Source organism: Solea senegalensis, linkage group LG4 (assembly GCF_019176455.1).
Source record: "Solea senegalensis isolate Sse05_10M linkage group LG4, IFAPA_SoseM_1, whole genome shotgun sequence".
NCBI lineage: Eukaryota > Metazoa > Chordata > Actinopteri > Pleuronectiformes > Soleidae > Solea > Solea senegalensis.
Window position 1 is genome coordinate 8,126,288 of NC_058024.1, and position 141,051 is coordinate 8,267,338.

The window sequence follows — 141,051 nt, forward strand, 5'->3', positions numbered from 1 at the left end:
AGAAAAGCTGTAGCCCCTCAGGTTTGTTTCCTTCTTGGCTGTTTTTTTTTGTAGTTTTGATTAGAGTGATATCCAAAATTATATAAAATCAGTGCCAGGTGTAAATCAAACATCAGTGATCAGCTTATGGGAAACTGATTGGTTTAATTTTTTTTTCATTTTGTTGGCAGCATTTCATTTCTCTAATAAGGCTGAAATTTAGATGCACATTGAGCCTCTTTAATGGTCATTTTAAACACTGTGTAACTTAAGTATGTGATGCCACACACACCAAAGCATGTTCAATATTTTCATGAGCTCTGTTCTTTGTTTTTACTATGATGTTACTCCACTGACATGATCTCTTTTAGGTTTTTTTCATATCCAGTTTGCTTCATTTTTAAAAACAGTTGCTGGATTGAACTGTTTGTCTCTTTTCTTTCTTTTTTTTAACTTGAACAACTGCATTGTAGAGTTTCCAATGACATAGGTGGATATGTGGTTACTTGAGTATTTACAGTATCTGTTTGTGTTGTACTGTACACACACACTGCGTTTTATGAAGACTTGAAAAATGTTAACTTCAGGACTTCTGATTCCCCAAAAATGGCTCTGGATGAATTTGAACAGCAAATAAAATGCATTGATGTAAATTATACATCAATAGTTATTTGTGTGAGAAGAATCCAAGAGCTTTGAGTTTTAATCTTGTGTGTGGTCAAACAATAACCTTACAAACGTGGAACAGCCTCATGACCTCATGGATTTAATTTAGATCAGCAATGGTTTAATCTGTTGAAGACAACTGTTAATCATTTTTCTTATTTTGTTGGAATGTACAGACTTTGATTCATGGGTTTTATCTTTCACTATTTAGTTTGTCTTGTCATGAATAATTAAATGTACATGATGTACATTTTACTTGATTTAATTTAGCTGGTTTTGTGGCTACTTTTTTTGGTGTTTGGGTTTGGCATCGTTAGCGGAACCCAGGGTTTATTATTTCTTCTCTTCCTCGTCAGCTTTTTCAGAGATGTGGTCCTTCACTTATGCTGACAACAGAAAACCAGACATTCTAGGTTCATTTAGCTGTTGTTTTTCAGTTTGTTGTGTCTTTATCACAATCACTAAATACCAGCATTTCCTTCCTATTTTCTAAACGCAACAGGCACCTCACACTCTCTTATTTGGTATACATGAAACGGTGTGTTCGATTGTACTTAAATGCACAAATTTTGTACTAATCTGCATTGAGGTTATAATTTAAAGGACGAGCAATAAAGGCTCTTTGAGTTTGTTTTAAATTGTAATTTTTTTATGGGTGTATATGTGTCACAGAGCTGTTACTGGTAGGACTGTTTTCTTTAGCGTCTCATTAAGTCTGTGTCCATTTTTTGTGGGGGCAGAAACAGCATTTTATTATAAAGTAAATGTTAACCTTCTAAATAGAAGTCAGACAATTTTAGTTTTTTCTTTGGCAAATTTTTAGAAGTTAAGGCAGATCATGGCCAATACCTGATGCAGTTTTTTGTCCCATATATTTAGCAGTTTAGATTTTTTTCCTCTTTATTAATGTTCATTGTTTTGCACTTTGTGTGCACTGCAGTACAACTACATACAGTATTAAATACAAATGTATGAACTAAATATTAAGTATATGAAACAGGTCATGGCTGCATAGTTGGTGTAGTGGTTAGCACTCTTGCCTTTGCAGCAAGAAGACCCCGGTTCACGGCCCAATCGGTTGTCGGTTTTCTCCAGGTTCTCTGGTTTCCTCCCACAGTCCAAAAACATGCACTATGGGGATTAGGTAAATTCAACTGAGATTGGCACAGCACCCCCTGCGACCCTCATGTGGAGGATAAACGGGTAGAAGATGGATGGAAACAGGTCTTAAAAATGGAAAAAAAGAAAACCTTGTGGCCAATGGCAATTATTCTTCTGCTTATAAATAGATATTGAGAAACATTATCATTCACTTAAGCTCGTTTCTGGCTCCCTTATTAATTGCCATTCATTTGGCCACCACCAACTCTGTCTATGTACTTGCTAAATTAACCTCCATATTCACAAGCAAAACAATAACTTTCAGCTATTTGGTACTGGGCAAGACGCACAACAATAGTTTTTAGAGTGTTCTCTGTGTTTATGAAAACAGCTGCAGGCTAAAGAGCAGTGAGAAAGCACCAGAAAGGTTACACTGTTGGTTGAAAATCAAAACAATGAGCATTAAAAAAAAATAGGTCATGAGTACATGACTTTTTTTATATACAAATAATACTGTCTAATATAGTATATATGCATGTACAAATATATATACACAGCTGATCAGACTTGGTACAAAAGGGACAGCACAGCCAAGAAATAAAATGACAAAACCTTGGAAAACAATTGTATTTATTACTCTATATTAGAAGGTACATGATTGAAGTCCTGAAGGGATTTGTACATAGATGCATTTGTTCCTTTGCCTTAATTGGACAGAGACTTGGAAGTCAACACAACTTGTTGTATAATACTCCATTACTTTGAATCACATCCCACTTTTAGAGCAACGTGTTAAAAACCTTAAATACTATATGACGTTCTTTTTATATTGACATTGTAAGGCAGATACAATTGGACAAACATACCTTTTAAGTGTATAAATATGGATAACATTCTACCACTTATTAAACAACAGAGCTGTCCAATCCTTTCCGGCCAAAAAAAATAGCATGGAGTGCAGTCTGTCTCTTGTAATATAAACATCCCTCCAGACTTAAATGATACAGTGCAGGTGAGCAAGGGATTCTGAATCAAAAAGTGCTGGTCAAACACTTTTGAGACAGCGTTGAATCATTTCAGTAGTATTCCGTTTCTTTTCCCAGTGACTTAAAGAAAGCGTTACATTCTCTCCAGAGTGGACTGCAACAGATTGCCAAGATTTGTGTAAACGTTCTCACTTTCAGTGGTGTGATCTTAAATAAACACTTAAGTTCATGACCAGAGATGATTCTGAGAATAATTTGGTTTAAATGCTGTGAGGTCAGTAGTAGTGCACATGTGGCCTTTCAGGCTTTCATAGGGACTCACAGCCTACAAACATACACAGGACATAGGGAAGACTATACGCACACAAAACAAACAGTACCTGTTGGAGTTGCATACAATGAAAAAAAAAAAAAAAGTGCACCCATTTCCTGAAAACATAAAATGTGAACTGATTTCTGACTTTTCCAAGAGGAGGGGAAAACATTGATGACTGCTGTCCAATGAACAACAGCAAGAAAGGAGTTTGTCTGACACATGATTAATGTTCATTCAGAGGTCTAAAAGTGGAGACTGGTACATAATCATAATCAAGTTGTGTTTGATTTGAGAATGAGGGCCTTTCTGCATGGAGTTTGCATGTTTTCCCTGTGTGTATGTGTTTGTGTGTTTTCTCCCACAGTCCAAAAACATGCAGAGGTAAAGTGGACTCTGAACTGACCGTCAGTGTGAATGTGAGAGTGAATGGTTGTTTGTCTCTATAGGTTTGCCCTGTAATGGACTGGCGAATTGTCCAGGATGCATCCCGTCTTTCGCCCTGTGTCAGCTGGGATTGGCACCAGCGACCCTCATGTAGAGGATAAAACGGCAGACAATGAATGAATGAATATAAAGCACGTTTATGCACAGTAGTTGTACTTGGCCAGGGTAAATGAGCCCTGAGGGCAAAAATAACACTGGACATGCTTTGACAATATGAAAACATTAAAAGAAATTATTCAGATTCCTGGAGTTAAGGTTTTTTTTTTTGTTTTTTTTTTAAAGTAAAGAAAATAATACATCTGCATTACCTTATTGTAAGTCGCTTTGGATAAAATGACATGTAATGTAATGTACAGTGTAAATACAGTAGTGTTGGCTGCTGCAAAGGTTTATCAGTGTAGACCAGCTGATCTGAGGGACTGGAGCCAGGATGCGCACTCATGGCAGGTTCTGCTCTATGGGTTTATGGTGCGACAGCAGCAGCTTCAGAGTAGGACACAAATATATAACACATATTACTACATATGACACTGTGCAACATGCTGCATGTAGTCTTTTTCATGAAGAGTGTCCAAATCTGAAGCCACTGGTTGTGTCAGTTTCGGACGAGAAGCGCAAGAAGCCGCCAGTATCAGACCCCGGGCAACTGTCAAATCTGAGTGAAATTCTATTTTGTTTAACGAACCATAAATGTGTATTTTGCTTCAGTTTGCTTTTTGAACTGGACAAAAAAAACGTGTTGATTGCTGACCATGAATAAAAAACCTGAGGTTTACAATAATTTATGGAAAAGGTCCACTGTCCACTGTTTTACAACTCCAGTGACTTAAAGTGTGAGAGCACCTTGCTTCGTCACACAAACCATCTCAACTGCTCTATTTACATGGTACATCTGCGACACCACAGCGCTGCAGCAGAACCAAGTGGATTATTTTCACTGAATTACACACATATACATATATGTATATATATATATATATATATATATATATATATATATATATACACATACATATATATATATATATATACATATATATATATATATACATATATACATACATACATACATATACATATATATGTATGTATATATATATATATATATATATATATATACACACACACACACATACGTATATATACATATATATATATATATACACATACATACATATACATATGTGTATATATATATATATATATATATATATATATATATATATATATATATATATATATATATATATATATATATATACACACACACACACATACTTATATATACATATACATATATATATATATATATATATATATATATATATGTTGTTTGCCATTTACCTGTGTGAGAGAGGTGTGGCATAGAGAAACCTACACAGTAGCCTCACAAACACCCATATATTATATATTGTATATTATAGTCATTTTAAATAACACAATAAGTTAAAAACACCCCTAACCCTCCGAGACAATAAGAATGAATGCTAATCATTAACTATCAAGCAAAACCAAACAAAGAAACTCTGAATTAGCAAATGACTTTTAAAAACTTAACTGGATAATTACATATTCCGGTATTGACTGCATTCAAGATAGGAACAGAAAGGTTCAGGAAGGGCAGCAGTAGCTGTGGACAACACAGGAAAAGGTGTTCTTGGTAGTTTGGCTGGGTAAGCGAGGTAGGGTTTGTCAGAAATCAAGTGGCTTCAAAACTGGCAGGAGTGTCTATGGACTAATATTTTACAAAGTGCCACTCTTCATCATATTCTCTTACTTTGTGCATTCTCCATAGAAGGGCCCGCCCCCTTCTGACCACTGGCCTATAGTGTAGAGCCAGACTCTCTGCTCTGTGCTCATTCTCTGCGCTCCGCCGTCTTCACTCAGACTTTAATGTCTTCTTGAATGCTGAGCTGGGACAGAGTCTTTTTGACTCGCAGAGCTGTCAGGCGAGCGGCTCCATTAGCATACCAACACTCCCTCATGATTTTACCCATGACTCGCAAGGCCTGGAACAGCAGGAAGAAAAAGAGAACAAGGAAATAAAAAGTTATAAATCTATTAATTCGCCCATGGCGTCCACTTTCATTGATCTGCATCTGGCCAAGTGATTGTCCTTGGGATCTTGGACAAGCTCGTCTTTTTTTTGGTGAGCCAGAGAGGGGAATTTGCATTTCCCAGGCGTCACGTAATTTGCTCTCTCTTGTGTAATGTTTCTCATTCATTGTTCTGCATGAAATCTCATGTCAACGGCGGAGAGAGGTAGTAATTATGACTTGACGTTTGTCCTGCGTAGGCCCTGTGTCTCCTTTGTTTGTTACAACAGTGGCGTTGTAACAAACAAAGGAGACACTTAACACCTAAATGTCATGTTTAGTTTTGTAGTTTTAAATAATTCATTGCACTGTCATACCTCATAGCTTTGCCACCAATTTGGGATGTTGGGTCGTAGCTTTTGGTCACACACCACTTTCCTCATCTCCTCTATGGATGGATCAGAAGGTACCAGGTCAAAGTAGGGCAGCTGGTAGTCTTCATGGATACCTGAGTGTTGAGATCAGACCAGTGCTGTGAGCTGGGATTAAATCATTGATTTAAAAAAACAAACACCCAAAACCAAGTGGAATATCCAGAGTGAAAACAATAAGAGCCTGACCTCCACTGTTGCAGCGGCGTGCAATCTCCCAATAAACCAGCCCCAACGCATAGATATCAGCACATTTGAATGAATCGAAGTGTCTCGTGTTGATAGTCTCATCCAGAACCTCTGGAGCCATGTACCTGTGGGACGCAACAACAAACACAACATAGGTATAATGCAGAATTAATGTTCAGAGTTTAGTAAACAGGTGCATATGGGGACACAGACCTCTTGGTGCCAACTCTCTGATTGGGGGCAATGTCGATCGTATCAGTGGCAGAGTCATGGCGGACAGCCAGACCCAGGTCAGCTATAGCACAGGTGCAGTTCTTCTTCACAAGGATGTTCTTAGACTTAAGGTCTCTGTGGGCAATGCCTGGCTTTCCTGTCACGACACAAATGCACATGATAATTATTCAACCTCAGTTTTATTTTACATGACGTTACAGTTAATCAGACTCAGAAGTGAAGTGCTCTCTGGAAATTATATTTTTATATAAATTACCAACACCTAAAGCAACACAGCCATTTATGGGACCGTGAAAGCAGCTCAACTGACTGAAAACCTAACATGACATTATTTATTTAACCTCTTACTTTAATATTTGAGAAACTAAAAATAAACTAATACTTGTGTACTTAATGTAGGGAAGCATATGGTCTACTGCAACATCCTGGGTGTTTTAATTTTTATATCAAAGTGTCCCTATATCAACCTTTGCGTGGAAACCAGGAAAATTGAAAGTTGTACCTAAAATATAAATGTAAACAAACCCTACCTTGTGTTCCAAGTATCTCCATGTGCAGATGTGCAAGGCCACTGGCAGCTGATAGTGCTAGTTTGATCATTCCCTCAGTAGTGACAGAGTAGCGGTTCAGATAGTCAAACAGAGAGCCATGCTCATGGTAGTCCGACACCAACCACAACTGAGTCCATGTGCCATTATCTAAGGAAAAGATATCAAACGTTATCTTCAGAAGTATTACTTAACTGCAAATAAACCAAAAATAGTGCTCTCAAAAAAGTAAATGATCCCTAAATCTGACATGTGATAATAGACGTGCACAGACCTTTATTGTCAGCAGCTATGAAGCCCAGGATGTTCTCATGTCGGAGCATGATGGTCTGATAGATCTCAGCCTCACGGAACCAGGAACGCTCTTCTCTAGATGAGAAGATCTTCACCGCCACATCTCCACCCCTCCAACGTCCGCGCCACACCTCCCCGAAACGCCCCTTACCTATGATCTCCTGCAGGACAATAGTTCTGGCCACAGTCCGTTGGACAAACAGAGGCAGACCTGGTCAGAGAAGACAAATTTGGAGAAGGTTTTAAATATGAATTAAATTAAACTAAAATTAAAGATTCAAATCAGATTTCCACAGCTGTGTCTCAATATGAATGCTCTGACAGCTCAAATCCTTTTTTATGTGTGTGTGTCAAAAATCATGTGTATACCAAACATTGTTACCACAGTGACACATGCAGATAGTTTAGTTATGCCTGGTCACATCAATCCAATTTGATCACTTCTGCTGATAAAGATCTGATTTGGGAATCTGGTCTGATTTATCTGCAGTCTGACCTAGGGGTGGAACAATTCACAAAAAAAATCCACCTTGTTTGTTATGCATGTGACGATTCATGGCATTTGTGCACTGTTTGGTCCGGTCGATTCATGACGCAAGATCCATACCAGCGCATTGGAAGCATGTAGGACAGTGACAGAGATAAAATTTGGGACAGACGGACGGATGGAAAATGGACAAACATGGGCCTTATGCTAGTAACCAAGTGAGGTTTTATTTTTTGTTTTGGTACATGGCAAGCCAAGGCAGAGGCGTGGAGTATCACCAAAACTGTGTGCACTAAACTGTGGATTTTGTGACCTGTTCCACCCCTAGCCTGAAGATAGCCTGAGACATACCACAACCTTTGTAAACTACAACACAAGTATTATAACAACAGATTTATAATCACATTGTCAACAGACCTGAGCCTGAACCAGATGTGGACAGATCATAAATGAGGTCCTGTAAAGTCCTGTCTTTGGGCAGGTAAAGGTGGTCACAGGAGGGGTCCTCTACCTCCAGCCTCTGTCTATGGTTGTAGGCTCTCTGGTGGTACTGATACAGGAACATGCCCACCAACAGCAGCAGACACAGCAGGAACAGCGGCCCTGCAATCACAGCGACTAGTTCCACCAGTCCCCATGTCCCACCTGGGCCATAGCCTTTGTCTACTCCTGGTGGAGTTCCTGAAAAGAGCAAAGGAGAACATAATATGTGACACTGATATGCATTAACATTAACATGATCCCAATACTGTTATTCCCCCTCATGATCATTGTATTCAGCTGCAGTTTTTTGTTAAAGTGAAGTTCACAGGAGGTTTTAGCGTGTCATGTGCTAAATGTATGTACTCAACATAAAGACCACCAACTAAACTGGAAATTACTTACATGAGAAAAGGACATGTGCAGTATGATCATACAAATGTTAAGGTGCTCTCATATGTAAGTAACTCTCACTGACCATGGCGGACCTCTGTGGACTCATTGACAGAACACACCTGGCCTAAAGCTGTGTGATAATTCATAGGTTCTCACCTGAAGGAACTTTGAGGTCAATGCTGTTGCAGTAGTCAGTGTAGCAGCAGTGGATATTGAGCAAGCCCTCTGCACCAAGGCAGTAGAACGGCTGTCCAGGGGGCACAAGATTGTCCCGCGTGATGCAGATACGGATGTGCTGCTCTTGGCCATTAATGAAGGACGTAGAAGCCATGCAGGCTCCATCTGTCTCACATCGGGAACCAGTCTTCTCACACTGGGCAGTGGTGCAGTTACACCAAAGAGCTGCAGAGGCAGAGGGAACAGTGTAAAAACAAAATTAAAATAAATGAAAAGCGTGTTCAGACTATGAATTTGTTGTCATATCAGTTAATCAATGTGTTTATAGCTGTACAGGACCATGTAGTTCATTTAAGAGTAAAAGACAGCAGCATCTATGTTGTGCCCCAAATTCATACTAGTACAAAATAAAATCTCTACAAATTAGCATAACAATAAAACATAATACTAGAAGCAGAGTGACAATATACACTGTTGGCTTTTAATGTATGCTGTGGATATTAAATGCATATTTATTGCCAAAAAACATCCCAATGTCTACCTTAATCGACAACTCACAATTTACTACTGCATCACGTATTGTTTGTACGAAAGTCTAAATTATCTTTGTGTTTCACCTGCTAAGAACAAATACAAATAATCAGCTTAGACATTCAACAGACCAAAGAAGAAAACAAGTCCTCTGCAAATTGTGTAATGTTATTTAGACTCAGAAATTACAGTCATTCAGAAATTCTCAGTGGAAAATGAGCCCGTGTGGGAGATGTTTTTGCTGGAAAACACATATTTATGAGGCTCAACTTCAGCTTCATCAACATCAAATAGGGGAAATATAGAGTCAATGTGTCACAGCCTGCTTTGCGGTGTTGACTCACACAAAGCCAACACCTACTTGGCAGATGATGGTGGTCTAAATGAGAAACAAAACAACCACAAAAGACAAATGGAAATGCGGAAGCTAGAAACAGAATACAAAAAAAAAGTAAAATAGAACTGGCATTTCAGATTTTCTAGGGCTATAAATTCCACAGACTTGATCCAAACTAGCCTGATTGTTTTAAAATCACATAAGAGTTATAACAGCTGCTGCACTTCCACCACAGTAAAGGGGAATAAAAAGGTTCAGCCAACACTAGAATTCAGCAGTGGGTCAATTTCACCAACAAGTATTCCTGTTTCCAGTCAGAATGTAGTAGGACAAGGAACTATTTCTCTTTGTCCTAATGGTGGTGGATTTGACGCTGCAGGAGGTTGCTGCACCTCATTGATAACTATTCCTCTGATTGTGTCCATTTCTGCCACCAATAGCTTCCATATAGCCAGCGGTTAAGGTTCCTGGTTTTCACCCAGATGACCCGGGTTTGATTTCCAGTATGGAAATTGCTTTGTTTGGGGATCTGTTGGAAAACTGGAAATTGGGCTAGTTGGTTTGAAACCTGAAGTTCACCTCAGCAAGAATCTCAATCCCTATTGCTCCCCAAGTGCAGATGTGTGCTACCCACTGCTCCTGTGCCTGATTTGTGGGTTCCATACTGGTATGGTTTAAGACATAATGTGTAGTATTTTCTGACAATTGAAAAATATTTAGATAATATGTTATTTAAAAGGTATTGTATGTGATTATTAATTGCAGCCCTTAACTTATTTAAGGGAATGCTGAATATGTCATGTTAATATGCTTATTTTATTTGAAAATTAGTGCCGCCAATGATTGATGTAGTGTAGTTTTTTGTTCGTATTTCTGGCCAGTTCTGTTCTGATAAAATACATTAAGGTAATAATAAAACTATGGCACACAATTGATTAATCGGTCAAATACAAAATTATAAACAGTGAGTAATGTGGGCCTACAATGATGTGATGTGTGCCTGCAAACCAATTTGAACACATCCACTCTAAAATATGAACATTTCGGGTACTTGAAATCACAAACACGAGTTATCAGAAATATATTGACTATCATTATCTCACGAGCTACATGCTAAATGTGTCTGTAACGTGAGAGAGACGTAAACACTGACGAGACTAGAGTGACGGTCCGTGTAACTGCTGCCTCAAGCTAGCATAACAGTTTGACAGCTATGGCAACACGGTAGCACGAGTCTAGTTACATTGACAAGATAAGTACATGAATAAAGCCTGGGTATATGTTTCAGTATTCATGAATTAGGCCTCTCAACTGTGCCTTAGAAGAATATGTTGTTTGTTTAGACTGGCTAACCTAGCTCACGTTAGCTGCCTGGCAGCTAACTCCACATTCGCTCGCCTTGATGCAGTCGGTGGCTCGGTGGCCCTCGGGGTTGTTCATGAACAAAACAAACAGTGACTGACTGACTCACCCTCGGAGCTTCTGTACAGGACAGCCTGGACCACCGCGACGGCTAACGAAATCCGAAGGTTAGCCATGGTCAATAAATTCCCGGTTCATCGCATTAACGCATTTAGTTGGCTAACGTTAGATGTGGTGAACTGAGAAGACTGTGATAATGCTGACAGCCAACTGGGCTGCCAGGTTACTATCATACTCCACCAGCAGGGGGCAACACAGAGACACCCACACAGAGAACAGAGATGACAGGTGAGTGCACACTTCACGTATGTCCCTCACAGATTTTTATTTTCTTTCATCAGCACCACCGTTTTCTCACAGTTTGGTTGTTTTAAAACAGTGGTTCTCAAATTTTTTAAACAAACCTGAGAAAATATTCAGCTGTCAAAGTAACACCATTATCACCAACTTTAAAATACAGTGGCGTAAATAGGCCAAGCAAATTTAATTCAGCTGCGAATGAAGGAGGCAGCTGTACGCAATTAGATAATTTGCTCTCTCATAATCCTCCTCTTCCCAGAGGTGGGCAGAGTACTGGAATATTCAACTCAAATAAAAGTATCACTATTTTGATTACATTTTACAAGTAGAAGTTATGGTCTAAAAATGTACTCAAGTTTAAGTGAAAAAGTAGCTTGTTTAAAATTTACTCAGCGTAAAAGTTACTTAGTTTATTTTTTAACAAGGTAGGGGTTATTTCTTGTGTCCTACTAAAAAGACAAGGGGGTACAAATCTCACATTAATTGATTTTAATTAAAGGTAAACCTTTACAAATTAAAGAGTTGACAAAATATGTAAACACATAATGTGTCAGTCAAAATGGGTCAAAGGTCACAAGCTCACTCAACCAGAGACCTTAATTAGTGCCAATTCACCTGTCCTCATCAAAGAACAAGTACACAAAAACCTTCTCAATTACAGTAACATGAGTAAAGGTAATTCATTACTTTTCACCTCTGCCTCTTTCTCACATATACTTCATAGACTGGTATAGCGAAATTAGATTAAGATGGAGCAAGAGATAAGGCGACTCTTAATTCTTGAGAACCATAGCTTTAAGGTTACCTTCCATTTACTGTATATGTTAAAACAGGGTTGTTGTTTTTCACATTTCCTAGATGGGGACCCATTTTTAAAGACGGCAAACTATTGCAACCCAATTGGCCTTTTGACAGCAGCCATTTTGTCTGGTCACAATATAAAAATCACAGGTGTAAATTATCAAATTAATGATGACTTAATGAGTGTTCCATTCAGCTTCCCCAGTTTCAGGATGCATGCTGCTTCACTGTTACATTGTCCTGATGTAGCCTACAGAAACTGAACAGAGCCATCATTAATGTGATCAGCAGCACCCATCTGGCAACTGGTCACCCATAAGCATCTGAAGTTTTACTTTGAAGCATTGAGACTGGAAATTGAACCAGCACCATTTTGGTGTTTTTGCAACCAGAAGTTCTCAAACATTACCTGTAAACAGGCACCTGTTGGGCAATACTGGCTGTCAGTAACACTGTTACGTCCCCATGTGTGTGCAGTGCTTTATCATCTTTCCTCCTCTAATCCTCTAAACGGGAACATTAATTCATTTGCATACTTTACATCATATGCTGTTGAAGAACACCTGACTAACAACTGAGCCCCCTAATGATGTTGAAAATCAGTTGAGAAGTCATTTTGCTTCTAGAGTTCTTTTTGTAAATTGTGCCCCCTGGTGGTTAGACATACAAATTCTAAGACTATGTACAGTCTGTGGCAGTGTTTTTCAAACTTTTTTTGAGGCAAGGCACATTTTTTGACTAGGAAAAATCCCAGCTCAAACCAAAATGTTCAGTACAGCCTAATACAGCTTTACAGTTGTAGGCTACTACACTCTACTGCCACCTACTGACATGGACGAGTATTACTCTACCAGTCACAGCACTGCTGGCACCAGCGGTGAACAGTTACGTAATTATTGTCTAAATAATATATTTTCTGGACCTATTCAGTGAATTTTCCAGACACAGTGGTTGAGAATGGCTCACCTTTTCTGCTAAAATATATGTGTTTCTGACTATTGTTAACTGCCCTTTCTGTAACACAGCAATATTATTTTAGATAGTTAAACCACTCACCTCTAAGATAAATTAACCACTATATTTAATTCATACATGTGTTATTGTAGAAAAAACAAACAACAAATTAGGCTGGAAGAAAAGAGGAATAGATAACAGGCTTCCTCTGAACAGCCTTAAAAGTGTATTCCATTAAATAAACAGCATCGACTGATTTTGTTCCCAGCAACTTGTTAAACGCATATATCGATTGAAAAGGTTATTTAACTAAGTTATTTTTTGCTCACCTGTTTCATGTATTAAATATTCAGTTTATATATCATTTTTAGTAATAATGCTGTATGTACTATATTACAGACCCAACTGCAGGGAGGTTGGATAGAAAAAAAATGACTTTAAACACAAATAGACTGATAAATTTTTAATCACATTAAATCCATTTACTCACAGTTAGTAATCGCAGTAAAGATCATGTGAATGTGGTCTGGCACCTTCAGATAATGGCAAAAAAATAGTTGAGAGAACTGAACAGAGTGGTGGTCTTTAATGTACATACATATTTGCTAAAAGCTGTACAGTATATACAATTAAATTGGACTGTTTACAAAAGTTAATGTATGACAGATTCAAATATACAGATACAAAACTATACAATGTTATATAATGATATAAATTGGCAATTACAACCGTATATGTGTATTTTTCATTGTGCATAAGGGGATGGATTTCCATTACAGTGTGGATTATGAGAATGATGAGGTAGATACAATGAATTATTTAGCACCTGAATGAGTCTGAAAGAAGTGAACATGGATTCAATGCACAGTATTATAATTGATATGGTTTATATGCTATAAACTTAAAATTTAGTCTTGGAAAAATAAATGTAATTTGCTATTCTAATTCAAAATATAATTTAAAAAACATATTTTTATGTTATTATATTAGTTGAACATTTATGTTTGAAAGGATTTACACAGCAAAAGAGCCTTTTTTCAAAACTATTTTTTGGCCTTTTTGCTGTCAGTTTTTTTCTTCTTTTCTTTCTCAGACTTCTTCTCTGCCTTCTTCTCTGCCTTCTTCTCCTTCTTTTTCTCCTCCTTGGCCTCCTTGTACTTCCATATCGGTGGCTCCAGAAAGGCCCTGTTCATTTTCTTTTTCTTTTCTTTCTTTGGCGTTGCTTGTGTGGGCCTACAGATGCTGACCTGGGGGATGCAGCCAGAGGGGAACACACTGTTCTTTCTCGCCATACTGCGCGGAATAAATGTAGTAGCAACTTTGGTGGAGGCTACAGACAGGATGCTGCCTCGCCGCTCAGTGTCAACACAGCATATTGTAGGGCTGGACTCTGCCGAGTGGATTGTGGGAATAATGTGTGACACAGAGCCATTGCTGTGACAAACAGACCTCTCTTCTAGCTCCTTATGTGGATGTTTTCCTGCCAGCTCTGGCACAGCCAACCTCTTCTTCCCTACCTCTGGAGGACTTGTAGGGCACAGTGGACGACATCCAGTTGAAATGAGTGGACTATGAACACTGGTTGTAATTCGCACCATGTGGTCCAACACCCCGTTGTCCTCCGGGTCACGAGGAAATCTGAATCCAAATGTGCTTTTTATTCGCTGGGTAATCTTTTCCCTGGCACCTTTGTCAGCCATGGCCTTGGCTACCTTCTCCCTGAGTGCAGGCCACTCAGGGACATAACTCTCACAGAACTGCTCAGCTCTTGGTTGCATATTTAGGCGACGCAGGCGATGCAAGGTTTCATAGCGGCCAGTTTTCAGTGCCCAGTCTTTAGCACATTTTCCTTTTGTGGAGTCAACTGTGTGAATGTCAGCACCTAAAAAGAAAGATTATAGAGAAGACAAATTAAGCATTTAATGGTTGCTTTTTCTCCTATTCTTCTTCTATGAACCTTGAGAGCAGTTTGGCTTTTCCCAGGGATGATAACTTACATCACCAATGGAACTCTCTGAACAAAACTTGACTTATTTTACTCAGGTGTCCCGGTAAACCATGACACTGTGATTGTGAGATACCCTGCAACAAAACCAGGACTTTTTTCCTCCTGTGACATTTTAAAATGTCTTCTGTTCAAAAGTCTGAGGATCTTGCAGCATGAAATGTCAGGTAAATGCCTTTTTAAAGAGTAGATAGTGGAGGACAAGAGATGAGACCGTAAGATAATAAAACCACTGAAGCTTAGGGTGCAGTCTTCTTTTCTTTAAAATAATCAATTAGAGCATTTATTTACAGTTACCAATATCATAGATGTCCTACCAAATGAAACTTATTATGTATTTGAAAAATAATAATTAGGCCAAATTTAATATAATTTAACAAAGAGACACATTCATCTCTTTAAACACTCAATCAACATAATCCAGAGGTCTGAATGGTCATATTGTTAATGAAATTACAAAAGTAAAGAATAATAATCACATATTGTTATAGTGTATATATAATATGTCATGAGTTTTAGGAAACGCGTGTCATCTAAAAATAGCTCTGTAAATACTTAATCTACGACCAGCCCTTAAGACTAGAAACAGAGAGATTACTGGAGGTTGTGTTAAGATAATGTGGTAATGTCCTCAGAATGATCTCTTAAACCAGTCTGGCATCACGGGTGCATTCACCTGTGAACAGGGAAAGCAGGCTTCATATTATGGACAGCCATGGTGAGCTATTCTCACCACCAGTGTTATAACTGTACATTCAGAGCTATAAGAGTCCTCGTAATGAGCTAATACCAAGGTTTAAAAATAAAGATCTAATAATATTATAGTACAGAAGCTTTTGTGTGAGTACAGCTTCGTCATTAGTCACAGATCCTGTCATTGGTTGCTGAATAAGCCTTGTTTGTGTCAGTGGGTTGTTTGTGTTCCTTGGGTCCCAAAAAGACAACGGTAAGAGTTATCTGAGATCTGATATTACGTACCGGCCATAATGAGTGCAGCCACCACATCATTGCGGCCAGTCATCGCTGCTTTGATTAGGGCTGTGAAACCACGACAATCCTTGATTTCCAAGTCTATCCCAGGATAGTAGTTTAGGAGATACATAACTGTGTTGACATGACCTAGAGACAAAGACACAGCGATTCAGAGCTTAAATCAGCAGACAAAGTGGTTCTGTTAGTTGATATAATGCACCTAATTCTTGTATGTTTTATCTTCAGAACTTTATACTCCATTACTGAAATTGTTCAGCTGTTGGTGTTGCTTTATAAGTTTTTTTTGTTTATGTCTTTACCAGCTTGGGCTGCAATCATCAGTGCAGTGTTGCCTTCATTGTCCTGGTGGTTTATTTCAATAAAAGGACAGCCATGAAGTCCATGCACAATGTCCACGAAACCTTTACAGCACGCCACCATCAAGCCATTCTGGTAAGAATAAGCATCAGTTACATTAACAAAAGATATATTTCAGCATGTCAAAGATTTTAAATAGGTTCTGAGTTATTGTTATATTATTCTTAACGGAAAGGTTGGAAGGAGGCAATATTATGGATGTCAACTGCCATAAAACACCTAACAATAATAATAATAATAATAATAATAATAATGATTGAAGTCGTAAAAGTGACATTTAAATACATGCACACAAAGAAGTTGCAAAAGTAAGAGTATGAATGAGTCTCTCTCACCCAGCCATTGATGTCCAGCTCCATAACTTCTTCTTTTGTGACTCCTCTGTCCAGGAATCTTCGCAGACATGGCGCTTTATTATGAGCACATGCTTTATACAGAGTTGAAGCCACACGACTGTTTGTTACTTGTGGTGTGTAGTCTGGAAGCACTGAGTCATCAGAGAGGATGCTGTCTGAATCGAATTCCCTCCCTGACAGAGAAACGTCGTCGTCGTTGGGGCCTGAGCCCAGGTGGCGATCCTCTGCTGCTCTAGCCATCTTCCAACAACAGAACAGGTGAGATTGTGTTGTGTCCTATGGCTGCATCTAAAGGAAGACCAAAAATAGAACCTAGTTGGACAGAAACTCCTGGGTGTTGTGTATATAGCAACAAAGGTGTAATCAGGTGCACTCTGGAGAAGGAAGCTCAGCAAGGGGGAATTTTCCCTCCACAGAACGCAGCTCTCCACAATTACACATAATGCCAAGTTAAAATAATCTCCTCTTGGTTGGCACAAAGTTGTCGGTGTATGCGTATGTGTATGTCCGGCCTCGGCTCTTCCACAGTGACGGATCAAAAGTTAGTGTTCTGACACATTGACACGGATGAGTCTGTCACTCCGGGTTTATGAGTGTGTGTCACAGAGGGGGTGTGGCTGTGTGAGCTCTACGTGCCTTGACTGTTGAGTAACTGGATCAAGATCTGAAAGCCCTGCTGAACACACAGGAGGGCTAAATGAGGAAGAACCCACCTCAAAATAACCTCGACACGTGGCCGGAGTCAACTGTTGTTTTGACTCAATTTGGCTTTTTAATTTATTTTTAAAGGTACATCTAGCACAGGCAAATCAGTAGAAGAACAAAACTGATTTAGGAATAAGCAAGAGATGATTGTTCAGTAGAATTATTTAAGAAACCTGTACCAGTGATCCACCTTACTAATCATCTCTTGCTTATGTCAATGTACAAGACAGCTAATTTACCTTTAATACATTCTGAAAATGCAATTTGAGGAGAAATTTGCAGCTCTTTCACTACAACAAAACAGACACTGATATATGAGCATGAACTACACAAACTTACCAAAAAGTGTAATCATTCATTTATAAAAGTCGAAGTTTCCCCACGTTAGTCTGCTCATCCCACAGCGCTGTCACTTGCATGTGGACGACTTCTGATTTCCTCAACACTGTGTGTTTTTAGAGCAGCCGAGTGGTCACAATTTTCCTCCTGGTACATTACCCACTTCCATCCCACATGTTGTGGTGATGACACAAAACTGTGAAAAGGAGGAGGAGTCTTTGCAAAGTCTTCACAGAAGACACTGTGTGTTCAGTGCCTGTGCTTAGCTTATCCCACTTACAACAGCTTTATGGAGAGGATTAGCTCTGGCTATGTTCATTTTTCAACACGGCATTAATAGTTTCCTTACTACCTGTTTCATTTACTGTACATGTCTGTGTAGATTCTTATTCATCCAGGTCACAGTAGCAACCTGACTGTTCACCTCTCATCCAAGAGGCTTGTTCAGTTCTTCAGCACTAAAATATACTGTTTACTGATATACTGTACATGGTTTTATTTGTCAAAACTAAGGAGAATTTCATTAAGTTCATTGCCATTTGGAAAACAAGTAGGTTCCCCATCTTATAACTTCCTGATTGTTAGTAAATCTGACTCAGATGCACCTATCTGACTCATTTGAGTACTGAAACAACTTCAGCTAAAGAATCTGTTAAGCTGTTACGACTGAGCAACAGACAGTTAAACATTATCAGAAGGCCCTGATGTGCTCTGAAGAAACAGGACATACTCTAAACTATACAAAGCACAACTGGAAGGCTGCAGTCGAGGCTGAGCGAAGGCATTTCTCACATTTACCACAGGATGGGGATCTCTCACACCGATCTCAGGCTCTAATCGCTGACTTCAGCCTTTATAAACGTGATCATATGTGTCCTATGTTTCAACAGTCAGGATATTGACTGAAAGTCTTGTATAAAATGTAGAAACTGAGACCAAAGTTATAATTTAAATCTAAATCAAATAAAACAAGACACAATAAGGAAAAATATATAGACAATACAGCTGATTCTACCCTGTGTTTACTAAGTTAGTGGAGACTCCTGCTTTGGGAATGGTCACAGACTGAAATAAGCATATATGGGACGTGACTGGACCTGTCCTTCACATTGTCTAACATAGACAGGCCAAAAGACAGATGACACTGCAATTGTCCAGCTGTCCCCATCTGCCCAGAGGTGAAAAGGCTCGAATGCAAAGTATAAACTGTCTCCTTCTGTGCTTCAGTTGGACGTGAAGTGAGGGTAGCACAGATGTTTCTCTGAAGCCTTTTCATTTTTTTATTTTTTTTAACTTTTCTTTTCATCAAACGAAAATTAAGGCATTGGACATGGATGCTTGAATGAGGAAAGAGAAATTGAGACAGACTTTAATGACTCTAAGGGGACAATAAGGACGTAAGAACAAAATCAAGTGGAGCAGAAAAGGGAGAAGTGCAAAATGAAGACTTTGGCCAAAGTGCAAGGCAGGACTGAACAGCTTCTGGGATACAGGGTTGATAAAGTGAGTGTCTATGGTCTGTGATTCTGACACATGTTTAAAAACATAAAACAAAACTGAGGTGTATTGTATGAGGTTTGGTGATGCCAGATTAAGTATTTATGTAAAATTTACAGTTTTCATTAAATATATACTGTATATATATAAATAAATATAACGTTTTTGATACAAAACCATCAGAGCTGAACAAGCTGCAAAACCTTTTTCAACATATCCTCTAAACTTAATTGAATAACTTACCTTCATTTATGTGGACATTTCAGCTCTGAATTGAAATGATAATTACCTGAAAATTAAGCCATATTTTCACATTTGTTTGTGTTTTATAAACAGAAGTATTTTCTTTTAAGATGACATGACTTGTTTGTATTTGTCTTCTTTGACCTAAGGTTTTTCTGTCTCCTGATCAGTTTAGTCCTCTCAGAGAAATTCCTCAGATAAGATAAGAAACTGCTTAGGCCAAAGCAAAAATAGAAAGAGAAAAGAGCAGAGAGAGATAGAACGGTGGAACGGAGTGAAGTGGTATAATTAGCTCTTCACTTTTTCCTGCTATGTTTAAAAAAGCCCTGAAAACCAGCCAGAATTAAGTGTTTTTGACAAAGATTGAATTGTGTTTTTTTAATTTAACATAAAAATGCTAATTTTAACTTGACTCAGTTACTTATGTTGGTCTTTTGTGTTAGATGTCAGTCACCGGCCAGGAGAAACTGTTGTCTGAGGAAAACAATCAGGACACCAGGACACAGTTCAAGTGGCACAGGAAATCCAGTGTGACTGCAGGATGCAAAGGTAACACACACAGTGGGTTTATCTGTAGTACCGATGCCTTCTATGACTTAAAAACGTATGTTTTCTGCTGTGACTTATATCTCAGAGCTGTGTGACAGAGAGGAAGAGCAGTTTCCGCATCACAGATTTGTGCACTTAGCACAAAAACACAATTATAATATACTGTATATTTAAGTCTTTCTTTAAATCTTTTCTTAAAAATACCTAATTAGACATGTGTTCACGCACACGCACCCACACACACATATATATGTACATGCATGCGCCAAAAGAATCCCACGTTGTGGAGGGATCAGTGCTTTCCAGCTCACAGAGATCATCAATTTAGCAGCATTTTTTAAAAGCTTAACTTGACGGCCAAGAGAGCAGTAGCATTTTGATATTTTTATTGCTGTAATCTGCAAGTGGTGGATTGAAATTCCCTGTTTGTGTGGGTCAACCTGTGACGCGGCTGCGTACTTATCTGTGTGTGTTTGAGTGCAATTGTGAAACACACATAGGGACAACAGCCGTATTAGAGAAAAAAACATTTTCCCCCCTCTTTCTTCACTCACTCTGTCCATGTTTGGTTCGAATGAGTTTATGAATAAATCTCCACACTACCAGCTGCCACGAGCCTGGACAGCTGTGCTCAGATCATCCAGTCATGAATACTTAATCTTTGCTTAGAGATTAAATCAGGTTTGCCTCAATCCTGTCAGCCCAGTTTGATGTGTGTGTGTGTGTGTGTGTGTGTAAAATATTTCCACATGTTGGTTTGTCTACAGCAGAGGAAATGCTTTGGTATCTGTGGTGGTGTAAATGGTGCAGATAACTGGTAAAAACTAGGTAACTAGGTAAAAAACATACACTTAGATTGATTTTATTTACACAGTTACATACAGAAGAATTTGAGTTTGTTCGAGTATTTGTGCTCACACTCGTGTCTTGACACCTCTTGGGGGGAATCCTGACATGAAATGAATATCCTTATTTTCTTTTTGCTAGTATTTGTCATTTTGACTTGAAGGTGGCACTATATGGAAAAACAAAGTCTGGCAGTCAACAATTGTGAAACTCCTTTTGTACACGTGGTTTTTCATGTTAATCAGAAGTCAGGGATCGAGAGAGGATTCTTCTTGACTGACTCCCTGACTCTTTTTAATTGAAGAAGGTAATTTGTTTCACTTGCTAATGATAATTTTATAACCCACTTTCATTCATCCATCCATCCATCTATCTATCGTTAATGTCATTGACTTGGCAGAGAAAGACGAAACACAGAATGGGGAGATAATCTATTGTAGTAATAATAATAATAATAATAATAATAATGATAATAATAATAAAATATAAGACAAGTGAATCTGAGGAGGGATGTGTGAAGATGGAGGGGAGGGGAAACAGCAAAGGGAGGGTGATGTGAGAGGAGGTGGGACTGGGAAACAGATGCTGGCACAACAGCGTGGCATGTTCACTGTTCAGTCCGTTATCTCAGCTCCTCCCCCCCAGCTCTCTGTCCCTCGCTCACTTACTTTTGGTCTCTCCTTTCCTAACCTTCACCCACTCTCTGACCACTCGAAGAGGCTCAGGAGAGGAGGAGAGGACTGAACAGCCTCTCCTGGTTTTCTGCTGCTGCTTGTCTTTCGAATCATGGGATAGAGGCAGCATTTCAGTCTCAGGAGTTCCTGCTCACATTTGGACTATGACTGTGGAGCTCTTTGCACACTTGTGCACGCTCAACTCAACTGGAGATTATCACAGGAATAGTGTGTGTACATGTGTTCTTATGTGTGAGTCCTCTCAGCACCATGTCTGCATCTGATCGTCTTGGGTCGAGCAGCAAGAGCCGCTCATCATGAGAGGGGGTCACCACCAGCGTGGGTGTGGGTGTCAGCACCTGTTCAGAAAACTGCTAAGCAAATGTGGTTGCTGCATGGTCCGTGTCAGAGGTACGTAGATGCTCGGCTCCTCAGGAGGAGGTCATCTGACTGTGGAATGTTCTTCTTTTAACTCATGACATATTCAGTATTTTAGGCTTTTTATTTGACTTCCCAAATATGTTGCTGACAGCTTAGACTTTGTTTTTTCAGTGCACTTTGCTTCCATTTCTCATTTCTCTAAGCATCCCTATATTAATTCTGCAGACTCACAACTATTAAAAACTGTCTCATTCACATTTAACAACCAGGCAAACACTGTAAACACTGTTCAGAAACAACATGGCAATAATATGATAGTAATGGGGTAATAGTCTCGCTATAATCGTGTAATATAATGTTAATATCATCTGATTTTGAATTTTATATCCATCTTGCTAATAACAGTAATATTGTTGTAATAAGGAGATGATATTGCAGGCATAACTTGGTGATTTAAAGCAATATCCAGGTGATAATTTGTTAATGAGAATTAATCAGTGTAAAACCTTTGCATTGAAATGTTTGAGAATCAATATTGATATTATAAATTCACAATGACGTTATAAAATTGAAATTTATTTTTGTTATTCACAAGCTGTTACTTGTGAATACTACATAAATAAGATGATATTACAAATTTTTTAGGGTTGGATTATTTCGATGTAGTATTTCGATTGGATTATATCGATCATTTTCCTCAGCAAACCAAAATTAATAAGAAAAAAGAATACCTTTTGTAACCCAAAGGTCACATTTCCAGAATCATTGCATATTGCATGTCAGACTGACATCTATATTAACTGAATAAAACAAAATAATGGGTCAAGTAAAGTAGAATGTAAAGTGTTGTAAGTTTTGCCTACTCAGTGTTCACTGACTGTCTGCAGTAAGAAAATAAAATATAATGCTGGGCCAAAATGAAAAGAGCCTCTGAAATCATGACAGCACAAATGTGAGCCTTCAAGTCATCTAAAAAACAACAACATAAAAAAACAACAGCAATTTATTGCAGATTGATTTTTCTTTCTACCCTTAAATTTGATTACTTTCCTATTACAAAATGATTACCATGCTATTATCATATGAGTATGTGTACGTATATGTGTGACACTAGTGTGCATTTTCAATTGAGATTGACTCCAACGACTATAATGTAAAGAGTTACTCACAATGTTAAATGTATGTGTGCTGTTTATTGTGTGGCATGCGTTGCACATTTGTGTGGCAAGTGCATCTCTGATTGAAGTGGAAGTTGTGAACTTAGACTATACCACTATACCACTATACTATACTAAACATGGACTCATGAGTTGCTCTGGATCAGTGACACCAGCTGTGCTTATGAACTTTGCTCTCTATATTGATCATTGTGTGTCTATCATTCAGGAGACAGAGAGCTGAAAACAGTGGATTAATCCTTTAGCCGTGAAGCTTGCTTTACCGCATGAAAGGAATATTAATCAGAAATGACTCAGTGATGTCTTTGCCTGATGATTTATTCACCTGCAGACATGGTAGAGATTTATATTCACAAATTATCAGCAGCTTTCATTCACAGTAAAATTTCACTCCTGTGTTTGAAGGATTTGTGATTCAGGTACAACACGAACAACTAGTGAGTGATAGATTCACTACTGGAGCTTTGCAGTATCTCTGAAACCGTGCTGTTGAACCATGGAAGTCAGTGACTCTGTCCTGGCAAAACTTTAGTTTGTTTGCTCAAAGTAATAGTGTGTAATATTCCGCAACTTTGTTAAAGTTTCATGTTGCAGCTGAATATCCCTTACCCTTCCATTTCAAGTGTGTTGGAGAACCTTTGTAGCCTTCAGTTAGCATCAAAACGTAGAAGATGTTTAAGGCGTGTTTTTGCTGAGTGGAACAGTTTGATTCTGTACATATTTTTGCATTTTCCATTAGGAGTACCAAAATAACTAGCCCCAACATTCCATTTTTGGCAGCCTTCCTTTAGGCTACCAGAGTAAAAATGTTACGTTACAGTCCAGCTCCACTGGTCTAGCTCCACCCACAACAGTCTGATTGGGCGACAGAAGAACCTAAGTCACATGCAACGGTGTCAATACCTGCACAAAGCTCAATGTCTTGTGGAGACAAACAGCCACAGACCAAGCAGGTTTATCGTCTGCTGTGTCGCGTATGCTGTCGTCGCACTGGTAGGACGTCACACGACGTATCTCACTGACGCAGCCATCGGGCACAGCTCACACCTGGCCTACCAAGTAAACGTACGATCCAGAGCATTACTGTTTCAAACCTGTACCAGACTGAACCGTACCATGATGGAATCAGCATTTCCAATTTGGATCACCAAAAAACATGGCGGTCCGAAATGACGGCCTCCGTGGAGCTGACCCAAATCCTGATATAAATATAAAAGACAGATTTTTGGGATAGTGAAAAATAACTATGTGTAAATACTTTTTTCATTTAATTTTATGAGAAAACAACTCAATTGTCCAGGACTTTTATTCTTTAAGAAAAACAAGATGAAGTTTAGATATAGGCAGCTGGACATTGACTGATTCATTGTCTATTGCTTTATCCTCCGCATGAGGGTTGTGGAGGCTAATGGTGCCAATTCCAGCTGACATATGGCAGAAGGCGAGTCGCCAGTCCTTGGCATGGTCACATATAGAGACCAACAACCATTCACATTCACACCTACAGTGAATTAACTGTGTGTCCAATTAACCTCTGCATGTTTATGGACTGTGAGAAGAACCCGGAGAAAACCCACACACACACGGGCAGGAATCCCTCCTTGTACGAAAGGTGAAACATCTTGAACTAAACTCAAGCAAGTGCAATTGCCCTCGGAGAGTTCTGAAGAACTGAAGAAGCCTCTTGGATATGAGGTGAAACATCTTCGACTACATTAAATCAAGTCCACTTACCTTTATCTATACTTGAAGATACAAAAAACAACCTTTTTCCTTTTGAACATTTCAAAGTAAAATTCAGCTGTTTTACATAAACATGTTCGAACACACACACACACAAATATGTCCCATTACTGCCCCGACCCTTAAATCCTCTGTTGTTCCAGTTGCTGGTGGAGTGATTACAGAGCAGTTCCTCTCTGAGCTCCTCTGCTCTCACACACACTTGAAATAGACGTGTGAAATGTGAAAATGACAACAGGCTTGAGTTGAGACGCTTCACTTTGTCACCCTTGTTGGCAAAAACTACCCGTGTGATGTCAGATTCACTGTTCCAGGGTGTTTTTTTCCATCTGCCTCTAAAAATACAGCATGTCTGTTCTGTTTGAGTCTATGGATGAGTTTTCTATGTGTTTGTAGAAGCAGCAATCACAGTAGGACAGGCTCTCTTTTTCTCAGTTTAATCAGTGCATCTCTTCCTCCATAATCATGATTGTAGGAATGATATAACTGCAGAGTCTTAATGTTCCTCATTCCTTCCTTGAAGTCTTTCTTATTATAACATCCTTGTTTGTCAGCTTCATGTCTTTTGTTTAATTTTAAATGTCCAACATCTTTTTTTTGTAAAGACAGAAACACCTCCAGATAAAGTATGTTTGGGGAAACTGGCTCAGAGTTCTACCCAGAAGCTCTGCCAGCATTTGCACTGTCTCAATAACCAAACATCACTCTGGCTCAGGACCTGTCATGACTAATAATCCATGAGCCCACCAGTGTGTGTGAGGTCATCACTGCCAGTATGTGAAGAAGTAAACATGGTGACTAACAAGCTTAGTTTAGTACACGGAGCACCTACATGCTGTCTGCAGTAGACTGAACATCAGCTTTTGTATTTGACTGTGGATTTTTTGCTTGAATATTGGAGACACCAGTGGAACCAGAGGATTGGATGATCTTCATTTCAAGTTGATTTGCATAAAAAGGCCCAGTATGTAACAACTGGGACATTTTATTGACATAAATTGACTGCACTTCCTATGACTATGTTTCCAAATGTAAGGCCACTTTAAAATTGATATTGTTTAGTTTTTATAGCCTTATAATAAGCTTCTGAAATGTACTTTAGGCAAGGGCCTCGCTTCATGGAGGCCACCATCTTGCACTGCCATGTATCTACAGCAGCCCAAACAAACAAACCAGCCAGAGCTGTCATTTTGCATTTTGAGGCAGCAGCTTGCTGTGCAAATGAAGAAGAATTGCTCTGCCCATGTAAACTATGCATAAACCACACAAAGAAGGAGAAAATGGCAGAAAGAGCTGGATAGTGGGGGAATAAAGAGAGTTGTGAAAGAGTGTTTCAATCCTTTCTGGTCTGTGAAGACCCTTGCATTTCCCTGACTCAGTCGTGGAAGGAAGTGCTGAATGTTGAGCCGTGTTTCCACCGAGTGGAGTGGTTTGATATGGTACCATTTTTTTGGGGTTTCCATTAGGAATAATTCTAAAACAACCGGCCCCAACTGTTCCATTTTTTGGTACCCTTCCTTTGGGGTACCAGAGTAATATTACGTATGGGTGGAGCTAGATTGGCTCCACTCACGACAGTCAGCTGATTGGGCAAAAAGAGAAAAGAGTCACTCTCCTGCGGCCGGTGTTTCTTAATGGTTGAGGCTGGATGTCCTCTATTGTTGAGCTGTGTTGTTGGTGTATTGCATTCGATAATGTTTTTGCACTGGTACGACGTGACACAGCCCACACCCCACCTAACAAGTAAAGGTTCTCTGTCGAAACGCAAGCCTGACCCAGGGCTTTACCATTCCAAACTGGACCATACTGTACCATGATGGAAACATGGCTTTGGAGTCCTCCATTTATTTTTAATCTACAGTCTGTCTCACCAATAGATGCCACAAATTCTTACACACTGGGTCTTAAAAGCAGTGTTCTTCATCAGTTATATATAATCTCACACAGCAGAAAGGTTCAGCAAGGACATAATATCCTGCTTGTCAATTCTGGGTGTTTCACACAATGTATTATGTATAATGTCCTGTGTGTAAGAATTAGTGACAACAAATGGTGAGTCTGCAAAGTGCAACAAACTCCTAACACCCTCTGTCATTGTCTAGTGTTTACATCCCTAATGTGCATTTGTAAACACTCTGTCACAAGTGTCTCCTCTCTTTCATTCATATACTGTCTCTGCCATTTCCTTCCCTCTGCTTTGTTTGTTTATGCATGAGGTTAATGTGGATGGAGCCATTCTTCTTCATTTGTGTAGTAAATGCTAAACGCATGTTTGTTTGGGCTGCCTTAAAAACATAACAGCGTGAGATGGTGGACCTCTGTAAGGCCTGGCCCCTGCAGAAATACACACAAAAGGCTTATAAGGCTAAAAAACCCAATCTATTTCATTTTAAAGTAATACAACACTTACAACACTTAAGTAGAAACATACTTATGGGTATTATATTCCATTTTTGCTAGTGCACCTCCCCCCCACCAATTTTTCACACTGGACCTTTAAAACATCAAAACACAATTAAAAGGTATCTGTAATAAGGTGATGAAATCATTATAATTTTGGGCTTCACTTCCTCTCATCTCAGTCCACATCTCTGTCATCCCCAAGACTACAAATCAGTCCATCAGCATTTATTCAAGTCTTAGCAACGCAGTTGCACAGCTCATAAATATGTCATCGTGCATGCTCCACATTACAGTCATGGTGGGTTTCATTTCAGACTAAGGCCGTGCTGTACTTGCACTCAGTACCTCTGTGGGTCTTTTCAGCTCATGGCTCTGGTTTTATAACTCGACACTTTTGGTTCAGTCTCGCCACAATCATTTACAGCTGCAGCAGAAGGCTTTTTTCATCTATAACTGAAAAAACAGCTGACAAAGTTTGCAACTGGCAGAGCAGAATAGGAAAAAGAGGTCGACTTTTTTGTTCATCTAGATGTATAACATCTCTCCACCAATTTTTCCGGAAATTCGGTGGAACTCAATTTTGCCTCTGTTTTCACCTTCTCAGGCGCTTCAGCCCCTGGCATTCGTGCTCGGGCCCTGATAATTGTTATATACAACAGTTTTTGTGCTGCCCCCAAGTGACTAACAATAGGATGCAGATTTAAGGTTCAGTCAATTAGGGTATTAAATGTTGATCTAGATATCATCATAGTAGGTTTGCTGCAGCTCTGTAGTGCAGAGAAACAAAACCACGTTTCCTCATGTTCAGTTTGGACTTGGACCTTCTCTGAGAGGAGCTCGTACTGACTGAGACATTTTTGGGGGCGTGGGACAAAAAAAGCCAAGTGACCACATTGTACGAATGAGAGCCCACATCAGCAGTCTGCAGTGCTGTGGGAAAAAGGAAGTGGTGGCGTGAGGAGTGCACAGCCACCGACTTTGTAGAAACTGGGTCAGTTGTCAACATGCAGGATGTAGTCACACGTGATATTAACGGGATATTACTCATAATCATTGTTGTCTTTGTTTACTGACACAAACAGCTCACACCTCACACCTAACAACGGTGTAGGTCACTCCTGACGGTCACCACTCTGATCCAAACACCTGAATAACTCAGATATTAACATAGAATACATTTATATAATGAAAATATACAGATGATGGGAGGCACTTGCCTCAATCATGCCTTCATTTTCTGCTATAGATCTTTCAGTCTAAAATTAAAGGTCCATTGTGTAACATTTAGGTAGGAAACTGGAGAAAACCTGTGCACACATGGGGAGTTTGATTTTTGATTTATTTTGATTTATTTGATATAGTTTTAGTAAAAATATACAAACACAATATAGCACGTCATCACAAATATTTAAGATGTGAAGGATAAACACACAAAAGTTGTGAAATAACTTATTATGTTGTGAAGAAAAAATCTTAAAGGAGCACAAAATACATCATCAAATATTCAAAAAGTTATCCAGAAATTTGATCTCATGTGGAAGTATATTCCATTCAACTGCTGCGAAATAAAAATGTTAAATCTACATGGCATGATGTCTGTAGCACCAGTTGAATAACCGTATGTTTCAGCAACCAACTTGAAATGCAAACTCCATGCAGTAAAAAAATTAAAAAAATAAACTCCAATTCAAGCTAAAATAAGATTCACATACACCTTTTTTGGCTGTGTGTAGTCTTGATAGGTGCAGGTAAGGAGAAAGCGCATCATACACAATCATACCATACACAATATTTCTGTAAGTGAGTGAGGACTAGACTGGAGGAGGAAGTGCACAGCTCTACGTAATCCAAGCAATGTCTTTGCTTTTAAATCATGAATGAGAAATCTGTAAACTTTCAGAGACTTCATTTGAGAAACAAGTTTTTTTCTATCTTTAGATTAAACTGTTTAGCTGCAGTATTGTACAAGGTGCTGTCTGTGTTTGAGCTACCAGTGTCTTATACTGCAGACAGGGATTATTGTCAGGTTGCCTGAGCCCTGACTAATGTTTGGTCCTGTGTGCAGCTGTCATCTTTTTCCATCAGGTTAGCTGTGCTTTCTGAGCCAATGGATGAAAAAATCCAAACCCAACCTTAATCCATCCATCCATTTGCGCACACAGGACAATTTGTGTCACACAGTAAACAACAACAAGTCTCACAGATCCACCTCACTGAAGAGAAAACGTTTACAAAAATTGTTGCCCTTTCATATATTTTTGAGTTCAAACCACAAGTTTTGCAGAAGATAACAGTGATAAATATAACTTGGATGCAACTTCATGTGAGGATGCATTCACAGCATGTATGCTTGCAAGCATGATCTGCTCATACAACCCCCCCGCAGTCCGGATGGTGGTCCAGCTGCTGGTCCATGGGAAAATGACACATTACATAAGTGTCTCAAGCAAACATGAGCTGGGTCCCTTAGCTCAGCGGCATCTGGACGTCACAGTGACCGTCACACACACCACTGCGGGTCAGTTCAGAGACCGAGTGGATTTGACAACAAGGGCGTGTAATTTTAGTGACTAATGATGATAAATGCTCCGATCTGAGTGAGCACTGTCTATGACTGATGTGCATACTGGTCCCTTCAGTCAAATGATTGGTACTCCAGCAACAACTGCCTATATTGCCAAAGAAACTTAAAGAAAGGAAAGAGTCGAAAGACTCAGGCAATAAATGCATTAAAACACGTGTCAATATTGACACTAGTGAGTATCAGAGATGAAGTCATTGATCAGTGACAGCAGCTCAGGACCAAAGTTATGAAAAGTGCAAAATGTGCATCATATTGCTGTTGGATGTGTGTTTGTGTGCCAGGTAAAAATCAAATAGCGAACAGACTAATGTCACACATGAACATAACAACATTAACAATAATAATAATGATATTAAACCCTCATGATGTTTGTGAACCAGGAGTCAATTTGAAGAAAAACATGAGCAAAAAAGATCAAAACAATAAACCCAATAAAAGACTAGAGGTTTGATTCACTTAGATGAAACAACTCGACCCAATTAACTACATAATGAATGTTATGTTTAACTTGCATAGCCTTATGTCAACATTGTAAACAAAAACAAATTGAAAACAGAACAGAGGAAAAAAAATAAAACTAACTAGCTTAAGTTAGTTTTTTTAAAACTAGTTTTTATTTCAGTGTACGTAAATGTTTTTTCAATTTTAGTTTTTGTTATTTCGTTAACTATAATAATCTTGCTCTAGTGATCCCTGTGATCCCAAAATATTAGTATTTAATTGTATGTCAACAATTAAACCCTAACCCTAAATTTAAGTCTCATATTCACAGTGAATGAATTCTGGTGACATCACTGAACCCCTGACTTTTACTTGCTTTAGTGCCTTCATTCAGCAGGATAACAATTGATCTTTTTAGTGATATGTCGGAATATATATATATCTCTCTATATATATACATAGAGATATATATATCTCTATATATTATATATGTATATATATGATGATGGTTATATGAAAAACCATTAAACAGAGTGTTGAAATGGAACAGGAAGAAAAACACATCACTCAGTCTTTTACTGTCATTATGGGGTCTTGTTTAATGGCTGTATCAGGCAGTTTTTGGCAAATGGCTGACCCAGATTTTCACTGGCTTCTTGAAAGCTTGTTATTATGATTACAGCTTACATAAATGTGCTGACAGGGAACAGCGGCTTCTGGGAGCCGTCCAAAACGACAAAGTAGGGCCCCTTGAAAGATTCCACTTTTGCTACGATCAGCAGAACGAAGTGAACTATTATTGTAAGGATGCTTGATTAAAACAGTGGGGTTGAGGATTATGTACCACTTTCCACCGCGAAGAGCCGTGAAGCGGAAAACAAGATCCAGCTGTAGCGCGAAAAAGGGTGTCAGTTCCTGTGTCACATCAGCCTGAGTTGTAGAAAGATGTCAGTTCAGAGTTCAGCCGTAACTGCCCTGGGGTCACAAAGTACAAAAATTTCAGTTTGAAGCCTTTAAAATCTACGTTTTAATAAAATAAATACATAAAAGTAATAAAATCTTATTTGATATTGAACTGAGCAAGAATTTGATATTAAATATTTCTTTCTTCCAAGCTTGTCTGTCTGTGAAATAAAAAGTAATGGGCTGATATTTCTGGGGAAGATATGGTTAGATTTTGTTGTTGATTGAAACAAGATATATACATATAACATGTATATATTTTGTTTCATATCTTTTTGAGGACAAATATATATATATATATAAAATAAATATATTCTAACCCTGGGTGTCAAACTCATTATAATTCTTGGGTCACATACTGAGCTTCAGTGGGCCAGACCAGTAAAACAATACCATAATAACCTATTAACAACAATTTAATGAAGTATCTATTTGGTCATTAGTGTTTTACATTTTTACACAACTTAAAATTACAAACAACCTGAAATGTATTGAAGAAAATAAGTGTAATTTCAACAATATAAGTTGACCATTATGTGCATTATAACCTCTTACAGATCACAGTGGATTTCTACAAACATTTAGTCACAGGTATCTGGAACTGAAAAATATAGTATTTCACATTATTATTATTATTATAGACATTTTCACAAACTCATCTTGCGGGCCAGATTGGACCCCCTGGTGGACCGGTTCTGGCCCTTTGGCCGTATGTTTGACAATCCTGTTCTAACCTTTTACTTTTAGCATTTATTTAGGTATCTCACTACCTCACTCATGTCTCGGAAAAGTGAAGTTAAGTTCTTAATCTTAACTTCACTGTCCTCTTCACTGTGCTTCCACCTTACCATCAGTCTTAATGTAAAACTGTCTTTCCTAATGGTCAGTTGGGTGTGTTTGAGCAGGGCAACATCTAAAACATGCAGAGCGATGAGTCCCTTAGGTCCAGGGTTGGGAAACGCTGATGGAAAGCACTCCACTCGGTGTCACTACAGACGTAAAAACAAAGCATATGACACAGCGAGAGTCATATGACACCAGTTTAAAATGTAATGGGCATGTGTTCATATTGAAAAGTTACACACTACAGCTTTAAGTCTTGTTTTACAGGGATGTGTAGTTGAATCTGAATGATTCTGTTGCTTTTAAGAGCTTCCTTCTTAATCACTGTGCACATTATAAATAAGCACCACATGCAATTCCTGTTTTTATATTTTCACACATTTAGTGACATGAACAGTGTGATCTTGATTACTTTTACCATGGTTTTGGTTGAACGATGTTTTCTTTTAACTGTGTGCAACAAATCCAAGTTGTCAAGCTATGGTTTAAGATTTCCTTCCCCCTGAGAACAGACCTGTTTTTGTGTTTATAATGATTTAGGAGCAGTAGGTGCAGTAGCTGTAGCTTTTAAAGTTACAGTTTGGGCTTAGCACAGGAAATTGAACAACATTTTTGTGCCGAAATCTGTCGGAATCATCTGACCTGAAAGGATGTGCCTCACAATTAGCTGCTGTACTTTAACTCAAATCCGTCTCTTCTTTGTCTGCAGCAGAGTCATACTCCGTGGCAGGCAGTGACGGAAGCATTGGCCCGTCAGTGGGCTCTGTGCCCCACCAGGCCTCGGGCAGCTCCAGCCCCTGCTCACACTCCTCATCTGGAGGATCACGGCACCCTGTCAGTGCCCTGAAGAGATGGCTCAGCAACCCCGTGCGCAAGCTGAGCTCTGATGCCAGAGCAGGGGCAGCGAAAGCTGAGAAGCAGATGTGCAGGTCGGACGGGAGGCAGCCACCGTTGCTTCTTTCCCACAATGAAGCTCAGCAGAGGCCTCAGGAACCACAAGATAATTACAACATCCTCCCCTCCGGAGACACGGTTAGACGTAAAGACTTAGAGCGTTTGCCTCGATGCATGCATATGTTCATCATGAGTGAACACGTTTTATCTGTTTGTGTCTAATGACTGTTTGATTTTATACTGAACAGATGTGGAGAGATGATATGTTGAGTCCAGCAGCTTCTTCTCCTACACAACCGTCCTGCCCTCCTGACCTCCTGCAAGGCAGAGATACACACAGCCTAGTAATGCTTCTATTCTATTCTATTCTAGTCCATTCTATTCTATTCTATTCCATTCTATTACAAACATGCAAACAAGTTTGCTGTTCTTCTTAGGACACTGCATTGATTTACATTCATTTGGACAGTTAAAAAAAAGAAAAAAAGAAAGCCTAATCCTAATCATAACCAATCAGTTCCTAATCCTAAACCTAACCACAAACTGTAATGTTAGCCCTAAACTTAACCAGTTCCTTAGGAATGAGGTTCAGCCTTAATAGGACCAGGTTTTAGTCTCCATGAGGACTACTGGTACTGACGAAAAGGCCCTTAAGAGGTAACAAATGTAAACACTCACCATCACACTATTTCAGGTGATTTATTATAGTTGGATTAAAGGCTCAGACACACAACAAGCAGTTACATTAAACGTTTGATTTGCTTTGATTGAGTTGATTGATTGCCACACATTTTATTTCCATGAAGGAAATAATATAGTGGCTCCAAATCCAAATCCAGGGACTGGCACTGGGTGACTGGCTGTAGTTTAACAGGATCATTAAACAAAAAAAGCAAAGATAATAATTTTAATGAAGACTACATTAAATACTTGGACAGGACACAGAATTCACAGCAGTTTTTGTACGATCATACGTTTATTAATCGTCCTTTAATCCATCTTTGCAAGCCTGGAAATAGGCTACAAAAAGTTCAGCAGCTTGACAGCAGGATGATGACTTCCTGTCCCCGCCTGCCCCTGTGCTGCTGCTGTATACACACAAACACTCCCTCAGTCAGGTCTGATAGTTTTGATTGACAGATCCAGTTTTTAGATGAGGGACGCAGCATACAAATAAAAATTTTGTCAACCAAAACAACAAAAATCACCAAAAGTTACACACTGGAGCTTTAAATATCCAAGTAACTCACGCAAACCATGATTTATAACAATGCAAATTTATCGCTGCATGCCGTTGAGTGGTTTCAGCATGTGGAGTCACTCTTATTTGCACACATCATTTGACTTCAAATTACTCTGCCAAGTAAGTCAAACAGTTTCTCACATTTTGTTGCATATTCTGCGTGTGTGCTCACACACACACACACACACGCACATACCACATCAGATCTTTCTTGAGACCCCACACTGAAGAGAGAACTCCTTGAAAGGCGGTGGTGAATGGAATCAATCCTGTGGGCTCTTCTGGACGGCATCTGGAAGTTATCAGCTATAGCCAAGCAGCCAGAATAAGGCTGAAACAGGGTCAGGGTTGAGGATGAGGAGTTTACTCTGAAATTAGAAGAGGCCAACAGGCGAGGTGAGAAACAGGCCTGTGGATGTTGGACAGTTCTCCCCCAAGGAACGACCGCGTCAAATTTCATAAGCTTTATATAACAGATGAGAAGAATCTGGTTTTAAAGAGTTCAAATATTCTTGTCATCCATCACGTCTGTTCAATAAATGACTGTCCTCATTTTCAACCTTTCTCAGCCAGCGGGTCTGTTGGAATTAAATGATATCAGGACACATTCAGCTTTTATATTTACTTTGGCTCTTTCCCTTTTAGCATTGACTGGGACAGTGTGATTAGAAACACTTGTCTTCACTTTAAGCAACAGTGTGAAAGTTTGGGACATTCTTTTATTTCTTTTCTTGTGGAGAGTTAAATGATAAGAAGTTTGATTGTGTGATAAATATGTTGCAGGACCCAGCGTCCGGTGAGCCCAGCAATGCATAAAAACAGGAAACAACATGGAAAAATATTTCCAGATGTAGACCCTACCTGTAACCGTTGTACTGTAAGCGTTCACCTGCCTCATTGTCTTAGCTTGTCCACTTTACTGGAATTCCATCTTCAAAACTGTTAGTGTTTAACAATAACAATCTAGTCAGTTCAAAACTCCAAAAACAAAATGTGTCACGCCAGAGGGTTGATTCTCCTCCAGTGGAAGTTTCCCCACCCCCCGAGCTGTACTCCGTGGATGCAGGATGTGTTGCACTTTCTCAGCCTTGAGAAACTGAGACTTGTAATGCATGGCTCCTTGGCCACATTTGCAAAAGTCTGGCAGCCACTCATTGACTTGGATAAGATAAGCTTCTAAATCCCTCACCTCATCTCGTTTAGGTGTAGACGCAGCAGTTCATGCCTGCTTCTGACCCTGCTTCAACCATTACTTACTCATTTGATATGTACATTCTTTTTTTCTTTTGACTTCTTCACATTTTGTTATTACTGTCGATACATGCTGCTGTATGTATGTGTAGGCCTTTAACAAATATGTTTAAAACAAAACAGGGAACAGGTGGGTTAAATAGTTCATCTTTAACTGTTATTCATTCAGAGTGTGAATAAGAGAAAAACAAAGTACTCCACCATTTCTTCTGAACAATCAAATTGTCACGTTTGTGCTGTGGTGTTTGCATCACAGGATTACACAAATGGATAAATGTTGATTAACAAGCTTAAGTTGTTTTTTTTAAATGCTAAAATAAGATAACTGGCTGCTGACTTGTGTGACATATTTACATTACATATTTACCTGCTTCTTTGCCATCATTTTTTAACTATTCCTTTAAATTTAAGGAATAGCTGGCAGAAACATTGAGAGGAAGCAGGGAGTGAAGTGGAGCAGTTGTTATGGCTGATATACTGATCACAGTTCATGGGCAGAACGTGTCAGGCTGCTAGGTGAGGACGTGAACAGACCTTACAAAAAAAGAAAAGAAGAAGAAAAGATAGAATAAACAGAAAGTGCATATTTGACCTATAAACTGCCTCCAAAGAAGGATTAACATCCAGCTCACCAAGGCTGAGAACAAAATGCAGTGAGACTAGAGTATATGTGAAGAGGATTACAGCCAAATACACATTTGATTATTCTGCTTTTAGGTGAGCAATGGTGTGTACTGCATTATATAACATCTCCCCTTCACCTCTTTTATATGACATGACTAATTGTACAAATGTTGCTCATTACTCATCTTCATCCATCAGGCCTGACTTTATTTTTCCTAATGGCTTTGCCCAACAGTTTCCTTAGCAGCAAGACGGCATTAAAAAGTGATCATTGCTCTCAGGTTACTTGAGATTTAGCAGGTAGATTGACTTTTCCAATAGAGGATCAGTGAAACTGCCCCAATGATGTATTTCTCAGAATCAGGATATCATATACAGTACATGTGTGTATATATATATATATATACACATGTATATATATATATGTATATATATGTATATATATATATATATACATATATATAAATATATAGTAAGAAGTTAAGTTAGTTAAGAAGTTGAAGTCACTTTTAAGTAAGAGTCTTAAAGTATGTCACATTTACTCTACTTAAGTGTCAAAATTAATTTTCTGAAATATAATGTACTTAAGTTTTAGAAGTAAAAGTATTAAATAAGTGAGAAGTTAGGATTGAGCCATGGCAGCTCAGTGGTAGGGCGAGTTGTCTTTCAACTGTAAGGATGTGAGTTCAATTCCTGACTGGTAGTCTATATGTGTCCTTGAGCAATACAGCGTGTGAATGGGGGAATGACAAAACAGTGTAAAGCAGCTCATCAAGACTAGAAAGGCTCTATATAAATACAACCAAGTCTTCCCATTCTGATTTTATTTGGTACTAATGAATAACAAAGTAAAAGTTGCAAGAAATATAAACAACAAAATAAAATTTAGTTTGTTTTGGTTTGATGTGCCAACAAAAAATATCAAAATACTATAAAAACATTTTTGTGAAAATGAAAATACTCAGGTTATATTCCATTTGGAATTCTCGTCAGTACCAGCCAGCATTCTCTTATTGCCTATTTAATGCTGTGTTGTCTCGCTCGTGTGTTTCAGAGTCAAAAATCCAGCATCAACACTCTCCAAGGGGAGGAAAGCTGCACTGTGACTGATGACTCAGGAAGTCAGTGGTCTGCCACAGTGGACAGCGAAGAGGAGAGGAGCATTGCCTTAGAGAAGAGCATGTAGGTGTTTAAAGGATTACTTTGACATTTTGGGACGTATACTGATTTATTTCCGTGCTGATATACTTAGCAAGGAAAAAAAGAGTTGCTCTGTCCAATGTGAACAAAGTATTTGTTCAAGTACATTATATCATGTGTGTTTAATCCATTAGAAATACCATCATCTAACCTAGACAAAGCACTCAGAGAGCGGAAACCAAGGCTGCTCATTTCTGTGTCAGGATCACCACCAAAATCAGATTTTTACCTTGGCCTTGGTTCATAACCTACCTAGAAAGTGTTATCAAAGTCCAACAAACTGACAGAAAAATGTGGGCAAAACATAACCAGAGGTAAATGATACAAAATATGTGGTGTAATATGCTGCACTATTCTTTCTTGTGCCATATTATTTACCTACTTGAGCCAGGAAGTTCAATGCACAACACAACAAATTGAACTGAGCCAGACAATCTGTCCTCCCCTGTATCCAGGCTTTATGCTTCTTATGTCATTATATGAAAGTAATTTTTAGCATATTTCTAAAGCAAATGACAAATGACAAATTCCCTTCACATAGATGTGCTTTTTGTTTTTTTGTCTTTTATTTGCTGCATTTAAATATCTTTTTCAGATATGTGCTGACCGAATTAATAGAGACAGAAAGGTTGTATGTGGAAGACCTCGGACTCATAGTGCAGGTTTGTCTACAATTCAAACTGACATTTACATACATACATACACACATATATATATGAAAATCAGACTCAACATTTGTGTGTGTGTGTGTGTGTGTGTGTGTGTGTGTGTGTGTGTGTGTAGGGCTACATGGCCACTATGTCTAACCAGGGAGTTCCAGAGGACATGAAAGGGAAGGACAGGATTGTGTTTGGAAACATACACCAGATCTATGACTGGCACAAGGAGTGAGTCCTCTGACACTTCCTTTTGTATCGGAACTGTTATTATTCTGAGTTTCTTGCTTTTCATGAAGGTCTGGTGTGTCTTATGTCCCCTGTGGTTTGTTTCCTGCATGACTTTTCCTCTCTGGCCTTCTCTGCCTCGTGTCCCACAGTTACTTCCTGGGAGAGCTGGAGAAATGTGTGGGTGATCCAGACAGCCTATCTCAGCTCTTCATCAAACATGTGAGTTTACGGATCAGTAAGTAACAAGTGTAGATAGGAGAGTTTGACCTTTGGTGATTGCAGGTTGCAGCATATTGTCATCCAAATATGTCTTCATCTTAGAAATCAGTTGTCTGCAGGTGCAGACGCACAAATAAAGGTCTGTGATTGTAATCTCTGTTGGTTTGACTCGTCTGCCTCAGGGACTCTCCTCATATACTTTTGTTGTAACTTATTTGAGTTACTTTTGCCTTTCTGTTATGATGAAGCAGTCATTCTCCTTTGACGTCTTGCATTAATTGCATAAATGCATTTTTGCCCACATGAGCTACCGCCTCGCCCACAGGATATTTTCTCTTTTTCAGATGGTTGTGCATGAAAATCCCAGTAGATGAGCCGTTTCTGAAATAATCAGACCAGCGTGTCTGGTACCAATAACTACTCCAAATCCAGCGTCACTCAGATCACATTTATGCTCGGTTTTGTACTTCAGCATTTTATCGTAACCATGTCGACATGCCTATAAGCACTGAGTTGCTGCCATGTGATCGGCTGATGGATATTAATGTTAACAAGCAGTTGAACTGGTGTTCTTAATACATGCAAGCATGAACAAACAAGGATATGCACATCTATATACAAGAAATTTGAAATTTGAACTTGGAGCAACTCCATTGTAATCTACAAATTTAAAGATGTGGGTTCAGTTATTGGCTCTGTAGCGTCTCTGGTATGTGGTATGAGTGCATAATCTTTCAGCGCAAATTTCTAGCTTGACATTTCTGCCCCACTCTCGTCAGCATAGTGTAAACTACCTAATTAAACCAGTCTGACTCAGCCACTGGAACTGGATATAATGAGGCAAAGATGAACTTTCACGAAACTCTACAGGGAAAGAAAAAAAACCTACAAGTGTCAGGACCAGCTCAAAGGTTTTATTCCCTCTTTATCCGTCCCTTCGTCACACAAGCATATAGATTAATCACCACATGATGTGCTTCTCGTCTTAAATGTCCAGGAACGACGTCTTCACATGTACGTGGTCTACTGTCAGAACAAACCCAGGTCTGAGCACATCGTCTCAGAGTACATTGAGACATACTTTGAGGTGAGTAATCTTTTTTTTTACTTCAGCAAAGCTTGCTGATGACATTTTTTTTACTTTACTTTAAACATTTTTCTCTCTCTCTCTGATTGTACCTGACAGGAGCTGAGGCAGCAGCTGGGTCACCGGCTGCAGCTCAATGACCTGCTCATCAAACCTGTGCAGAGAATCATGAAGTATCAACTGTTGCTGAAGGTTCTTTCAGTAAAATGATAAAATGAACATCATTTTCTCATATATGTGAAACGGATATTAAGGCAGCATTTTACTGACAAAAATGAGCATTTTATGCAACCTGACACCACAAATGGTTATGATCGTAACAGCATGAGTACGTTATTCGTCAGAAGCATAAATCAAAGCATTATTGAAATGTCACACTACATTTTTTTAACATAAATTAAAAGGTCATTCTGTAAATGCATGTGTGTTTTTGTTATTATCAAAGCATTAAAGATCTAATTTTTCTTTCTTTTTCTCAGGACTTCCTCAAGTACTATTGTAGAGCAGGAAGAGACGTTGAGGAGCTGCAGGTAAAATTTTGTTACGTGAGGTTAAAGCTGTCGTGTGTAACTTTTAAATGCAAACAAATGTCTGGTGCCTTCAAACCAAGGTCAAATGAGTTCACACAATTCCAATTTCATGAACAGGAAGGCAGCAGCAGCATTGTGCCCAAAACCCTCTTATGAGTCTGTGATTGTATTGTGTAGTATATGAGTGCAAAGCTCTATTTCTCTGCTTTCCAGTAGCCATACATCCATCTTCTATTGTTTTATCATCCACATGAGGGTCATAGGGGTGCTGTGCCAAACTTAGCTGATATAGGGTGAAAGGTGGGGTACAGCCTGGACAGATCGCCAGTCCATAGTTTTTAAATTTTCTAGATATCACAAATGGTCTAGGATTTACGGTAATGAGAAGTATGCATGCCAAATCCTGTCGGTGACAATTTGGATGGACGATTTGGACCATTAAGCATTAAGGTCCAAATTGTCCGCGCAAATGGCTGACAACACAAAGAAGCATCCATGAAAAGTTTCTACTGCTCAAGAAAACCCAGTCATTCTATAGTTTGATGGGATAAATGCTCACTTACTCAGGTCTGATAGTATTGCCTGACAGAGGCTGATATCAGATGAAAGACACAGCATACAAATAATGGTACATCATCAACAACAAAAATCACCAAAGGTTACACTTTGCAGTTTTAATACAAATACATGTTTTTATAATTTGTGTGTAGCGAACATCTTCCTGTGTGTTTTAACTTCTTGATTCATCCAATTTCCTTCATCAGAGGGCGGTGGAGGTGATGTGTTTTGTGCCTAAACGCTGTAACGATATGATGAATGTTGGGAGACTCCAGGGGTTTGAGGTGAGAAACTATGTTTTGTTTTGTTTTTTATCTCCACAGAGGTTAAACATATATCCAGGGTGTTTTGGGGTCTCACACACTGTTTTGTTACACACCTAATGTTTCAGGGTAAAATCACAGCTCAGGGGAAGCTACTCCAGCAGGATACGTTCTCTGTCAGTGAGCAGGAAACTGGCTTTGTGTCCAGAGCGAGGGAGAGGCGGGTCTTCCTGTTTGAGCAGCTGGTTATCTTCAGCGAGCCAATTGATAAGAAAAAAGGCTTCTTGTTGCCAGGGTACACTTTTAAAAACAGCATCAAGGTAAAACTTTATTCCAATGCATGTTTGGTTTAGTGTAGTTTCTTCGTGTATAACACTCCTCTTGTGTGGCCTCCAAAGGTCAGCTGTTTGGGTGTGGAGGAGCACACTGAAGATCCATGCTGCCTGGTCCTGACCTCCCGGGGGAAAGACGGAAGTGTGACGCGCTTCATCGTGCAGGCTTCATCTCCGGAAATAAGGCTGGCTTGGCTCAGTGACATTGTCCAAATCTTAGAGACTCAGAGGAACTTCCTCAATGGTACCAGAGCTTGGTGTTTCTTCAATAAAACTGCAGTTGTAAGAAGAATTTGGGCTGTATGAATAATGTCTCATCCTGTTCATTGTAGCCCTTCAGTCCCCAATTGAGTACCAACGCAGAGAAAGCAAGTCAAACAGTCTTGGCAGAAACATGAATTCTCCATCTGCTCTGCAACCTCAGTTGTCAGCATCTATAGACCGACGTCAGCAGCCATTTCTGTTGTCTCTCAACGCCTCCCTTCCCTCCCTGCATCCACCGCAGCACTGCCCTGCATCAAAGGTGGTGAGTGTACAGTGATGCTAACTTACACATTTACATAAACACACACATCGCTCTTTCTCTCACAACTCTTATCTGTTTTAAGGTTTCCAACCCTTGTGCTGCAACACCTGGAGAAGTTCTGCCATCACCTTCTTCCCACCAGCAGCTCAGTTTGTGCACAGAAGCGGGACACAACGGAGAGACGTCCAATGGTCTGCCTCACTGCAGCCAGCACAGCATGAAGGTACATGGTCGTAAATGCGTGAATGACAAAACTGTAGCGTCATCAAGACTATAGACGTGTGATATAAATACAGCTATATCAAACTGTTATACCATAACAGAAATCTTTGCGTGCCAAAATAATAACATTACAAAAATAAGATATGATCATGATTCAATTAAATATAATTTTGAAGCCTTTCATCCCAGTAATTTCAGCTGATTCTTCATATTATTGAATAATTTTTTTGTGGATTAAAGAGAAGCATTAAGAAGCATCTTACATATTGTTGTTAAACTATTGTGATATAAATGGTCTTATTTTTGAATTAAATCAAAATCATATTCCAGGTTAGTCTTGACTAACATGGACAAGTATTTCAGTATTACATGAAATATTTACAAAAATAATATTATCTGAAGGCTCCCTCAAAACTAATAATCACAAAACTAATACTGGTACATAACATATATTTCAAATATGTTTATATTACACCAGATATGTTTAAATATACCTGATCTTTTTAGATGTTTTGGCTGATTAGAGCCAAAACATCAGGGGGCAGAAGATCTATGATTCAGGACTTTGAACTGTAGGGGGCAGCGTTTACCCTCTTGGTGTACAGCCTGATGAAATTTAATAGGAGAAGAAACCTGATCACAAGAGAACCATCCATGAAGAAAACAAGCACAGAACATCTGCAGCCGGGATCATCAGACCTCTTAAACTAGAACTTCCTGTGTAGAACCAATCTGCTCCCTTGATCCACCTCGATACTCACACATGTTCAATCAAGCATGCACACCTGCAACCCATCACACACTCACATGGAGACACATGCAGGGAAAAAGAAGGCTCAACCCTGAAGTCGTAACATTAGAACTACTGAACATTTCCTTCCTCACTCTGACATTTCATTGGAAGTTTGCCACGGACTCTATCCAAAAGGTCAGTGAATCAGCTACTGGACTTCTTGAAGACTTTTCACTTCTTACCTATGAGGCTTCGTCAGTTCTTAAAGTCTGTGGTGAAACCTAGGAATTTAACTTCAGTGAAGCTTCAGTGTAACACCTGGTCTGGTGGCAGAAAGTGCTACTGAGAGTCAACGACAGTTGTCGGAGAGGTCCACGTTGTTAAGGGAGGTCAAAAAGTTTAAGGTTTAAGGTGTGGTCACATGAGGCAAAATTAGACAAGTTATTTAGTCTCATGGGGAAAGATGAAAGACCTCTTCTGTTCAGAGATAGTTTCTCCAATGTTTTTTTTCATCAATCCGTCAACAATCTGTCTTTACTGTTGAGCATGTGCACATCTGTATCCTCAAAAGAGTGTCCCCTTTCCTGCTGATGTAGGCAGCTGAGTCCTGGCCTGGTGACTTTTTTATGGTCATGTTACAGTCTGCAATTTACCCAACCCCTAATCTGCATGTCTTTGGACTGTGGGAGGAAGCCGTGGTACTCTGAGAAACCCCCACACACAAACAGAAGAACATTTAAAGTCCGCACAGACCCTGTCTTCAAAGAGTCTGGACAGAAGGAGGATTCAAACCATGAGCCTTTCTGCTGCTAACCTCTGTATAACTGCTGCTCTTATATGACATGCATTGACGTTAAAGATGTAGCAGATTAGTTTAAGTGTTAATTGTGTATTTAAAAAAAACATCACCTGGGAATATCAGCTGTGTTTTCTCTGTGGCTACAGCCTGAGCCTGTTTGTTGTCATCATCAGTGATGTTGAGGGGAAATTACTCTCCAGTTGCCTTTGTCAAATATCCTGTTGTTGTTTCTGTGCTGATTTAAAATCTTGAACGACCTAAGCTGTAGCCGGTGTCATTTAGTTATATAAGAAAAACCCACTGACCTAATGTTTTATCTTTTTCTCCCACACTTCCACCAAGTGGAGGAAATGGTTTGATCAAAGTGCTCTTAGTCATCAGGTTTATCTGGCCTGATTCCACAAAGTCACTCCTGTGCTCTGTTCTCTGTCTTAGTGTGTTTGGATCAGCAGCTTTTCCATTGTGCTCTGGGTGCAGACGTGCAAACAAGTTAACTTTACACCTAAAGCTGCAAGAACAGGCTTCACATTGTTGTCTCACTGATTCCATTCAGAACTGGTATGAACATCCATCCTGAGACTTCAGACCACATGCAGACAGTGTAAATTACAGGTCTGAACGCACCCACTGCATCCTGAATGTGTCTTCAGATCTGATACGATCCATTTGGGGGTGGTTTGAAGATGCATTTGGCCACATTGCTCCATGTGCATGAACACAGTCTGGCTTACTATCAGTCTACAGAAACCTTTTTTTTTTTATTAAAAAGCAATTATGCACTTATACTCATATGCAAATTCAATTTCACCCTCTTGAATGATACACAGTGGGCATTTAAGTTAAATAAAAAGATCTCCCACCTACATACTTGCATACGTCAAAGACTTACCTTTATTTACAAAGATTATTTTGTATGTCATGTCTTCAAACTAAATTCTTATTACTGAATTTATTTAATTGTATTTTTTCCTCTCTCAGGGTGTGATGACCATGTTCAAGGCCAGCGATGACGGTTGAACTCACTTTCCTTCTTGTAGGAGGTGTAGGAGTGCCTCGACTGAATTCTTTGTTCAGCAGTGATCGACTTTTTCACTCCACTGCAGGAGTCGTTAACATTCCAGCTCCTTCACATCGTCTCCCAAATTTCCTTCCGGATTCCTCCCAAATACCACTATGGTGCACGGTATCTCACGGTATCTCAACTAATCTGGATTAATCATAATTTGAGTGTTTAAGCGACATGTCATGTACAGGTGTTGATAACAGAGGATAGGTGAAAATACAGCACCATGGACACTTGACCTTGTTTGTTGTATATGTTTCTCACTTTTTCCGTTAAAATTTCCTTGATGGATATTTTTGTAACAGATCATATTTTTCATAAAGGACCAAACGTCCCTTTTACTCTCAAACAGCTGTACCCTCGCTTTCACTGGGTAGATTCCAGTATCACTGAATTCACACAAGTGTCATGGGCCATGTATGTCTCTGTCTTCTTAAAGAATAACCTAGTATAGCTTGTATTTTCCCATTGGTGGGCTATTTTAACCCAGCCATTGTTCGAGTGTTATCTGAAGTAAACACACCGCAAGGTGTGTGTCAAAAATTCAGCAGAGAAGAAAAAGGGAACAAAGAAAAAAACAAAAAAACTCATATAGGTGCTCATATGTCACTGTCATCCATAAATGTAAATAATGCCACGTGGAATCCTGTCAGTAGAACTCTGATTTGTTATGTCCAGAATCTCCAGATACACACAAAGAATAATAAAAAAAAAAACAGAGTAATTTCCCCTGTGGAATTTGTCATCATTATTTTGGTGTAGTGGTTAGCACTCGTGCCTTTGCAGCAAGAAGACCTGGGTTTGCGACCCGGTTGGAACAAGGGCCTTTCTCCATGGAGTTTGCATGTTCTCCAGGTTCTCCAGCTTCCTCCCACAGTCCAAAGACATGCAGATTTGGGAATTAGGTAAATTGGACACTCTAAATTGACCATTCGTCTCTATGTAGCCCTGTGATAGACTGGTGACCTGTCCATGGTGTATCACCCTATGTCAGCTGTCCCTGTGACGCTCATGACGAGGATAAAGCGGTAGAAGATGGATGGAAAAAACAGGAGCTCCTCTTAAGGAAGATGAAAACCTGCAGGTTTATTTGCTGTAACTTATATATTTTATCATCATTCCATATTAATCTACACAACTTTAACTCATCTAAAAATTTTTTTTTGCAGAAATCAGGTCTGAGTCGTTTGCTTCAGTTTATGATTTCAATGTCCTATGATAGGGCATTGAAATCAGATATATAGAGACATCTCTGCACTGGAGATATGTCTCATCATTTTCATACTAGTGAACATATTGGTGTACAGCACCCTCTAGTGGAGAGAACAAAAAAGAATGTGGACTAAAACATCCTGGAACCTCTTCAGTTTCTAGGCTTGCAACACTCATTGGAGTCAACAACCTTCAGCTCATTAGTCCCTCTGATTAGAATTAGAATGAGTGACTTTTGCAAACACGATCATAAGTGACACTTTGACCTCTGCATTTAACCTGTCCTTTTTTACACACCAGTAGTGAACACACACAAACCGGGCGCAGGAGAAGTGGGCAGCACTTATCTGCGCCCAGTGGAGTAATGGGAGATTGCCATTGACTTGCTCTGCGATGTGAACCAGCAACCCTCCAATACTTTTCTCTTTCTGAGACTTTTTTTTACAGCATATCCTTACACATTTTCCAGCTCCAGATGTGCTTTTTGGCAATTTTCAAGTGTCTAGTTTGGCCAAGAGGGAGCCAGTCTAGATTAAAAACAAAAAAGTGGGGGTAAAACAACTGTTCAGTAGGGTGTGGGTAATATAAGTTTACAATGAGCTTACACAATATTCCATCATGATATCACAATTAAGATGTCCATGATGATATTTCACAGAATTTCAAAGTAAAGGTGTGTGTTTTGACATGGAATGATGTATACTTCACAATAAAAGCATATTTGTAATGCAAAAGAAATCTATTAATATAGAGTAATAAATCAAATATATGTGCAAAACTGCAAGTAAAAACATCACTGTTATACAAATGTTGCTAGCAAACATATTTATCATTAGAGGAGGCCGGGGGCCATGTTTTCATTATGACATGATATTAAGTGGGGGGTCGCATGTAATCGGTTGGGGGGCCACATGTGGCCCGTGGGCCGCCAGTTTGACACCTCTGTCCTCAATGATTATTAAACTAGTCTTAACTAAGTGACAGGAGCTAATCACACCTGACACTTGGCAAAAAATGTACTCAAAAGTACTACACAAGTGCGAGCTTTGCTTCAAACACCTTTATGTTTTACAGTAAGGACACTTGATCATAACATAGAACCCTCTGTTTCCATGCTGATGTCCCACATATATCGCACAAATTCAAATTTGTATCCACAGCATTTGTCAGCATTTGTAACAAGTTAAAAAAAAAGGTTCATTATGTGGTGATCAGAAGATTCAGTAGTGGTTTTTAGGTGAAGAAAGCAGGTTCACAATACAAATCACAGTTGAAAAAAAGAAATGCTATGGATCTGTCAACAGTTACAAACACTGACATGAGACACGTTTTTCGAACACACTACTGCACAAAAGCTGTTTTAAATTAACATTTCGATGATGTCCACAGAGATAAACAAACAAAAAATCACACAACATCATTAAAATATTCCTCTGAAGATTTAAAAAAAACACTTTATAAATCTCTGGCACCTCTTTGCTAATAACAAATGTTGCTGTTAAAAATTGTTTTTAAAGGAAAAAAAATAGTGTGATACAAGGCGGCCATCTAAAGGCCATGGTATAAAAGAACACTGTCGTCAGTTCAGGCGCGAATATCACAGCAGCTGTTTTTACCAAAACAGGATTTTCAAGCCCGGGTCCATCACAGTCTTCTTCTTCTTTGATGTTTTCATCAGTAGATGTGACTTATAATTGTCTTCATACACCCGCTTTCCTTGTTTTTATGACAGAAAGAAACATGCACTTTGGTTCATCCAACTTCTCTTTTAGGCAGCATGTAAAGATGCAGTCACTTGTTGTTATTGGTTGGTGTACACCAGACACAAACGCCTCCTCCTCCTCTGTCCACTTTCTTCAACAAACAAAACAAGTGCAGGTGACATGAAGTGTGACTCCAGATCAATGGGAACAAGTAGTTCACTCTTATTCACACGTGATTTATCCCTCGCAGAGAACACAAAGGATTCTGGTAAAATGAGATAAAAACACTTTTGGCAAATGTGACAAGCTTTTAGTTTTTTCCATGTAGCATTGGTAAAAAGAAACCCATGCTCTGTGTCTACATTATTGTCACTTTCTAGAAAGTGTCCATGGGAGTCCTTCTTCTCTGACCAGATCACTATTGCTTTTCCAGTCTCAGTTTTTTTTTCATAGTGCAAACTGAAAGTGGACCCATAACTCTTCTGATAGGATCACAAAATGCTACCTGTTGCGTTTTCCAAAAACATCTTTAGGGAGTAAGGCCAAATAAGATTTGACGAACACAAGGCGTACTCCTTGTATGACTTGAATGAATTCTATTATGACTGTGAAAACAGACTGTGAAAACAGAAGAGTACTCTTTCTCGTTTTACCGCTCAAGCACGCCACTCTAAATACGGTCAACATTCCCTTTGTAAAAGGATCAACCAGCTTCCCATGGAGCTGCAATCCGACGGAGGGAAGCGTGTAAAGGCTTTCAAAAAGAGGCGATCAAAAACATTTGTCCGAAATCTTATCTGCTGAGACGCAGTGGAGGAGAACTTCTTTGGCGACCCAAGAAGAGCAGAGGGACCTCAGGATGAAGAGGAGACGAGCAGCTAATTATGAGTCAAACACTGAAATCGGTTCTTGAAGAACAGGAGGCCATTTTTTGTTTGCGTGGCATCAGAGGAAGCCAGCGGGTAACGGAACTTGGCGTAAGTCTTGTCACTGTTGGACTGGCCGACCCAGGGAAGTTTGATTTTGGTTGCATGATTGATAATGACATCATCACAGGAGCCCACGTGCAGGGATCCCAGACCATCGATGAAAAATTCTGGAAAACAAATGCAAGCGTTCAGTCAATCACTTTCAAAACTTTTTCAAAGCATTTTATTAAACCTTGTTCAAACAAGGTGTGTGTGAATATTTTTTTTTTTTTTTTAAAGTTGCATTTGGCTGTTTTAACCGACCAGTCGACTCCTTCCTTCATTCTCGCTCTCCACTCGCTCGCTACTGAAGAACTTGAGACACCGCACTATCTTTATCTGTCTCATATATCACAAACAAAACATGTCCTGTACTAGTTTCAAAGTAAAAGCACTGTAGCGTTTCTGTTTCCATTTTTTTTCTCCAACAGGGCTTTTATTCTGAAATATTTGGCATTAATGGCAAATAATATCAACATAAATAATATCAATATAAATACTGATTTCAATGGACGAAAGAGTGTTTTTAGCATTTTAGCTTGTGAAAGTACACTGTTAATAACATTATTCTACACACAGTATTTTAATTTAAATTAATTTTACACGTTCTTTCCCCTTTAATTTTGACAGCTTTTCTCTCTTTATGAAATGAAAGGATTGTTATTGTGATAGTGAAACTGAAATTGCACGCACAAATTTTCGAGGTCAGATGGAGGGTTGATCACATGTTTTGATGTTAGGAAGAAAACCCACGCAGGCATGGGGAGAACATGCAAACACCACACTGAGCCACCATCCTCTTGCTGTGAGGCAACAGTGCTAACCACTACTAACCACGACCCCACGGTGCCGCCCCAGTTTGTTATAATCATGTCAACTTCTATGGTAAACCTCTAACTAATTGGTGTGGGTATTGCAGGTGAGTTAAGATCACATGCAGGTAGGTGAAATGAGAGCCTTTATGTAAGAGAATATATCATGTGCATTGTGTCACGTATTGTATGTTTCGTCAAAGTGTTGCATTGTAGGGTTCCAAGGTTATAAAATGATACTCACCCATGTGAGCTACCCTGGCGAGGCGCGGGTCGAAACCGACTTGCTGGACTTTGTCAGTGCGAGCCAGAAAGAAGTTGATGACCCCGTCAGTGACGACACAGTTGGGGAAGCCTTGGATGATGTGATGAAATCCTCTCCTCATGTGTAAACAGTCTCCGTCCTCCTCCCCAGGCTCAATGGAAATGGTCTGTCTGTAAGTTGAAGTGTAGCCCGTGGCCTCACGCACTGCGCCGCCAACCTTGACACACACACACACTGATGTCATTGACACCACACTGGTGTTTACGCACAAGTCCCCTTCTGATGCCATCCTCCCATTTATCCAGACTTGGGACAAACACAAAGAGTACCCACTGGATGTGGCTGGTGTCCAGTTGCTCAGGGGTACCCTAACCCTTACCCTTTGCTTACAAGTCAAATTCTCTTTGTGCTTTGGTTTAAGCTGCCCAGTCATAAAATTATGGTAATTCCATCTTGTCTGTAATGCAATTTCCAACTTTTTCATAACAAGTGTGGTTAGGAGATAATATTACAGTAAGACTATGTCCAATCTTCACATGGAGATTGGCGATGAGTGTGTTATTGAGTAGGAATCAGAATGGGTGATGACCATATTTATAAAGTTCAAATCCATCCAGGTCCCCCACACTTTTTCCATAGTTATTACCAAGCTATGACTTGATGTTACCATAATACCACTGTGTGTTGGTCTGTCCCTCACCAGATCCAGAGTGGTCCTCTCCAAAACGTCCACCAGCTTCTCCAGCTTTGTGTTGGCAGAGAAGATGAAGTCGTCATCCACCCACAGCACGTACTTTGTGGTCACCTGGGAAATGGCCAGGTTCCGTCCGGCAAACCAACCCTGTGACACGACACAACAGTGAGCTTGAGCTCCAGAGAGTGGACGGCGGCGGCAGACGAGAGGGGGACATTAAACTACGTCCTGTCTCCCCGCATGTCCTTACCTTTCCAAAAGGCATGATGTAGTGTTCGATGTGAGACCCAGAGATGGTTTGGGGATTTTCGCTGTCATCAGCGATTATTATAGTGACAGTAGGATAATATTTTCTGATGCTGTCGATAAGATCTTGGAGCTTATCGTAGCGCAGAAAAGTCTTTGTAGCTATGGTAACAAGAGCGCTGATATTGTAGTCTGCAGAGAAGGATGATAAAAAACAAACAGATTCATGAAACATTTAATAAAAAACAGGGGAAATGTTCCAGTTTTTGTTGATAATGGACACTATACTATACTGGTGTGATATGCCGGTGTTGTACCTCCTTTAGATCCGGTGTTATACAGTTTAGGTGTTACACCGTGATGGATCTTGATAGTGAAGGCAGCTTGATGCCCCTCTGTCTCAATCTGCACTAAAAGACACAACAAAGGCAACTTAATACATTTGATTGATGTAACTGGATACAACTGACGCATATTCACTGTGGTCTGATGCAGTTTGGACATTTGCTCACAAAAGATGAATAATAATGTACATATTCAGTCATTCAGCTCGTGTTCATCTTTTATTGAAGCAAAATGGCTCCCGTTTATGCTGACAGCTCTACACCACACCATCCCACACAAAGTGTGCACGATGATGATGGTCTTTAATAAAGATAAATCTTAAAGCACAGGTTATTTACGACTTGACCTTGCAGTACAACTCTTATGTAATGTCTTCCTTAAACAACTTTTAGCAGAACCTGCATGTCCTGTTTAAGAATTGAAAGGACAGATTCAAGGAAATAAACTGGTCAAGTAAAAATACTGTTTAATTACAATACTGAACTACAAAACTCAAATAGCTCTTCAAGGAATAAGCAGCAAATAAACAATAAACTACACAAAAGCTATGTTGCTATAGGCAACACATGGCTGCTGATGCTTTGTCCTCTGAAGTGTGAGTTATTTGTTTGCGCACTATCTGTGTATCAAATGCAACCAAATGAGCGAGCCTGTTTGCTTCCACTTGTTTTCACTCTAGCTTTATAATAACAGCTGTCATGTTCGCCCTACAGGCATGTTACACAGCAACCCGGCATGTACATGGAAAGTCCCTGACAGCAAATACAAAGAGGCCAGACTTATACAGTCTTGGTATGATAGAGAACTAGTGATAACAAAAACCCCAACAACAAGGAGTCGTGTGAGGCCTCACCTGTGTCAGCGGTGCTGGGGTGAAACAGCGTGTTTGTGTAGGTGACAAACTGCAGCTGTCGGTTCAGGTTGGGCAGGAGGCTGCTCGACACACTCATGTGCATCTCACCATCGCCTTTGACTTTCACCCCGTCTACCTCTGCTGCTACGTTCAGTGTCCCCAGTGTAGTGGTGATGTTTATCTGTGGAGACACGGAGGCGAAAGCGGGTGAAATACAAAGCAGAGATGGTGGTGTCTCACATGTACAAGAACACACTGAAATACTCACTGAGTGATGGTCCCTGTGAAGGTCATGTAAGGCCAAGCCTGAAAGCAGAAGATGACAGACTTAATCCACTTCCTTTCCCAGAATTGTTTTGTTTTTACATCACTTTTTTTTTTTTTCATAAAGGTGTTAACAAAATCAGGGTTAACACCCTTCCTTATTTGGGCTTTTGGATTAGAATCTTTAACACGTCATTCATTTTCATGCAGATTCAATAAATGGCTTTAATAAAGATTGTTCAACACTTTAATTACCTTTAATGTGAGATTACATTTGTAACTGTGTATCAGTTATATATCAGAGAATACAAATGAGAAAGCATGCGGGAAGCAGAGAGGGAGAACAGCATGATCAGCACCAAAGAGGAAGAAGAAGAAGAGGCAGCTGTAAATAAAAACAATGGTTTACACAAATTATCACATCATTTGTTTGCAGGTTGCAAGATTACTTTTTATTGGCTTACTGTCATACATTAAGTTATGTTGTCAGCACCCCCGGCGACCCTCATGTGGAGGATAAAGCCGCAGAAGATGGATAGTCTTGTCTGGGTTGATGTTTGGCTAAAATGTCTACCCAATACGTTTTCACCTTTAGTGGCCTGATTTTCGTTGGGAGTGACAGTATTATAAATGAGCATAATTTGAGGGACAACTAGACAAAAGGATGTTGCAGGTGGAGCTGTCAGGAAGACCACAGAGAAGGATGTTTTGAAAGAAGACATGAGGACAGTTGGTGTAACCCCTAAAGGGAGAAGCCGAAAAGAAGACAACAGCTGTGCAATGTACAATATGAGTCTTGTGTCACACAGACTTTGTAGTCTCACCTGGGATGATGATTGTTTTTAGGGGCCGTACCTCCACCCCTTGTGTTGGATACTGTAAGGGATTGTTAGCCTCTGCCACCATGAGAACATCTGCTGGTGTCTGTGATCTGAGGGAAAATGTACACATGAGTTCATATGAGGGGAGATGCACAACAAACACTCCACAGCACTACTTGCAAATGTTTAATCAAATAATAGCTTTTTAGAAGGTCTAATTGCTGCTGCTAAAAAAAACAAAGGCCCTTGTCACCTTATGCTTTTGTTCTTGGCAAGAAATAAAGCTTGTGAAGATGAAAGTGAATATATGGAAGAAGAAACATGAGAAATAAAGCAGAAAAATCCTGAGTGACAAAGAGGTAAAGACAGCGCAGTATTTGATACAAGTGATTGGGTGACATGAATGGATTAATGAATGGAATGAGCCAAAGATGACTGAAGCGAAGTCTGGCATCTGATACATGAAACATATGTGAGCATTAAGCCAAATCCAAATGGTTTTGCCCTGTGCTTCATCCCTGTTCTCCTCTGGTACCTGTTACCTGGCCCTGGTACTTACCTCTTCTGGAAACTGTCGTACTCTTTTGCCCGTCTCCTTTTTATTTCCTCCAGCTCTGAGGCCTCAAAGGCAGTGTGCAGCGGTTGAGCTGACACCCGCGGGAATAAGAGCTGGGCAAAGGGCAGATTAACTCCTCCACGCTCACCCTCACAGACGCACCCATTTTGAGCCAACAAACTGCATAATTAAACAGAGACATATTTGTGTCAGGAAAACTGGGTTTTAGTTTGGGTCCATTGTGCTGTGGAATCAAAAATCAATCAAAGCTATGTTTTAACACTTACATCGCCACATTATCCCTCACATGAAAGGGGATGTTGCCCAATTGGCGGTCTACGTCTGAGAGCCTTTCCTCCAGACGCCTGTCCAATAATGGAACTGGACGCTGCCACACATCCACGGTGGTGTAGGTCCGGGTGGGCCATGAATGAAGGAGGGCCAGCACCAGCACCACAGACACTAAAATAGCAAGCAACACTGTCTTCCTCACAGACCGCATTCTAAATCCTGTCACAGACAAGGACAGTAAAGAGTTAGTGGTTGCAAAATTGATTCCTCTGTACATATTTTTCCTTCACCAACATAGACATACAAAATAAAGAGGACAACATATTAGTTCTGCATGAAAAAACATAATTGATTACATTTACATTGACAACAATAAGGTAAACTGGGCCTCAACTGACTCAGCATCACATGCATGGCACATTGCCTTGCGTATCTTCTATGATTGTAGTGGCTAAAGTACACTTAATTCCAAAGCCACTGAATAGTCGTTAGCTGTATAGGCAGGTTCCAATTGGCTTGACTCATAGAAATATTCGCTTGATGTTCCAGGTTGTGAATAAAGATCTATAGACTCCAACAGTAAGACAACACGACCTAATGTCACGTGGTGACCTGACGGTCAAAAAACCTTGTTACACCAAACTCAGAACAGCTTCTAAAACGGACACACCCAACAGGTGCCTATTCAACAATTAATCGATTATTAAATTTCTGTTTTTATTTTTCATTTTCTTAAATGTGAATATTTTTGGTTTCTTCGCCCCATGTAGCAAAGAAATCATTAAAACGACATTTAAGGACATAATTTTCAGTTTGGGAAACTCAAAGACCAAACAAGTAGGAAAATAAGCAACAGATTAATTGATTTATGAAAATAATCGATAGTTGCAGCTCTATGGTGTGAGGGGGGCCCTCACATCAAATTCTATTTGGGGCCCCATAAAGGCTTGGGCCGGCACTGCTGCTGTTGGTGAGGCGTTCGCTGTCCGCTACCGCTTAAACATAAGTCGACCACGCAGTAAGAGAAATGGCACTAATGTTTGAATGGTACTTTTGTATTTCCCCCCTCTTGTATTCCTGTTGTCGCTCCAGTCTCGTCATTGAAAACTAATCGTTGACGAACTTTGTCATAATTTACATTAAGAGATTATCAAATACTGTATATTAGACTTGCTGGAGGGGAAAACCTAGCATGGCTACGCCTATAGTGTCCTGTCTTGAGCGCGCAGTAGCTTTATTTTTGTTGCTGCCATGTTGTGGGGCAGTTAGCGCGGAGGAATACTGTATAATTAAGAAGTAACTGTACACTAGGTATACGGCTGTGTTATTCGTATTCGTACATGTTCTTGCATCTACAGTGTAATTAAATAAGAAACAAACGCCAAGACGAAGACCTCTGGAGAGCTTGTAGTGATCTTATAACCATTAGGCCAAACATAAACAGACCAATATGTGAATTTGAAACAGGCGGTTTCACAAAGGCTTAAGTTGTCACTAAACAAGTACTTTCCTTACCTCACAGATGTGATGAACCAAAGCACAAAAGCTTTTGAGATACTGATAACTATGATACATGACGTGATGTGTGTGTGTGTCCTGTGTGTGTGACACAACGTGAGGTGGGTGGACTTTTGGGGCTGAGATATATTTATGTGCAGGGGTGGAGATTTCCCTGTCTAAGAAATACTATAGGCCCACAGAACAACTGCTAAATACAAAAAAAGCTGATTGAAAAATACAATTCTAATGACATATATTTATTTTAAATGTTAAAAGAAAATAACCATGAAATAGTGTAGACTAGCATTCTCCTGAGGATGCTCCTCCTGGTAATCACTGACGAGCATGTGTGTGTGTGTGTGTCTCTCCCTCCGCATACTCAGATTTTCTCCCACAGTCTAAAAACATGCAGATTCAGTTAGTCAAATTTGACCATCAGCGTAAGCACAACCTCACATGGAGAATAAATGGAGAATGAATTGATTTAAAGGCCACCTTTGATTTCAGAACCTTTGATGATTACATAGCTATGATAGTAATACAGACTTATGCTAGAACAGACTAGAGTGATCATGTAACTACCGGAGTAACTTGCTTGAATAAACAGTGCCAGATATTGGAGAGTGTCTCTTACTTTGTGGATCCAAGATACTACAGTCGTCCTATAGGCATCTCCAGCAATTGTGTAGATGGTCACAGAAAATGTGTAAACACCTTACTCCATCTGGAAGCAAGACAATTTATGCTACATCAGTGAAGAATATGGGGCAAAACTATTTAAATACAACATACTAGGGCTGGGCAACATGGATAAAAAAACATTACATTATTGAGAAAACTCAACTACAGATTGAGTTTTCCCCTTGAATGAAAGTTGAAGAAACAAGTTAATTGTGGTTTTAAAATTCTTTATGGACAGAAAACATCAAACACTTATTAATTAGAGAAATACCTTGCAAAAAAAAGGAGGCAAAACCTATTGCAATAGCAAGTATGAGTTTTGTCTCAAATTGTGTTTGCACAGTGCATAAACATCATAAACATTTTGAACATCTTTTATAGTGATAGTAAGGAAAAGGATATCACAGTATATGTTGTCATCAAATTATTGCCCATTAATAGTTGTCAAATAATATTTGACAACTATTTTCCTCAAAGTGTTCACTGTATACAGAATTTTTCAAGGCAATTGCATCATCAACTAAAAATAGCCAAGCATCCATATGGTGCTGAATCAGCTGCCAGTTTGGTCTTACAGCCCCCGGGAGACCACTGAGGTTATCAATACATGGAACAGATGGACTGGATTAGGAATGAGCAGCCAATCAGCTGGCCTGTTATGTCCAACAGGAAATGGTAAAATCACCTCTGTTTACTTAAAGGTACACAGTGTGTACAATTTAGTAACGTTTACTGATGAAGTTGCATGTTACAGCTGAATATCCCTCACCTCACCCTTCCTTTCCAAGAGGGTTGGATAACACAAAAGATGTTTATGTCCACTGTGGGCTCCTGTAAAAAAAACATGGTAGTCCAAAATGGTGGACTTTCTAGAGCTGACCCTGCTCCTGATATAAATATAAAAGGCTCAATCAGGTAATTGATATGCTGTGTTTCTTTTATGGTATTGTTTTGTTTGGTACAGTACAGTACAGTTTGGAATGGTAAAGCCCTTGGACAGTGCCTTTACTTAGTAGGTGGGGTGTGCACAGTGCCTGATGTCTGTTTCAGCAAGATATGTAGCATGACGTTGTACCAGTGCGACAAAAACAAAGAGGATATTTACACCTATTGCAAGGGAGCAATGTTTTTATGTCGCCCAGTCAGTTGACTGTCGTGGGTGGAGCCAGTCTAGCTCCAACTGGACTGTTCTGTACCATTTTACTTTGGTACCCAAAGGGAAGGGTGCCAAAAATGGAATAACTGGGGCCGGTTAATTTGGTACTATTCCTCATGGAAATGCAAAAGAATGCCTAATGTACTGTACCAAACTGAACTGTTCCACTCAGTGGAAACACAACTTTAGGAAACACATGGCATGTAGTCAATTTAAGCACACAAGATCAGTAGAGGTCAAAAGTCACAGTGGACTTATCTTGTCTGTTACAAACAGCAGAAGTTTATCATGGAGACAACATGAAAACTACAGTAAACAACATTTATATCTTCAATAATCTATGAAGGAATGTCACAATTTTTATATAAACCAGTAATAAATGTTTCAAATATAAAGTTGTATACATCGCACTTATGACTAGCACTTTATAGTTTGGCTTACTTGAAGCACTTCTAGCTCTTGTTTGTACCCAAATGTTTAAATGCACATATTGTAAGTCGCTTTGGATAAAAGTGTCTGCTAAATGACATGTAATGTAATGTAATGAAGTTGTACACCGACCAGGAGGCACTGAGTATTGTAGCCATGAAGGAACATGTTAAGGTGTTTAGCTGACACTTAAAACAGGATGGAATGATTTGATTTGATAATCTCTGAAAGATTCTGAAATTGTTTAACATGTTAAAGAAATGTTGTTCATCTGAATATTTTGTAGTTGGAGATTGCACATTTAGTGCAAATTTGCACATTTGTTCACGAGTTTTAAGAAACCAAAACCATTAAACAGGTTTTGCTGTTTTGTTTTGTTATTTTTACAATTCAAAACAGGGCCACTTTGTGATTTTAATGCCCTCTAAAAAACAAGAATGACACTGGTTTGATTAAATAACACAACTATAATCCAATTTATGTAATTTATAGGGTTACATTTGAATTTACATTTTGTATTCATCTTATGGCCCCATACAGTCTTGAACCACCACTGTCTTTCATTTTAGAGATAATTAGCACCTGCATACATTGGAGACACATATGAAGCATTAAAACCATCTGTGCCAAAATATAAGGGCATTATTATTAAAAAGGAAAGATGACGATGAATAACTGTGTTACATGTAATGTTACTTGGTTATTTGGCATCTCGCCCACTCCCCATATATCCTTAAACATAAGAAAAATGTAAGATTATCATTTGTCCGGCCATCCAGGCCAGCAAGCATTAAAGCCAGGCTGCAGACACTGGAGCCTTTAGCGGATAAATGGACAGGCCTATTATCCTTACCGTGTCGTGAAGAAGACTGCAGGGGGAAAAAAATTACCATTCTTGCAAATGCGATGTATCTTTACACGTTGAAGCGCATGTCTCTTGATTCAGTAATCCGTTGCTTTCAAGGCATTTTTATCGACAATTACCCAGGCATAAAACCCCCCACCCAATTCTGGATTTCCTGTCACATTTCCTCCTACAATGCTGTGAAAACGGAAACATAAAACATGTTTTTTTACTGTAAATGTTAATTTCTTTTGCAGTCAAACCATAAGAAGCAGGAGCTCACCTCAGTGCAAAGACGCGCACTAGGAGTCGTTTCACCTCCTGCCTGCAGGAGCCCAGCCCTTTCAATGAATGTGTTGTTCCTCGGAGGTTTCGCTAAAAATGGATTCGATCTGGAATGAAGCAGCAGCCCCCCATCGCAGCACTGCAGGCTGTGGATGGACTCTCCCCTGCATCATCATCGTCCTCCTCCTCATCATCATCATCAGCAGCACAGCGGACCGCACCTCAACACTGTCATGACGCTCCGTCACGACAGCGTGTGTATCAACAACATATGACCTGCAACTCAATACATTGTGCTAATAATCAACAACTTCCAGTAAACAATAAACCTCTTTGGGACCTTTTCACACTTTTATATTATATTATATTATATTATATTATATTATATTATATTATATTATATTATATTATATTATATTATATTATATTGTTTGAACTGATCTTGCATTTGCATGTGTTGTATTGTATTTTCTGTCTGTGATGACTGGTGTATTGCCATAATGCAGTTTTATTTCCCCTAGAACCACTGTTCTCAAACTGTGGTACGTGCACCACCAGTGGTACACGAGCTTCCTCAGGTGGTACTTGGAGGTGATCGGAGTGGAGCTAAGGAATTTTGACCAGTATGTGTGTAGAAAATTAAACCTAACAAAATAATAGTAATACATTAATTAATAATTAGAGTCACCTTATCTCTTGTTCCATCTTAATCTAATTAAGTATATGTGAGGAAGAGGAGGAGGATGAGAGAGCAATCATATTGGGAATAAATCTGCCCCCTGTGAAAAGTCCGAAACGGACTGTGCTCGGTCTATTTACACCACTGTATTTTAACGTTGGTATTAATGGTGTTACTTCAAGAGCTTGATATTTTCTCAGGTGGTACTTGGAAAATAAGGTTTGATAATGATGATGAAGGACAGGGTTAGGAATGAAAATGGTTATGGTTAGTGATAAAGCTTGGTTCAGGCTTTCTGAATGGAAATGAATAAGATAAGACAATGCTTTATTCGTCCCACATGGGGAAATTTGTTGTATTATAACAGTCAACAATCACAACAAGGTAGAACATATAAATAAGGAACTATTAAATACAATTAAATATGTGCAAAAAACAGAAACAAATGAAAACAAGATAAACAACACTATCAATGCAGTATACAGTATGGCCAGAATGCAGTGTCCTATCAAGGATAGCTGCACAAACGTGTGTGTTTGTGTGTTTATGTGTTTTTGTAACCCATTCAGGATCATTTGTGGTATAAACAGGTCACATGGTGAGTTTGTGTAGTTATGTGAATCTTAGAAATGTTAGAAAGATTTGACAGATACACCCTGTGGTCAAGTGGTTTTTGTGCCCACAGTTGAGATTAGTTTATTTCTCCACAAAGCTGAACATTTTTTGGAAACAAAATAATAATAAAAAAAATCTTCCGTAGACATACAAGTGCTCTCATAATGACGTTCAATTAAACCAAGGTTCTGGCGCCGCCCATTCACTTTGTACCCGTGTAGTAAACGAACACACCCACACGACGTACACCCGCTAACAGACACAAAACTCGACCAATAACAGAGCAGTACGTAACCATCGACCAATCAGTCACTACCATGTCAGGCGTCCAGTGTTTTGCTGCTGACGGACAAACGGCGGAGCTCACACTCAACATGGCTGCCTCCTCGGTCCGCTGGCTGAAGAGACTGTACGTTTTCTTGTTGATATGTCCGCTCTGTGTGCCGGCCTTCTTGAACTTGGAGGAGCTCAACGAGATGAGATATGGGATTCAGATTCTTCCCGATCCTGTCATCCTGGGCCAGGTGGGCGAGCGAGTGGGAGGGTCTCCGAACCGAAGCTAACGGTTTCCTTGCTATGCTACCCAGCATAGCCACATAAATAAAAGTCTTTCTTTCAACGTAGTTCAACAAAAGTATGCCCAGAGCTAACGTGTTAGCTGGGTACTTCTTATTTCACAATATACAATATTTTAAATGTACAACTATGGTGTTAATTCTGAAGTGACTTACACAGGAGGTAGCTGTCACAACATAATCTCAAATTTCTCACTTCCTCTTGTCTGTGATTTTATTTAACGTTATAAAGAATTAAGTAACACTGTTATAATCAAACTAAGGGGCTAACAAATGTTTCTGCCATTGAGGAGCGTTAAACACTGCATTTTTCATGAATGTTTTTTTTTCTACTCAGACCAAAACAGAGGAAGTTATGATGGTGTCTAACAAGTACAAGCAGCTGTATGAATGTCGACTTCCTGCCCAGGCAGTTTGGTTTCACCAGGATCCTGCCTCCGAGCCAGATTCCCAAGGCTACACAGGACCAAACATCCCAGAACTGCTGAGTGCAATGCACAATGCTCCATGTCTGGTGAAGGTGGGTCCTCTGCTACTTATCTGTGAGGGCCACATGGCCACATGTTCACTGCTCAGGTCAACATTCCAGATGGCTTAAAGGAGCTATATATGTAAGAAATGTATTAAATTAAGTCACAAATTGACTGTGATATGTCATCAGCGATTAAGGAAACATAAACTATGTTTATGTTTTGGTCTGTTAATGGTCTCCTTAATGTAAATGTGTAAGTGTTTTGCTGACTGTGTTTCCTGCAGATGAAGGACTGGTGGACGTACGAGTTCTGTTATGGTCAGCATATCAGACAGTACCATCTTGAAGGTACAACAGTTTTTTTTTCTTCAACCTGTGTATTTTATTATCACTGCTTTGAGAAACGAGCTGTCTGATGATGTTGTTATTCGTCTCTCCTCAGACACAGAAATCAAAGGGGGCGTTCTGTTTCTCGGTTATTATGAGTCTGAATTTGATTGGAATAATGAAACTGCAAAGGTACGGTCCACCTCAGTTTTGTCTCATTGTTTCAACTTTCTGGTATACATTGCTGATGGAATTGCATGATTGTATTATATGAACTGATCCCTGTAAAATTTGTGGGAGATTGTAGTTCAACATTTCAGCAAATAAATCCCCATCTAATTATTATTTTTCTAGTTAGTTTTCTTACAATAACAAGAGCCAGCCTTTAGGTCTTGGTGCTACAGAAATAAAAGTCTGTTCTATTCTATCATTGCAGTATTTGCAAGAAAGTTATGAACCTGGCTGGAACACACTTGTTGCTCAATGCTCAAGTTACTGAAGTTGCCTACTTATCAGTGACTTTGGACAATGAGCTAAAATGCTGGAAAACACATCCATTTTATTTTTGACAGTTAGCATTTTGTTTATTTGGTTGTGGTGTTTGTTCTTGCATGTACTGTCAAATTATGTTATGTTATGTTATGTTTTGATTTCCTTGTGTTTATTGAGCTCTGTTTGTCCCTGCCAACACGCCAGTGAAAACAATCTATATGTACACATGGACTAGACCTATTATGGCTGTATATCCAAAGATCTTGTGAGGCTGCAATACATAAAATTGTTTTCTATTGGATAGAGCTACTAAGGCTGAGTCCCCCATTGTACTGGTTGAAAGAGAGTCATGTGATTCATCATTCACCACCATCTTATTTTTAAATACACACAAGTCACATTGACAAGAATATCTGTCTGCTTAGATTGTCGTCACAAATGCACATATCTGAACCCATGTGCTTTTTTCCTGCTCACACGGTCATGGGTCATATCTGATTTGTGCCACATGGGAGGAAAAGATCTGCATTGTTTAAGAATTTTCAAAATAAGTCACATTAACACTTCTTTTTGTGTATTTTCCAGGCTTCCAAGCACCACAGACTGAAGCGTTATCACAGTCAGACATACGTGAATGGCTCGAAGTGTGACCTAAATGGACATCCCAGAGAGACTGAAGTCCGGGTGAGACACTGAAATTATGAGGAAATATATCATCTGTGTGGTTTTGCCTGTTTCTTTTTTGTTTGTTTAATGTCATATGTGTTTATCTACTATGAACAATGATGTGAGTGACGTTTGTTTGCATATTTCGACGTATGATGAATTCTATACATAAACACTTAGTCAGTTTTAATTTTATTATTTCCAGTTTGTGTGTGAAGAAGGCTCGGGTGACTACATTGTCCGAGTGGATGAGCCCCAGTCGTGTCGCTATGTGTTAACAATTCACACCAGTCGCACGTGTCAGCATCCATTCCTGCGGCCACCATCCACCGCCAAGCCACAGGGTATCGTGTGTCAGCCAGCGCTAAGTGCACAGCAGTACATGGATTACGTCAAGGCCCAAGTCTGTGAGTTGACAAAAATAAAAGTTAATGTGATGCAGCATTTAGAGACTGGATTTGCTTATCTCTCTGGTCGTTGAAGCAGGATATGATAAATGTACATGAATAGTAATATACAGTTAAGGAGTAACTCTTCCTGTCTTGTGTTTTTTCTTTCCCTCTTTCATTCTTTCCACCATTCTGTCGGTCTCTTCTTATCCTATATCTTTCCTGTTCCCAGCTGACACAAAGCGCAAAGTAGAGCAGATCTCAGAGGAGCTGAGGAGTCTGGATGAGATGCTGGCTGGTAATGAAGGGGCAGATGGAGAAGTGGAAGTAACAGCTGAAGAGACATCACCTGCATCCAGTGATAACTCAGCTTTTTCAGACAGAAAAGGTGCATTATTTTTCTTTCTGCGGGGGGAAATAAGCTTAATAAAATATATATTTTAAAATTCTATAATGTATGGCTGCTTTGATTTTGAAAAACAGATCCTGCTGATGTATCTGAGGAAGTTGTGTCAGAGGAGGCAGAGGACTCTGATTTCTGGGAGGGAGTAACAAAACCAGGGAGATCAAAAACACCTACCTCTCAACTAGATGGCCAGGTATAGAGGGCAACATTCTAATCATTTAAATTTAATTTATATTGCTTTTACCTGTAAGAGGAAATCCTCCTCTTGGCTTTGCAGCACAGATATACATAAGTTTGGTGCAAAAGTAATTAAAAATGTAAACCTTTATAGTATATGTTAATTACCAAGTGGCATCATTGTATTTCAGAACACATTTATATTCAAAACATTATTACATTAAACACTTAAGTTTAACAGTATTTTTATAATATGATGAGTGTTTAGTGTTCTGGGAAGTTTGTTTTGTCTGTCTTTATTATATGTATCATGCAGTATTCATGCAGCTCTAGTATAAATGCTGCAACTTTAGACGTTAGATTGACTGCATTGTATTAATGATATCATAAATTATTAAATGTCCATGTATTTGTGCACTCATTTTTTTTTTAATATTTGGTCAAAGATAATGTTTAAATCCAGGTTTGGCTGTCGTCAGAAACCATTTCACCATGTTATAATGATTATTGTTGTTTTTCTCCACAGTATGCAGAGGATGAATACAACTCACCTTCGGACAATGGAGACAATGGAGATGATATCGATGAAGGTTAATGCAGTTGTTGGTCTTGTCCTACACACACACACACACATATTTTCGCCGTCCCTCTTTGGACACTGCATTGTCTTCCATTCATTTGAACAGGCTAAACATAACCATCACCATTTAATACTAGGGATGGGAATGAAACGGCATTTTGAGAGTCGATTATCGAGGCCCACGTGTCGGAGGGAGTTAAATATTCTACAGTGTACTACCACATTTTAGGCTCAAAAACATGGCTCTAATGTCCAGCAAAGCAGTGACTAACAACCAAACAAAACAAAAAGAGATCAATCATGCTGATCTAATCACTAATGAAATCAAACAGCAGTGAGAGTAAAATAGGTGATAGACATGCATGGATGAGTTGTAATGTCATCCGCATCTGCTGCTAAATATCAATAATCCATCTGAAGCAATGTTTTTTCAACAATTAATACCCGCACACGATCATCATACATTGTAGTAGCAGTCTGCTAAACATATGGAACACAGCAGCTGTGCAGATCATCTAGATCAACTAATTTCTGCCAGATCTAGTCAATATCTGATATATAAATAATACGTAGGTTAACCTTTTTTTGGTTAACAGTTTTGACAGAATGTGGTACTAACAAAAAACAAATTATTACAGTGATGTTATTTGTTATAGTGAATCTCATTTACTTTGTGTGCTGTTGCTCTGTGTTTGTTAGCCTGTCTTTGAATCTCTTTTAGCAGAAAAATTCAACTTTAAAATCATCACTGACCCAGCAGACCTGATGAAATTTGTCCAGCACCTTAAAGAGAGTAACAGGAAGGTCAGTATTTTGTTCTTGGAGTATAGCCGTTGTTCTGTACAGTGTATTGTAGTTCATTGTAGCATTATTTTAATAGAAAGCACAAAATCAAGCCAGAAGTCAAGGAGAGAATCCAGCAAGGGACAGGATGACAGATAAGCTTGGCGAAGAAGAGGAAGATGAAAGCCTGTTGCAGGAGTTTGAGGATGAGATGGCTGACCTGTCTGTGTCGTCTGATAAGATTAGAGAAATAAAGGAGGGAATCCAGAAGGAGTTTGACAACATCATAAATGAGGTTTCAGACCACACACAATATGCACATTCAACACACAGAATGGTTTGAAACATCCATGATTATTCAATGACTCTTGCTCATGATGTATTGTGATGATTTTTCCATCTTGTAGGCCCAGCAGGAACTAGAGACTGAGGGACTGAAAGGGGAATTTGATCGCTCTCAAGCAACACAAACACTGGAAAAAACACTAGACAAGCTACTGGACCATTTGGAGGAGAAAGAAATAGAGGATCAAGAGCAGCAAATACCAAGTGTTGAAAGAGCCAGTGATCCAACCAGGGGCAGCCCCAGCCTGCCTCCGAAGCAGCCAGGTAAACAGGCAACAGGCTGTTTTCCCTTGTCTGTGATTCTGTGTCCACCCCCATCATCTTCACATTTCATCCATCACAACAGTACATGTTTATGAGACATCCTCACACATGGACTCTGTTTAATGTCAAAAAATATATATATTTCTTTGGTTGGTTAGTTAGTGTCTTTTCTCTGCTGCCTTTGGTGTGTCTGTTGGTTATTTTCAGTTAATACAGTCAAAATATTACTATTACTATTAATTAAATAACTATTTGGAGTCACTCACTCAAATCTGAGGTAATTTGGTTTGTGATGAGGACTTTAGGTTAAAATTTGGTGTAAACTAAAGAGAATTCAAAAATATATCATATTTTGTGAAATTTTACGCTAATGACTCCCTGAATCTGATAGTTTAACCAGAGAAACACCTAAATGTAACGGGGTCCTCTCTGCCTCATCCCCCATCATGGCTCCCAACATATATATATAAATATCTTTTTTACCTCTATAAGCTCTTCCAATCTACATTTTGAGTTTAAGTTAAGTTTCAGTGTAGTCATGAAATGTTTTTAGTATGTTAACAGATTTACATGGATAATGGTGCAAAATACAACTAATTGAAATCATTCACACTGAGTGTGCTTTATGCTGTAGATTTAGGGCTTTAAGACAGAGTTTAGGATTCCAGTTTCTTGGCTCTCACCTCCTCCATCCCTGCTTGATGGGTTTTGAGGTGAACTGTGTTGTTTGTCCCTTTTTTGTCTCGTCACCCCAGATCAAGCGGCTGACGACCATGTTAAGATCAAAATTACTAAATATAAGACAGGCAGCAGCCCTGATGGGGAGGTCAAAGTTCAGGAGATGGGCGAAGGAGACCCCCAGTGGCAGCACATAAAGGACGTGGTTAAAGAACAGCTAGAGAAAGCAGGACTGAAGGCTGAAGGTATGAAGGGGAAGTGCCTGAAACGCTCACAGCCCTCTCTCTCTCTCTCTCTCTCTCTCTCTCTCTCTCATGTGTTATCTTGAACGTACAGTTCTGGATTTTTCTTCTCATCTTTGTCAAAAACCACATAACTGTCAGATCCATCTTTTTTTTTCTTTTTAAGCCATTAAACACATCCATTTACTGGAAATCAAAATTGAATGCAATATATACGTTCAGAGATTTATTAAATGAGCTGGTTTTTTTTTTTTTTTTATCATATTTCGAGGTCGTGATGACAAAACTTTGACTGCAGTCAGCGCAGGCTTTGAAGACCAACAGAATTGAAAGATTTGTTAGGCATGTGTGTTATTTCCTTTCCATCAACAGTTTTGTCAAAACCATATTCATCCTCATTTGTTTCAACATTTGGCATTTCTTATTTTAGAGCAAATTAGAAGTTCTTGTGTTTCACAATTCACATCATCCTCCTTCTTTTTTTTTAAGGTAAAATTGAAGTGAAGATCTTGACACGAAAGAATGCAGAGGAGGCAGGTGATCAGTGGCTGACCGAAGAAGATACCAAGTCTTTCAGGGAACTCCTCATAAATCTCTTGGTAATTTGAGTTGTGATGAGAACTTTTAAATTACTTTCATTAGGATTCTTGTTTGTCGGGTCTGGTAGTTTTCATAGCAAGCTGGACCATCAAGTTTTGTACAAACCTCTGCCAAAGATTAGACAATCAATAAGGAAGGAAAAGAGATGTAGTATTTGATCATTACTATTAATACCATCCATCCATCCATTTTCTACCACTTTATCCTCCACATGATGGTTGCAGGGGGAGCTGTGCCAATCTCAGCTGACAGGGGGCGATAGGTGGGGTACACCCTGGACAGTTTGCCAGTCCATCACAGGGCCACATAGAGTCTAACAGTCATCCACTCTCACTCTTACACCTATGGTCAATTTAGAGTGACCAATTTACCCAATCCCCAAATTTCATGTTTTTGGACTGTGGGAGGAAATTGGAAAACCCGGAGAAAACCCAAGCACATGCGGGGAGTTCATGCAGAAAGGCCCTTGTTGCGACCGGGTCTTCTTGCTCCAAAAGCATATTCATTCATTCATTTAATTTTTTGTGTTCAGATACACTTTTAAGCAAAGTTCTTTAACCAGATCATCACCAAAATGTCATGGGTTTTTCTCTGGTTCATGCCCCATCCCAACCCATTTTTTTTGTTTTTATTTTTTAACCCATGTAACAAATTGTGGCTCTCCTAATCGACATTTTAAATTTAAGTTCAATTGTTTTAGCATAGTTATGAAATGTTTATAGGATTTTGGCAGATTGGAGTTGTCGCTTATAGTACAGGTATATTGGTGCAAACATGAGCCCTAAATGAACATACCGTTTGTGCAAAGACTAAAGTGGATAAAGCTTATGATCTTAATTAATCTGTATAGTGACTAATTGTTTATTTTTTGGACTGATCAAGGTTGCAGTTGTTATCAAACACTCTGTGTTTTCTTCTCCCAGACTGGAGGCAGTGAAGACGTTTACAAGGAGCAAAAGAGGCAACAAGAGTTGGAGAACAACTATAGGTTTGTGTGGGGAGAGTCTCAGGAGGAGTCCCAATCATCCGGCACCTCGGACTCTGAAGATGTGGACATATGAGCTTGTTCAGTTACATTCAGTGCACCTTTTGTGAAGATGAACTCCTGTGGAGACCAGGAGGGAGGGGACACTATAGTGCAGCATCTTTTTTTTTTCTTGTTGATTAAATTATTGGTACAAAACCTGGCAGATAATCAACTCACTTGTTTGCACATTCGGAAAAAAACATCAATGTTTTGACTAGGCAATATGTGTCTTAAGTAGGCACCATGTATTTGTTGCACGATGAAACTGCAACTATAGGCTGTGCTTGTGTTGTGCAGCTATATGAAGTTATGCATTTTTCCCTTTTTTGGGATTCAGTTTTGATAGATAGCTTGGACAGCTGAGTGACATACAGTGTGTAGATTTTTTGAAATGTTTCAGTGACTTTAACTGAATATTAAGGTATAAAGTAATGGTTTATTTCTGACATGACACGGTCAGGGAGGAGTTATTTAAGGGGTCATATGTTGGTTCTTGCTTGTCTCAAAACTTTCTGGCACACTGATGATAATTTTTTTAATCAACAAACAGAATTGTAGAATCCATAATTGTTTGTTGACAGGCTGTGGCACTTTACACACAATTCTATTGTGTGAGATGGGAAGGAAGTGCATTTTTGGGTTGTGATGAGGACTTTATGTTTCTAACAAGAGAACTTTATTTATTTTTCTTATTTGATTTAGCAAAGGTAAACAAAGAAAGCTATACTGTTGATCATATTCAGTCCACCAAATGAATGAACCCCCTTTTCTAAGGTCACTTGAGGTGTGTGCTTTAAGGGCTGATTTGTCAATAATTGTGGCTACTTGGAACTCGGCATGTAAATAATTTCTGTGTGAATTTTTCTTTTTGAATTGGTTTTGTATATTAGCACATATTTGTAACAGTGCAATATTGTCAGTTAATGAGTTGTCAGTCACTGCATTTCTTAATCATAAACATACTTTCAGACACATGACTCAGGTGTTTGTTCCCAAAGACACTACTGTCAATAGCTTCAAGTACAGGTATTAGAGAGCACAAAAACTGGCTGGGATTGTGGGTCACAGCGCATGTCAGAAAAATCACACTTCTATTTCGCCCATATTGTTCAGCCCGATATGGTACTGCTTTGTGGCCTCTTTAAGGTCCACTGCAGTGGTGAGAAATTCTGGTGGGGTCATGCAGGAAAATCTAACCAAATACTGTATTACTCTCATACCCTCACAACAAAAACACAGTAGCAAGTGAGAGAGGGGACCACAGCACCACAGACACAAAATTGCAGCTGAATTATGCCATCACACAAACAATGTCAATCTGGTGACTTATATTATCATATCAATAGCACCACCAAATGGCAGTGTTCAAAATCTCACAATATCAAATACTCAAGATTGAAACAACAACGTGACAACAATAAAAACACAATGCCCGACTCATGGCGTGAACGGTACACACCCAATATACAAAGCCACCACACACAACACAGCCAATTCAGCACCACAGACCACAGTGCACGCCCTTGCTTCAAAACAGCCAATGAGAAGCGCTCTGGGGTCCACTGCAGGCACAGGGCTGTCTTGACTATGCCCCACCTAACGGTGAGGCACCGTTAGGTGGCACAAGAGGAGGCACAACAAACTACTTACTCACAACTACACTACATAAAGTGTCTACAGAAGAAATTGCGTTCATCAAATTTTCATCGGGGAAAGTTGAATTTATTATTAACTTGTGCTCAACATTTTTGGAAAAAACTTATAAACGCTTATAATCCTCCCCTGCACAGCAGCGACCTCTGGTGGGGTCCCTAATGCAGCTACAATCGTCTCCCTCCACCTCCTGGGTGTCTCTGTCCCAGGATGTAACTTCCTCTGTCTCTTCTCCTTCTCTCTAACTCGGGACTGTACCCATCAGCCTGAAAACTGCCTCTGTTATCCCCATCCTGAAAAGAACAGGGTTGGACCCTGCCAAACTCAATAACTACCGGCCAATTTCCAACCTCCCGTTTCTCAGCAAGATCCTCGAAAGAGTAGTTGCAGCCCAGCTCCATCATCACATGTCCACCAATGAGCTCTACGAAACTTTCCAATCGGCCTACAGGACCCACCATAGCACTGAAACTGCCCTGGTTAAGATCACTAATGATCTTATGATGGCTGCCGACTCTTGTTACATGCAGCACAATATACCTAATATAACAACCAGCATTTCTTTGTATGTATTTCAATGAGCCATGGACATAAACCAAATGCATGTAATCCTAACAAGTGATTAGCTGACTTAGATGAACACATTAACACAGCTATATTCTGTCTCAAATATGTTTAATATGTTAGATTACAAAACATTTACAACATTTTAATTAATGTATTATTCTTTGTACTCTGAGGCCTTGTGGGCCCTAGCAGACTCTCCACATAAATTACCTATTGACAAACAATCCCAGCAAACCTCCTTCTCCACTTTGTTTGTCCACACTGTGACATATTGATGGAAAAAAAGCAGCAGCATATGCAGTCCCTACACCTCATTTGTTTAGTTGTTGTTTTGTTTTAATTAAAAAAGACATACAAATAACTTTTTTAAGATATATATGGGGATAGTTGTTTATCTGTTTTGAACATGTAATATGCAACTTATACTGTGTTAATTATATAGACAGTATATTTTGTTTTGTTTCATTTTTTTGTCCTTTATCTGTATACATATTTTCATGTTTTATTTATTTTACATATTTGTTCATTTAAATCCCTTTTCTAATCCCTTTTTATTTGTCATTGAGTGACACTACAGTATCTGAATTGACTGCCCGTTCCACTATGGGTATAAACAAGCAGATTCTGAGCAGATTGTTTCACAAAACACCTTCTAATGTGATGTGTTATACAATGTCAATAAAGCAAACTGCAGGCAGTTTATGCTTTTAGACATGAATGCAGCCACCACCATCTAATGGAGCAGAGACATTTAAAAGTCTGTCGTCCTGTGCTTGTGAATACTTGAATCATGTTTATAACCTTCATAAATATTTTTTGTTTGTTTGTTATTGCAAGCGCTTTAACTTAAAAAGTAAAGAACAGATTGGGATGTAGGTTTTGGTACAAGGAAAGAATGATTGAGGTATGGCACACACTGCTCCACAGCAAGAATTTACAAAGAATAAATACAATTTTTAAAAATTTATTTAAATAGTTCTGTGCCTTGTCCTCATTTCCTCTTCTTCTTATCCTTTGCCTTCTTCTTGCTTGGCTTCTCTACACTGGCTTTTTTGTACAGGTAAAGTCCAACCAAGCCGAGCAGAGTGGGCACCAGAGCCAAACACAGGAGGGGGAACACGTCATTGACCATTTTCTGCCACGGCGTCTGCTGCGTCAAAGACATCACCTCCACCTCGAACTGAAGAACAGCATCACCTTGGACAGATCCAGGTTGAATTCATTGTTTAGTTATATAGTGTACATATAGGCCATGAAATTAAGTACAGTGCAGTTCAGTACAGTACAATATAGTACCCCCCCCTTGCTTGTGTCTTAGACAAACCAAGCCCCCCTACCTGAACCTATGGATAAAAATGGTCCTGTTAATCATAAAATCAAAACCAAGGTAACGAGAGATATTGCCTTGTTTTCTTCTTTTACATTTCTCTGACGTGATACTTGTACAACAGGAACACAATCAGGTATAGCTGCTAACTGAAGTGATGAGACCTGCTTATGCAGTAATGGTCACAGAGGTGTTCTTAATAATTAGCTTAATAAATTTAAAATTTGAAAGAAATGGGTTTTAATTTTGGTGATATAGACTGTGTGATTGGGATTTTCTAAATTTAGTACACACACATATAATTTTAATCGGAGCAGACCTAGCTCTATGTGATCTCTGGCAACCATGGCAGTACAGTACAGTACAGTACAGTATAAAATGGTTTGCTATACAGTGCCATGCAATAGGGTACAGTGCAGAGCAGTACAGTACTATACAATACAGTAAAATGCAGAACTATACAGTATAGTTCACTATAAGTGCAGTACAAAATGAGTCAATATTATACAGTTTAGTGCAATAAAGTACACGATGTACAGTACATTACCATACACTGCAGTAAAGTACGCTGTTTATTGCCTTCAACACCAACTAGATTTCTCTGTGTAAGTCTGGACACGTGTGCCATGACACTACATAGATATACATGTATGTACATGTACGTATCACACAGACCTGTGCTTTAGTATACTGCACTTTCTGTCAATGTGCATTTCTGTGTGTGTGTGTGTGTGTGTGTGTTCAGTACCTGGAATTGTGGGAGGGTAACCCTTTTTTCCATATGCAAGGTGAGAGGGAATAGTGGTTTTGATTTTTTGCCTGAAGAAAACAACAAGAAACATTAACTATTACCTTTGATATTTTGTGACTGGTAGACCTTCTACTTTTCACTCACCCTTCACACACGCCAATCAAACTTTGTTCCAGGCCTGGTGAGACAATCACACAGAGAATGTTACATCATTCACAGTCTAAGAAACAAATCTGTGACCACATCAGTGAGTGCATTTATTCATTTACCAGCGATTACTGTCCTCTTCCCCAGCTCAACAACAAGAGGATCCCTGGACAGAGACGAATCAATCACCTTTCCATCCATCAGTTTGCCCTGGAGAGAGAAAACACGAAATAAACAAAACATTAACATTGCATTGAGTTCACTGCTGTTGTCATGGGAACAGCCAGGTTTGAGGAATAAATGTACAATAACTACTTGAATATGTTCGGCCCAAAGAAGAAGTTGAAACATTTGGTTTTAAATCATGACATTCTTGGTGATAAAGTGTGCTGAGGGTTTATCTATCGCTTCAATGTTTAATGTGCGAAGAGGACAATTTACTTTGCACAGCTTTTAAGATACACATGTGTGCTGCTGACTGGAAACAGTCAAACTCAAGTGACCTGGGGGCCTATGAGTATCTTGTCTGGTCAAGAGGGGGAGACAAAAAGTGTGGGGGAAAAAAATGACTGTTCAGTAGCAAGTGAGCAATATGAGCTTTAAAATTATAACACAGTATTTGTTTAGTAGTTGTTCATTAAATCATGATATTAAGTGGTGTGCTGTAGGGCTTCAATTAATCACCCGGAAATGGTGATGTTCTCAAATGTTATATCTTTCCATTGCTTTGCTGATGATGTGCACATTTATCTGCCGCTTAAATGGGGAAACAAGGATTCTCTCCAGCCCTTACTTGACTGTGTTAATGAAATTAGAACATAGATGACTCTAAATTCTCTTAACTTAAACTAGGATAAAACAGAAGTCATGGTGTTTGGTCACCCTGATGATGGGTGCTTTGGGCCCTTGAGCCTTTAAAAGCCTTTTGACAGTGCTTTTAAATTTCATAAGCAAATCTTCAAAGTTTTATAACTAAATTTTCATAACATCTCGGCTGGATTATTGTAATGCTCTGTATGTTGGCTTAGAGCAGTCATCTATCCAACGACTCCAGCTAGTCCACAACGCTGCCACTCTAGAAAAAAAGAAGAGAGACATCACACCTGTGTTGCGCTCCCTCCACTGACTTCCTATTCGTTTTAGGATTAATTTTAAAATGTTATTGTTGTTTTTTAAATCTCTTAATGGTTTAGCAACATCTTACATCTCTGAATGTCTTCATCTTCACTCCCCATCACAGGCTCTGAGATCAAATAAAAGGTTGCTTTTAGAGCAACCTGAGGACACCGAGCATTCATTGTAGCTGCCCCCAAACTATGGAACGATTAAAGGTCATGGTATACCTCTGCCCGTCTCATTGTGTGTCGCAAATCGTGTCAGCCAGTTCAAGGGTCGCCAGATCTAGGCTCGGTTGACTATCCTTGGCGACTACTTCTTCTGTTGCCAAAATGTTTTTTCTGCTAGGTAAGCGTGGCTTAATCGATTATTAAAATAGTTGACGATTAATACAGTAATCAATTAATGATCATTCCATCGCCTAGTGGGCAGCATGTGGCCCGCAGGCCGGCAGTTTGTCACCTCTGGGTAAACCATGGATGAAGAGGTGCTGCTCACTCACTCACTCACACACTGACTGAGCAGTTAGTGCTGACGTGTTGCGTTGCCTCATCTCTCCAAAGGTGCAGAAGTGACCAACTCACATCACAATAAAACACACACACACGCACACAAACTCACACACTCACAGTCTGCATACCATAAATAAACACATCTGCGGTGTGTGGTTTTAGTGTGTGTGTGTGTGTGTGTGCGTGCATGTGTTTCCACACGCAGACGTTGCCACATCAGCTGGCTCCTTGTCCTCCACTCACAGACTCATATACAGTTCCAGGTGTGACACATCTGTATATAACTGTAACAGTGACGCTGAGTTTCTCACCGTGTAGTGGATCTGCAGCGTGTCTCCCAGTGAGGAAAGTACAGAACAAGTTTCAGGTTTCACCTTAGACCAGAGAAACAGAACCGTTAATCAGAGCAGTGGAGGCTGTTGTTAAGAGCTGCTGCTGGACTGTGTTACACTGTTATAATATCGTACACCCGAGTCCCACTCACCAGGGTTTCCACCTGAAGCTCCTCGGCAGCGTTGTCCTCTCCCTGAGCGAGTCCACGCGTGAAAACTGCTGCGAGCAGGAGCAGAAAAATCCTGGTCTTCATTGTGAACTTGTAGCACAGATGTTTCTCACCGACAACTCCCGCTACTGTGTGTGTGTGTGTAAACGAGAGAAGAGGAGCTCGCGGACAGTCGACTCTTCTGTCCAAAATGGCTCAGCACAAGCTAACGCTGATGTGTTATAATACTGTTAGAGATAAGGACTCGCCGTGCGTGGACGTTGTCCCAGCACTTGGGTCTCCCCACAAAGCCCGCCTCACACATTCCGCCAGCAGCATCCCATCAGGCTAGGGGAAGCGGAAGCTGCGCTGTGTGTGCAGAGCCGCTGGGGGGCAGAGCTGAGCAAGTCAGTCAGGAGCAGACAGCACAGACGCCACGTCACAGACAGACTCCTCCTCCTCCACACTGATCCCAAAGTGTGGACCGCGGCTCCCTGCTGGGCCTTAACGGTACTGCAGATGGGTCCCTTTCAAGTACACAGCACAACCATAGACCATAATATAAATAGTGATGTCCAGATTGCCAGTTGAAGTTCACCAGGAAGTAACAACACACTGAATAGCCACCAGGAGGCGTTGGGTTGCAAAAGGAATTATTTTGAATATAAGTCTATGGGAAAATGAACCTACCGCTTATTTGATTTTAATAATGGTCCCAATCTGTAGTGAGGCTTCAAACTACTTTTTTGAAACAGAAATTAGCAGTCAAATTGTATATGTTTTTAGGAAATGTTCTCAGCATCTTCACTGGTGTCAAAGTCAAATGTCCTGGGGGCCAATGAGCATCTAGTCTGGTCAAGAGGGGGCCGGTCCAGAGAAAAAAGTGGGAAAAAAAACAACTGTTCATCACAAGCTTGAAGTTATAACACTATATTTCTTTGTGATATTTATGTTATGTTGGTGAGAGACAAAATTCAATCTATTAATAATTAATCTACCAATCTATTAAGTAATATATATTACAGTAATATACTTAGAAATACAGTGACAAGAGTGGCATCCAGTGTGGTCTCCTGCTGCTGTAGCAATGTTTGATGTGTTGTATGTTCAAAGATGGTCTTCTTCATGCCTTGGTTATGCCTATCTTTTCAAACTATTCTAGTCATTTTCCTGACGTTCTCCCAGACAATCGCCACTCACTGGATATTTTCTCTTTTTCAGATCGTTCTCTGTTAACCCTAGAGATGGTTGTGGGTGAAAATTCCAGTAGATCAACAGTTTCTGAAATATTCACACTAGCCTGTGTGGCACCAACAACCATACCATGTTCAAACCATGTGTGTATGAATGAGTGATTATATAAAGACTGCAGATTGTCACAAACATAAGAATCTCATGTTCACCCCTCGATTTCCCAAGCAGGAAACTGTGGTGGTTTTTGCATATCAGAAATGATGTGATAATGTAAAATGCAAAATGTAAAATGGCATCCTCTGCTCTGCATGTTTTTCCCCATTCTGATGCTGATTTGAACTCAAGTGGGTCATTTTGACAATATATCAACGTGCCTCTTGCAACTTGAACAATCATTTGGTAAAACCTCTTGAAAACCCATCTCAGATGGTTGGTTTCAGTGAGAGAAGCTAGCAAGTTTACATTGTGACTGTTACTGTGTGTGAGAGTCCACTGCCAATTTGATGTTTGATGAAGATGTATCCCGATGATATAATGGCTTTAAAATGTTGTCATGTTGTGAGACACTTTTGTTTAAATCCAGCCATTTTAAGATCAGTGTTTTCACATAAATCACCGTGCTCATGCTCGTACTGTAATTAAACTACAGGTGTGCATATAATTAATGACAGCTGGATTCCATTTAGTTGTTTGGGCATCAGGGTCTTTGCCTTCTCACATCTTGATAGTGTAACTAACACTATCAAGACACACTGAGACTTTCAAAAGGGACAAGGACATTTTTAATGCTGTGGGGGAGAAGAGGACAGAGGACAGATAAGTAAAATACTGGCTAACTTCTCGCACCCTCTCTATGACGAGTTGTAGCAGAGGGCACGCACATTCTGTCAAAGGCTTTACGACACTCCTTTGTGCTGACAGCTATTGGACTATATACATAATCAGTCCCCCCAAACCTGTAAATGTATCATTTTAGTTTAATGTCTTCTTTTAATGACTAGTGAAAATACCTTACTTCAGGTTTGAAATAATAATATTATATGAAATGAAACCATGGGTTATTAATGAAACTATAATGACTTTTTTAAGATCACTATGTATCCTTAGTAACATGGTTTTTGTTTGGTCACGTAAGAAATGTTTTTATTTTTAGCAACAATAGTTCATATTTTTCTTCTTCTTGAAATTTTTTTTATATATTGATGCATAATTAACTTGCATCACTAATGAATTACTAATTGTTGTCTCACTTATATTACAATACCACTTCTGTAAAGATATTATAAATAAACATTGTTGTGAAATGTTTTAGCTGTTGTTTTAACAATTAGTTCCAGACACAGATATGGTAAACCAAATCATGTGACCCATGCGTCACTAGTAAAATAGTAAAAAAAGCTCATTGTTTGCGGTATAAAAATATTCATATTAATCATGTAAACAAATTAGTACTGAGGTGACAGCGTCTAAAAAGGCCCATAGAAGTGGGTCAAAACAATGAACAGAACCCGTGTCCTTTTGATTTAGTTTTTGACGTGGACTCTCGCGAGATTTCATTTTATGCTGAGTTGTCCCCCTGAAAATATCGTGAGACATTGAGTAGCGGACTCCCCAGCTAAGGTAAGTGAGGACAGCGGCACTTTCCATCAAATGGATAATATATACTCGCATATCTGATGCTAGCAGGTGATACAAAAACATGTTCTGCTCGATGTGTATCCCGTGGCCGTCGCGTGGCCTCGTTGTCGCCGGGTTAAAGCGTCGGCGGGCGGCTCTGAGGCAGTAGGATGCCCGCTGAGGACGGATGGATGGATGGATGTATAGGGTGGATACTCGCTACTAGCTGCCGTTAAGCCTCGTCGGTTACAGCGTTTACTGCTAAAACAAACCGTCGGATAGATTTACAACAGCTAATCCAACAAGAAATGTATCAACATTGTGAACGACAACAACCCCGAATGTTTATTTTCGCTGGAGTCGAAGGATGAGCGGGCCATCACGGCAGGTTCGCGGTGTCGTCATCTCCCGTAGCACCCGCGGCTAACGCAACCGTAGTAAACCGGGGCTAAATGAGCAGTAAGAGACCGGCACGCTGCGGCCCTGCTGTCACACAACATCACCATTTTAATGAGCTCATACTGGACACTTGATCACAGCTGGTGTATCAAGTGAAGGCCAGTGTGTTAATCCTCTTCAGCACCATGGACAGGGAAGCTGCTCCTACACTATTATCTGTCAGGGATGAGACCGTGTGAAATACTCGAGATTAAAAGCACTCACAATGTGTTCATAGTGGTGAATTCCCATAATTAGGATAATCGTGAATTGGGGAAAAAGGGTATTTTCATATTTCGTATATTTCATGTGAGTGATTTAAAAAAATACTGTCTAGCTCACCAACATACAATACCAGTGATTTATTTTGAAGCGCCACAAGGGGGAGCCTGCATCTTTCCAGGCATTCCAAGACCTTGTGATTTATATGTGTGTAAGAATTAGTAACATCTCATGGTGAGTTTGCATATTGTAACAAATGACTCCTCCACTCACAACTGCCAAGTGCACCAGGCCTTTGGATGCCAGAAAGGATGTTGTTCTTCTTATACAGTTCTAGCACGACTCGGCTTGGCTCGACTCCACTCGTGTTTTTTTTTTTTTTGCTTTTCCATTAGGGATAGTACCTGATGCTTTTTTAGTACCTGCTCTGGTGAGGTTCCAAACGAGCTAAGCCAATACTAAAATGTGACGTCGACAAACTGCCATGAGCATGACGTCCAACACACGAATCAAACCTCAAAATGCCAAACTATAGATCAGGTAAAAAGACTTGTAAATCCTGAAATCTATCCGCATCACAACACGTTCAGTTGTATTTCAGTTCAGTGTCAGACGGACTCTGTGCTTCGGTCATGCAGGAAGTACTGAACTAATCTTTTAATGAACTGATTCTAATGAAACAGCTTTGCTTGTCACTAGTTTGTGTGTTGGTGTCACGTATAAATTGTTGTCACAACAGTTTCGTGCAGCCCTGCTATGATGACCCCGTCCACAATGGGGAGGTACTATGAAGTAATAGAGAACGACTGTCTGGTACCCAAACAGTGTAGAGTCGAGCTGAGACAGCGTCGCACTAGAACTATATGGTGGGAAGGCGCCAATAGTGTCACAATATGGCAGCCTCCTTAGTTGAAGTGCTAGTCAGCGATTTTGCACTTATAAAAATATACTTATGGATATTACATTAGCTTTCTGCCAATAAACCCTCCTAAGTGTTTCACACAGAACCTTTAACATTCTTGTTTGTCACTTTAACAAACACAATTTTTCTGTCACATTAGCAACATTAGTTGACCCTTTTCTTCCTCTGTAAGGTGTACATATTCTGAAAGCAAATGACACACAGGAGGTGCCATCCAAGAATAAAATAAAACAGGACAGGAAGTCCCCCCACGCTTATAGTCTACTACAGTATCTATTTATTTTAAGCTTATTTGACCAATTTATTCTGTATATTGAATGATAAAATCAGCATGGCTTGAAATTAAACACCATTTCACACATATTAAAAAAATGAAACCGTTTTTCAGAGTAATTGTGAGTGTGTGTGGGCTTTCATATACACAATACTGGCCACTCAGTGATGCTTTCACCTACAAGTTTCTTCAATGATCCATGTTTTTACATGCACGTTTTAACTAATGTATTCATTCTTTCCCCCAGTTATATATTTTTACTATAGGTCAATCGCTGTCTCCGTACTTGACATCTGTTCTGTGTCTGTCCTGACAGTATTTGTTTTTCTAAGTGTTTTCCTGATCCATATTAAAGGTGTAAATGGAGAGCGTGTTCAGACTGAGTTGGAATTTGTTGTGTACATTTTTCTTGACATGATTTGGATGACAATATTAAGATACTGAACATAGTCAGAGGTACTGTTCAGCATCACTCTGGACTACAGGGTTAATGTAGTCTTTGTCTTTGTCTCGGTCTCAGACCAGTTGGCTTTGTGGTAGAGTTTACTGAACATGTTTAGCACAGGCCTGGTTATGTAGGCCATTTCTGTGTGTGCTCCAAGGGCTTGGCATTGTTGCAGTTTAAGATTTAAAGGAGGAAAAAAAGGATGTGAACAGATTGTGCTGTAGCCTGGAGTCATGGGTCTGACATGATGACTGGGTGTAGTTAGCATAGCTTTGCACCTGTCTTTGAGACTGTATGTAGAGGTGAGACTGTGTCGGAGTGTGGTGTTATTTAGACAGTGTGAAGAAGGTTGTCAAGAGAATATTCTAATCCTGTAATATGTGAGACTGTTTAATGCTTTCCAGATAAAAAAAAAATAACCACATGTTTGTTTCTTTTCAGCCTTCCTTTGTAATTTGCCCCAGTTCATCATCTTAGACCAGGATCTAGCAAATTTAGCTGCACTCTGAAGTTCAGAGACAAAATCTGAATCATGGGAAACATATTTGGGAATTTGCTGAAGAGCCTCATAGGGAAGAAGGAGATGAGGATCTTGATGGTTGGGCTCGATGCTGCAGGAAAAACAACTATCCTCTACAAGCTCAAGCTGGGTGAAATTGTCACCACAATTCCAACCATTGGTAGGTACACAGAATAGTGAAGTATCTTCTCATGCACTCATAATTCCGTAGTGTTTGCTTGACATGTTGTATAACCTTGCTCCTGTTTCCAGGATTTAATGTGGAGACAGTGGAGTACAAGAACATCAGCTTCACTGTGTGGGACGTGGGTGGGCAAGACAAGATCCGTCCTCTCTGGAGACACTACTTTCAAAACACACAGGGTGAGCAGAGCTAATTGAGGGTTGATGTCAGCCAAAATGAAGCACTTATTGTCGTTTTGTCAAGCATGTTCTTTCTCCTCATTGTTTCAGGTCTAATCTTTGTGGTCGACAGTAACGACAGAGAGCGTGTGAACGAAGCGCGGGAGGAGCTGATGAGGATGCTTGCTGAGGATGAGCTGAGGGATGCAGTCCTCCTTGTGTTTGCCAACAAACAGGCAAGAAACCACTGTATACGCACACATACACAGTACACAACTAATACGCAACTGGTTTGGAGTTCACAACCTACTTCTATCACTCACACAGAAAATCCTGCATGCCAGCAGGGAAATGAGGAAAACCTGATTTTTAGCTAGTAACAAAAGACTCAACAAATAAAATGTATGCCTACCTCTGAACAGGTCATCTGCTCACTCCCAGCACCAAAGAAAATCATCAATTTTACATACAGGTGTTGTCCACTGTTAATGCACTGATGCCTCAAGAAGTAAGATCAAACGTATTATTTTGTGACTTTGTAGTTACAAATCCTTTGTTCATATTAAACAAAGTGACACAAACTTACCAGATCAGGCAGCAGTAACCCAGCAGCTCCTGTGTCTCTGCAAACTAGAAAGTGCAGATTTTCTCTAAAGACTTTGGTGTGGAAGTGAGTTGGTATAACTAGCTGGAAAAGTGAGATAATGTGGCCGATGTATTAAGATATTGTAGACTTGATTGATTTGATTGACCAGATTAGTTTACTGTCTATTAGAATTAAATAATTGGTCGAGAACCAGGTTAGATTCCATCCCACACTACTCTGTCCTATCTAATAAAGGGAAATATGCCCCAGAATATCTTTAAACATATCTAATAATTGACTATGGGTTAATTGGCATGTGTACTTATCCACAGTTAAAGCATAAATGCATCATACTATATAATCTAAAGCTCAAATGAGCATCTAGTCTGATCGAGAGGGGGCCAGTCTAGAGAAAAAAAGAAAAAAAACAAACAAATACATCTACAATAATGTAAATAATATAATAATATAAATAATAAGTAAATAATGCAATCATTTAACTAAAACACAAAACAAGCTTATTTATATGCAATTTAATGTTGCATGTACTGTAATTCAATTAATAATGTGATAATTACAACGTCTTATTGTAACTACTGTAAAAATATTGCTCACAAACATATTTGGTATATATTATTAGTATATACAGTATATACTATTATATTAGTATATTTAGTTTAAATTCTATTTAGTTTATATTCTATCACCTCACTGGCAGCTGTGCCTTAACCATATCGATTGTGTTTAGAGGAAGAAGAGGTCGTCGGCCAAGTTTTCATTTTAACCATGTCATAAAGTGGTGGACCGCATGTGGCCCATGGGCCGCCAGTTTGACACCTCTGATCTAAACCATAAAACAAGCCTATAACTGTCTTTCAGATCACACACCAGCCTTAACAGTGGCTCATACTTTGCATTTCTGCATTGTGCGTATATGCATGCGGTTCCACTCATACTTAAACGAGGGTCTGCATCAGTCTAGCGTTCAAGTGCGTATTCAACCTCACATTCCATTCCTGTAGCGGCAATTTCTCATCAGGCGTTCGACCTCATTTGTATGGTCTTGTATTCTCTGAGCACTGAGTTGTAGGAGAACCTCAGGCAAGTTTCTATGGTTACCATCTTCTTCGTCGTTTTTTTTTACCAAAACAAGAGCTCGCCACCAACTGAACTGGAAGAGTGTTGTGTTACAGGGACTACCACAGAAATAACTAAATTTGTCACGTGGACCATAGCAGAGCCCCTTCGAACACACAGAGCTTAACTTTCACTTCCTCCTCACTGACCTCTCACCTCTTTAACAGGACTTACCAAATGCCATGAACGCGGCAGAGATCACAGACAAGTTGGGCTTACACTCCCTGCGTCACCGCAACTGGTACATCCAGGCCACCTGCGCCACCAGCGGTGACGGCCTCTATGAGGGTCTTGATTGGCTGGCCAATCAACTCAAGAACAAAAAATAGCAAGACACCGTGGAAACATCAGCTGGCAGCCACACCCATCCACCATTCTAATTGTTTTGAGAGTGGGGCAGTGATATTGGGGCGAAGGTTTTGGTTGATAGGTGCAAAGCAAGTTTCAGAGTGTGAGGCAGGTTTTGGGTTTAATTTTCAGTCTGTTCAGGTTCATTTTTAATTTTCAGCTCTTACAACAAACAGATTTGCACGTACTTTATACCTAATCCCTCACACACACTTACATACACACACATGCTCTCTCTCACACACACATACACATGCACACACACAAACACAAACACAAACAGACCCTAACCACAAGCAATCACAGCAGACACTTGCTTTTCCTGTGTCCACCTCTTGTCCATAGCTGTACTGTATGTTAGTCTGTAGGTGCTGTACTGATTCGTATGTGTGACTCCACTGAGTTGACAGTGAATCAAATATGATTTTTTTTTGTTGATGTGTTTTTTTTTTTAGCTGTCAGAACCGTTCTGGGTCTGTTGCACTTCTTGTTCCCCCACAAACTCTTGTGGGGTAACAGAGCCATGTTTGAGAACAATCACAGCTGGCAGACTCATGTCATGTCCTGTAATCCACTTTGCGCTTCCTTTTAATTTGTGAGCAACGCTGAGGCATTCTGTTACTTAGATACATGTGCATGTGTACTGTGTTTGTGAATGTGAATCACAAACATCACGTTCTACTACTTTGTCTTTGATGGCCTGAATTGCGCACACCGTGGTAGATGCCACTTACATGGCTTCATACTCTTTAATCCTCTGCATGATCATCATGTTCTGGTGCAGAAACCAATCGGACAACACGTCCTGCTTATTAGTTGTCAACATGTGCTTGTAACAGTGTGGTCAGCTTTATGAGGATACTTCAAAAAGTTCTCAGCCTCACCTGGATAACGTCACAGGAGAACGATTGTTCTTTCCATCAGTCTCTTTTTCATTATCACTCTGAAAACCGGCTTTCAGTTTGGGAAACAGTTCAAAGCCACATTTGCATACTTCTGCGATCTTCTTGTCCATTTGTTGGTTTGTCTCTCACCTACAGAAAGATTTTCAAATAATGTGGACAGTAATTGAATGTTAGAAAGCACATGTTAAGCTGCCGCTAGGCGTTAGCAGTACCCCAAATACAGACACAATAACTAGTCAAAAGTAAAATCAAAAAATCTTTAATTTCAAAACGTGAAATAAATGACGCAGTCCAAAAACAACAAAAAAATGACAGCAAGGAGTGAGTGAGGGGTGGCAATCAGAGTAATATGCTGCAGGTGAGCTAGAGGGAAACCAGGTAAAGGGGTTTCTCCAGCCAGACTGCAGGGAAAAAAACAAGCAGACACACCCACAAACACACCCTGAGTGGGTGTGCAGATGGGGGAAACAGACAGACAGCCATGTAACAGGAGGGGAAAGGGGAAGAGAGACTTCTTCTAACAGTATACAGTTCTGCTGCCGTTGTTCCTAAGTGAGGCCAAGACCTTTTAGAAGTACTCCTGTGTAATTCAGCAGTATATAAGTTTACCTGCACATAAACAGCACAGCACACATGACCTGCATAAAAGCTGCTTGTCTGCCATCTTGTGTGCATATGAGTATTCAAACTGCCTCAGGTTGCTCTCGCTGTATATGTTTGTTTGTTATTCCTCGGAGGGTTTCCGGTGATTCTGTTGCCAATACGTCTGTGTTTTCTGAATGTGAATATTGTCGATGAGTCTATAAGTTGCTGTACTGATATTTATTTGACATGCAGTTTCCTCTATGTTTGTGTAATTATGTGAAAGGAAGCAGAGTAAGGCGACCAGTATGTGAGTGTTGTAGTTTTTAGAAATTCACCCACACATCCACAAACTCACCTCTGAACAGCAAAGGAATTCCCGCGTCACCTCTGATACCAGCAGAATCCACAGATTAATGTCAATAAAACCATATCTGTGTGCCATACATGGGTACTCTCACTCACACAGTGGTGACAGTACAACACCTACTCATTAATGAGTTGTTGATAGTCACCATCTATTCCATGTTAAATCGTGTCTTTAAATTTGGGTTTTGTGGCCTTATATTCAGTAACGACTTCACGTTGATTTCCTCCCAGCTCGTTTGGCTCTGACTCAGTCACACATACAGTATATATCATATATTTATCTACAGTTTGCTATAAAGAATGATTTCTCTTTTGCCCTCCACAGGCAGGTTTTGCACCGCAGTTCGAGATAATTAGGCAAAGGTTTTTTGTCTGACAGTATCTTTTGTTTTGCCTGTTTACTTGATTCATATTTGATGGTATAGTTTTTTTGTTTGTTTGTTTTGGGGTGTAATGAACCTTCGATGTAGACTGTCTCTGTGAAATGACAATGATCAGTGCAAACAACAACAAAAAAAGGGAAAAAAAGTACCTCTGATGATTCATTCTGTACCGTTACAGTTACACTAGTAGATTAAAAAAAAACAAAAAACGATAAAAGACTCACTGCTGAATGCATGGGAACATCTGTATGTGACGATGTAAGACAAACTAAATCCTGCTGTATTACAAATAAACTCATTTTCTGTATGACCCGTCTCATCAACTATGAGTGAGTGTGACTGATAAATGACTTTCTTTCATATTTATACTTTATATTCATGCTTTTGAACGAGGACTAGTGTCATAGAAGGCACAGGCAATGCTGCTGTTACAAGATTTAACCAGAAGGGGGCAGCCTTTAGCAGCACGCTCTCTGTAACCTGCTGTATCTACTTGCTTAAATCCACAGTGACATGTGGCAGCTTTATCAGTCTGATTTGTGCTTTAAAAATGTGCTGCGTTAAAGGATGCATAACACCTGTTTAACCACAGTCAAACCAGTTTAAATGCATTTATATTTCATATTCTTTGCATCTGTGTTTAATTTGTTTTACACAGTAGTGCCCAACCATACACTGTGCATCTGTGATCTTTAAGAATGTATTAGCGCTCATTACATGCTGTATTAAACGTGAAATGTTTCTTTATTTGGTGCAATCACAGCACTACTGACTCACTTACATATTAATGTACAGTAAGTTCACTTTGTGGCAGATTTTGGCAGTCTCTTTCCTCAAAGTGCGTGTGGGTAATGGTTTAATGAATCAAGCAATGAATGATAATTTTATAGAGTTATTTGAGTTAAATGGGGGAAGTTGTTTGCACCTATGACCTCAGCATGTCTAAAATCTTGGCAGGATGTGGTGCAGTGTTAGTTCATTTAAGACCAGAAACATTTATGTGTTTCCCCAAACCGTGTTTGTGCTTCAGCTGCAGGAGGAAGAGAAATGACTTCCCGGTCATGGTGGAATATTAACCATTTGTTTTGAACGTCTCTTTTACATTTTTCCTCAACTGTCTGGAGATATTTTACCGTCCGATGTATAATTCAGTGTAATTAGAGTCTTCCAGAAGAGAGGAGATTTTCTCCTACGTGAGTGTTCAGACTGGAGCTGCAGGCAGAGCCAGTTTCTTCAGAGCAGTTTATCTGGCTCGCCCACTCTCACAGGCAGATAGTGTGTGAGTGAAGCCTGGAAGTGACAAAAAAAAATAAGATGGCAGCAGATAAGACCAAACCAAACCAGATCATAGTCTTAGATCTTAAGAGGAAAACAAAATTCATGTCCTTCTGTGCAGCATGAAGTGATTTATGCAACATTGGAAGAAAATCTTTGCTAACACTTGACCTCCTGTTACTGCAGATTGAACTCATGGCTATAAAATCATGCAGCAATAAAATAATCTCACATTTCCAGCATCAGCACAAAGGAGTGGAGGGGGTCAAAGTTTCCCCGCGTAGGCCACATAACATCATGTGATTACAGTTGTTTTTTGATTTTGTGCAAGTACATGAGTGGATATAAAGTTTCATTTTAAAGGGGAGTAAAGACATTTTTAGTTGAAATGTTGCCAGATTATGAGAGCGCACAGGAAATGACTCACCTGTTCTGACTGTACAGATTTATTTAAATGTACACACTAGACGCTACACTTTGAAAACTGAAGGGATAGTTTGGGCTTTTTGAGGTGAGGGTGTATAAGGTACTGATGCAGAGTGAACTGAACAAATATGTGACCACGTTAAGTTAAGGGTAGTTAAATGTCTGTAATGTACAATATCAGGTTTATATATTTATATGTATAACACATGTGTTAAATGTAATGTTTCACTTATTTGTTCCGTTTTTGTCCTTGTTTTTATGTGTTTTTTATGTACAAATACACAGAAAAATGGAAAAGAACACAGTGCATTGATACTTGGCAAGTATCGCTGATTCTGATTCAGTAGTCAGTGTTCCTGTTAGGAGAGGGAGACACATGACTCAGAGCATGAATTACACACTGTACTTGTGTAAATGAAGACCCAAATGAAAAACATCAATGTAATTCTGACTTTATGCTACATTCAGATCCAGTGGTTGACCATTCTGTCAAACAACAATTTGAAAGTTGTCTGTTGTATGCATGTGCATAGGAATCTGTTGACAAAATACTGTGCCTATAAAGAAGTTGTCTGACAGCACAGTAAACCTCAAAATATGTAGCGTACAGTTTGTAGATTTCCAGTTAAGCCTTCTCAAACCTCAAACACATTTTCCTCGCTGTCACTGTTCACATAAAAACAATGCGTATTGTTCCAGTTCTCCCATTTCTTCCTGTCTACTGTTTGTAATACAATGACTATCATTCATAAACCCCCACTTCAAAAAAAACCCAACCTGACCCTGAACCTGAAGTATCCTTTGAATAACAATTTTATGAAACATAATAGTTGAAAAGGTGCTAAACCCCCACTCCATATTTACAATTATAGAGTTTAAGCAAAGAAATGTGAACAGACTTGTTCTGCTCAGGTGCCTGAACACCTGAACAACGCAGAATAGTCATAAACGTCCAGGTTAGTAGTTCAGGCTCTGCTCATCTGATGCAAAACATCATCCTGATGCTAAATTAATCATTTTCCCGGCGATGTTTAGTAAATTACTTACATAGTCTTTTTTTTTACATGTTATTGTAACGTATACGCAAAAATCCTAACTGGAGGGTTTGAAAATGTCTGCAAATGATCCACGATCCATCCTGTGGGTGTTTGGGAATCTCCTCTATGGACTTAAACCATTTAAAGAGTGAACTGTTTTTGAAGATGATCATATTTTCACATGTAGTGCAGTAGGTGTTTGCAATATGTTGTTCAGGTTTTGGAGGTAGTCACCTTCAGAGAGCGTGTGAGAGCAGCAGGTCCCTCCCAGATAAATCAGTGGCAGACAAACAGACGCTCCCGCCGCTGATTGGCTGCGCGCTGCGCTCCAATCACTGCGCTGTAGTGATTTGCTCTCAGACAGACCGGACCCGCGGCTCGTCAAGTCGTGCCTCACGTCAAAAGAGGGAAATACATACACGTTTTTACACCACAGGAAATCTGAGTGAAGCTACAGAGGGGAGAAGTTTAGGAGGAGACGCTGCGAACGCTGGATTTGGTTCTGTTACATGTCACTAGTGTACACGGATTAATCTGGATGGATTTCTGAATTTCTGACGATATATAAAGGTCACATCGGTTCCCGTGGACATGACCGGGTTGTTTGTTTGAGTCTCCACCAGCCTGGATAGTTAAGTGAGGATGATGAGGACAGTCGCCCCGAGGAGGAAGGCGCAGCAGGTGCTGCTGTGCGTGCTGCTGATGTGCGCGCGCCAACTGTGCAGAGCTCAGACTCAAGGAGGTGGGCTCTCTCTCTCTCCCTCTCTCTCTCTCCCTCTCTCTCTCGATCTCTCTCTCTCTTACACACACACACACACACAGTTTCGCGCAGGTATTCTTCCTCTATCTCTGACTCAGGTGTTTAGATTTGGACGGACTAAAAACACTAATTTCTAACTAGGGCTTCAATGATTATTCGATTAAATCGATTATTAATTGATTACCAAATTATTCCTCATCTATTTTGATCATTGGTTTGAGTGTTTTTTTTTAATAATTAAAACAAGTTTCCTGATTTTTCAGCTTCTTCATTTTCTAATTTTTCCATGTAACAAAGAAAACATTAAAACTAGCGATGCACGATATATAGTATATTATCGGCCTAATATCAGTATCGGCAGATATTGATATATTTAAAATGTATTATCAGATCACATCAAGATCTATGACCAATGACGACAACAGTAGGCTAAATAGGCCACTACCTTGCCCTCTATGCTGGCGCCCTCTACAACTACGTGTATGTTGATTTATTTTACTCAATGAAGAAAACAACATCTGCTGCAACATGCATGGGCAAAAAATGCTGTTCATTTCACAACAGAAGAGACTAAATGAGACTAAATTAGACTAAACTCCTGATATATCGGCAGAAAGTCAAATATCATGCATCTCTAATTAGAAATGGGTCATATAGGTTTGTGGACAAAACAAGACAGAGACATCAGCATTTCCTGGAGAACATAATCAACAGATTAATTGATTATGAAAATAATTGTTATTTGCAGCTCTAGTTCTAACCTTAATCATAACCAGTTAATGCCTAACCCTAAACTTAACCTAACCACAATTCACACCCTGGCCCTAAACTTAACTAGTTCCTCAGAAATGAGGTTCTGCCTCATTAGGTTTGTACCAGGAAAGGTCCTGTAGAGGTTACACACACATACACACACACACACACACACGTTTGTGCAGCTCTTAGCGTTTGGACAATCCTTTCATTCCCTTTGGACAGTCTATAACTAAGACATTATCTTTTACCATAATGATAAATAGTTAATGCCTTATTCTAACCTTACTCTAACCACAATTTCACATTTGCCAGTTTCTCACAAATGAGGTTCTGCCTCATTAGGACCAGGTTTTGGTCCCCATGGTCCGTCGGTGTTTATAACAAAAAAGTTTCAGAAGAGGTAACAAAATGAGTACACACACACACACACACACACACACACGAAAGACACCTGTCCTGTGGCCAGAACCTGTTCTGCGCTCATCAGTCTTGTTTGCTGTGAGTCACCTGTACCTATCCCATATTTCTGTGTGTGCTTTACCGTGTTTGTTTCAAAGTTTTGTGACAGAGTTCAATGTTGCTCAATGTTTCGCCTGTAGACTGACAGCCCCAGTCACCCTGAGGTATTTTCTTATGACTGGAAACCTTTTGTTGTGAAATCACTCTTTTTTAAGAGTTATTATTCTAGTAAATGTCCAAACAACACATACACACACACACTTGTTCACAAATGTTTCATTTGTAAAAACAGTCAATTAGACCCTTAATAATGTTACTATAAAGTGACTTATTTATTGGTTTATTATAACATTAATACAAGTTTTAACGCTAAGGTCAATTAAGGTGTTTAATTGACCTTAATTTTAATCCTTAAAGTTACCAGGGCTGTAATGAAAGATTATTTAAAGAATTGTGTGTCTGGCTAAGTTGTCCAAAACACAGAAGTTTGAATTTGTTAGGGTATGAGTCAAAGAATAACAACACATCGTCGCACATAACACAGATGTGATCTCATGTGACTGCAGCTGGGATATCAGCTGACAGTAAAAGTAAGAGTAGTCAGTTACAGTCCAACACTGAGGATGACGACGTGTTTGTGGCACAGGGAGGTGTTGTGATTTGAATCTCCGACTTTGTCTTCTTGTCGCTGTCTGTCTGCCTGTCTATCTGTTTGTCCACAGTAGCACCGTGATGACACATATTAACATATCAGGGCAGGACAGACCCACAGGTAAACAGATCAAACAGACCAAACAGACAATCACAGCAAGACAAAACACAAGAGACAAAGACAAAAGTAGACCGACAAGATAAGGATGAACTGTGTATCATAGAGTCAGTGTACAGGATTTGATGGGGGCTTTTTTAACGACAGTGTTGGACGAGAGCAGGTGAAAGATAGAAGTGAATGTTGAGACTTCATAGATTCACTAATGCAGCAAGGTCAGGTGACGACTTACACTGTGATGGAATTTCTCACTGGTATTTTATTCAGTGGAGAAGCAACGTTTTGTTGTGCAGAATCCATCCACGCAGTTGTGAAAGAAGCTGTTGTTTTGCTGAGGCCGCTGCACTCCCACCTTTGATATGACCATATCAGTCCTAATACACAAGATCAACTGTGTCAGTGATAAGTAAGTTTAATGGTGTGCTGGAAACCTGGGGCCTGGTGACCTGTGCCCTGTGTTTTATCAACAAAACATGGGCTTCATTATTAAGAGAAATAGTTTTTTTGCACTTACAGAGTGACACACGGCAACACATGGTGACATAAATAAATTAGGCTGATGTGGCTGATGTGTTTACTCCACAAACATCATTATCATTATTAAAAAGTCTCTAATTTATGTCCCACTTGTCAGATTTGTGATGTCATGATACTTTAGAGTCAAATTTGATTGACTGTCTTTTAAGACAACTACAGTGGCTTGTGCATTAATCGGTTGCTTCAGAGCTTCTACAGGTGTGACTTACACAAATAACTGATGCGTCAAAGAGGAAATATGCTGTCACACCTGCTGCTGCCAAAACACGACGTTGAGCAACGCTGACTGTGTGAGCTCCAGTGTGTCCAGTAAAATTGGAGGAAGAAGTCCCCGCACACTGTAAATAAATCCAGTTCATTTGTGCACAAGTGCTGGCCGAGAATCAGTGAACGCACCATGAAAAGAAAGTAGTTCATGTGCTCAGGTGTCTGTCTTTTGTGTGTGTGTGTGTGTGTGTGTGTGTGCGCGTGCGCGTGTGTGCGTGTGCTCACCTGTGAGGTATGCAGTAATCTCTGTCCATCCTGTGCCAAGTTTCTGTTTACTGCAGTCATCGTCTCAACTGCTTTATTGAGCTTGTTTATCTCCTCCTCCTCCCTCCATTGTTTTCGTTCTCTCCCTCTCTTCTTTTGGAGTGTTGGAACCCTGGTAACAGACCAATGAAAAATAACCCGATCCACGTTATGTTTTCATCGTGAGATAGGTTATACATTAGCGCCAAGGACAATGACAGCATTTAGCAGTGAGTTCATGGACTGTGTGAGATATTAGCTGGTGACAGAGTGACTGGGAAGGTTGCCATAGTGCAGTGTTTGTAAACCGCTCACACAGAGAAGTGTGAGCAGCCTGAATACAACTTGATGCTTGTTTTGTACTCTTTTTTTTAACCCTTAGTGCTGCAGGTTCACCCATGGTAATTTCTTAAAAGAATTAAGAAGAAAAAGAATACATTCTTTGGGAATAATACACAACTCCTTATATGGACATGCTGGGGTGTGTGTTTATAGGTCACATCTTCAGGCTTTATAAAATGCACTTTCTTCATCTACTTATGTGTTGTTGAGTCAAAGTTATGATTAATTTTGTATCGCATGTTAAAAAAACAACAACAACAAACAGGAGTAGCGATAATTGTGCAAAAGTCACAAAATAGACTGTTTATTTTATTTTATTATTTTATTTTTGTTCATAAAAACAAGCCAAGCAAACTTTTAACTTTGACATATTTCCAAATGTCTATAGATTGTGCTGAAAAAAGGATATAACACACTCTATATAGCACATTCTTATTGCCTCTGTATATACGTTAAATGCTCTGTGTTCTAACGGTTAAAGAAGGTGATTATGTGTGTGTGTATCTGATATTCCTTATGTTGTGGGGACCTAAATCTGTTTACACAGTCACATTATGGGGACTTGTCTTCATTATGGGTTCAAAAATCAAGGCCCCATAATGCAAATGATTACATTTTAAGGTAAAGACATGTTTCAAAGTTAGGCCGAGGTTAGAGTAAGTGTTAGGATTATATGCAATATAAAAGTAATCATGACTTTGACTCAACAACACATAAGAAGATGAAAAAAATCTTCATTTGGTAAAGCCTGAAGATGTGACCATTAAACACACACCCCCAGGATGTCCATATAAGGAGTTGTGTATTATACCCGCGGCAATTTACCATGGGTGCACCTGTGGCTCTGATCTGTGCCACGTGAGCACTAAGGGTTAAGGTTAGAGAAAGTCTCCAGGAAATGAATGTAAGTCAATGCGATGTCCTCTGAAGTCGTGGAAACCAGTTTGTGTGTGTTTGTGTGTGCGCACACTTGTGCATGCATCTGTGTGAAGACCAAAAAAACTGATAAACCACAGGGTTAGAATTAGGCTTCGAGTTAGGTTAGGTCAGTGTTTCCCAATCCTAGTCCTTGGGGACCCACTGTCCTGCATGTTTTAGATCTTTCCCTGCTCCAACACACCTCATTCAAATAGTCAGCTCATCACCAAGCTCTGCAAAAACCTGACAACAACCCACTCATTTGAATCAGGTGTGTTGGAGGAGAGATTGGATTGGGGAACACTGGGTAAGGGTTATGGTGAGGGGCAAGGGAATGCATCTTGTCTATGAATGTCCCAGTGTGTGTGTACACTGACTCGAAACCCTCCACCCCATTCATTCCTGTGACAGAGGAAACCCACTCAGTCCACAGCTCTAGATTGTACTCAGTGTACATGTATGTGTATGTCTATGGCTGGCATACCAACCATACTCACACACTGTAGTGAATGTGTTCATACCGGATTGTCTGCCTCAACAGTACAAGCGTGCGTGTGTGTATGTGTGTGTGTCTAAGATCACACACAAAGGTGTTTACGACGACCTCTCAGTCAACAGTCACTTCAAACAGTGTCGAGTCAAAAGCTTGAGTCGCCCACTGATAGCACTGAGCTGCTCTCTGAATTTAACTAAGGTGGAGTAGATAAAAACAGCTCATAAACCGTCATCAGACTTTATTGATCAAACGGATACAAATGAGAAGACTTCCCGAAAGTAAAGTGTAGACTTGGTGTTTTCATATAGCACACACAGGTAACATCAAATATGAGCAGCCAAGATTTTGATGAGCAGCTCACAAGAGCTGACACATGTAGTTATTATGAGAACCTGGACAACACCAGCTGTCTCTGGAATGACTTGCTCTCATATCCTCCGGTGTCTAAGTTCTGACGATGGTGAATTCAGATTTCTGTGGAGACGACCTTGAACAGAGCATAGTTTCCTGCGTCTATCTCCCGTCAACGAGAGTTTAGAAACAACAGGTATCCATTGTGAAACTAAGCGTGACTAATGTCACCCTTTAAACCTCAAGTTAGCTATGAATTTGTCAGTATTTAATCAGCGAGAGAGAGAGAGAGATGAGAAGATTAGAAAATTCAAACAAGATATCGAAAAACATCTCAGTGGAAAAACGTCATTATTTAAATGGGCAGATGTGTTTTGCCATTTGTGTGAAGTGGAGCAGAGATCCAGTGTACCCACTGTTCTCAGAAATACAATAAAATGACTCTTATCAGGACTTTATAGATGGAGGACATGGTCATTGCACGTCTCCCTCTCTCTCTCTCTCTCTCTCTCTCTCTCTCACCCTGTCTCTCTCTCACATGTTGCTGTGAGGTTAATAATTATTAAGTGTAGGTAACTTGTGTGTGAATGTTGTTTAACACACATTCCTAAGGTCTTTGTAACAGAATCAACATTAAAGCCGATAGAAGAAGCTGAAGAGTTTTTCCATGTGATATTCAGAGTTGACAGATTTCATGATAACGAGTAAACGGTTCTATTCACCCACATTCACTTATGTCAGTGGATATTCTGGCATACATGTTTATTAGGGGTGTGGAGGTGAAAGGGAACTTGAAAAATGTTCTCCTGGATTTAAGCGAACCAGTGATAGTTGTTGTTACACCAATCTGCTAATGAAGAATTCAGCATAGTTTGAATGGAACCAGCTTTAGAAAGTGTAAACAAACAGAAGCAATATTAGTTAAAGCTTCAGACTAAAGCTATAGAAGCCAAAACCAATTTTATTTTAAAGTAAAGTGATAATACACGTACACTCTACTAGCATTTATTATTATTATCCATTATAAAGGCCTCCTGGCTTTTATGAAATCATCGTTGCAGTGATTAAAGCAGGGCATTAGCATAGTAGCATGGCTGATGATAACTATTCTTTTATCCTGTGTTAGGGCTTTGCAATAATGCAGTAACAGTTTATGTTGTGATATCATTTTCTTCAATATCAATATAGCAGAGGTATATATACAGTATATCGATACAATGTTTATGCACTGTGTAAACACACACGAGAGACACAACACAATATTTCTATTAGAGTATTGCTTCAAATTTAAATTAAAAAAGTGTTTGTTGTTTTATGTCCATTAAGAAGTTTAAAATCCTCCATTAACTGGTGACAAACTAACATGTTATGTCATTTGAAACCTTTTTTATTGTAATAAAATGTTTATTTGTTTGTTTATACCATGAACGTGGACACACGCTCTTGTGTTTTTGGTGCTGTTGTGTACACATCAGTCCAGACAGCACTATTTTTGTTTTATTGTTGCTACACGCCATTGGTGTTGGAGTTCAAACTGGACGGCCTGGTGTCTGACATTTGAATAGCAAAGTAGCTCTCCAGTGACGCTGAAGCGCTGAACTCCCACAGATCATAAACAAAGCTTTGTATGTTTGTGTCACAGAGGAACACACGTCCTGTGCACAATCATCAGTTTGTCTCACGCAGTTGCAGCACATTCACTGAGTTGGTGTGACCAGAACAGAAGCTCGTAGTAAGAAGCACAGAACGCTCTTTGTAAAAACGTTACACTGTCGCCTCATTAAAATTTAGATTTTCTGTACGATAATTAGCTGCAAACCAGCAGAAGTGGGCATGTGCGTACATGCTTCTGTGTGTGTGTGTGTGTGCGTCACCAATGTACTGACAGATTATTACCAAACATTGTGGGAATATTAATTTGGATCGTATCTCTTAATGCTCAACTGTAATGATTAGTCAACAAAAATAACGCTTACATTGATCCTCATCATATGATAAGTGACGTCATGAATATGTCACACATGTTTTTTGAACTTTTGAATCTAAGGTCAAAGAACTGATTATGATATGGTAAAAATGAGCCCACTATGATGTCACTATGAAGTCACAATACCGGTACTAGCGATCCTTTTCATGACTTATTCATCCGTCGACTATTTTCCCAATTAATTCGTAAAATGTCTTAAAATGTTGATCAGTGTTCACCAAACTTGGAAATGATGATTTTAATTAAATAATCTGTCTCAGTGACACTAAAGACACCTGTTAACAAGAGTGCATGCTTTATTTCTCCAGTGGCCTTTTGTGACGGCACACAGAACAGTCTGAGCATGACAGGAAACACCGAGAATCAGTACAACCTGATGAAGGACATGTACACCGGCTGTGAGATCGTGATGGGGAACCTTGAGATCACCATGATGGAGCACACCAGAGACTTCTCCTTCCTGCAGGTGAGGCTTTGCACACGCTGCGGTGTCAAAGAGCATCATCTCAAAAAACAACGGTGTACTGTAAACTATGTGTCACTGCATTTGTCACTGAGAACTGGCAGCTAGTCCAGACAAGAATGTTTAAACCAAAACAAAGCTCTTATCGTGATCTAACTTGGGTGATGTGTCTGTCTCACTGGTTAGCTCATCTCTGTTCTTTTCTCTATTAATCATCATGTCAACAGTCACGATGACTTAATACACAATGAAAACACACATAATCTGCCAACTTTTGATCATTATGAATAATAAAAACAGCTTTCCCTTAACACCTCTGTGTGTTTTCTTTTAACTCCACAGTCTATCAGAGAGGTGACGGGCTACATCTTGTTCGCCGTCAATGAGTTCAGCCGCCTGCCTCTGGACCAGCTGCGTATCATCAGAGGCACCATGCTCTATGAGAACAAGTACGCCTTGGCTGTGATGGTCAACTACCAGAAGGATGGACAGTATGGCCTCCAGGAACTGGGCCTGACACACCTCACAGGTACACAGGAAGCCATACAGTTGTAGTATACGGTGTGTGGGAGGCTGCAGGGAGCAGATAACAGCGCCAGTTGGATGTTACACCTGGAGCTCCCACACCCACACAGCGCAGCCACACCTTCAGCGTGCCGGTCATCAGAGAGCGGCGCTGTGTGTGCGCTCGCTGTGATGCGAAGCCCCTGGAATGTCTCATGAGCTCAGCCTCTCAACTGCCACTGTAACACGAGCTCCGGCGCATTATACTGCGTTTGTAATGTGCTGTAGTAAACAGTGAGTGGCGGAGATGTGATAGGATGAGTCACAGGCCTGTTTGGGCTTGCTTTGCTAATTTTCTTTCTCCATCTGCATGCATGTGTTCCTCCCACAGAGATACTGGAGGGAGGAGTCAAGATCATCCAGAACAAGTACCTGAGCTACGCTCCGCAGGTGAACTGGTTGGACATAGTGAAGGACGGAACGGCTCCAATTACGATTGAGGGAAACGGGCTTAAAAGTGAGTGCAGTGGAATGTTATTAGACATGTCAATTACCTCAAGAGTGGGTTCATATTTTCTCAGTCAGTGCTCTCCTTCTTCTTCTTCTTTGTTTTACAACAGTTGGCATTCACAATGCCACATTACTGCCTTTCTCGTTCATTCCTCTTAATACTTCCTGGCCTCACTGGAGGCCATCGCCAGCTGCCGCTGTCTCAGCGGGGCAAAAAACATCCTCACAGACCTCTCACACCCTGGTCAGAGTCTCTTCAACCTTCTGCCCTCTGGCAGTTGGTACAGGAGTTTTAGTTGTCAGACAAACCACTTAAAAAACTTAATTTATGGGCAATTCAATTATTGAAGTCATAAGAGTGGCCCACATGCATACAATCACAAACTGTGCTAATTGTATTTTTAAGTGCACTGGTGGGAGTTGACCCACAAATGTCATTGCATTAACTGTGTTTACGATGACATTAAAGGCTATTCTACATACTTACATACTTCTATTACAAGTATGTGCACTGGAGTAGTATTGCTCACTTTCATTGTTTCCCTCCTTGCAATAAATAAATTCAGTGTCAGGAACTGCCGTCCTTACTTAGAAAAGTAAATGCCTTGAGTTTGACTTTTTAATGCCAACAACTTTATTGGCATTAAGTGTCAATTTTTTGGAAACCTTCTACTTACTTGAGGCAGACATTTACTTGTATAATTACAGCTCTCACTACAGGCTTCAGTTTAAAGTTCCTCTTGTCAGAACAAAAACAGGCAAATCAAGATGTTCCTGGAACTCCTGGAACTGCAATTACTTTAACTGATTAATAAATACCTAACTATTGCTGCATTGTACTTTGTTTCGTTGTGTGTAATATTGTTTTCTGATGGTATTTGTTGTTCATGTGCTTGTCTAACTGACCGTGTCTTGGCCTGGTGTCACATGAGGACGTTTCAATGTGACTTCCTAGTAAAATAAAGATTGAACAATAACATCATTCCAGAGAAACCTTAACAAGGAATCAAAAAGGAAAGTAACACTGAAACATCCCTCACTGCTGAAGGCTCATGTTCACCTTCATCTTAACTCTGGCTTAATTATTTTTTATTATTATTATTATTAAATCTCAATCTCTCCACAGCAGGGATATTTAAAGAAATGTCTTTTACAACGTAAATATGAACATGTATACAATTAATTCAACGTACTGATACTGAAATGATGTTTCAGGAGATTGTGACCAGACGTGTGGAAACGTGCCATGTTGGGGTCCAGGAAATGACAGCTGTCAGATCTGTGAGTGCCTCACATTTTGCATTGTCTTACATTTTATATATCAGATTTGAAGAAAAAAGGATTATACTCCTTCAGTTAAGTACCAGTGTAGTTATGTTGTGAAACTGCAGATGAATTGTGCTCCTTGTGAGGACGACACTTTAAAAATGCTTTCTGTCTTTCTGTCAAATTTCTTTCAGTGACAAAGTCGGTGTGCGCCCCTCAGTGCAACGGCAGATGCTTTGGTATAAACCCCAGCGAGTGTTGTCACATAGAGTGTGCTGGTGGCTGCACTGGACCCTTGGATGCAAACTGCTTTGTGAGTCCACTGCTTCATGACTTTATGGCAGGCATCCTATGAACAGTCTGTAGTCAGTTTTTTGATCACAGGTCACAGTGTGTAAATAATACACAGTGTCATGCATTAGACCCCTAAATTGAACAGAGACATTAGTGTGTAACTTTTAAAGAACAAAATGTCAGTTACATGCCGGTCTATCAGCTCCACACAACTCTCTCTCTGTTTCTTTTTCGTGTAGACAGTGAATACACTACTACACCAAAACGATGATGTCATTAGTCCCACCTCTGGCATTCACCGTCCCTATCTTCATCATCATCTTACTCTTGTGATTGGATATAGTTTGGCAGTGTAGCCTACTACTATGAATAAAAAGTAACTAAAGTATAGCAGTGTTAAGATCTTTGGGTCACATCATCACCATTTTCACACTGAGCACAGGAAGTGATGTGTTATATGTAAAGACAGATGGAGGCAACAGCAACATTGCACTAGTAAAGTGAGGTGACACAAAGAATTGAAATCTGCTGCTCTAAAAATCTGGTCATTCAGCTGTTTGAGTGGCCAAATACCCACACCTACAAACCTACACTGCCACTGTATACTCACAAATGCTCCCTCAGTCACATCTGATTGTACTGTGTTTTCAGAGGATGTAGCATACAAATAGTCACATCATTTCCCTGTCGACCAAACCGGGGCAGAATAATAACATCAACAACGACATAAATCACCAAAAGTCACGTACTGCACCTTTATGTAACACCTGTAATTTTCCGACTCTTCGCAGGCGTGCAGGAACTTCAACAACTCGGGCTCTTGTGTGCCGCAGTGTCCTCAGACCCTTATCTACAACAAGCACACATTCAAACTGGAGCCTAACCCCAATGCCAAGTACCAGTATGGCTCCATCTGTGTGCCGCAGTGCCCCAGTGAGTCATTCAGTAAAAACTCGACATAAAGCTCAATTCTCAACCTGCTCATGCACATTTTGAAGCACTATTAAAACAAAAACATGTTGTTGTTCATTTACTTTGACAGCTAACTTTGTTGTGGATGGCAGCTCCTGTGTGAGTAACTGTCCATCTGACAAAATGGAGGTGGACAAGAATGGAGTGAAAAGGTGTGAGCCCTGTGGAGGCCTCTGTCCCAAAGGTAAAAGTCCTTAAGTATATGACATTTACTGTACTTAAGTGTCAAAAGTCATTTTCTGATGTGTCATTTTTAGAAGTAAAAGTAGTAAATAATTCAGGAGTTAGAATCGAGTGGCGGTGGATCAGTGGTAGAGCGGGTTTGGCTTTAAACCGGAAGGCTGTAGGTTAGACACCGAGCTTTGCTAGATGTGTCCTTGGGCAAGACATGCTGGCTATGACAGTGTGAATGGATTAAAAAAAAAAAGAATGGATGCGCCGTATGAATGTGTGAGTGAATGGATGTGAATGGGTGAATGGCAAATCTGTAGGGTACAGCAGATTTGAGTGGTCAACTCTATATAAATACAGACCTTTGACCAACTCTTCTTCTTCTGATTTTGATCTGGTAGTAACATGTAACAGTAGATAGTTATGGGAAAAGTACTGGAGTAAAAGTAAAAGAGGCGAGAAATATAAAGTACAAATATGTTTACATTACAACACTGTACTCAACACAGTTGTTTCAAAAAAGCTTTCTTTCTTTCTTATTTAGACATATTTATTCATTTATTTTCCTAATTTGAATCATTTATATGGTCAGTAGCATGCATTCTATGTTAAAACTGGGTAATAAATTACATTTAACTGCAAAGTCATTTTGGAGACACATCTGCGTGAGTGTGTGGTTATTGTGTGGAAATAAATATGCAAGTTAAACTGCCCGTGTAATTTTTTTTCAATTACTAATTGTGCCACTGTGTATAGTGATTGTGAGGCATCATGTGTGAGAATGAAGCACGCTGTAACTGTATTAAAAAACTTGGATTGTTTTGTCTATTTTTTGATTGCTTTGCTGATCGTGTTACTATAGCTCCATAATTGGGAAATAAAGTGGGTAATAAGGGAGTGCCTCACAATCCCTTATTACCATTAATTAAATGGTAATAATTAAGCTCCTCAACATGTCAGCTAATTAACGTATTTGAGCAAAGTTATTTACACTTATGTGTGGATAGTTTTAAGCATAACTGTTGACATTTTTTGATTTATTTTCATTTTCCTCTCCTCTTATTCATTTTACTCCAGCTTGTCTTGGCACAGGAAGTCTAACCAGACAAACTGTCGATGCTCTCAACATCGACAGTTTCATTAACTGCACAAAGATACAAGGCAGTCTGCACTTCCTGGTGACTGGAATCAAAGGGTAAACAAGGCTCTTTGTTGTTTTAGCATGTTATATACTGTATCTATTTCACTTTATTGTTGTGTCTTTTTTTCTTCTTCTTAAAAGTGATGAATACAATGGCGTACCAGCCCTCGATCCAGAAAAACTGAAAATATTCAACACAGTGCGGGAGATTACAGGTGCGTGAGGGAGCAGGAAACGCGTGCTTTCAATGACACGTGACTGTGTTTTGCATCTGGTTCAGGCCTCTGAAACAACATGTCTGCCTTTTTCAGATTTCCTCTGTATCCAGTCTTGGCCTACAAACGTGTCTGACCTGTCCGTTTTCTCTAACCTCCAAACAATTCAAGGCAGAACCCTTTACAAGTGAGCAGACCTTTGTTGTCTCTGTCTTTGTCTTTGTCCTGACATTGTCTCACATGGACAAAGGTGATGTTGCAATCATGTTGTTGTGTTTTTGACTGAGCAGACTACACCTCCTCTGGCATGAATCTCACTGTGTTTTTGTGTCTTTGTATCTCTTTATCTCCTCCATTTTTTTAACACCATTTAGAGGAGGAAGCTCTCGAAGGTACAGTAAATAATTCACATGGACGCCTCTCTCTGTAAAATGGTTTGTTTTCTTGGGCTAAGGCACTGACTGCTTAACTTGGTGATGGGCACAACTTTTAATGCATTCATATGTTTTTTCTTTACATCGTCTTTCAAATGTTGAAATGCTACAAAAAGTATTTGGGTTAGAAAGTGGTTGCACTTTATGAAAATAAAGAAGTATGTAATTGTCAGAGTTGGAAAGACAACTGAATTCTAATTCTATTCTACTCTTGTAAAAGTCCCACTATTTTGTATAACATTTTACTTAAGTAAAAGTACTAATCTAAGAATGTACTCAAGTTTAAGTAAAAAAAAGTAGCTTGTTTAAAATGTACTCAGAGTAAAAGTTTCTTAGTCACACATGAATTGTTTTTAATTAAAGGCAAAACTTCAAAGGTCAGAAATGCTTTAACATTCTCCTTAATTAGCGCCATTTTTTTATTTATTTAAATTCAGGCCAACATTTTTTAACTCAGTTACAGATGTGATTCAAAACGTATTGAGGTACAGCACTTCCAAAAGAGCATACTTAAGTAAAAGTGATTTGCAAATTTAGTAGAACTACACAAAAAACAAATTCAATTACAGTTACGAGTAGAGTAAATGTAATTCATTACTTTCCACCTCTGGTAATTGTATCATGTAATCACTGCAACTTTTCTAATGCTAATATTTCCCATCAGGTTGTTACATGTGAAATTTGAAAAGTGTTACAAAAGTTTTCCGGACTGGATATGTAAAATCCAAATGTCTCACTCTGCACAGAATAATCAGTCAAGTATAACTAACTTAATTTTGTATCTCTTATGCATATTTTTTTATCAGTTGGAATTTGTAAAAATACTTACTGTAGTATCAAATTTCACATGATTTTCAATTTCCCATAAAATCAATACTTTTAAGACCATTTCCATTACAGTTTAATATGGGCCAATGTTGATGTCTCTCACAACATTTGTCTTGTTTTTCAGGAGTTACTCTCTCCTGGTGATGAAGATCTCCTCTTTGACCTCTCTGGGGTTACGCTCACTACGGAAAATAAACGACGGCGGTGTCTATATCACCGGGAACAAGAAGCTGTGCTACCATGACACGGTCAACTGGACGCGTATCTTCAGCAGTGGTTCGCGGCGGCGCCAGAAGCCCATTGACATCAAGGAGAACCAGCTGAGAAGCCAGTGTGGTGAGTGAAGTTGGGTCACTGGATTGTTTGTAGCTCTCTTGTTAGTGTTCAATGCTGCTGATGACACAGGATGTTTGTTTCCTTCATGTCTGTAGTGAGTGAGGGCCACATGTGCGACCCCCTATGCTCTCCTGAAGGCTGCTGGGGTCCAGGGCCAAACCAGTGCCTGTCCTGTAAGAAATACAGCAGGGGACGCACGTGCGTGCCGGACTGCATGTTCTTAACTGGGTCAGTCCCCACAAAATAACTGATAATCAGATTAATATTCGTGTTTGTCCTGTGTGAGTCGTGTTTGATGTGGTGTGGCTCCTTCAACACCGTGTTATCTGCAGTGTGCTGAAAGATTTTTTTAAAAGTGACTGACTTTTTGCCCTGATTGCAGGGAGAGGCGTGAGTTTGCTTCTCAGTCAGGGGAGTGTTTGCCCTGTCACCCTGAGTGTAAGGTCCAGGAGGGGAAGGAGACCTGCACAGGCCCGGTATGCTGCTCTCTACGCACTGACAAACCAGTGCTAGACTATCACATGCTTTGACTTATGATTTGCACAAACCAAACGAGTTCCTCAGGTTCAACGATCCTATTGTCAAAACCTTTGGGGTGGTGCTGCTGCCACCTAGTGGCTTTATCTTTGACATGAATATACTCCAAACGGCATTTTAGAACGTTTTTGGCCTCACTGGAAAAATAACACATATCAGTTTAGTCTGATTCACATCAAGCCAATAACTTATTGGCTTAATAATTTGCCCTCAGGGCAAGCGACTAACAAAGAGTGTGTAAACAAGCGATTCATAAATAGTGTGTCCAGTGTGCACACTTATAAGAGTTTTGAATGTAGATAAAATCAAATATGTAAATGAAAAAAATCCTATATTATATTCATGAATGTACACATGAATACATGTACACATACTCATTAATACATACATACACTGAACATAACAAACATACAATCCAACACAATTTTGAACATAATATGTCCTTATAACGGTCCAGTTAGCTTTACTTTTTACTGAGTTACTATTGTTATTGCATTATCTTTCAGCGTTCTCCTATCTCTCTCTCCTCTGACCAAGTGCTATCTCTCCTATCGATGCACTTGGTCCACTGACAGTACCTGTACCTGAAAATGGAGACAACACAAAAGAGATTTCAGTTTAATATACAGATAAGAGTCAAATTGAGCCAGCTCAGTTGAGTAAGGTACACAGGGCAACAGTTTAAGGCCACATTTGGCCATTTCTGCCGCCATCTTGTCCATTTCTTTGTTTTTTTTTCTTCATGACTGATTTTCAAAAAAAATGATTTTCAGGGTGAGGCTGAGAGCTTTTTGAAACACCCTTGTATCTTGTTTTTGTGTGTGTGTATGTGTGTGTGTGTGTTTTTTTAATCAGCCTCCGTTTCCTAAACTCTGCCTCCTTGTTTACAGGGAGCAGACCAGTGTGTTGCATGTGCCAGGTTGCAGGACGGTCCACACTGTGTCTCCTCTTGTCCTGAGGGCGTGATGGGAGGGGAGGAAGTCATCTTTAAATACCACAACAAGCAAGGCCACTGTGAATCATGCCATGTCAACTGTACCCAAGGGTAAGGGATGAAGAGAGGTCTATGTTTATAGACATATAAGCCATGGTTTTCTGCTTTAAACTGACCCTGTTTGTATTTTGTGTTCAGATGCTTTGGTCCTGGAATTGGAGACTGTGGGGTGTCTGAGCGGTATATTTCTGGGTATGTTTCTCCTCTCACTCTGACATAGTTTCACATTTTAATTCAGTATCATGGGATCATAATGTTCCTACTTTTCATTTACTTCCCCAGACAAGAGACCACAGCCATTGCCCTGGGAGTGATTGCCCTCCTCTTCGTCTCATTCTCCGTCTTTGTGCTGACTGTTTTGTACCGCAGAGGTATCGCCATTCGTCGTAAGCGAGCAATGAGGAGGTACATGGAGAGTGGAGAGGTCAGTGCCAGTCTAAAACTTGGGCATCAACATTCGGTTATGCTTTGTTTGTTAATGAATTCTCAACTTGCCAACAGAGTTTTGAGCCGTTGGAGCCTGGAGAGAAAGGAGCTAAAGTCTGTACTCGGACCCTGAAGCCCTCAGAGCTCCGTAAGATCAAGCTGCTGGGTAATGGAGTGTTTGGATCGGTCCATAAGGTGCTTGTTTTATTTTTTTTAATGCTGTTGCATATACAGTCTTTTTCTTTCAAAAACAACAAGTCCTTTATGTCTGCTTACTTCACAGGGTATTTGGATTCCTGAGGGCGACACAGTGAAGCTTCCTGTGGCCATCAAGACAATCCATGATCGCACTGGTCGGCAGACGTTCTATGAGATGACAGATGTAAGGAAAAAATATACAGCATATGTCATCTGTCTGAGGTGACAGGTCAAGTCACTTTTATTTATATAGCCCAACGTCACAAACACAGTGTTCCTTGATGAGCTTTACAGCCTGTACAGTAAGCAGCACGTCTATCCTTAGACCTCAGGGAGATCTGGTGTGAGAAAGGTTCACTGTCTTTAGGATTGAAAGGTTTTGATTTATATAAGATTTGACTTATATATCAAAATGTATCAAACCATGGACACACATTTCTAACCCTATAACATGATGATTTTCCATCTCTCCAGCGCTGATATATACCCATTATTATGGCTGATTTTTTTTTTATTGAGAAGGGACAATATTTCTTAAAGTCAAAATGTGTGTCAAATGAGCATTTTAGATCATATTCTATAGACTGAAGAAAACTTTTGTTTCTCACAGATCTGCACAAATATCACACAGTAATCATTTTAAATGTGTTTTCAAATGAAAATGAGAATAATTATGTTGAAATAACCATTCCCTCTAATATCGTAAATTGTATCACGATTGCAGATTCAGTCAAAATAATCACTTTATTTGATTAGATATGTATTCAGACCTATATATAACTAAATGACATGTCTAAATCACCTTAAATGTTCCCTACAGCACATGGCAGTGATGGGAAGTTTGGACCACATTAATGTGGTCAGGATCCTGGGTATATGTCCTGGAGCCAGCCTGCAGCTTGTCACCCAGCTCAGCAGCCAAGGCTCCTTGCTGGAGCATGTCAGAAACTGCAAGAAGAACCTCAGCCCGCAGAGGCTGCTCAACTGGTGTGTTCAAATCGCCAAGGTAAAGAACCATCCTATTTCTGTGGTTGTGTGTGAAGTTTCACGCGAAAGGCTTGTTCCACCAGTAAATTAAACACTTAGAAAACAATCTTGCTCCCTCTCATCAGGGCATGTATTACCTGGAGGAGAACAGGATGGTCCACAGGAACCTGGCTGCTAGAAATGTGCTCCTGAAGAGCAATTACACCGTCCAGATCTCCGACTACGGCATCCCAGACCTGCTTTCTCCTGATGACAAGAAGTACTTTTACAATGAGGTTAAGGTCCGTAGTTTGGTAAAGATATGCATGAATTTCATTAACCCAAGTTTACTGTATATCCATTAGTTTATTTTGCACATTTACATACTTAAGTGTTTTTACTGAGGTAATGAACTTTTTTTGATGCCAACATGTTTAGACACCAATCAAGTGGATGGCCTTGGAGAGCATCTTGTTTCGTAGATACACACACCAGAGTGATGTCTGGAGTTACGGTGAGTTTGGCTCACACGGAGCCCTCATGAAACCAGTAGCAGACGTGAAGATATTTGAACTGTAGCACTCGTGGAGATTCATGCAACTCTGACCCTCATTTAGGTGTGACAATATGGGAAATTATGTCCTACGGAGCAGAGCCGTACTCAACAATGCGTCCACAAGCGGTTCCTGATCTCCTGGAAAAGGGCGAGCGTCTCTCTCAGCCTCAAATTTGCACCATCGATGTCTACATGGTCATGGTCAAATGTGAGTGTCTCTCCTCTGTGCTTCTTTTGCATTTGAGCTGAAGTACAAATAAGCAAATATATACATTATACATGTATACATGGAAGTTCGTGCAAGCACCTTTAATGTCCACCATAGGGTATAATGAAATGTGTGTGACTTTGCATCTACTGCCATGATCAAATTATTTATTTGTCAAATACTTGTAAAAAATAATAATGTTCCCCTTGTGTTTGGAGAGAGTTATTGTTGTAAGCACATCCACATTAGAATTATTTTGAAACCTACTTATGCTTTTCTACAGTCCCACTAACGAGTCATTCATGTATTGATAAAACGTTAGAATTTTATTGCAATGTCTGACTGTTGTCCTCTATTTTTCAGGTTGGATGATTGATGAAAATGTACGTCCAACATTCAAAGAGCTGGCGAATGAATTTACCAGGATGGCCAGAGACCCGCCTCGCTACCTAGTGGTCAAAGTAAGAATGAATTTGGGCTAAAGCTTGGAACTTCCAGTAAAATTTTACATGTAGTGCATTGATCCATGTCTCCCCATGGTCCACCAGGAGGACTGCAGCCAACAGGATTCTCCCGTGGATGAAGTTGCCCAGCGGAGTGCAGACCTGGATGATCTGGATGATCTGGATGATCTCGACCTTGACCTGAAGAATCAGGAGGCAGAGGATTTTGAAGATGGAATGACTCTAGCATCCCACTATATGTCTCCATCTAAAGGCTTCAGTCACGTCTCCAGGAATGATATTCACAGAGTAAGGGACACTATTTCCTGTCAGTTTTATGAAAAATTTGTTTAGAAAAACGTCTTTTCTGTCAAAATTTGACTTCTGCACTTTCTTGTTAAGGTGGTTCCAAATCCATCAAGTGTAGCTGGATATCTACCTATGACTCCAGGGTTTGACAACCCAGCACAGGTAGCTAAAACTGTCCCTGTGGTGTGAAACTATTAATTTGATTCACTGTCATCAGTTCACATAATACATGATCATAATACTGCACGTCCTCGCTTATGACAGTTTACTAATACAGGTCTGTTTGTGTTGTCTCATGCAGGCTATGTGGCAGTCACGCTCTCGCCTCAACTCAGCCCGCACTGTGTCAGAGAGTTCAGAGGGCTGCAGCATAGCAGTAGAGCTAGAGATGAATGAGGACTTTCTTCTGCCTGGGAGCCTCAAACGGCGTCACCGTGAGGACAGCGCTTACATGTCACAGAGGGACAGCATATCTGGCGGTCCACCAGAGACGCCTTCGCCAGAAATTGAGGAGGAGGACCAAAATGGATATGTGCTTCCTGGAGACAGCCCAGAGAGAGGTGATACTCGGAACACAGAACACTTACACAGCCCTAAGAGCACAAACAGCCAAACACCACTTTTGTCCATAGTACTTCTAATACAGTTACATTATGATAGGACTGGCCTGAGTATGAGATCACATACCATTTATTTGGCATTTTAATCTACTGCATACAGTAATGCTTTAGATTGATACATTGAGAAATCAATTCATTTGCTTTCTAGATTAGATTAACATTAGAAGATTAATACTACTACCACCAAGTCTCCATAGTAAAAATGTAGTAAGAGCTAAATGCTTGTTCACATAACTTTGTTCACACACATAGCCCTGTCTGAAGGCATACATATTTTACATTAAAGCACTCAGGTGTTACATGCACATCCCAATATTAAATTAAATTATATGTAAATGGTCTGTATTTATACAGCAATTTTCTAGTCTTATTGACCACTCAAAGTGCTTTACACCACAATTTTTCCTGTTTACCTTTATTTGGGCATCTATCATACCCATTCACATGCTGCTGTCACAGCCATCAGGAGCACCATGGGGTTATGTGTCTTGCTCAGAGATACATCGGCATGTAGACTAGACCTTCCGTTTGGAAGTTGGCCTGCCCTACATAAGCAGAGTTTGACTCCTGCGATAGATAGGGCAAAAACTTTACACTACTGTGGCGTGATATGCACAGAGACTAGCGACTACATACAGCAAAATAAGACAAAGCACGCTAATTGAAAATAACAAAGCACAGCACACACACAGGGTACACAGAATATATTAAACCAGCAACAATTTGTATTTAACTTTGGTTATTGTATTAAAAATGTAGCACGGACAAAGGAGAAAGCGATCAGAACCATGGACAGCACTTGGTCAAAGTGCAGAGGAGCTGTTTAATGTCACTGTGGTGATGAAATGACCACTGACTTTGACAAAAGGCATTTTAGTGCATTACCCTCACTACAGCACTCCTACTTTATAGGCAAGCAATCGTAGTAACATGGAGCTTATAGAACACAGTGAGACTAAAGCCAGCAGCAATAATTTAAAAACACCATGTCACAAAAACTGATCCTCTAAACAATCTTAATAAACCATATCAAATATAAAATGATGATTTCACTACAGAAAATATGAGTCTACACTACTTTAACAACATCAGACAACAGGAGTAAAAAGGATAACAGTTTTCTTACCTAGTGTTGAAGTGTCGCACGACTATGTCCACTATCGTCTCAGGTGATAGCTGTGCTGTAATTCTTGTTCATTGTGACAGATTTAAGATAGCCAAATCGCCAAGTCAAGTGTAGGCTCCTCTATGGTGCTGTAACAATGGGGAGGAACTGCAATTTGCTACCTGGTTGACAGTGCTCCATGTCACCCTCCAAACGCCATCTGTGCTGCTCTACAGCTGAGTCACAACAGCTCTATGTGTTGACCAAAAGGCAAAAGCAGTCTCAGGAAATGTTCTTGCACAATGAACATTTTAAGATTACATCTTTTTCATGTAATGCAAAAAAAGAAAAGAAAAATAGCTCTTTTTCTCACTATTGACTTTGTTTTTTTCAGATACCCTACTTTGTTCCTCTCAAGCCCCACCCGGCAGAATGGGGAGATCTCATTTATCAAGTGTCTGCGATGACCCAGATGATGAAGAATATGAGTATATGAACAAGCAGGCACCTGCGTTGAACAGGCACAATAATCAGTGGCTGAAAGCAAACACAAAAAGAACCTCCTCGAGATTGGTGACAGCATGCTCAGGTGATACCAGAAGCAAGGACAATTCTGATTCAGAGCAGCAGGAGTCTAACCAAGTTGAATATGAATACATGGACATCAGAGGTGGTGACAGAGATGAGAGCCCTCCGGCGCTTGAGCCTCCTCCTCCTCCAATGCCTGCAAAGCTTGGAGGACATGTGGAGGAGGAGGAGGAGGAGGAGGAGGATGAATATGTGGAGGACAGCAACTATCATTACACAAACAGGCAACCTAAGCTGCGGCAAGCTCTTCAAGACAGGAGGGAGCTGAAAATACAGGGAAGGGATGACGTTGAGGCATATGAATATGAGGACATGGACTGCTTTAATGCCGTGGTGCCTGAAGATGCAGTAGTGTACCAGAACATGCAGAGAGGGGGAAAGGGAGCAGAGGTACACCGATCTGGATCTGGATTTGAACCGTATGTAAAAGTACGAGCTGGAGTGAGAGTTGGAGAACCTGCAGCTGGTGACAGGTCTTTTGACAATCCAGACTACTGGCACAGCAGAATTTTCCTCAAGCCCAAAGCAGTGCCTACATGAGGAACATTTGCAGTCTCATGAGCTTTGCTCTGAGATGTATTCATGAAGGACCTGAAGCAGAAAATGGTAACAGAAGCCATGCCTTTATTGTAGCCTAAGACACCAAATACTCGGCCCAACACATTTGAGATTTGTTGTCTGTTACAGATTTACAGTCTGGCTTGTTAGTAGGCTGTTGATTTGGGACATTTCCAGAAATAATGGCACTGACTGTTGAAGACACGAGCCTCGAGAAATTAACAGAATACAAGCTATATTTTTTTTGTTTACATTTATAAATGAACAAAGCATGTTTCTGAGAACAAGTACATTTGTTTTCAGTTACCTTTATCCTCTGAGACCTCTGTGTGTGATTATATTTGATGTACATTTTCTACATAATAAAAATACTTTTTGAGACTATAACTTTTAATACATAGTTGGTAATGTTCTTCAGTTGGGTCAAAATGGTTACTCTGGACTTGATGATAGTAGTTTGACAAAACAAAGTAAAGCCAGTTACACTTTTACCTGGGCTATGTAGTGAAATTTAACATAGCCCAATCAAGCACCTTTATTTTGAAATTATGTAAAATATCACCAATGTTGTTTTTGCTACATCATGATATTCTTTCATGATATAACGTTAAGCCTACCCCTACTGAACAGTTGATTTGTACTTTTATTTTTCACTCGACTGGCCCCCTGCTTACCAGACCTGAAGCCCATGTGGCCCCCAGGTCATTTGAGTTTGAGACATAGAGGCACAGAAGCAGTTGCTGGTCTATTGCTGGCAGATTTGGTGAGTTGTGTTGCATCTGAAGTTAAGACGAAACACCTAAGTTACAAAAAACACAACAACAACCCTCATTTAAATATACTGACGGAGGCAGCGGTGGATCTACAACTCATGTGTGCCCTGATAATAAATCACTTTGTATGAACTTTGGTGTAGAAAGTGAACGTTTACAAAGTAACACAAAATTTAATTTCAGAAGAGGCAAACAGGTAGATATAGATATCTAAAATTCAGTTGTGAATATCTGTAACTCAATTGTAGATATCTCTAATTCCAGTTTCAGACATCTACACATGAATGGTAAAAGTGACGTCATTTTGTCTAATAAAAACTGAATTGCAGATATCAGTGACTGTAGTTTGAGAATGACGTCACCGGTATCTACAACTACAATTCATACTATTAACAATTAAATTATAACTAGTCGAAAATTACGTCGCAAATTCAATGTTCAATGTTACAAAGTCTTGTCATATAAATCCTTCATTCGACATTTCAAAGTGGCTTCCACGCATTTTGGCTGTTCTGGATTGTTGTGACGTCAAAAGCCTTGTGTGGGAGGGGCTTGGGGGAGTAGCGGGAGGCCCCTGTCAGCAGCAGCGATCAGAGCCGAGCTGAGCCGAGTCGAGCCGAACCGCTGGGTACTGTGGCTGTTCCAGGCTGAGCCGCGACCGAAACTTCACTGCCAAGATGTCTGACGATGAGCAAGAGCAGACCGTAGCCGAGGACCTGGTGGTCACCAAATACAAGATGGGGGGTGACATCGCCAACCGTAAGTCCGTTGCAAATTATGTAAACCTTCAGTGACCGGACGAGGACGAGATACTGTGCTCCTGTCAGCTGTCATCGTTAGTTCCCCAACATCAGCAGCCGTCGCCGCCATGTGGTTTACATGCGAGACACACATATGCTACACTGAATAGGCTAGCTAGCAGGTGCAGCTGGTTCATTTTTAGCCGATGCTAGCTCATCTGTTAGCTGCTTCACAGAAAGAGCTGCCTGTCCTTTACTGCTGGTGGAGGCTAACTAACCTGTTAGCGCAGTATATTGCCTAAAAATGTAAACCCGCGGATATTAAGTCACTTTTATTTCGTTGGTAATAGTGTCCACACAGTCGAGCTGAAGAGTTTGTCTTAGTTATAGTAAGTGACATTAGTATGTCTGCTACAGTGTTAATGTGGGGTCTTCATGAATGAACGGTCATTCTGCTCGTAATATCTTTGTCACCTCTGTTTTTACACATCGTTGTGGTTAAAATCCTACTTAAAATGTAAATATGATCAATTAATACATTTTCAGAAACATGATTACGTTTAATGATTTACAAATAAATCACATTGCTATCTGAAGGTGTAAAACAAATTATGGTATTAATTACCAGGACAAATGAGACTCCACACAGATAATCTCAATCATTCATCTTCTACAGCTTTATCCTACACATGAGGGTCATGGTGGGTGATGGTGCCAATCCCAGTTTACATTGGGCTATTTGTCCCCTGTCATTGAGACAAATGGCCATCCAAACTCACACCTAAGGTCAATTTATAGTGGCTGCATGTTTTTTGACTGTGGGAGGAAACCCACACACACTCGGGGAGAACATGCAAACTCCATAGAAAGGCCATTGTTCCAAAAGGGTCACATACATACACATACATGCTAACCACTACACATAATCCTAATCATAGATTAGTATTATTATACTAAATCATAATTCATAATACTAAATTTCCAACACCTGATCTATGCTGTTTGTAGGGTAGGCATGTCTATACAGTATCCATTGTATGTTATCATTTTGACAATTTATAAAATATTTTTAACATTTGTATAACAAACCATAATGCACCATTTTATGTAAAGATCTTGGATAATATCTGGTTTGATCATATATCGACAATGTATTTAGACATCCACCACCTACTCTACTTCTTCTTGCCTTGGCTTATTTTAATCATTTGCTTCTTGTCTCACCCAGAGGCTCTTCGTCTGGTGGTGGAAGCAGCCAAGCCTGGGGTGTCTGTTCTCAGCCTCTGTGGGAAGGGGGACTCTTATATCATGACTGAGACGGGAAAGGTCTTTAAGAAGGAAAAGGAAATGAAGAAAGGTGAGGCAAAGATTATACGTTGCACCGTATAAAAGATCTCTAGACTCATGAAACCTGGTATTAACATCCGTCCCAAGTCATTGGACAGCACTACTTGCACTTCATAAGTACAGTTACAACACTCCTAGTTAGTCCTGAGTGTTTCCTCAGATCTGATCACAAAGACCACATTTAGAGATGGTTTTAGGACACATGTGGCCATGTTTTCAGTCATGCATGAACACAGGACATCTTGTCCTCATGATGGATTAAAGATGGCCTTCCCAGCTGTCATCCTCTGATCCACTGTTTCACTTCTCTTTTTTTAAATGTGTTTCACTCATTCACAGAGATGATTTACTTTTTCTAATGATGAAAATCATTTTCACGTTTCAGCAGTGTTAGTGTTAGTGATTAACTAAGAGTTTTCAGTTAATTGGCTTCTTCTGTAGGCACACAGCCACTGAAACAAACATGTTAACACCAGACACATCTGTACATCAAGACTCTTTAAAATAATTTTTTATTCCCAAAAGACATGATGTCATTGCTTACTTGCATACAGGGTGGGGGAAGCCGCATCTGATCTCCTGTGTTGCATCTCAGATGCATGTTAGTGCCAGCTGAACTTAAGGCTGTCCGCATGTGATTGGATGTTAATTCCACGTCTGCACAGAGCCCTAGATGCAGCCATACACATATTTTGTGCTGTGTGATTTCAAACAATGGAGGTTGAAAGTGTGACAGTGTGTTTTTATGAGGTGAACCATTTGCCACACCCTCTTTCCTTCTATGTTTTCGTGCCAAACGTGTGGGTGATTTCCAAATGAAGACTTGGTGGTTCTCTCTCCCCTTCTCTAGGTATTGCCTTTCCCACCAGCGTCTCAGTCAATAACTGTGTTTGCCACTTCTCTCCCCTGAAGAGTGACCCTGACTACACACTTAAAGATGGGGATCTGGTCAAAATGTAGGCACCACAATCTGCAATTACGTCACCCCCTTCCTCCTCCGTGTGTGCCGAGTCCCTCCGTGTGTTGCCCTCCCTTATTCCCTTGTGGTATTTTGGCTTTTACTGTATGTCAGTTTTTTTCTCTGCTTCTATGATCTTGTCATCCTGTCTGTCCTGTGTAACAAACAACAAGTAAGGTTAGATGTTTTAGTAAGCCTCATCTGTTAACAAACAAGAAAATGTTCACATTTAAGAAGCTATAAACCACAGAACGTGTTTTAATTGTTAAACCCCCCAAAATGATTAATCAATTATCAAAATAGTTGGAGATTAAAAAAGTAATTGATTAATAATCTATTAATCATTACAGCTGTTGTTTGAAGAGATCAGCTCACCTTACTTGTTGTATTGCCACTTGTGTCTTTGTCGTCTTCAATGTCGCTCATGCTACACGTGAAATTGTTTTAAAGTTGTTTGTTAAAACTCATGGTAATGTTGTTACGCACTAGTGGTTTGGGTGATTCTCAATATTCTCAGTCTAATTATCTGGCTGAGTATGTCTGTTTACCATATCACTGTGTGTAGCGCTGCTCCCTTGAATTCACAGCCTTGGATGAAATCTACTGTTTAAATCTACTGTTTTTTTGTTGTAACTTCTCTTATTGTATAGACTTTTATTAGTTTAATTTCCTCAGTTGCTTGACATTTTGTCCTTCTAAAGCTAAGGCTTGATTGCCTCATGCATCAACATTAGTAAGCTTGGCTGGTTAATTTGCTTTCACTGCTAATTCACTGGTTCTCCTCTTCATCTTATTGTTTGTAGAGATCTTGGGGTTCATGTCGATGGCTTTATTGCTAACGTTGCTCACAGCTTTGTTGTGGGAGCCAGTAAGGTAAGGGGCCAGCCACAGATTTCTGTGTCTTCTTCTTAGGACAATCATTTAAATCCTCTTCTCTCTGTGTCTTACTTTTGTAGGAGAGCCCCATCACTGGTCGTAAAGCTGATGTAGTCAAAGCAGCCCATCTCTGTGCAGAAGCAGCTCTTCGCCTTGTTAAACCGGGTAACCAGGTACATTTAACCACCTACAACCTTAATGAGTTACCTTATCTACTCTGGTTTTAGATTGCTCTTACCTTTTAACAGTAGGTTACGAGTGTAGGTTACAGCTGCATGTGTTAATATGTGTAGTGATGTATTAGTATTAGGGTTGTCACAATCGAAAACAATGTATTATTGATCGAATCAATGTCACTATCTCAACCTTTGAAAGCAAAGGTGACATCGAGGATTTAACCACGCCCCCAGTGTGATGTCCTGCATGCGTGCCAGAGGGGAAAAAACAGTGTTGTGGTTGTAGCCATTGTAGCACAACCCGCTAACCCAAAGCTGCTGCCACCCAATAGCAACTAACAGGCAATTGCCGATTTGGGCGACGTATTGACCAAACTCGAATCCTCTGCTGCTTCTCTAAAATCACCAGTGTGGAAATATTTTGCTTTCCCCGTTTTGCCAACAGCATTCACACTGTCAACAAGAAAACCACAGAGTGTAAGCTATGTTGTGCATGTCCCTGTGCATCATAAGACATAGACGTAACTGTGAAAACAACTCTGTTAACAAAGGCAAGTCATTTGGAGCGAAACGTCCTCAAAATTCAACTTGCGCTAAAGTGATAGCTAGCCCTATAGGGGTGTTTGTAGCATCAGACATGTGACCTTATTCAGTGGTGGAAAAAACTGTATTTAAACATTTACATGGATCTAAGTTATTGTTACATTCATATTGTTAATAAATTATTTAAATTGGCAATGAGGCCTTAGTGTGGTACATGACAAACCAATGATGGATATTATATCAGTCATGACACCATGTAGACAATCGAAATGGGAATTAAAAAATGAAGTTATTATGACATAAAACCAATGATTGTAGACCAAACTACACAAGTCTAAAAATGGCAGAAGCGTCTGTGCTAAAAGAGAGAAAAAAAAGATCAAATGGAATCGTGACCTTAAAATCAAATCAAAGAAGAAATGTGACACCCCTAATTAGTAAGTAATAATGCAACTCACTGCTGCAGTGGTAAATGGATAGATGTCTGTGCTAGCAGCTGGCTGTGTCAGCTTTTTCAAACTGTTACTGTTCAGTCAAAATTGTATTTTGTATGTGAAAGTAATAACTCTTTTCCTCCTCTTGTCAGAACACTCAAGTGACAGAAGCCTGGAGCAAGATCGCTCAGTCGTTCAAATGCACACCTATTGAGGGTGAGTGCCCCTCATTGTGTTATCATTTACGTTTGGATGACTTGTTTTGTTAAATTTCCTTCTCGAGTCACCTCAAACTTAACTGGAAGATCCCCATTATTGTCATTATGTGAATGTTTCATGGAAATGGTTAATTTGACCTGTTTTTAAAGCTATTTTGTTCTGTCTGTCTTTGTCTTTATATAGGTATGCTGTCTCATCAGCTTAAACAACATGTCATAGATGGAGAAAAGACCATAATCCAAAACCCAACAGACCAGCAAAGGTACCTAGCATTACCATTTAGTAATTAGCAGAGGGAAGAGGAAGTTGGGAACGCAGTTTTTCGCAGTATATGAAGTATATGCCCATCTTTCTCTGACTGGCTGCTGTTGATGCTGAATTTTCAGGAAGGACCATGAGAAAGCAGAATTTGAGGTACATGAAGTCTATGCTGTGGATGTCTTGATTAGCACCGGAGAAGGGAAGGTCAGTGTCTTCTTGTCTTTTCCTGCTCTCATACTCTACTCACTTTTCAGTAATATACTCAACATCATGTTGGTCAGAACACCAGAACCACCAGTTTCTATTAATCACACTCCCTCTCTGATGAAAATACTCTTGTTCATGCTCTTATCACATCCAGAATAGATGCCTGCAACAGTATAATATGGCATATTAATCAAAGTTCTGACATGCTCCACCTCCACGCTGCCTTCCTCAGTCTCCACCCCTCTGTTGCTAATCTCCTGTCACCCCGACTCATGACTGTACTGACAGTACAGTACTGGCTGTGGGGTCACAGAACCTTCTCCTCGGGTTGGGAAATATTTATACTTTTAACTTCTCTATTCTGGGCCACATGGTGGTGTAGTGGTTAGCACTCTCGCCTTGCAGCGAGAAGACCCGGGTTCGAGCCCCGGTTGGAACAAGGGCCTTTCTGCATGGAGTTTGCATGTTCTCCCCGTGTGTGCGTGGGTTCTCTCCGGGTTCTCCGGCTTCCTCCCACAGTCCAAAAGCATGCAATGTGGGGATTAGGTAAATTGGACACTCTAAATTGACCATAGGAGTGAGTGTGAGCGTGAATGGTTGTTTGTCTCTAGTTGTGTGTGGCCCTGCGATGGACTGGCGAACTGTCCAGGGTGTACCCCGCCTATCGCCCGATGTAGCTGAGATTGGCACAGCACCCCCCGCGACCCTCTGGTGGAGGATAAAGCGGTTAGATGATGACTGACTGACTGACTTCTCTATTCTGTTTTTGTTTGATTTTCTCAGTTTTTAATCCCATATAAAATGTATTTGTTCAAAGGCACCTTAAAGACACTTTAGGAATAAAAGATGTTTGTATTATTTACGATAGGTTTTTATTTTTGCTTGTTGTAAAAGAAGTGGGCATCAATTTAATTAACCCATTTTTCATTTACAATTAGGCCAGAGATGGAGGTGTGAGGACCACCATTTACAAGAGGGACCCCAGTAAGCAGTATGGCTTGAAAATGAAAACTTCCCGTACTTTCTTCAGCGAAGTGGAACGACGCTTTGATGTCATGCCCTTCACTCTTAGGTATGAAAGCCACACTTAAATTGTTGTCATTACGATACATTCACCACCTCATGCTGAATATCTTGTGTAGGTTTACAGCAGCTTGAATATTTTGGCTTTATTCGCCATTCTCCAACAGGGCATTTGAGGATGAAGCCAAAGCTCGTCTGGGTGTGGTGGAGTGTGCCAAACATGAATTGTTACAGCCCTTCAGTGTACTACATGAGAAAGAAGGTGGGTGCTTTTAAATAGACCATTCTCTTTAACAGCTGTCCCTTTTATCTTTAGCCATTTTCCATTGAGTGGAACGGTTCAGTTTGGTACAGTACAGTGTTATCAGCCTCAACCATTCCATTTCTTGACACCATTCTCTTGGGGTACTACTGTTCTTGCAAGCCTGACCCAGGGCTTTACTAGGACTGAACGATTTTGAATATATATCTAATTGGGATTATTTTGACAGGAAATGCGATTGTGATATCAGAGGGAATGGTCATTTTTACATCATTATTATATATATATATATAAAAAAAAAACATACTTAAAAGGATTAATGTGAGATATTTGTGCAGCTTTGTGAGAAGCAAAGAGGTTCTCTTGAGTCTGTAGAATAAGATGTGTAATAATAATTCACCTAAAATTATATTTTGGCTTGAACAAATATTGTGTCTCCTGCGATTTGAAAATTACAGCAAGCTGTATTGCGATTTTGATAAAATTTCGATTAATTGTTCAGCCCTAGGCTTTACCACTTCAAATCGTACCATACCAAACTGAACCATACCATGAAGGAACACACCATATTAACAACCTCAGTCTATCTGTGTCTTTGTTCCCAGGAGAGTTTGTAGCTCAGTTTAAGTTCACAGTGCTGCTTATGGCCAATGGGCCTCACAGAATCACCAGCGGCCCCTTCGACCCAGAGCTCTACAAGTCGGAGCATGAAGTCCAGGATCCAGATCTAAGGGTGAGACTGTGAATAATAGATGAACAGACTGAGCATACACCAAGCTCCTTCATTACACACAGGAATTTTACTCATTTTACTTCATAATGAAACATCTCCTCTCCCCCAGACTTTACTCCAGAGTTCTGCAAGCCGTAAAACACAAAAGAAGAAGAAAAAGAAGGTGAAGGTGATTTTTTTCTTTTGAACAATGAATATAAAACTGATCTCCAGCTCATAGGCCTTATGTGTTTACTGTTAACAAAAGTCGACATTGAAATCTCACTGTTTGACCAATTTCAAACTGAAAATGTTTCAGAAATCCCTCACAACCTCGTAATATGATTCACAACATAGTAAGTTTGCCATTTTTTGTCGTGCTGCCGAAGAGTTATACCCCACAAAGTGCATTAATAGTATCCCATTGGACATCATTGAAACGTACTGTACAATTGATGGTCATTAAATGACCAATATAAACTATAATGCAATGCACTCATGCTGCACCCGGCCATAAAGTACTGGTGTGAATGCCCCCCAAGCCAGAAAGCAACCTCAGATCAGATTTCTTTTTGATTTTTTTATGCATTTAAAGGTGGTTTGGGGACTGTGTCTACATTCCTCAGCATGCAGGAACACAATCCATCCTCAGGATGAGTTGGAGCCTACATCCTCAGCTGATGTCCTCTGACCAGCAGTAGATTCACAGAATACATTTTTTTATTTGTACCCACAGTCACCATATTAACACTGATTGTCACATGACTTCTGTATTGTAATGGTTAAAATGTTTTTAATGATACATCAGTGAGAGTCATGCTGTGATTTACTCATCTCCTGACTACCTGTCACTCGTGCTGAGTCATGGACACCAGGAACATGCCATCACAAACACACTGACAACAGAGATATCTGTACAGTCAGACTTGTTCAGAACACAATTTTGCACCAGTGGGCAGACATGATGTCACTGCGTGTTTGAATTGTGTGTGAATGAAGTGAGATTAATTCACGTGGTCAGAGGAGACCGTGTAAACAGTCTTGGCTGTCTGCGTGTGATCACATGTCTAATGAAGAATGTTTATATCAGGTCTGGACAAGGTCCAAGAGAAGAGTTTGAAATTTACTAATGTGTCGCCACCTTTTTCCACATCCTACAGGCCTCAAAGACGGCGGAAAATGCAACTGGACAGCCAGCTGAGGGCACAGAAGCCGCAGGATAAATGAATGAATAAACGGATAAATAATTCAACACTGCCTTTCCTCACATGTAACGCACCACGGAGAACCAAAAGAAGACCCAATAAATTGCCCCGAAATTCTATGCCCATTGTCCCCAGGAGATGATGATATCACAAAATTAAACTGAATTCAAGAGAACTCTGGACACGGTTGAATAATTGAAGGATCCCACATGGACTAAAAGCTTTTAAACCTTTGCTGTTGTATCATGAAATGATTTCTGCTGTTGTCACATTTGCATAGGAATAAAAACTGTTTGCAAATGGTAAAATAAAAATAATAAGAATAAAAAAAAATCAAAAGACTTAACCCAATGGTACATCAACAATTGGTGTCTGTTTTGGTAAATTGCAAGTTTGCTATTCGTAAAAGTGGAACTTGTGTTAACAGAGTAAAGGGTTAGTTAGTTAATGGGTTCTTTATTCATATTTATCATTACACACAAGACATCAGTGTATCTGGTCTCCCTGATGCAGGAATGGGATGTTTTAATGTGACTTTACACTTGTTTACCTTTGAAAACAAATTTTAAACAAGCTTCTGGACTTGTCTTTGTTTAAACAAAAAAAAAATGTTTTCTCATTCTTCTTTTGATTGAAATGCTTTTCACCTCATGAATCAGTTGTCATCCACTGCATTATAACAACTGCTATTCAAAATTAGTTTTTGGATCACACCATGCATTCAAAGGTTAAATTGTCAAAGTGTTACAATAATTATAAAAAACCTGACTGTAATGGATTGTTTCCTGGCTCCAGAGATAAATGTATGGTTACCCTTTGAATTGTCACTTACCGACTACATGTATTTGATGAAATTACAATGTTTGAAGAACTGTTTTCTAAGGCAACAACACGAGTGGAACACCAGGATATTTTAAACAGGAGGAAACAATTGTAATCTTGACCTTAGGGAACAAACTGCTGTGTTTACTGCCATTACCTTTTACCCCTTTAAAAGTAAAAATCATGCTCCAACTTTGAAAAACTTTTCTCTTTGTAAAAACCTCTTACTTGCCTCTTTACATCATGAGTCTTGTGAAACATGGGAACTAAAGTAGACATGTTGGACCAGTAGAAAGATCATGTAAGGCCTGAGTTTAATTTGATAGTCACAAATTGTCAGGTCACATTTTTCAACAAGTCAATATGTTGAGAAATGTAAAATCCTGCTTTGTCGCTCAGTTGTCAGGTGGTTGATGGATATTTACATGTAATGAAATAAAAACATTTTCATACATTTGGTCTTGTTTTTAAAATACTGCCTTAAAATATCAAGATGGTCTGCTTATTTATGTCCAAACAGTTGGGATTGAAGATTAAGTGGATATTAGTGGTTATGTTGTCCTGAGAGTGATCAATTCATTTTTGTGGGCTTGTGTTAATTGTTCAGGATAATTTATCATATGAGTGGAAAATAGGGCTGTGATAATTTAACATGTAATCTATGTTGATAATTGAGAGGTGTTTTTTTGTTTTTTTTATAAAATAAAATCAATTTATCTGATTTCACTGTCTAACATGAAAGTTTAATGGTGTCTTTGCACCTGTGTAACAGTAAACTCGAGACAACAAAACAATTTGCAGACTGACTCATTTTGTGGTCTGAGAAATGTCCATTGACCGGTTCCTGCCATCTTATATTGATAGTTCCACATCATAGGACTTCACATGTGTGGTGTACTAACAGTAGTTATTATGAATGATTGCAAATCAACTAGGTTTGAAATCAATTCATTTAAAATGTCTCATGTAGCTCTGACACTTTAATCTTTGTCTTTAGCAAGAGTTGAAGAATAGAGCATCATTCAAAATTACAGTGATGAAGAAGCACTTGGAGTTAGACATTTTATGTTGTGAAAAGTTTAAAGTTTAGAATATTGGTATCTAGATTAGATACCAACTGAAGAATACACAACATAATTTAGATGCACTATCAGGATACAGTCTCATAAAGTAAATAAGATTCAATAATTCTTTACATAACATGTCATTTGTCATTTATTGTCATTATGTGTATGCATAACGAAATGTTGTTTGGTTAGCTCTCGGCTTCAAAGCAATACACAGCATTATGAATATGTGCAAAGGTGCAAACGTAATTAGAAAAAAAAGACATGTCAGCATCAAGGACTTTTAAATTGACAGTAGACAGTGATATGTCATAGCAGTAGTATACAATATGTAATATACACAATTTACACGTTCCAACATACATTAATCCCACAATCAATTCAGTCAGTACCAACATATGCATTTGAGAGAGGCAATAAGGTTAAAATTTCCATTTCTCTTTAACACTGCAGTAAAAACATGATGCTGCTGTATTGTCTCATGTTAGGAAGTTTTTGAGTTCATTGTTCACTGTGATTATTGTTCTGGGGTAAAAACTTAAGAGGAAGAAGAAAATGCCTCTATATAGTTTATACAAGTCCAAGTGTGAAATCACATGTACTGTCAGTAGGTTATGAACCACTGGCCAATTAAACTATAAACCTGTTGATAAACTATCGCCATTTTGACTGACTGTAAAACGCTGTGTTTACTCGTCTGACGCATTAACAACATGGAGCTTTATCAACGCCGGGTGCTTTTACTGTTTTACTACATTTCCCATGAGCGGACGGAGGAGTGAGTGATGACGTCAAGGGCTTTATAAAGCCCACCATCTGTGATCGTCACATCCTCTTTCCGTTGCTCTTCTCGCCTTTGAGGTATAGGCAGCTGTTTCTCTTCTGAAACAATCCGAAGCAATCATTGACTTTGTTCTGTCATCCGCATTATCTGATAACTGTTTCTGCTTCACTTTTACAGAAACCTCTCCACACGATGAGAGCGAAGGTAATGTGACTTTTCGTTATGTGTAGTTGAGTGTTTTCTGTTCTCTCCCGCTTCAGTCAACGCTGTTACCTAGCTTCTTTTGTCTGTCTTGACTTTATTCTTGTTATTTCCGTGTATTTTCAGCTGTCTGACTATTCTTGCTTAAGTTAAATGTCTGTACCGGCGCTGAAAATGCTTCAAATACACAAATAAAACAACATTATTATTGAAATGTAGCGAAAATGCTAATGCTAGCTTGGGCCCTGTTTGCAGCATTGCACGCTGCGACAACAGCACCTCCCCACATGTGTGTATATTTGTTGAGGTTGCAATTATCGATTTTTCTTGTTTAATTTGACGGTCCTTTTCTTTACAGTTAATGTATTTGTTTCATAAAATACCATAAGCGTCAGTTAAACCTTCAAATGATGATGTCCTTAAAGTAGGTATTTTTGAGTACTGTTAACGGGAAATATACTGTAGTAGTGGTTAACTATTGTCTTTGCGGCCACATTATATATGCACACACTTGCTGTGCAATTGTTAGAAGTTGGATAACGTGAACTATTGTAATGACAGAACCCCATCTGAAATGGTAACCATCAGTGAATTATCAAAATATTTTCTCTTAACAGAAAACCAGCTTTCTACCTAAAATGAATTCCACAAAATGCTGAATTTAATTACAGTTGTGCTGCAACTGTAATTGAAGTCCTCATTACTACTTTCCACTAGGTACTTGGAATGTGAGGGTAGTGCTGTATAAGGGCAGGTTTAATTTAAGCATGCTGCCATACTGAGAGAAAATGTTACATTCAAAGCAAACCTACCTTTTATGTCTAGCTCTTGGCCCAGAATAAAACTGCATGAGGAACAATCTCCAATGCAGTTAACAAACGTATACATTTCTTGCAGATTAAAGCATTCTTAATACATTTTCAGCATATTTATATTGCAGTAACTGGAAGTTGTCAATATGTGGTAGGGCCCTAGTATATAATCGTTACACAATACCATTGTCCAGTATGATCATCAGTAGGAAAGAGGGTACATATGTCTAGTTAACTCACATTCATGCATGTTCTTTATCTTTCAGTGGAGGAAGAAGCGTATGCGCAGGTAAGCAAAGTTCACTGTAATCTATTAGATATAGTAACATGGTCTGATGCAAATTTGCAACAGCTTAACATATCTTAAGTGGATTGGACATAAAATACGGATGTTGTAAACCTGTCTAGTAATGGTATCACTGAGATCGGCTGTGCCTCATGGAATGCTTGTGGCGTTTTATATTCCAATTGATCCATGTTGTTGTGGTGGGAACTTTGGCTCTTGAGTGATTGTTTCTCAGGATTTGAGCCAAGCTTTTACATCCAGCTTCAATTAACTTCAGATTCTGTGCAGAGGGGCTCTACTATGAAGGGGGAATAGGGGTTGGTAGGATATGTTGAGTTTTTCATGTTACAGAAGTGGCTCTCTTGGCTAGATCATCATGGAAACTTGTGTGGCAACTATAATCTGGGCAACTCTGGGCCAGGTTATGTTCAATTTAAATGTGAAATGTGCTACAAAAAGCAATGCACTTAAATCAGCCTCTTTAAATAGATTTTCATCTAGTGGATTTGGGTGGTAGAACCCTATCCAAGATTCAAATGTGTCAGATTGACTACCTGAGGTGGTCACACCCACTTTTGCAAATCTCTTAACTGAACACAGCTTATGCTCATGGAAGTTGTCAGTGGCTCAAATGTATCCAACTATTAAGGGTTTTAATGCATGTAGCTGTGTAATTTCTTGCATTTCCACCAGGATGCTTGTATGTTTTCTTGACCTGGGGTTTGTTTTCAATAGGCTGAAGCGTAAAAGGCGAAAGATGAGGCAGAGGTCCAAGTAAGCCCTCATCACCACCAGCTGCAAGAGCTACCATCACTACCAGCTGTTGGAACTTCTCCAGGTGACCGACGCAGGTGGCTGAAGTGGACTGTGTGAACGCCATCAGCAAAGGAAACAACCTCTGCTTTCAGATGACTGCGCATCACACTGAGCCGGCTGTGGTTGTTTGACTGGACGATGGCAAAGACGCTGGATGCATCTCACAACATCAGAAAGACAGCTGCTGTGTTCATGGACCATTTTACATATTGTTAACAACAACTGTTTTGTGGTGCATTAAACAATAAACGAACACTGTTTAAAAGTTTGCCATGTCCCAGAATCTTAATTTTAATACAGGATTGGCTTGAGTGTCTGTGACATTGTCTTGTGTAGACTATAGCTTAGTGCCACTAAATAATTTGATATATTATAGGTATTCTTGCACTAATTATCATCCCTTCAAATCTGGTCTATAGCTTCAATAAGGACTTTTTAGGCATGGTGACTTTGATCTGTGATGGGGAGCTATGAGTGAAGGTAAACCCAGTCTTTTATCTATGTGGGAGTGTGCTCATGATTGACAGTAATCTCAAAGACTAAAATATATGGGAATCAACTGATATTTCCTCTTTTAGATTGAACATTTGGCCCTTTGGGAGCTGGACGATCGGGTTTATCAGTGCATGGGTACATTTGATGGGATTGAGACTGCAGAAAGAATGATCTGAGGGTAACAAAACTGCATCATTATGAAAAGTCAGCTTCCCCCTTCAGGGGTGTTCTTTTACACCAACTGTCCTTGTTGTCCTTCACAACATCAATGATTCTTCTCTGTGACTTAATACCAAAGGTATGCAAGCTTGAAATAGACTGATTGAGAGTCTGACAGCTCAAGTGTGAGGATATTGTAAGGCACCAAAGCAACAACAAACGCCTCCATGTTCTATCTGTTGTGTCCTCATGTCCTCCTTCCATGATCTACCATACATCCATGAACCTTCTCTGTGGTTCTTCTCTTTTCCTCACGCCCGGCAACTCCATACTCAGTACTTCACTTACTGATCCTAAGAGGGAGCAGAAGATGAAGCAGGAGATGGTTGAATTATTCCAGTTTGTGTTAGTGGAGAGAGTGTACAAAGATAACAAAGATAACAATGAGCAAATTCTTCAACACCAAGTGATGAAAGTTCCAGAAATGATTACACAGCAAACCATTTCTGAAGTGATTACAATTGATTTTCAAAAGTCACAAACTGATCTTAAGATGTTGCAGGAGATAAAAACAGGAGGGGAGGGAATATTCTGGAATCGGCACAGGCAGAAATCCTTAAAATGTCTGCCAGCAGCTGGAGACAATAATTAGGACCAGTATTCAAGCTTCTTCAGATTTCAACAAAACCTGTTGTATAAATACTTGTAGACATCTAAGAGGCAGCGGTCACCAACTGTGATTCACAACCAAACATTAACCTTTCCTCTACTCACTGTATTTATCTGCTCTCATCCAAGGCACAATATTGAAAAACCACAAACTGAATTACTGTTTTTGATCACAGTTGTGATTAATCTAGAAAAATAAAAGTGTTAAGTTAGACAAACACTGCTTTAATTTGATCATGGACATAAAATGAAATGACTTAATACATTTTATATTAAGATAATATAAATATACATATACTACAGTTTTGTTTCACACCAATGATGTGTTTTTCTCATAAAAGTTATTATGCTTGTTTATGGCTTTATTCATAAAGTTGATTTTAATCACTATGATTCACGCATAGGTTATGAATAAGATAACACTTTTTTGTTATCCAACCAACACCTGTTGGTTGAGCTGCAGCGAGCCTTTTAGCCATTAAGGTAGACCAAAACATTCAGTGAAAGTAACTGTCATGAATAGCACTAAGCTGTGCACACTGTTAGTGTTTGAGAGCTTGTGGAAACTGAGGAGTATGAGGAGAAACAGTGATCCAACACAGCTCAACATTTCTGCAAGGCCTGGTCTTATTACAACGCTGTGTAATTGCAGTAGCCACTGGTGCTGTGCAGCAAACCTGTGTCACACAGGCTGAAATAATGTAATGTAATGAAATAAAATGCGTTTCAACTTTGTAATCACACACGGGTAACTCGTCACGTTAGCCTTCGTATTACAAATGAGCTGCACCACAGGAAGTGACATACCCTGCTGAATGTTACCTCTTATGACACAGTCACCCACAGGTTTATGGGTTTTGAAAGTATGAGATTAAAACGAACATGAATCAAAAACAGGTTGTGCAGAAATGAGACTCCATCTCTGAAAAGCCCTTCCACCGTTTACCCTTGTTTTATTTCATGCTCTTCTTCTCTTCTCTCCTGTTCTCTTTCATCAAGTTGTTTTGTAGGCAAACTCCATTTTCTACAAAGGCTGTATCTTTTGTATCTTGATTCTGGTCGGAATCTTTGCACGAGTCCTGTCTCCTTTATTGATGAATATTTACTTCATTCATATTCTTCACTGTTGATCAGTATCTGGATCTTTATTTCTGTGCCGTTCTTCATCAGAATATCCCTGACCCTCGACTTGAAATGACTTCGTCGTACAGACCTGTGACAACAGCTGATACTTCATAACATAAAAAAACGACTTCAGCAGCCTTTCAGGTTAAAAAGGGACTGGTATTTGGTTGAAGTGGCAGAGGAACTCGAGCAGCACATAGGGAATGCTGGGGTCAGCAGACAGTAATGCTGAAGGAATCAGGATACCCACAGCGGGCAAACCTTTCAGTAGACATCTGGCATATCGACGCCACCAGGGCGCTTGTGTTGGAGTCTCCAGCTGCTGACACTCGTCTGCATGAGCCTCCAGCTGCTGCTGCTGTTTTGCAGGGGCCTCAAGCCGCTGCTGCTGCTGCTCTTGTAAATGATTTTTAAGTATTTCTGTCTGGATTGATTCCAGAATCTCCTCCTTTTTTGTCTCAAGATCAGTATGCGGTTTTTGAAAATCACCTACAATCACTTTACAATGCTCCTCTGTAATTTGTCTTTTCTCAGCTATTTCAATAGCTTGCTGCACAATCATTTCCGGAGCTTTTATCACTGGGTCTTGAAGAATCTGCACAGATGTCTTCTTGTCTTTGTAAAAGGTCTGCATTAGTACAGACTGTAATGATTCAACCACCTCCTGCTTTATCTCCTGATCTATCGTAAGATTAGTAAGTGACTTTTTCACATCACATACGGAGGAGCATTGTGAAAAAATCATAATTTGTTGACTGTCAGCAATTTTGATGCTTTGTTGTGTTACAATGTCCTGATCTTTGGTCACTTGATCCTGAAGATATTGCACAGCTGCCCTCAGGTCTTTGATTTCTTTATATAGTTCCTGTGAGACATTTTTTTCTTTGGTCAGCTGAGCCAGAAGCGTGTAAGTCCTCTCTCTCTGAACCTGTTCTTGTTTCTGAAGATCAATCAGTTCTGTTTTCAGGGTCTTGACTTTATGTATGAGTGCTCGATGAGCCTCATTACCTTGAGACTGAAGATCACACAATCGAGCTTTCAGATGCTTCATTTCTCTTTGAGCTTCCAGTTGCTGATGCTCCTGTGCATGACTTTTAAGAATTTCTGCCTGTATTGATTCCAATATCTCATCCTCCTGCTTCATTTCCTGCTGGCTCTTGAGGTCAGAAAGTGACTTTTTGAAATCATAAATAATTTCATACATTCCCTCCATAATTTGCAGATTGGCAGAAATTTTAATGCTTTGATGCTTTATAATTTCCTGATCTTTGGTCACTTGGTCCTGAAGATCTTGCACAGCTGCCCTCAGGTCGTTGATATCTTTGCACAGTTCCTGTGAGATATTTTTTTCTTTGGTCAGCTCAGTCAGAAGCATGCAAGTCCTCTCTTTCTGAACCTGTTCTTGTTTCTGCAGATCAGTCAGTTCCGTTTTCAAGGTCTTGACTTTATGTATGAGCGCTTTATGAGCCTCGTTACCTTGACACTGAAGATCTATCACTTGAGCTCTCAGCTTTTCAATCTGTCTTTGAGCTTCCAGCTGCTGATGCTCCTGTGCATGACTTTTAAGAATTTCTGCCTGTAACGATCCCAGTATCTCCTCCTGCTGCTTCATCTCCTGTTGGCTCTTAAGGTCAGTGAGTGACTTTTTAAAATCACTAATAATTTCATTAATCTCCGTAATCCCAAGATTGCCAGCAATTTTAACGCTTTGATGCATAATAGTTTCCTGATTCCTCATCACTTGGTCCTGGAGATCTTGCACAGCTGCCCTCAGGTCGTTGACGTCTTTGCACAGTTGCTGTGAGACATTGTTTTCTTTGGTCAGCTGAGTCAGAAGCATGTAAGTCCTCTCTTTCTGAACCTCTTCTTGTTTCTGGAGATCAGTAAGTTCTATTTTCAAGGTCTTGACTTTATGTATGAGCACTTGGTGAGCCTCATTCACTTGTGACTGAAGATCACACACTTGAGATTTCAGGTTTTCAATCTCATTTTGAGTTTCCAGCTGCTGATGCTCCTGTGCATGATTTTTAAGAATTTCTGCCTGTAATGATTCCATTATCTCCCCCTCCTGCTCTATCTCCTGCTGACTCTTGAGGTCAGTGAGAGACCTTTTTAAATCACTTATCATTTCATTCATCTCACCCATAATTCCCAGATTAGCAGCAATTTCAGTGTTTTGATGAGATATAATTTCGTGATCTTTCATCACTTGGTCCTGAAGATCTTGCACAACTGCCCTCAGGTCGTCATTGTCTTTGTAGAGTTCCTGTAAGACATTGTTTACTTTGGTCAGCTCAGCCATAAGCATGCTTTTCTGCTCATTCAGAACGTCTTCATGTTTCTGAAGAAAAATCAGTGCTTCATTCAAGGTCCTGATCTCTGCCTGTGATTGATTGTTCAGCTCCTGCATTTCCTCATCTTTACCTATGTATGCTTCATGAGCCTTGTCCACTTGAGACCGTAGATCACACACCTGTGCTGTCAGATTTTCAATCTGTCTTAGCTTTTCCTTTAACAGATTTTCTCGCTTGCGTACCTTTGGTAATAGATCATAATAGTCCGTCTCAGACTGGAGGAGGGCACTCTGCGTCTGTTCTAAATTATATTTGATTAATTTCTCAGAATGCTGCAGTTGATTTATTGTATCTCTCAGATCATCGTTCTCTTTTTGCAGAGTCTCGATCCTGTTTAGGTTTCCTAAAGAGGTGTCAGTGTCAGTTATTTCCCCCATGTTGTAGTCGTCATTAGAACTACTGTCACTGATTTCAGACACACCAGTTCTTTGTATAAACTCTTCATTCATTTGTTAGTGCAGTTGCTGGAAAAAAAAGCTGTACAGATTAATGGATTGATGAAAAGAACCTCTTACTCAATTGTGGAATGTGACATAGTTTTGACATCACTTGACACAACAAAGGAAAGTTCTTTTGACAGTATGATGATGTCACAAAAAGTTAGCCTGCACATGCAAGTTTCCAATATGCAACCACGATAGTTATCTGTAAGGACCAAAGCTACAGTGTGAATATTTAGCACAGAAAATGGTGACTGGGATGTAGTGGACTGAGTATTGTTGGAGATTTCTAACCCCAGAGGATGGTAGTGATGCAACAACATTGATGCAAACTGCCATGGTGGAGGACAGGATATGAGTAATGTAGGAGCTTACTAACTCCAGAAGATGGCAGTAATACAACATCATGGATGGAAGCTTCCGTGAATAAAAAAAAAATCCAAAATGCAAAATTATGGCTGTTAATTGTCAATAACACAATTTCCAACCAACCAGGTTTGATCTGCTTAAAAAATGTGAAACCTGTTGACCTGTTAGTACTGCTTTACCTGCATACCTTGGTGATTTACCTCTGTGGGTTTAATGGCAGCTTGCATACATGTATTACTGCTTTCCTCTGGAGTTAAGAAACTCCTACACTACCCAGTCTGCAATATTCTTATCAGCCTTGTTACCCTACAAAAGATGCACAGCCACTTTCTACCCTGCCCATTCCCACCACACTCAAGCACAGAAGCATATTTCTGTCATCTTGCTTCATCTCAGTCCCTCCATCATGTCCTTTCTCTCTGATTCATATTTTTTTACAGTCAACAAGTAGGTGCTGTACTGTCTCATGTGTCTTATTGACCAGTCACCTTAATATTACACCTGCAAACTCATGGAATGGGTAGTTAATGAAATATTGATGTACTTTTTGGAGAAACGGGAAGGTGGGTTTGGGAAAGGAAGAGGTATGGATTCTAGAGCTGAAACAAGCAATCAATTAATCGATTATTAATCGATTACTAAATTAATCAACAACTATTATACAGCTTCTTAAATGTGAGTATTGTCTTCATTGCTTTGCTCTGCATAACAAAGAAATCATTAAAAGTGAATCATTTTGGCTTGTAGACAAAACAAGACATTTGAGAACATCATCATCCCCAGGTTTGACCGATGAACATTTTTTAAGGTTTTCTGACATTTTATGGACCAAGCAATTAATCGCTTAATAGAGAAAATAATCAACAGATTAATCGAAAATAATTGTTAGTTGCAGCTCTAATGGATTCAATATTATGTTTGGAAGATGAAGTGAGGAAAAGCAGGCCAGAGTTTGGGGGCTAAATGATCAAACTAGGTAAAATGCTTTTTTTGAGTAAAAGAACTATCCAGGTAAAGGAGCAGTAAAAGTGGTGTTTTCTAGTAAACATGAGACTGACCATAGTGTAAATACGTGGGGTTTTAAGTTTTCAGTTGAAAAGACGAGGGAGTGACATTAAATACTCATTTGAACACATTAAAATAATTTTTGATAAATATTAAAAGGTTATAAATGTCTTGAGCACTTTAGGTTGGTGGAATTGGTGAGCTGATGTTGGATCCCTGAAATATAGTAATGTGGCACTAATTCAATCAAGGTTTGATTATGTGGCGTACGGGTCTGCAGCAAAAAACTGTGTTGAGAGATCTAGATCAGGGGTCTCAAACCTTTTTTCTTTCTGAGAGCTACTTTGACAAAATGAAAATGGACGAGAGGTACTTTTTTTTAACATTTATTCCCATCACTTATTTCAACCCAAACTGAAAAAGTTAATTTTGCCTGAACATTTACAAAATGTTGATGTCCACAACTCACATTTTGCAATAAAAATAACAAAAATAGTATCTAATTGTGCCCATGTGCATTTTGTATTTCTGTATCCATTTCTTTCTAGTATATCTCCCACACTATTGAGTTAAAATATTAATGCTGTCAAAACAGAACAATGCATTCACAAATACACCAACATTGTGTCTTATTCACTTCTTCTTCACAAGGTGTCCACTAAAGTGTCAATTAAATGTCCATCTGACAATCTGAACATTGAAACATACTCATTAAGCTGCAACTGTTTGACAACTAATTGGCAAATAATAATTTAGTGTTAGAAGGGGTGGGATACCTCTGAGTTTGATTGGATGAAAATGTAAGTGGGGTTTCATTATTGAAACTTTTGGTGAGCTACCTGGAAAGGGACTGGGATCTACTGGTAGTTTGTGAGCTACTCGTTGGAGAGCCCTGATCTAGATGTTATACAGTCCCATGCTGAGGGTAGGAGCAGCTAAAACACCTATGTGTGCAATGCAAGTAGAGGCAAGAGGAGTGCCAATTACATCTAGAAAATCACATTGTGCATAGCAACATGCAACTGAATGAATCAATGATTCATTGAAAATTCATTGAAAAAAAATTGTTCAACATACATTTCCCAAAATCAATCAAAAAGGAATAGGCTGAAGCTCATCAGGCATATTTTGGCCTAATCTGTAACTAGGCAACATCAAAGGAAGTTTTTCTGGCTGTAAAGTGATGTCAGATGTCCAAAAAATGGAGTTTCTCCCATCTGTCTATCTATTTATCTGTGCTGGCTATTTTGCAATATCTCTAGGATGCACAGATACACCGGATACAATGTATAGCAGATCAGATTAAAAAAACTACACCTTAGTTTTAAAAGTGAGATTATGCGTAGATTTGGTGTGTTTGATTCCGGTGACAGTAGTCCTGAAGACTACAATGTCAGGGAATTTACTGACTCTGACACTTCATCAGAAAACCATAAAGAGGAAAACATTTATTATAGTTACCAGAAAAACAACAAACTGAAAGACGAGATCGAGACACTGCATCAAAAAAATGATAATCTGCAACGAAAGAATGATGAACTGAAGGATACAGTTAAGGAACTGCAGCAATCTGAGACGTTTCTAAGATATAGTTTAGAACAGACAGAGAGAACCCTCAATCATTCGGAGCCAGACTATGATGCTCTTTTACCAAAGGTATGCAGGCTTGAAAATCTGTCAGAGGAAAAATTGAGAGAGATTGAAAATCTGAGAGCACAAGTGTATTGTCTTCATTCCCAGGTGGATGAGGGTCATAAAGCACTCACGTTTAAAGATGAAGAAATACAGGAGCTTAAAAATCAATCACAGGCAGACATCAGGACCTTGACTGAAGCACTGACTGAACATCAGAAACATGTAGAGGTTCTGAATGAGCAGAATATCATGCTTGCGGCAGATCTGACTGAAATAAAGACTGTTTTACAGAAGCTGAGCAAGAATGACCTAAGGGCATCTGTGCAAGATCTCCATGACAAGAGCCTTCAGGACAACAATGACCTGAGGGCATCTGTGCAAGATCTTCGGTGCCTGAACCTTCAGGACAACAATGACCTGAGGGCAGCTGTACAGGATCTTCAAGACCAAGTGATGAAAGCTCTGGAAATTATAATGGAGAAAACTGTCAAAATTGATGAAAAAAGGCAATTTCCGGAGGAGCATTATGAAATTATAAGTGATTTGAAAAAGTCCCTTACTGATCTTAAGAGCCAACAGGAGACAATGCAGGAGGACATGCTAGAATCATTACAGGCAGAAATACGTAAAACTCATGCACAACAACTGGAGGCTCAAAAAGAGATTGAAAATCTGAGAGCACAAGTGTGTTGTCTTCAGTCTCAACAGAACGAGGCTCACAAAGTGCTCCTGTCTGAAGATGAGAAAATGCAGGAGTGGAACGAGCAGAAAAACGTGCTTATAGTGGAACTCACCGATGTAAAGAGTGTCTTAGAGAAACTGAACAAAGACAACAATGACCTGAGAGCAGCTGTGCAAGTTCTTCAGGACCAGAGCCTTAAGGACATTAACAACGTGAGGGAAGCTGTGCAAGATCTTCAGGGCCAGAGTCTTCAGGTCATCAATGACCTGAGGGCAGCTGTGCAGGTTCATCAAGACCAAGAGATAACCGCTTTGGAAATTATAAAGCAGAAAACCATGGAAGTTGCTGGTAAAAGGCAAATTACACAGGAGCTTTATGAAATAACAAGTGCGTTGAAAGAATCATTTACTGTTTTTACAACCCAGCAGGAGATAAAGCAGGATAAGATGCTGGAATCAATACAAACAGAAATATGTAAAACTCATGCACAAGAGCATCAGCAATTGGAGGCTGAGAGAGAGATTGACAACTGGAGAGCACAGGTGCGTTGTCTTCAGCCTCAAGAAAATGAGGCTCATGAAGAGGTTCTGAATGAGCAGAAAACAATTCTTACGGCGGATCTAACTGAAGTAAAGAATGTCTTAGATAAACTGTACAAAGACAATAATGACCTGAGAGCAGCTGTGCAAGATCTTCAGGAAAACAAGGGCCTGAGAGCAGCTGTGCAAGTTCTTCAGGACCAGAGCCTGAAGGACATTAACAACCTGAGGGAAGCGGTGCAAGATCTTCAGGGCCAGAGTCTTCAGGTCATCAATGACCTGAGGGCAGCTATGCAGGTTCATCAAGACCAAGAGATAAAAGCTCTGGAAATTATAAAGCAGAAAACCATTGAAGTTGCTGAGAAAAGGCAAATTACAGAGGAGCTTTATGATATTACAAGTGCTTTGAAAGAATCGTTTACTGATTTTATGACCCAGCAAGAGACAAAGCAGGAGAAGATGCTGGAATCAATACAGACAGAAATATGTAAAACTCATGCACAAGAGCATCAGCAATTGGAGGCTAAAAGAGAGATTGACAATTGGAGAGAACAAGTGTGTTCTCTTCAGTCTCAAGTCAACGAGGCTCATGACGCACTTGCACATAAAGATGAGGAAATACAGAAACTGATCACTCAATCGCATTCAGAGATCACCTTGACTGAAGAACCGATTGGTTGTCAGAAACACGAAGAGGTTCTGAATGAGCAGAAAACAATTCTTATGGCAGATCTGACTGAAGTAAAGAATGTCTTAGATAAACTGTACAAAGACAATAATGACCTGAGAGCAGCTGTGCAAGATCTTCAGGAAAACAAGGACCTAAGGGCAGCTGTGGAAGTTCTTCAGGACCAGAGCCTTCAGCACATTAACAACCTGAGGGAAGCTGTGCAAGATCTTCAGGGCCAGAGTCTTCAGGTCATCAACGACCTGATGACTGTGCAGGTTCATCAAGACCAAGAGATAAAAGCTCTGGAAAACATAAAGCAGAAAACCATGGAAGTTGCTGAGAAAAGGCAAATTACACAGGAACTTTATGAAATTACAAGTGCTTTGAAAGAATCATTTACTGTTTTTACGACCCAGCAGGAGATAAAGCAGGAGAAGATGCTGGAATCAATACAGGCAGAAATATGTAAAACTCATGCGCAAGAGCATCAGCAATTGGAGGCTGAAAGAGAGATTGACAATTGGAGAGAACAAGTGGGTTGTCTTCAGTCTCAAGTCAACGAGGCTCATGACGCACTTGCACATAAAGATGAGGAAATACAAAAATTGATTAATCAATCGCAGGCAGATTGCTTTCAGGTCAACAAGGACCTGAGGGCAGTTGTGCAGGCTCTTCAAGATCAAGTTATTCAAGATGTTGAAATCATAATGCAGAAAACAACTGAAATAGCTGAGAAAAGACATTTTACGGAAGAGCATTATGAAATAATTAAAGATTTGAAAAATTCACTTACTGCTCTTACAGGCCAACAGGAGATAAAGTTGGAAGAGATGCGGGAATTATTACAAGTAGAAATACGTAAAACCCATGCACAAGAACATGAGGCTCAAAGAGAGATTGAAAGTCTGAGAGCACAAGTGTGTTTTCTTAAGTCTGAAGTGGACAAGTCTCATGAAGCGCTTCCAAACGAAGATGAGGAAATACAGGAGCCAATCAACCAGTCGAACACAGAGCTCAGGTCCTTAAGTGAAGCACTGGTTTATCTTCAGAAACATGAAGAGGTTCTGAATGAGCAAAAAAACATGCTCACGGCAGATCTGACTGAAGTAAAGAATGTCTTAGAGAAACTGTACAAAGACAATCACATTCTGAGGGTAGCTGTGCAAGATCTTCAGGGCCAGAGCCTCCAGGACAACAAGGACCTGAGGGCAGATGTGCAGGTTCTTCAAGACCAAGTAATGAAAGATGTTGAAATTATAAGGCAGAAAACTATTGAAATTGCTGAAACTCTTAATAGCCACCAGGAGATAAAACAGGAGGATATAATGGAATCAATATGGACAGAAATAGGTAATGCACAAGAGCATCATACACTGGTGGCTCAAAGAGAGATTGAAGATTTGAGAGGACAATTGGATAAGGCTTATGAAGCACGCACACATAAAGTTGAGGAGATAAAGGAGCTCAAAAATCAGTCACAGGCAGAGATTCGGACACTGGAGGAGGGTATAACTGAGAACAACTTGCTTTTGGCAGCTATGCATGATCTTCAAGACCAAGCCATCAAAGCTCTGGCAAATATAACTATTGAAATTGCTAAGAAATGGCAAACTATAAAGGAGCATGTTGAAATTATAAGTGATTTGAAAAAAACACTTTCTGATTTGAAGAACCAGCAAGATATTACGCAGGATGTAGAGATTTTAGAATCATTACACACAAAAATACTTACCAGCAATGCAGAAGATCATCAGCAGGTGGAGGCTCCAGTAGCAGAGCCTGAACACCTTGAAGCTCTTGCTGAAGATCCTGAGCGGGTGGAAGCTCCTGCTGAAGAGCCAGGGCAGCGAGAAGCTCCTGCTGAAGAGCCTGGGCAGCTTGAGGGACCCGCTGACGATCCTGAGCAGCTTGTGGCTGAAGCGCCTGAGCACCTTGAAACATTTGCTGAAGAGCGTGAGCTGCTTGAGGCTCCAATTCAAGTGCCCCGGTGGTGTCGCTATGCTAAATGTCTTCTGAACGGTTTGCCTATTTGCATTGCCACTGTGGGAATCCTTATTCCTTCAGCATTCCTGGCTGTTTACCCCAGCACTCACCCAGTTGTGCAAGATTTCCTCTGCCACTTCCAGCTAATCCAATTCCCTTTTTAACATCATTACCAGGCTTTAGTTTATTTTTACTGCCAACTCCTAATATTATTTTGAATAAGAAAAATAGCCACGCATAAGAGGTCTGTTTGATGAATGAATGAATCACAACTAAAACTGCACCTTGCAGGACCTAATAAATACATTTAAGTGGAGTTTAAAGATATCTGATTGTTTATAGGCACCATGCGTATGATACTTACCCCAAACCTTGCTAATGACATAGGATTCCTTGCTTTAAAGTCAGTGTAAATGTCTCTTCTGACTTTGTCACCCCACAGGAAAAGGTGTTTTAAGCCACCTTGCCAAATTTGAATGATTAAGTTTGCTGTTTGAAGTAGGTTTTAAATCATGCAACATTCTCACCTCTGAAATGCTGGGGACATGCTGGAGGATCACTCTGCCTAGTGTACTGCATGAGTAAGGAATTATGGAATAAAGAATGAAAATGTTTTTTTTCCTGTGTTCTGTTCAGGATTTTTTTTCTCGCCATGTCTAAAAACATTGATTGATTACTCCACTGGTGAGTCAAGTAAAAGGTGGGGAAAGTGGCCCCCCTAAAGAATCTTCCACAACCCATCTGTATGTCCCAACTTCTGGCAATGACTAACTGAACCTAACTGAACCTGTAAGCTACTATGACTATATGAAAAAGAAATACTTGAAATGTGTTTGATAGTCTAATTAATGGGAAACGATGATAAATATCCCTTGAATGTTACACTGGACTAATGATTTCCTGTCACTTCCTTTATTTTGATACTCACCTTTTGCCTCTTTTCAGGTTGCCCTACCACTCCCTGTGATGTACTTGTGTCTAAGCCCCTTCCCCAGTATGTGCATATATACTCACTTTTTCCTGTGTTCTCAGATCCCTTACTTTCATGTAGTATGTGTGTTCTGTTTTCTTTAGATATTGTTAAGCCTTTGATCATTGTTGTGGATACTGCTGCCTGATTATTGTACTTATATATGTAATTAATTTCCCAAAATGCTTCCTGTGGCTTCCTGTGTTTGGTTATGTACAGTATGGTACATGTTTTTTGCGTTTCCATTAGGAATATTACCAAAATAACCGCCCCAAACATTCCATTTGTTGGTGCCCTTCCCTTGGGGTACACAAGTAAAATGGTATGGTATGCTCAGGGTAGCTCTACACATGACAGTCAACTGATTGGGTGGCAGTGTAATTATATTATAATATGTTCAGTGTAAATATCCCATGGAAGTCGAGGCAAACGGCCACAGTCTATTCTCATACAGAGCTTGACATAATGTTGAGACAAACAGCCACAAACCAAACAGAAAGAAAAAGGTGTGCTGGATGTCTTTCATTGTCTGTTGTGTTGTTGTCTCTTGTGTCACATTCAATATCATTGTGTGTCACTGTCGTTTATTGTCGTCGCCCCAGTACAACATCACGTTATGCAACCGTCAGATACTGACCTCACCCCGCCTACCAGTAAAGGTACTGTTCTTAGTTGAAATGCAAGCCTGACCCAGGGCTTGACCATTCTAAACCGTAATGTACTGTACCAAATCAAACTGTACCATGATGGAAACACAGCAATAGTTGTGATAAGGGATGCATCTTTTTTTCTCAGTGGGGTTTAACTGCAGATTGCATCCATAATTTTCACTGCCATCTTCTGGAGTTAGAAAGCTAATCTACTCTACTCTACCATGCCCTTTCCCACCACTGACATAACATCTCTTTCTGTCATCCCTACTCATATTAGTCCCTTCAACATGTCCTTTCTCTCAGATTCATATTGTTCACAGTTGCCTGTTCCTTTGAAATTGCTGGGCCCGATCCTTAATCTGTTGATGTAGACCTGTTCATATTACATCCTCTGATTCCCGGATTGGTCCACTCTGTGTTGGATTGCATTAAGATGTCATCCTTTCAGCCCCCTATCCCAAAGTTGCTGTCTGTCACTCCATAATCCATAATTTCCTTCAACACAACACTTTCCCCCTCTGATTTGGACAATTTAATCTATGGATACTTTTTTGACAGCATGTTTGGCCAGTTTATCTACTTGTTCATTTAACACTATGTCCATATGAGCTGGAGTTCACAGGAATGCCACTACAGTACCATGTCTGATTACTTGTTAATATTTTTCTTTTATTTCAAAGAGCAGATCTTGCCTATTATGTTCCAGTCTTGGAGCATAAGAGGCAATATGAAATGTCTGATAAACAGGCTCCACAAAACAGATGCTGAATTGCCACAAATGAAAACTGAGAAATGAGAACATTATAGAAATTCATTGACCAGGCCCACATTCTTCTTATTTATGTTTTATCTTTTGCTGGGGTTACAGGGTTAAGATTTGTACAAAGACAACAAACATAAAAGTCATAAAAGACCTGTTTGTCAGTCAGTCATCATCTACCGCTTTATCCTCCACCAGAGGGTCACGGGGGGTGCTGTGCCAATCTTAGCTACATTGGGCGATAGGCGGGGTACACCCTGGACAGTTCGCCAGTCCATCGCAGGGCCACACACAGATAGAGACAAACAACCATTCACTCTCACACTCACTCCTATGGTCAATTTAGAGTGTCCAATTTACCTAATCCCCACATTGCATGTTTTTGGACTTTGAATCATTAATTATGAGTTTTATTTCCAAGCATCTAGGCAAACAAACAGATGACATTGAGGGATGGGAAATCAAGGGCCTGCAATGACTTGGTTGTTTAAATATTATATTGCCTATACAAGGTTAAGAAAATGGGCTGTAATATAAAATTTATGTGGGTCCTTGCTCGGCATTCAGGAGGTGAAGGATATTAGGAAATTGTCAAGGAAAGGATGCAGTGAGACAGTGGCAGAACGGGTTGGCATCATCACTCTCTGCAAGTTAAAGAGAAGGGACGAGGTTGGGACTTTGTGGATTAGCCAGCTATCCGAAAATCTTGGAAAAACACAAACAGATAGTCTGTGTAAGGGTGGTCATACAGCGACAATTAGACATGCTTTATTTTTATGTGGTCAATTCAAAAGGGAATGTTAAAAGTTGTCTATTGAACTGGCTGAACTAGGGCTTTTATGTTTTTCCTTAAAAATCAATTTTCAATATTGAAAATGGAAATCAAGGACTTTGACTTGTGATTAAGAATTTCAAATTTCTTCATCGGGGTCTGACAAACAATTACTTTGTTAAAATTACGGAAATGCATAGGTTTTGAACATTTCTGTCTTAATTTCAAATATTTTGGTAAAAGCCCTTACTTTAATATATACTAGTTATTGACTTTGTACTACAGTCACACAGTTGACACACATCTACACGGTGACATCATCACCCATGTGATGACATCATGGGTGTCATCATCACACATGTAACTATTATGCCAGAGATTAATCTTTGGGGAAGCAAAAATACAATATATGCCTCTGAAATTACGAAGAAGAAGCATTTGAAACATAAAAGCAACTCAAAAGTCTACTTAGGTAAATACTCACTGTTTCCCTTTGTTGTTTACCACCTCGTTTTACTCCTGTTTTAACAAATGTCTTCAGACAAACTGTAATGTATTTTTACATTGTTTTCTTTAAATCATTGCTCACTAAGCATTGGAAAATGATCATGGTATAAATATATGTATCATATACTGCACTAACTTTAATATATTGCACATTTTAAATGTCAATATAAGTTATCACATGTAAATTTTACCAAGGGTAGTTGATTTTACTAAGTTTTCTGGTGTGTAAGTAATCCTTTATGTTTTGTTATAGTTATACTAATTTATTTGCTCATTTAAGTTTCCATTAATTTCATAAATATTTTTTCTTTACTTATCAAGTTAGTAGAATTTAATGTAATTACATATTTTGTGTATTAGAAGAAAATGTAGCGTATAAGATGTTCAACAACCAAGTCAAAGCTCTGGGAAATATAACTATTTAAGTTGCTGAGAAATGGCTAAATAATGGGGGGCATAGTGAAATTATAAGTAAAAAAAACAAACAAAACACTTTCTGATTTGAAGAACCAGCAAGAGCTTAAGCAGGAAGTAGAGATGTTGGAACCATTAAACACAGAAATACTTACTCATCATGCACAAGATCATCAGCAGCTGGCGGCTCCAGTAGAAGAGCCTGGGCAACTTGAGCCACTCACTGAGGAGCCTGTGCCTGAGCAGCTGAGGGCTTCTGCTGAAGAAGTTGAGACACTCACTGAAGAGTCTGAGCTGCTGAGGGCTCCTGCTGAAGAGCTTGAGACACCCACTGAAGAGCC

The 141,051-nt window shown here is 39.6% G+C and overlaps 10 protein-coding genes across 22 annotated transcripts in view; 6 read left to right on the plus strand and 4 right to left on the minus strand.

Annotated features, from left to right (window-relative positions):
• Positions 1-1,283, plus strand: part of prkag1 (protein kinase, AMP-activated, gamma 1 non-catalytic subunit) — a 7,924-nt gene extending 6,641 nt beyond the window's left edge. The window contains exon 13 of the mRNA XM_044024812.1: positions 1-1,283. This exon is cut by the window's left edge and continues 256 nt beyond it. The gene's annotated coding sequence lies outside the window, so the exon portion shown is untranslated.
• Positions 1,284-4,794: 3,511 nt separating this feature from the next.
• LOC122767838 (activin receptor type-1B-like) lies at positions 4,795-11,318 on the minus strand. Its single transcript, XM_044023347.1, has 9 exons — positions 11,104-11,318; positions 8,744-8,989; positions 8,129-8,392; positions 7,205-7,435; positions 6,913-7,080; positions 6,362-6,518; positions 6,149-6,273; positions 5,906-6,036; positions 4,795-5,501 (listed from the first exon to the last, which is right to left on the minus strand). The coding sequence occupies exons 1-9, from the start codon at positions 11,168-11,170 to the stop codon at positions 5,376-5,378; spliced, it is 1,515 nt and encodes a 504-aa protein (XP_043879282.1). The 5' UTR covers positions 11,171-11,318; the 3' UTR covers positions 4,795-5,375.
• A 2,239-nt stretch (positions 11,319-13,557) lies between these two features.
• Positions 13,558-18,051, minus strand: ankrd33ab (ankyrin repeat domain 33Ab). 2 transcript variants are annotated; one of them, XM_044023349.1, is made up of 5 exons: positions 17,865-18,051; positions 16,800-17,108; positions 16,407-16,536; positions 16,093-16,233; positions 13,558-14,991 (listed from the first exon to the last, which is right to left on the minus strand). In XM_044023349.1, the coding sequence occupies exons 2-5, from the start codon at positions 17,058-17,060 to the stop codon at positions 14,153-14,155; spliced, it is 1,371 nt and encodes a 456-aa protein (XP_043879284.1). In that variant the 5' UTR covers positions 17,061-17,108; positions 17,865-18,051; the 3' UTR covers positions 13,558-14,152. The 2 variants fall into 2 exon arrangements, with proteins under 2 accessions (XP_043879284.1, XP_043879283.1); XM_044023348.1 differs by lacking the exon at positions 17,865-18,051 and having other exon boundaries at positions 16,800-17,542.
• On the plus strand, positions 17,016-44,876 carry arhgef25b (Rho guanine nucleotide exchange factor (GEF) 25b). 5 transcript variants are annotated; one of them, XM_044023343.1, is made up of 17 exons: positions 17,016-17,078; positions 20,048-20,153; positions 32,919-33,241; positions 33,352-33,447; positions 37,276-37,403; positions 38,017-38,083; positions 38,205-38,308; positions 38,458-38,527; positions 39,525-39,614; positions 39,714-39,806; positions 40,094-40,144; positions 40,909-40,986; positions 41,094-41,285; positions 41,364-41,541; positions 41,630-41,823; positions 41,906-42,046; positions 44,556-44,876. In XM_044023343.1, the coding sequence occupies exons 2-17, from the start codon at positions 20,048-20,050 to the stop codon at positions 44,592-44,594; spliced, it is 1,950 nt and encodes a 649-aa protein (XP_043879278.1). In that variant the 5' UTR covers positions 17,016-17,078; the 3' UTR covers positions 44,595-44,876. The 5 variants fall into 5 exon arrangements, with proteins under 5 accessions (XP_043879278.1, XP_043879276.1, XP_043879277.1 ...); XM_044023341.1 differs by lacking the exon at positions 17,016-17,078 and adding an exon at positions 19,290-19,367; XM_044023342.1 differs by lacking the exon at positions 17,016-17,078 and adding an exon at positions 19,290-19,367 and having other exon boundaries at positions 32,922-33,241.
• Positions 44,877-47,186: 2,310 nt separating this feature from the next.
• On the minus strand, positions 47,187-58,778 carry b4galnt1b (beta-1,4-N-acetyl-galactosaminyl transferase 1b). 4 transcript variants are annotated; one of them, XM_044024412.1, is made up of 12 exons: positions 58,564-58,778; positions 55,805-55,894; positions 53,667-53,889; positions 53,383-53,559; positions 52,827-52,933; positions 52,007-52,044; positions 51,739-51,919; positions 50,858-50,950; positions 50,545-50,732; positions 50,301-50,441; positions 49,580-49,817; positions 47,187-48,651 (listed from the first exon to the last, which is right to left on the minus strand). In XM_044024412.1, the coding sequence occupies exons 3-12, from the start codon at positions 53,879-53,881 to the stop codon at positions 48,434-48,436; spliced, it is 1,596 nt and encodes a 531-aa protein (XP_043880347.1). In that variant the 5' UTR covers positions 53,882-53,889; positions 55,805-55,894; positions 58,564-58,778; the 3' UTR covers positions 47,187-48,433. The 4 variants fall into 4 exon arrangements, with proteins under 4 accessions (XP_043880347.1, XP_043880348.1, XP_043880349.1 ...); XM_044024413.1 differs by having other exon boundaries at positions 55,186-55,894; XM_044024414.1 differs by lacking the exon at positions 58,564-58,778 and adding an exon at positions 58,290-58,448.
• A 1,393-nt stretch (positions 58,779-60,171) lies between these two features.
• os9 (OS9 endoplasmic reticulum lectin) lies at positions 60,172-68,856 on the plus strand. Of its 4 annotated transcripts, none has more exons than XM_044024765.1 (15): positions 60,172-60,383; positions 60,772-60,954; positions 61,191-61,254; positions 61,349-61,425; positions 62,311-62,409; positions 62,597-62,798; positions 63,013-63,168; positions 63,264-63,379; positions 63,890-63,953; positions 64,665-64,747; positions 64,824-65,021; positions 65,134-65,335; positions 66,091-66,258; positions 66,745-66,854; positions 67,779-68,856. In XM_044024765.1, exons 1-15 carry the CDS (start codon positions 60,177-60,179, stop codon positions 67,914-67,916), a joined length of 2,067 nt encoding a protein of 688 aa, XP_043880700.1. In that variant the 5' UTR covers positions 60,172-60,176; the 3' UTR covers positions 67,917-68,856. The 4 variants fall into 4 exon arrangements, with proteins under 4 accessions (XP_043880700.1, XP_043880701.1, XP_043880702.1 ...); XM_044024766.1 differs by having other exon boundaries at positions 64,668-64,747; XM_044024767.1 differs by lacking the exon at positions 66,091-66,258.
• Positions 68,857-71,058: 2,202 nt separating this feature from the next.
• Positions 71,059-74,808, minus strand: fkbp11 (FKBP prolyl isomerase 11). The gene is made up of 6 exons (XM_044023094.1): positions 74,440-74,808; positions 74,267-74,329; positions 72,450-72,537; positions 72,325-72,358; positions 72,178-72,248; positions 71,059-71,299 (listed from the first exon to the last, which is right to left on the minus strand). The coding sequence occupies exons 1-6, from the start codon at positions 74,539-74,541 to the stop codon at positions 71,094-71,096; spliced, it is 564 nt and encodes a 187-aa protein (XP_043879029.1). The 5' UTR covers positions 74,542-74,808; the 3' UTR covers positions 71,059-71,093.
• A 2,396-nt stretch (positions 74,809-77,204) lies between these two features.
• Positions 77,205-85,027, plus strand: arf3b (ADP-ribosylation factor 3b). The gene is made up of 5 exons (XM_044024799.1): positions 77,205-77,250; positions 79,990-80,228; positions 80,321-80,431; positions 80,522-80,646; positions 82,301-85,027. The coding sequence occupies exons 2-5, from the start codon at positions 80,081-80,083 to the stop codon at positions 82,460-82,462; spliced, it is 546 nt and encodes a 181-aa protein (XP_043880734.1). The 5' UTR covers positions 77,205-77,250; positions 79,990-80,080; the 3' UTR covers positions 82,463-85,027.
• A 2,796-nt stretch (positions 85,028-87,823) lies between these two features.
• erbb3a (erb-b2 receptor tyrosine kinase 3a) lies at positions 87,824-110,379 on the plus strand. The gene is made up of 29 exons (XM_044024386.1): positions 87,824-88,200; positions 95,652-95,809; positions 96,149-96,335; positions 96,702-96,827; positions 98,036-98,101; positions 98,281-98,399; positions 99,172-99,313; positions 99,423-99,536; positions 100,601-100,718; positions 100,806-100,879; positions 100,976-101,066; positions 101,254-101,271; positions 102,266-102,477; positions 102,573-102,705; positions 102,860-102,953; positions 103,905-104,059; positions 104,147-104,200; positions 104,291-104,432; positions 104,510-104,629; positions 104,718-104,816; positions 105,453-105,638; positions 105,745-105,900; positions 106,037-106,112; positions 106,216-106,362; positions 106,726-106,823; positions 106,911-107,114; positions 107,208-107,276; positions 107,416-107,674; positions 109,234-110,379. The coding sequence occupies exons 1-29, from the start codon at positions 88,101-88,103 to the stop codon at positions 109,965-109,967; spliced, it is 4,251 nt and encodes a 1,416-aa protein (XP_043880321.1). The 5' UTR covers positions 87,824-88,100; the 3' UTR covers positions 109,968-110,379.
• Positions 110,380-111,332: 953 nt separating this feature from the next.
• pa2g4a (proliferation-associated 2G4, a) lies at positions 111,333-120,997 on the plus strand. Of its 2 annotated transcripts, none has more exons than XM_044024896.1 (13): positions 111,333-111,517; positions 112,727-112,855; positions 113,696-113,801; positions 114,607-114,676; positions 114,760-114,852; positions 115,985-116,048; positions 116,235-116,313; positions 116,438-116,516; positions 117,458-117,591; positions 117,710-117,804; positions 118,410-118,537; positions 118,647-118,706; positions 119,677-120,997. In XM_044024896.1, the coding sequence occupies exons 1-13, from the start codon at positions 111,436-111,438 to the stop codon at positions 119,737-119,739; spliced, it is 1,182 nt and encodes a 393-aa protein (XP_043880831.1). In that variant the 5' UTR covers positions 111,333-111,435; the 3' UTR covers positions 119,740-120,997. The 2 variants fall into 2 exon arrangements, with proteins under 2 accessions (XP_043880831.1, XP_043880832.1); XM_044024897.1 differs by having other exon boundaries at positions 118,647-118,700.
• The last annotated feature ends 20,054 nt before the right edge of the window (positions 120,998-141,051 follow it).

What these genes read in the sequence shown, in the direction of transcription:
- LOC122767838 (XM_044023347.1), bottom strand. Translation starts at nt 11,170, where the DNA reads ATGGCTAACCTTCGGATTTCGTTAGCCGTCGCGGTGGTCCAGGCTGTC. An exon ending in CCTGTACAGAAGCTCCGAGG is followed by an intron (nt 8,990 to 11,103) that starts GTGAGTCAGTCA and finishes CTGCCTCTGCAG; the next exon opens with CTCTTTGGTGTAACTGCACC. An exon ending in CATAGCTGCTGACAATAAAG is followed by an intron (nt 7,081 to 7,204) that starts GTCTGTGCACGT and finishes TCTTTTCCTTAG; the next exon opens with ATAATGGCACATGGACTCAG.
- ankrd33ab (XM_044023349.1), bottom strand. Translation starts at nt 17,060, where the DNA reads ATGGCTAGAGCAGCAGAGGATCGCCACCTGGGCTCAGGCCCCAACGAC. An exon ending in AGCTGGACATCAATGGCTGG is followed by an intron (nt 16,537 to 16,799) that starts GTGAGAGAGACT and finishes TATTCTTACCAG; the next exon opens with AATGGCTTGATGGTGGCGTG. An exon ending in GATGATTGCAGCCCAAGCTG is followed by an intron (nt 16,234 to 16,406) that starts GTAAAGACATAA and finishes CTTTGTCTCTAG; the next exon opens with GTCATGTCAACACAGTTATG.
- arhgef25b (XM_044023341.1), top strand. Translation starts at nt 19,305, where the DNA reads ATGAAGACTTTGGCCAAAGTGCAAGGCAGGACTGAACAGCTTCTGGGA. An exon ending in TCCTCCCCTCCGGAGACACG is followed by an intron (nt 33,242 to 33,351) that starts GTTAGACGTAAA and finishes TATACTGAACAG; the next exon opens with ATGTGGAGAGATGATATGTT. An exon ending in CTTTTAAAAACAGCATCAAG is followed by an intron (nt 41,286 to 41,363) that starts GTAAAACTTTAT and finishes TGGCCTCCAAAG; the next exon opens with GTCAGCTGTTTGGGTGTGGA.
- b4galnt1b (XM_044024411.1), bottom strand. Translation starts at nt 53,947, where the DNA reads ATGTACAGAGGAATCAATTTTGCAACCACTAACTCTTTACTGTCCTTG. An exon ending in TAACACCGGATCTAAAGGAG is followed by an intron (nt 50,733 to 50,857) that starts GTACAACACCGG and finishes CCTTCTCTGCAG; the next exon opens with ACTACAATATCAGCGCTCTT. An exon ending in ACATCATGCCTTTTGGAAAG is followed by an intron (nt 50,442 to 50,544) that starts GTAAGGACATGC and finishes GTCGTGTCACAG; the next exon opens with GGTTGGTTTGCCGGACGGAA.
- os9 (XM_044024765.1), top strand. Translation starts at nt 60,177, where the DNA reads ATGTCAGGCGTCCAGTGTTTTGCTGCTGACGGACAAACGGCGGAGCTC. An exon ending in TTGACAACATCATAAATGAG is followed by an intron (nt 65,022 to 65,133) that starts GTTTCAGACCAC and finishes TCCATCTTGTAG; the next exon opens with GCCCAGCAGGAACTAGAGAC. An exon ending in CCTGCCTCCGAAGCAGCCAG is followed by an intron (nt 65,336 to 66,090) that starts GTAAACAGGCAA and finishes TCGTCACCCCAG; the next exon opens with ATCAAGCGGCTGACGACCAT.
- fkbp11 (XM_044023094.1), bottom strand. Translation starts at nt 74,541, where the DNA reads ATGAAGACCAGGATTTTTCTGCTCCTGCTCGCAGCAGTTTTCACGCGT. An exon ending in AGCTTCAGGTGGAAACCCTG is followed by an intron (nt 74,330 to 74,439) that starts GTGAGTGGGACT and finishes CTCTGGTCTAAG; the next exon opens with GTGAAACCTGAAACTTGTTC. An exon ending in GAAGAGGACAGTAATCGCTG is followed by an intron (nt 72,359 to 72,449) that starts GTAAATGAATAA and finishes TTGTCTCACCAG; the next exon opens with GCCTGGAACAAAGTTTGATT.
- arf3b (XM_044024799.1), top strand. Translation starts at nt 80,081, where the DNA reads ATGGGAAACATATTTGGGAATTTGCTGAAGAGCCTCATAGGGAAGAAG. An exon ending in CACCACAATTCCAACCATTG is followed by an intron (nt 80,229 to 80,320) that starts GTAGGTACACAG and finishes TCCTGTTTCCAG; the next exon opens with GATTTAATGTGGAGACAGTG. An exon ending in TTGTGTTTGCCAACAAACAG is followed by an intron (nt 80,647 to 82,300) that starts GCAAGAAACCAC and finishes CCTCTTTAACAG; the next exon opens with GACTTACCAAATGCCATGAA.
- erbb3a (XM_044024386.1), top strand. Translation starts at nt 88,101, where the DNA reads ATGATGAGGACAGTCGCCCCGAGGAGGAAGGCGCAGCAGGTGCTGCTG. An exon ending in GACTGCATGTTCTTAACTGG is followed by an intron (nt 102,706 to 102,859) that starts GTCAGTCCCCAC and finishes CCCTGATTGCAG; the next exon opens with GGAGAGGCGTGAGTTTGCTT. An exon ending in GAGTGATGTCTGGAGTTACG is followed by an intron (nt 106,113 to 106,215) that starts GTGAGTTTGGCT and finishes ACCCTCATTTAG; the next exon opens with GTGTGACAATATGGGAAATT.
- pa2g4a (XM_044024896.1), top strand. Translation starts at nt 111,436, where the DNA reads ATGTCTGACGATGAGCAAGAGCAGACCGTAGCCGAGGACCTGGTGGTC. An exon ending in TTGTTGTGGGAGCCAGTAAG is followed by an intron (nt 114,677 to 114,759) that starts GTAAGGGGCCAG and finishes TTACTTTTGTAG; the next exon opens with GAGAGCCCCATCACTGGTCG. An exon ending in TCCAGGATCCAGATCTAAGG is followed by an intron (nt 118,538 to 118,646) that starts GTGAGACTGTGA and finishes CCTCTCCCCCAG; the next exon opens with ACTTTACTCCAGAGTTCTGC.